Source organism: Dipodomys spectabilis, unplaced genomic scaffold (genome assembly GCF_019054845.1).
Source record: "Dipodomys spectabilis isolate Male_0828 unplaced genomic scaffold, ASM1905484v1 ptg000137l, whole genome shotgun sequence".
In the NCBI taxonomy this organism is placed as follows: domain Eukaryota; kingdom Metazoa; phylum Chordata; class Mammalia; order Rodentia; family Heteromyidae; genus Dipodomys; species Dipodomys spectabilis.
In genome coordinates this window covers 7,446,106-7,585,000 of record NW_024870814.1, presented here as the reverse complement: position 1 = coordinate 7,585,000, position 138,895 = coordinate 7,446,106, and the positions used below count along the sequence as shown (strand labels likewise).

At 41.5% G+C, this 138,895-nt stretch overlaps 3 protein-coding genes across 9 annotated transcripts in view; 2 read left to right on the top strand and 1 right to left on the bottom strand.

The window, feature by feature from the left end:
* Nucleotides 1-12,661, top strand: part of Cd8a (CD8a molecule) — a 16,870-nt gene extending 4,209 nt beyond the window's left edge. The window contains exons 2-7 of one of the 3 annotated variants that reach the window (XM_042690490.1): nt 5,810-5,911; nt 6,015-6,371; nt 6,767-6,877; nt 7,078-7,188; nt 8,478-8,508; nt 10,878-12,302. In XM_042690490.1, coding sequence (XP_042546424.1) covers nt 5,863-5,911; nt 6,015-6,371; nt 6,767-6,877; nt 7,078-7,188; nt 8,478-8,508; nt 10,878-10,929 — 711 coding nt within the window. In that variant the 5' untranslated portion in view covers nt 5,810-5,862 and the 3' untranslated portion in view covers nt 10,930-12,302. Of the gene's footprint in view, nt 1-5,799; nt 5,912-6,014; nt 6,372-6,766; nt 6,878-7,077; nt 7,189-8,477; nt 8,509-10,877; nt 12,303-12,429 lie in introns of those variants that run through there. The other 2 variants (XM_042690493.1, XM_042690489.1) reach the window with 2 other exon arrangements.
* Nucleotides 12,662-17,392: 4,731 nt separating this feature from the next.
* On the bottom strand, nt 17,393-75,929 carry Rmnd5a (required for meiotic nuclear division 5 homolog A). Of its 5 annotated transcripts, none has more exons than XM_042690374.1 (10): nt 75,364-75,929; nt 56,103-56,245; nt 42,116-42,250; nt 41,059-41,159; nt 29,749-29,915; nt 28,750-28,915; nt 25,837-25,939; nt 23,189-23,343; nt 22,014-22,101; nt 17,393-21,441 (listed from the first exon to the last, which is right to left on the bottom strand). In XM_042690374.1, exons 1-9 carry the CDS (start codon nt 75,503-75,505, stop codon nt 22,038-22,040), a joined length of 1,176 nt encoding a protein of 391 aa, XP_042546308.1. In that variant the 5' UTR covers nt 75,506-75,929; the 3' UTR covers nt 17,393-21,441; nt 22,014-22,037. The 5 variants fall into 5 exon arrangements, with proteins under 5 accessions (XP_042546308.1, XP_042546310.1, XP_042546311.1 ...); XM_042690376.1 differs by having other exon boundaries at nt 17,393-21,440; nt 22,025-22,101; XM_042690377.1 differs by having other exon boundaries at nt 17,393-20,775; nt 22,025-22,101.
* A 60,927-nt stretch (nt 75,930-136,856) lies between these two features.
* The window catches only part of Rnf103 (ring finger protein 103), a 20,411-nt gene continuing 18,372 nt past the window's right edge, over nt 136,857-138,895 (top strand). Inside the window, exon 1 of the mRNA XM_042690380.1 lies at nt 136,857-137,459. Within this exon, the coding sequence (XP_042546314.1) occupies nt 137,234-137,459 (226 nt within the window). The 5' untranslated portion in view covers nt 136,857-137,233. The remainder of the gene's footprint in view (nt 137,460-138,895) is intronic.

Here is a 138,895-nt window from a genome sequence, read left to right as displayed (position 1 = left end):
TTCTTCTTCTTCTTCTTCTTCTTCTTCTTCTTCTTCTTCTTCTTCTTCTTCTTCTTCTTCTTCTTCTTCTTCTTCTTCTTCTTCCTTCTTCTTCTTCTTCTTCTTCTTCTTCTTCTTCTTCTTCTTCTTCTTCTTCTTCTTCTTCCTTCTTCTTCTTCTTCTTCCTTCTTCTTCTTCTTCTTCTTCTTCTTCTTCTTCTTCTTCTTCTTCTTCTTCTTCTTCTTCTTCTTCTTCTTCTTCTTCTTCTTCTTCTTCTTCTTCCTCTTCTTCTTCCTCTTCCTCCTCCTCCTCCTCCTCCTCCTCCTCCTCCTCCTCCTCCTCCTCCTCCTCCTCCTCCTCCTCCTTCTGCCAGTCCTGGGGCTTGAACTTAGAGCCTTGGCACTGTCCCTGAGTTTTTTTTGTTTTTTTTTTGGTTTTTTTGCTCAAATCTAACACTCTAGCACTTGAGCCATAGCACTACTTCTGGCTTTTTCTGTTTATGTGGTACTGAGGAATGGAACCCAGGGTTTCATGTTTGTTAGGCAAGCACTCTACCACTAAGCTACATTCCCAGCCCTCAAGCTTTTCTTTTTTACACTGTTGATTTTTGTCTCTAAGCTAGCTTCTAGTTCACCAGTAATGTCCAACTTGGGTACGTCCTCTTTATACTGAGAGTTTTATTTTTAGTGTATTCTAGACACCCAGACTAGAGATGAAAACAACATAGGAGAATTTTTAAGTCCCAGGTAGAACAAAGTAAGGATGGCAGAAATGATCTTGAATTGTCAAGCATTGTTCTTCTATATTTATGTGTGTGTGTGTGTGTGTGTGTGTGTGTGTGTGTGTGTGTGTGTGTGTGTGTGTATGTGTGTATTACTTGGGAATAGAGCCCCAGACCTTATGTATGTTAGGCAAACTTTCAACCACTCACCTACACCTCAGCCCTGTATAGATGTTTGAGATTGACCTAAAGCAAGGCCATGGTAAGTAGAGTTTCAATGATTTTTCTAGTCCCAAACAAGGAAACCTGTAAAGTCTCCATAGACCTAAATTACAATGGGAGACAAACTAGCAAGTTAACAGTTATGATTCCAAGATGGGCCTGTCATCTGAATCTTAAGAGCTACAGCTTAAGGTCCTGATGAGTTTTCCACCACTGTTCAGCCCCAGTTCTACATTTTGAATATGTTTTTAACTTGTATAAATTAAAACTATTTCTCATGTTTTAAAAACAATACCTGTAGCTGAGCATAGTGACTCAAGCTTGTAGTGCTGGCTATTTGGGAGACTGAGATGGAGGACTGCAGTTTGAGTCATACAAGTTCATTAGACTCCATTTCAACCAATAGCTGGGCACAGTGGTATGAATCTGTCATTCCCCAGAGACACAAGAAAGCACAAGTAGGATGATCTTAGTTCAGGAGTGTCATAAAGTGAGATTCTACTTAAAAAATAGACAGACTCAACAGGGATTAGAACCAGGCACCAGTGGTTCATACTTCTAATCATAGCTACTCATGAGACTGAGATCTGAAGATCATGGTTTGAAGCCAGCCAGTTCAAGGCCAGCTTGGACAGGAAAATCTGTGAGACTCTTATCTCTAACAACCTACTCCAAAACACACACACACACACACACACACACACACACACACACACACACAGAACTGGCACTGTGGCGCAAGTGGTAAAGCACTAGCCTTGAGCAAAAGTTGCTCAGGGACAGTGCCCAGGCCATGAATTCAAGCCTCAGGACCAGCACAAAAAAAAAAACGAGAGGGAGGCTAGAAATGTGGTTCAAGTGAACCCCTGCCTACCAAGTGCAAGGCCCTGAGTTCAAGTACTGCCAAACAACAACAACAACAACAAATAAATGAACTTTTTTTTTTTTTTTGGTCTGGTCATGGGGCCTGAACTCTGGGCTTGGGCGCTGTCCCTCAGCTCTTCAGCTCAAGGCTAGTGCTCTACCACTTGAGCCACAGCGCCACTTCCAGCTTTTTTCTTTTTGCTTATGTGGTGCTGAGGAATCGAACCCAGGGCCTCAGGCATGCAAGGCAAGCGCTCAACCACTGAGCCACCTTCCCAGCCCATAAATGCACTTCTTGAGAATAGCAAGTAACCGAACTTCTTGAGAATAGCAAAGACTTGCTTCGGGGTTACTATATTTGCCTAATTTAAGAAATAAGGTACTTGTAGCAGGACGCAGAAATTCCCATTTCTTGGTACCACTCCTTCCTTTGAGCCATTCCAAGTGTGTACCACAGGATGGGACATGAAAACACACCTGGCCATGATGGGTGGACCCAGTATACCTGAGCTACAGAAAGCAAGCATCTCCAAACCTATGCAATTACATCTGCTCGTCTGTCTGCTGCAGAGCGGATGTCTTTGTGGTTATATCAAGAATCCACTAGGTTCTGTGAAAAATATCATTGGGGTCACAAAGCCTCCTTGGTGGGTTTCATATGATGTCTTGACTTTCCCACACATCCCCCCATGGTCCTCTGTGCAAAAGAACTATCACCCCCCTGGCTGACACTTTGCTTAGCTGCTAGGTAGCTCACTTCCGGGAGACTGAAATGGAGCAATTATATTTTCAAGCAGTGCCCCCAAATCTAGTCACCATCATACTCAGGGGCTTGATCCTAAAGATCCAGTGATCTGAAGATTTGGGTCTAGTCCCCTCCAGCCAAGCAAGGTATGCCTTCATGTCTGTCTATCCCTCTTTATATTCTTTGGCCAGTAGGGTCATATGACACTCATCCAGCTGTGGGAGCAGTGACCAAGCCAGAAGGGACACTGCCATCATGTCGATGGCCTATCTGAACTTAGCTGCTGAACAGGGATTCCTCTAGCCACGTGGATAAAGGGAAGCAGTGCCTACACAGACAGAGACATAAACACGCATACATGTATGTGCTAGCTTCTACAAACATTTTTCCTTCCCTACCTCCCTTGTCTTCCATTTGAAAAACATTACATATACTGGGGAAACTCCTCAATAACTTGTATCTACCACAGCCTTGCTACTATTGTAATAACATAAAATGAGAAACTGCTTAAATGTCCATTAAAGAGAGAACTAAGTTACACAACATTCATTTAAAAGAATGGCCTAGATCTACTTCTGTGAACATGAAAAGTTTTCCTTCTACTGCTAAAAAAGTTAAGTTGTAATATATATGCAAACACACACGCTGTAACCTTAAGTATCTAAAATAATGTACAAACATCTGTTGGGCACAGATAATATCTAAGTGACATGTTCAACTATAACAGCCGTTTTCTCTCTGGAGAGTTGAGACAGGGGGCTTTCTCTATATAATTTTTGTAGTATCTGATATTTTTCAGGTATATATTACTCTTCCAATTTAAAATATACTTTAAAAAGTATCTGTTGTCAGGCACTGGTGGCTCATGCCTGTAATCCTTGTTACTCAGCAGGCTGAGATCTGAAGATCACAGTTGGAAGCCAGACCAGGCAGGAAAGTCCATGAGACTCTAATCTCTAATTAACCATCAGAAAACCAGAAGTGGTGCTGTGGCTTAAAGTGGTAGAGCGCTAGCCTTGAACAAAAAAGCTCTGGGATAGTTCCAAGGCCTTGAGTTCAAGACCCAAGACTGGCATACAAAAAAAATCTGTAAATATAAAACTTTCTATATTAGGAAAAATGTTTTGGGATGTTTTGAAAAAAGCAGGCATTGAAATCCAAGTTTTTTTTTTAAAACACATCCAAGCCAGATATGGTTATATGTGTGTCTAATTCCAGCTAGCTAGTGAGGAGGACCGTAGTGGTAGGCCAGCTCAGACAAAAGCATGAGATACTATCTGAAAAATGAACTAAAAATCAAAAAGACTGGGGATGTGGCTCAAGTGGTAGATTGCTTGCTAAGCCAATAGAACTTAAGTTCAATCCCCAATTCCACTGGTGTGTGGAGGAAGCCCATCCAACCCTGATTGCTTAAATTTAGACCCTACTGGAGAAGTACAGTTCAGCAAACAAAATAGAGCTCATGTTGAGCTTTGACATGGGTGTAGAACAGAGACTGCCAGGTGGCTTGCCTTTTAGAGTGAAGCAGCAGCAGTATGATATGTACCCACAGTGGCATTCTAAGTGGGAACCCAAAGAAATGGAAGGAACGGCCGGGTGCTGGTGGCTCACGCCTATAATCCTAGCTACTCAGGAGGCTGAGATCTGAGGATCATGGTTCAAATCCAGCCTGGGCAGGAAAGTCCATGTGACTCTTATCTCCAATAAACCACTCAGAAAACTGGAAGTAGTGTTGTGGCTCAAGTGGTAGAGTGCTTGCTTAAGAGCTGAAGCCCTAAGTCCGATGGAAAAAGAAAAAGAAATGGGAGGGAAGACAGTCTCACACTAAGGCTAGAAGGTTCAGAACAACAATGGGCTGGAAGGAGGCACACAGGCCAGGGACAGGAGAGGGTAGTCTTCCTCCACCCAAGCATTTATCTAGGCCATAGACGCATCCTGTGAACATCCAGAGTAGAGCAGGGAGAGAAATGAGGTCCAAGTCAGACAGTCTGGGAGCTGGCCCCAGGGCTTATAGAGAATAACATGCCAGGTGGACAGCACCAAGGAGTAGAGTTGGGGAAACCAAGCTTCTGAGTCTGCCGCTGCAGGTGCTGTAGGGAAGACAGGAGCACAGGTCTGTGGTGAAGGCTCAGAGGAGCCAGCACCCTCCCAAGAGCTGGTGGATGAAGCCAAGAGGCTGAGTTCCAGGCAGCAATTTAGGTTATGGGGAAGCATATATGAGCTCCCCTTTATGAAAATGGCTGGAACATAGCTGATAGAGGGACTGGTATGGAGGCTGTTGCCATGGCACAGGAGCGGAAGGATGTGGTCAGTACAGGCAATGGTGCCTAACTCTCCACAGCTCTTGGCCCCCTGAAAGTCCCCTCAGTGGAAGAGAAAATGTCTAGAATGCCCTGCCTCAGTTCCCATAGGAGAGCCCATTTTGAAGGCCGAGTCGGCTTTCAATACCACTGCAGAGACAAAGACCCAGGGTGAAGACACACAACAGACATATTGAGTGAGGACAAAATAATGGACTCTCCCCTTCCTGTGAGGTCAGTCTGTCTGTCTGTCTTTGTCTCTGTCTCTGTCTCTGTCTCTCTGTCTCTGTCTCTCTCTGTCTCTCTGTCTCTCTCTGTCTCTCTGTCTCTCTCTGCTAGTACTTGCACTCAGGCTAGCATCCTACTACTTGGACCACAACTTCACTTTTGGCTTTTTTTTGATTAATGGGAGATAAGAATCTCAAAGACTTTCCTGCTCTGTCTGGCTTTGAAGCGAGATCCTCAGATCTCAGCTTCCTGAGTAGCCAGGATTACAGGCACGAGCCACCAATGCTCAACTTCTTCCCTCGTTTTTCTTTTAGTGCCAGTCCTAGGGCTTGAACTCAGGACCCGGGTACTATCCCAGAGCTGCTTTTGCTCAAAGCTAGCGCTCTATCACTGAAGCCATAGCTCCACTTCGAGATTTTTGGTAGTTTGTTGAAGATAAGAGTCTCACCGGCTTTCCTGCCCAGACTAGCTTGGAACCTGCGCCCCACACTCCTGCCTCTCTTGAAAGTTATCTGTCACTCTCACACAAGAGCCATTTCCAAAGGCCATTTTTCAGCGCCTTGTCTCAGCTGCTCTACCAGGCCCCATTCAAGTCTCTCAGACCCCTCACTGCGCTGGACGGGTGACAACCTCGAGAAAAGGAGGGCGACTCTCCTGGGGGGAGGGGGGAGCATCTGGTGACATCACATCCTTCAAATGCCTGCCCAAGAGCTCAGCCTCTCCCTCCCCACCCCCCTCCACACCCCACAGGACCCAGGGTGCCTCTCCTCATCCCCAAGCTTCAATCGAAGCATCACCGCGCCATGGCATCCCAGGGGACCACCTGGCTTCTGTCCCTGGCTCTGCTGCTCTGTGAGTTCGAGACTTCCCCCCTCCGGGGGGGGGGGAGGGAGGAGAGGGGACAGGCCGTGAGCTCGCGCGCGCGCGTCTTAACTTTGCAACCCGCACCTTCCAGATGCCGCAGTGGCTCAACGGAGCCAGTTCCGAATGAAGCCGCAGACGCTGGTGGCAGAGCCGGGCAAGAAGATGGAGCTGTGCTGCGAGGTGGTGGTGAGCAGCCCGCCTGTCGGCTGCTCCTGGCTCTACCAGCCGCCCGGCCGAGGCGCCAGCCCCACCTTCCTCCTGTACCTCTCCTCTACCCGGACCACCCTGGCCGACCGGCGGGACCGGCGGTTCTCCGGGACGAAAAACAAGAACTCGTACACGCTGACCGTGAGCGAGTTCCGCCCGGAGGACCAAGGCTACTACTTCTGCTCGTTCCTGGACAGCGGCATGGTGTTCTTCAGCCCCTGGGTGCCCGTCTTCCTGCCAGGTGGGGCGCGGGCGCGGCGGGACCGGGGGGGGGGGTGGTCACGTCGGAATCCCTGGGCGCCCACCCCGCTACGGCTCCCAGGTCCTGGATGAGCAGGGATTGGGCGGGGCTTTGCAGGCTCCGCGATCTGGGCTCCTTTTGGGGGTGCTTGTCCGGCCCCGGGGCAGGGTACCTAGCTTCCTCCCCACGAACGCGCGTGTGCCCTGAGCGGGGCGCGCGGGAGATGCGGCGGCGAAGCAGCGACCACGGCTGCGCCCCGCAGCCAAGCGGTCAGCGCGCATCCGGGGGTCACTTCTCCCCAAGAGGGGGCGCTGAGCGAGGAATTGAGGGGTACTGCTGTATCCACACACACCCCAGCTTGACCGGCCCCCAACCACCCTGTTGCCCCCCCGCAGTGATCACCACGACGCCAGCGCCCCGACCACCCACACCGGCGCCCCCCACCATGTCGCGCCCCGTGTCCGGGAGCCCCGAGATCTGCGGGCCCAGGGCCGGAGGAGGCACAGGTGAGGCGGGCGCGGGTCAGAGGCAGCCCTGACCATCGAGGGTCCCTGGCGCAGGGGTCACCTCGATCGTAGAGGACAGTGTGAAGGGTGGGGGGCGTCCCCCTCCCCGAGTTCAGGGAGGGAAGAAGGGCCTGGAACGGCCGGGAGGGACAGGACGGGCAGCCCCAGCCTCCCCTCAGTGCCGTCTTCCGTGTTGTCAGTGGACACGAGGTGGCTGGACTTCTCCTGTGATATCCGCATCTGGGTCTCCTTGGCCGGGTTGTGCGCGGTGCTTCTCCTGTCTCTGGTCGTCACCGTCATCTGTTACCACAGTGAGTCCATTTCCACATGCTGCTTTCGCTCTGGGGCGAGATGGGAGTGTGTGTGTGTGTGTGTGTGTGGTCTGAGCTGCATGTCCAGTCACAGTCCACGTCTTTCCTGGAGATCGGAGCAAGGAGGAAAAGCTTTCCCGCGCCCCCGTTCCTCCCTCCCTCCTCCACTCCCTCCCCTGCCTTCCCTCCCTCTCCCCCACCCCTCGCAGGAGGGGTTGGGAGCCTTGGCCCTAGCTCAGCTGGGCCCAGCACGGGACTCTAACAAGGAAAGCCCTGGCTAGCGCAGCGCCCAATGGATTGCGCAAAACCCAGCCAGGAAGCTGGCCGGGGAGGTTAGCAGGGCCCAACCCCAGACTGCTGTGAGGCGTGCAGTGACCCTGTCTCCACGATCGCAAATCTGCAAAAGCCTCAGTTCACCCAGGTCTGCCTTCCCCGTGGCGTTCTGTTTAGTTTTTGCTTTTCCAGTTTTTAAATAACTTTATAATTCCCTGACGGAGTTAGTTTTGTGAATAAGAGAAAGAAAACCCCGAACACGGCGTTTACACAATAATGATCAAGGCAAAGTTGAACAGAAGCGCAATGTTTCTGTGCTGTGAGCGTGTCAGCCACATGGACTCCACCGGTCATGCGCGGACAGAAGTCGGCAGTGGCTGCGTGGGCCTCCCAGGCCACCACCCTGCCTGCCCTCCCCCCGCCCCCACGCTCACCCAAAGGGACTCGAGCTACAAGGAGCCAACACCCTGTGACCCCATGTTTTTTGTTGCTGTTGTTGTTTTTAATTGATACCTGAAGAGGCAGATGGAAAAGATGGTAAGATGACCCTACCTCTGCTCTCAAGAGTGAACGTGATCATTTTTCTGGTGTTTCATTCCTGTACTCCTAGCACTAAGGCAGAAGGATCAGGAAATTGAGGCTAGCCTGGGGTACAGAGGGAAATCTTGCCTAAAAGAAATTAAGAAATAGCCAGGCCCTGGTGGCTCACACCTATAATCTCCGCTGTTCAGAAGGCTGAGATCCAAGGATCTTAGTTCAAAGCCAGCCTGGGCAGGAAGGTCTTGTGAGCCTGTCATCTCCAATTAACCACCAAAAAGACAGAAGTGGGGCTGTGGTTCAAGCGGTAGAGCACTATCCTTGAACAAAAAAAAGCTCAGGAACAGCATCCAGACCCTAAACTCAAGCTCTGGACTGGCACCCCACCTCCAAAAACTTACCCCAAAGATAGAAAAGAAATGATATTTGGAAACTATGAGAAGGACACTCATTTTTACCCTTCTCTTTTTCTTATCCAGGAAACAGAAGACGTGTGTGCAAATGTCCCAGGTGAGTCTTTATAAGCTTGAGCCTGCTCATACTGGGCAGTTCTAGTCCTGACTACTCAGCAGCAGATGATGGCAAACACTCTCAAAGAGATTATGGCAGTGGAAAGGGAGGCAGCTTGTCCTGGAACAAAGAGCGGTAGAAGACTAGCAATGTGCCTGCAATTCTGAAAAAAGGGAGGCTGGTAGGGAAAGCAGTGTAACATCAGTAATTCTAGTCTGGTCCACCTCCCAGAATATCCATCTGAGATCTTCTTCAACTCATCCTAGTTCAAGTGTTTGAGGGGTCTTTTCTTTAAATTTTATTTATTTATGTATTATAAGGATATACAGAAGGATTACAGTTACATAAGTCAGGTAACATACATTTCTTTTTGGACAATATCACCCCTTCCTTTGCTGTCTTCCACTTTTTCCTTCCCATCCCCACCCACAAGTTATATAATTCATTTTCAATATAGTGTCTAGTGGGTACTGCTGCTGCATTTGTTCACCCTTTGTCCCTCTCTTTCTGTGTCCCTCCCATGTTACCCTCTCAAAGACAGATAAATGAGCAAACAAGACAAAAAGAAAACAAAAAACAGCAATAAAGAAAAAAAAACATCTTATTTCAACATTTCCTGGAGTTCATTTCGATGAATATTATTTTATATGATCAGAAGCACATAGGCATTGCGCCTTTGCGTGTACAAGAGGCCTTAGTCTCCCCTCAGCTTCCATCTTAGTCTAGGGAACATCAACAGGCACTGCTCTACCCTGACACTGGGGTTACACTACAATCTCTCTTAATCCCGATAGCTATGGTCTCAACTCATAGATCACAGCTTTGAGATTCATAAATCCACCTGTGGTGGTAGAGGTATCTCAGGTACCCACACTCTCAAAAACCAAACCATTTGATGAAAGCCTAAAATGTACCAGTTACTTGATTTATACAATCAGCCCTGCAGATCCATCAATTCTGCATTCACAAACCCAATCAATCTTGGATGGAGGACATTTTTAAAGAATATGTCTGTACTGAACATGTATAGACTTTTTCTTGTCATTATTCTCTAGACAGTATACAATATCCATGATTTGTACCTCATTGAAACCATATTAGCTATTATGTCATCTAGAAAGGATCTAAAGGGTTGAGAGTATGTGCAGATTATATGCAAATACAATGTCATTTTATGTAAGGGACTCCAAAGATTTGGGTATCCAAGGGTAAGGGAGTTCTGGAACTAGTCCCTCTGGGGTGTGAAGGACATATATATATATATATAATTTCAAGTTTCATAATCCTTTTTACAGATGGGAAACCAAGGTTGAGGGCATTCAATGATTTGTCTAAGGCCATGATACAAGAAATAGCAGAGCTGCAATTTGTGTCTAAAGTTCAGTCACTTTTCTTGGTTGTGGAGCTAAGCCGGGCAGAAGGTGGTGAATGAATATTAAGGATAATCTGCTCTGTACCCCAATTCTTTTCAGTAGGTGAAAATATTTCAAATTTTGTACTTAAGGTTTTCATTTTATCCTTCTTGCTACTTGTAAGAATTTAAATTCAGCATTTGGCACATCATTATTTGAAACAATAAAAAATGTAATGAATGTTCAATGCACATGTTCTAAGTGAAACACCAAAAGCGTAAAGACTCTAACCTGCAAGGATTCTTAGCATTTTCTTTAACTGGAGTTGTGTACTTGGTTGCTCTTATAAGAAGATCCTTTAACTTTTCTGAAAACGTTTTTTCAGAAAAATTTCAAGTGAGTGACAAATCTTGCCCCCAAATACACAGCTACACAGGTTAAACAAGAGGAATTTACACTCCCAGGTTAGTACACTCAATGATGATGGAGGTTTGGGGGATGAGGTGTGTCCACAGGACACACATGACAAATTAGCCCATGAGAAATCACTAAATCAACATGAACTTCCAGTACGTATTTACTGGAAAAGGACTCTTAATTCAAGCAGCTTTCCTTGGCTGATGGTGATTGGCTCACACGTGTCTCTACTTCTCATCTTCCAGGGCTGAGAATCAGGGCAGCTGATGATTTAGATGATCAGCTTCATTATCTTACCACCCTGGGGACTTAGTCAAAAACTCTCTGAAGCCAGACTAACTGAGCTCAGATTCTGTCTCAGGCACCTGCTAGTTTTATGATCTTGGGCAGGTTCTCTAACATCTCCTGTCCAGTGTAGACTCCCTGAAATAGCTGTGTGGACTCTCAAAAAGATCATTCAGTGAAACACTTGTCAAGGCTGGTGCCCTAGGGATGTGTTCTCAAAGGTTTCAGAGACTGAGGGGTTGGGAAATGAGTCAGGGATGAACGTTGCTTTGAAGGGGCTCTTGCTACAATAATGATCCCCTGCCTTCCTTTCAGGCCTCTCGTGAGACAAGGAGGCAAGCCCAGCCCTTCTGAGCGCTACGTCTAACGTGGCACCAGGACTGTGCCATAGTCACTACATGACATCCAACTGACGCCTTTCCTTGCAAGAGAGCAACTTCTCTTTTAAGTTTTTCCAGTCTTCCTTCCTGTGCATTCATTCTGATTATTTTAGTGTGGGGCAGGTTGGGAAGAGTAACTTTATCTATTTACTTTGACACAAAACCAAACCACATGATGTCTACGGTGCACCGCAAGAGTCACAGCGCATGGCACACACACAATGTTCAGAAAGCAGCACACCAGAGCTACCCTGAGAGCCACTTCACAGAATCATGCTGGTAGAGCCAAAGGTGATGTCAGGACCCATATGTTCAAAACCTCTTCCTCATAATCTTACAGAAGATGCTGGAACCCAGCATGGAAGTGGCTTGAACTCAGTAAGGGTGGGAGCCAGAGCTGGTAGACCCCTTCTCTGCCAACTTGTGGCTCTTTCTCCACATCATTCAGGTCTCTCTTCCAGAGGCCAGTGCTGGGGGAGGAGGATGTGCCTGTGTCTCAAGGGAACAAGTATTTCTTCTGCACCTGTGATCTACTCAGTACTGGGCTCTAATGTAATAAAGAGAAGAGAACAACGTCTACCTTTGAGAGTACTCTATGTTACTGAACAACAGCTGATCTTTTTATAGTGAAATATGAAATTGCATAAACCACACAAATTCCTACAGAAAAGTGAGAGGTGACTAAATCGTAGAAAAGAAACCCTTCCATCACTAAGGGAAAAATCCACTAAAATACCTAGGGAGTTAACATCACTCTCCCAGCTCTTAACTGGCAGGTGAAACTTAACGAGTATGATGTGAGCATTGGTAAAGGTGAACAAAAGGTCTTCCTCAATCTCTAAATGTGAGATTCCAGATTGGAACACGGTCCTGGGGTCACTGTTGATGTGTTACACTTTGTAATCACAGGCAGAATTACTGGAGAGCTGTCAGCACATTTCTTGATATCCCCTTGCTGTAAGCAAGAATGAGGCAGAACAGATTCCTGGGAGGCTAAGGGCCAAATCTGCTACCCCCAAACCAATTTCCTCTTGTACACTATCGTACAGTATGGGTACTTGATGAAGAAAATAAGGAAGTAAGAATCACTGGTAATTTTTTATTGTTATTATAAAGGTGATGTACAGAGGGGTTACAGTTACATGTCAGGTAACTGACATGTCACCTCTTCTCTTGTTTTCTACCAATTTTTCCCTCCCAACCCTCTTCCCCCACTGGTAGCTCTTAATTCATGGTTAATATTATACTGTGCCTTCTTTCTGATTATTTTCCATGCATATATGTAAAATATTTTAAACTAGAATTGTACTGTGCTTATATAAGTAGCTTTGGTAAATAAACATTTATATCATCCTTTTAATGGCTAAATAGTATTTTTTGGTTTTTTTGGTGGGGCCTCATTTCCTTTATTACGTAGCATTTGCTACTTTTTTTTTCTACTCTGATAACACTATTGCTAACATTTTGTACATTTCTTTTTCTTTAAGGTCCTTTTAATCAGATCAGTTCCCACCTTTACCCTGGACTCACCATTATCTCATTAATCAAAATGGATTGGATTCTTTTATCCATCAGCTTCCTTCTCATTGTTTGCTTAGAAACATGGAATGTCCTCTCATAATTCAAAATCTTCATTTTACCATTGAGGTAAAAATATACAAGATGAATAGCACACAAGGGGCTGGGACGGTGGCTCAGTGGTAGAGTGCTTTCCTCGCTTGCATGAGGCCCTGGGTTCGATTCCTCCGCACCACTTAAGCAGAAAAAGCCAGAAGTGGTGCTGTGGCTCAAGTGGTAGTGTGCTAGCTTTGAGCTAAAGAGCTGAGGAACAGCATCCAGGTCCACAATTCAGGCGCTGTGAGGGCACGGGGGAGTGAGGTACTGAAGTTCAGAACAGGATCCAGGATGTGAAGTTCCTGCAGAAGCAGAGCCTGGATGGATTCTGGAGCTTCTGGATTCCTTGGGAAGGAAGAGGAGCACCATCACCTTGTGGGAAAAGCATGAAAACTATCTAGTCATAAGGCAACAAAGGCCAAAGAATGTAGGCCAAGAAAAGAACTAGAAAAAGGCGATCCTCTCATGAGCAGCATTTCTCTCCAACCTTTAGTTCCGATGCTAAGCAGCAGAGAGGCTCCACATGGAAGGCTCTGAAGAGGGTCAAATACTGTTTTGGTTGTTGTTTTTATACATCCTCAACAAAAAAGATTTCAGTTTATGGAAATGAACTCCAGGAAATAAATACAAGAGATTTTTCTCTTTGTTGCTGTTTGTTTCCTTCTTTTTTCATCTTGTTTATCTGTCTTTGGGAGGGTAAGGGGGAGGCACAGAAATGGAGGGACCAAGGGTGAACAAATGCAGCAGTGGCACTCACTGGACACTAGGTTGAAAATGAACTAGACAACTTGTGGGTGGGAATGGGAGGGAAAAACTGGGAGAGAGCAAGGGAAGGGGTGACATTGTCCAAAAAGAAATGTACTCACTATCTGACTTGTGAAACAGTAAGCCTTCTATGCATCAATTTTATAACACCAGGTATGTTTCATTTTAATCAATTAACTGAATCAAGAAACACCTGAGAGATGTTTCTTAACACCATTTACAGGGCGTTTTTCAAATTGTTCTTCTCCTTTCCCACACATTAGGTACTCTCCTAAAAGCATCTTGGCTTTAAAAACATGATAGTTAATTTTTTTTTAACTGTATTTTTTTTTTTTTTGTCTTGTCTTTTTTGGTACTGGGGATTGAACCCAGGACATTGCACTTGCTAGGCAAGCACTTTGCCACTGAGCTACATCCCAGCCTGTGGTGGTTAATTTTTAACAGCAGCATAGGCTTGTAGCCTCCTACTTGGGGGCAGAGGGTAGAAGATTATTGGAGCCCAGGAGTTCAAGGCCAGCCCAGGCAACATAGTAAGACCCCATTTGTCTTTTTTACTTAAAGCTGACACTACCACTTTGAGGCATGCCTCTAGCTTTTTGCTAGATAAATGGAATAAGAGTCTCATGGATTTATTTGCCTGGGCTGGATTCTAACCTCAATCCTCAGATCTTAGTCTCTTGAGCAGCTAAGATTGTAGGAATGAGTCTCCTTACTTAAGTAGAGCATAGCTCTGAATATGTCTGTGAGGGCACTTAAAGTGACAATTAGATCCTGAGGACTCAGGCCTACTGATGGTTTCATCCATTGATGGATTCAGTAGTCTATTGAGAGGTGACAAAACTTCTGCCTGTAAGAAAGGAGGTCACTGGAGGCAAGTCCTCCTGGCTCTGTCTTGCCCTGCCCCCTTCCTGTTATAGCTCCACTCTGCTTCCTGTCCACCATGAGGTAAACAGCCTCCTCCTGCACATTCTTCTGCCACCATAATGTCCTGCTTTATCAAAGACCCAGAAACACGAAGACAAGTGACTGTGGATGGAACATTCTGAAACCACGAGCTAAAAATAAAACATTCTTTCAAGTCCTTTGTCACTGTGTATGAAAAGCAACTAATACAACTTACAAACAAAATCGTTTAGAAATTTAAGGTATCAATATAAGAAAACACATTTTTTAGAGATGGCCCATTGGGCCAGAGAAAAAGGTGAGCTGTCTGTAGGCCATGCAGTTGAAGCATGCTAAAGACAGGCTGTGAACTTAGGCTCAGGGCTCCTAAATGGTCAGATGCATCCATCCTGTTGGCTTCACACAAGTGGGAGGAGCACCCAAGTTTCACTCTGCTAGCCTTGGGCCCAAACTTTTATCTGCCAATTGCTATCCTGAAACACTGATTACTTTTTAGGACTTGAAACACCACAAGGTGGAAATTTTGGTATTAACAGACAAGAATCCAGCCAGCCAGCCTCAATGTGGCTCATATAAAACTTATTTTCCCCCCTCCAGCTGTTGTACTTGCTGAAATCCTATGAATTTTGCCAAGTAGATCAGGGAGTTATTTCCCTTTTCACTAGCTTCTCCTTCCACCTACCTATGGGCAAATTCTTTTCTGCAGTTCCATCACCACTGGGGACAGGGAATAAACTGCCTCCAAAGCAGGCTTCAAGTGGTTTTGTTTGTTTGTTTGTTTTTAATACCAGAGGAAACTACAGGTAACAGCAGCAGAGTGGTTGAATACCAACACAGTGAAATTTGCTTCTGGGCTCTACTATTAACTGCATGGTCTCTGGGAAAGTGATTTCATTTGATAACTCAGTCTCCCCACTTGTAAAATTTTTTCAAAGGAACATGTGTTTATGCAGATTTAATTTCTTACAGCAGCTCCTAGAACATGGGAAGCAAATCAATACATGCAATAGTTGTTAGTGATTATTTTTATGTACTTTGAGTACAGCAACTTGTTTCCTCATCCCTGACCTCTCTCCTCTAAGACCTTGCTACAGATAAAGCTGCTACAATATACGTTAGCATATCCATCCCTATTTTGGCTGACAGCCTCCATCCTAGGTCCTCTACCCTTTCCCCCAAATCAGGTGACCAGGCCAGGCCAGAATTGCCCACCCTCAGCTAAACTACACTACCTCTAGCCCCAAAATGCTGCTGCTGCAGTCAGGAGGTTCTGCCCCAGCCACATGCCATTTCTAACATCTGGCTACAAGACTTGCCACTTTCCATTTCCCTGGCACTATATAAATACATCCACTGAGTAAGGAGAGGCTGCTATACTCTATCCCAGGAGAGTTAGCCTATCAGCTTCCTGACAATAAACTTTGCTGTATGTGACTTGGTGTGTGTGGTTTTGGGCACTAGTGCTTTCAATATATAACCATGGATGTCAGCACCCCCGGACACCCCTTCATATCTTTTTCACTATGTAGGCAAAGAGATGTTAGCCAGCCTCTTCGGTACTACCTGGGCCACTAGCTCCAAATGTGACTAGGAAGAGATCCACATAGCTTCCACTAGGCAGGAAATAATCTACAGTCTCAGATATTACAGCCTTAGGCCCAGCTCATTCCACCAAAAAACCCATGGCTGAGAGATGAGTGCTGTGGAGAAAGGCTTTTATTCAGTAGTCAAGTAATAGATGAGCTTTGTTCACCCATCAGCTTCTCTAGGCTGCAGATCAAAGGTAAGCCAAGAAGGGGAGAAATATTCACATCATTCTCGAAATGGGCAGTGATATCCCAGGAATTGATACGTTTTTTCACGGTCTTTTCTGGTACAGTGGCAGATAGGTTGTTAGCCTCTATAGGAGAAGAAGGGGGAAGACTATCCAAGTCTAGCTCAAGTTAACCCTGTAGTACAATATTTTTAGACATTTCTCTGATGATCAACATGCCTATGGGCAGAAGTGAGTGAAAACCAACCCGAAGATTAAAGAAGCAAAGGAGGCAGACAAGATGTGAAGACAGAGATTTCAAGGTTTCTCATCTCATTCTAGTTATCTAGTGTCTGCAAGTCCAAGTGAAAAGCCAGCCAGTGTTTCCAGAAGAAATGGCCTGCAGGTGCCTATTATGAAATACCCCTCCAGGGCAGATGTGTTGTCTACAGCAAAGCTAGTGGGAAGGTAATAATGTATTGCATAGCAAAGTGACCACCCAAAATGTTTAAGCCAACTTGAACTAGCTAAGCTGGAAGGTTTAGATTTTTTTGGGGGGGGGTGTAGTTGTGGGGCCTGAACTCTGGGCTTAGACACTGTCCCTCAGCTCTTCAGCTCAAGGCTAGCGCTCTACCACTTGAGCCACAGCGCCATTTCCGGCTTTTTTCTTTTTGCTTATGTGGTGCTGAGGAATCGAACCCAGGGCCTCAGGCATGCAAGGCAAGCGCTCTACCACTGGGCCACCTTCCCAGCCCAGGTTTAGATTTCTGTTCAATAACAGGAGAGAGATTTATTAAGGAACTGTGATTGTGTTTTGCTATAACTGCTTGGCATCCAAGTTGACTGGGGGGCATGGTTTTCTTCAGTAGCTGTTTTACCTGCTCTCATAAAAGGAACACAAATAAACTCTGTTTCTACCACCTTATCTCCTCACTGAAGATAAGATTATTCAGTCTCTGTTCCTCCTGGCAAAGTTGAGGTGAATGCCTCTTTCCCCAGCAATTGAAGTGTAAGCTGTTTTGAGCTGTTGTGCCAGGCACAGAATCATTACCATTCTGGACAGAGCATGGGATGGGCAGGAGGATGGGATCCAGAAACAGACGTTATCTCTTCATTTAAAACTCCAAGAGTACCCGATCACCTACTTCTCACATCACGAGTAGCACAGAACAGGAGGAGATGGTGACACCAATTTTCTTTTTGTAGTACTGGAGTTTGAACTCAGGGTCTCACACTAGGTAAGTACTCTACCATACCTCCATCTCAAGATTTTCTTAAATTCTTGCCATGCACAAAGACCCCAGCAAATGCAAACAGTGACTTTTTCTTTTCACAATTGGTGCCTTCACATTCCCTCCTTCATACCTCTGTAACCTAGCACATTTATACAAATTGGTTCCACAAGACACTTTTTAGATGTGCATTTCTTTAATTTTTAAAAAATATACACAGGAGCCATGTGTTTTACATAGGAATACACACATTAACAAAGCATTTCTTAGTTTTCCAAAATTCTATTATATCAGTCCGAAATTTATAAATTAAATATATCAGAATTTTTAAAGTTAAATGAAATCCCTGAAACTACTGGAATATAATAGACTTTCTTTTCCAAAATCAAATGAGCAGAGAAGATGAGCATGGTTTGTGTTAAATAAGGTTTATTGTTAACTTTATTGCCTATAGTCTAGAAGATGCAACTTTATTGTGCCTTTGCGAACAGGATACATCTCTTAAAAAAACTGATCAAAATTTTCCATACATATAGCTCTATACGATAGAATACAGTGCAACACTATTCTTATTACATAATTATAGAAATATTATAGGACCCAAGAGCACAGGGTAAGCAAAAGACATACAATCCTGAGCCATCTGAACAAGATGATTTGATGAATCCTTTTAGTGTAGGTCTAGAAAACACGGAGGAAAAAAAAAATACATGCATACTGCAGTCATGAGCGAACACATTAGTCACCTGTCTCTGCTAGACACACGTGGGGTGAGGGTGAATTCCTAAACACATGCACACTCATTCACGCTTCCATTTCCTTTTCCTGCTTCCCTCCCTCCCTCATACATTCACTCTCACCCTTTCCCCAAAGAAAAGATCAGGCACTAAATCCTAGTGAACCCCAGATTTGCCTGGCTAGAGGAGGTTAAGTGACCGCTAAAACATGTGCACAGCCTCATTCACACCAAGAAACAAAGCATGTGCTGCAAGCCAATTCCAGCTGCTTTCACCTCTTTGGAAGTAAATGAAGCATGTGCTCACTACAGTTTAAAACTGTAGTCTTAAAAAACAAAAATTTTTGTTTCTCTTGCTATTTTTTAAAGTAAAATTAACAGTGGAAAATTCACCCTCAAACTAACTGCTTCGTCTGCTATTAAAATACATGTCATTCTATTTTTGGTATATGGTCAATTATAATTTAATATAAAAAGTTCATGAAGCCTGTACCTGTTTATGGTAAACACTGCTGAACCACATAAAACCTACCACAGGCTTATGAAATAACAAGCCTTTTAAGTGTTCCTTACTATGTACTTGAGTGCACTCTAGTGTTACCACAGATCATGTACGTAAAGTGATGAAAGCTATTTGGTTTGTCTTCACTTTCTACATCTGAGTGATAAAATGAACCAAACCATGCCTCCGTACCTTCCCTGAAGATAACCCGAGTCTGATGACTAAACAGACTGATCAGCCTGGCTGTCAGTCAACTTTATCAAAGGTTGTGCTGGAAAGCCAGAGGGTAAATATTAGTCTACCAGTAGCTCCTCTTGTATGGCTAAACCAAGAGTTCTTAGCTTTTCTCAAAGACTGACACCATTGAGGTGGAAGTTACTTAGAACATGGAGAATACTGAATATGAACTGCATAACCTGTGGGACCACCTGGACAGAAGAAAAGAAAAAAAGGATCCTCATCCCCACGTGATTTGGTGTGGGTTTTAGTGTCTCCGTGCACTTTAGCTGCTACAGAAAAATTGAAACAAAGATGTAATTCGTAACTTTATTTTCAATTAAATGCTCACACACTCACAAAACACACACCCTATAAATGAGGTGGCTCTTCAAATTCTTTAAAATAAAGAGGCACCAATACCCGTTCATTTATGTATTAGAAGTATCATATAATCATCAGTAAAACAGAAACATCATTTGCAATGACAATGCAAAGGAGGAAAAAAATAGATAAAAAAAAGCAACCTTAGCCACTATGAAGAGTGCTAGAAAATACAGATGTGTTGGCCAAGTTGAGATCTAGAGATTTGCTAATAAAAGATTTATTGGTTTAATATAATCCCATGGCCTTTGTTCACAAATGGTAATGGAAATGGCTCTTAAAGGAGCTTAAGACACCATTCTGAAAGTTTCCAATGTACGTTAAGTTAGTCTAACTTGGCTTTGTCATTGCCTCTTGCTGGGAGAGACAGGAAGAAACCAATAGCATTACCCTACATGCCACTGTGCATGCAGCATCAATGATGATATGGTCCTAACACCACTGTGAAGGTGTTTTCTAGAATAGAAAGGACGTAATGTTGTACTCTGGCATCTTTGGTTAAGGTCTAGCCTCTTCAAATCCACTCCTCCTGTACATTTAGTCTCCTATAGATTTTAAGTCCATGCACTTAAAGAAGATCACAGACATAATGATAAATTGTCTGACCAAGAGTGTCAATATCTTTTGGCCCTTTTCCTGCCCAGTGAGACTACAGGACCAAAAAAAGCTGTAAAGTCAAATGCTTGTTAAATAAAGCATGTCATCCTTAAAGTTTCATGAGCTGCCTAGGAAACTGTTGATAAGATTCCTAACATCAGGAGAGGGATAAAACAGAGGCTTTGTCCTTAAAAGTGGCTTTAGCCAACTGTGCAAAAGGGTTTGCTACAAAAAAAAAAAATTGACTACCAGCTCTATAGCTTATCTGTTTTGCTCAAACCTTGTATGAAACTTCAATGACGTCATGTAGATGTTTGAGGTGGAAAGGAGATAATAAACTATGTATAAAGCTAAATTTGGCCTGGGGAGAAAAAGTTTTAAAAAACTGACACTCAATAATTTAATTCAAAGGAAAGACTATATATATATATAAAATCGTGCCTACACCCTAGACTGAGTACTGCCTGGAACGCTCAACTTTTTTCCTATACTCCAACAACTTGGTCTGAGACCTTCCTTCACTTCTTTAGTAGAGGGGGACTTTTTTATATGAAGTCCCAACAGTGACACAAACATCACTGTGGGTCAGAATGAGTTTGGACAAAGCAAGTACTCGAAGGGGCACCGACTGTGATTCCTAGCTAGCTTCACAGCACACTGGAATCAGCAGGAACCATAAGATAACACAGGGGTGACATGCAGGGTTTCTGCAGTCTCTTTTTTTCCACAAGCAAATCCCAGCTCTCCCAGGCGAATAATTCAGAATAAACCAGCCAGGCTGATGTGCTACTGTGAATGCTGCCAATTTCCCATGAGCTTAGCACCAAATCTGTCATTTTCCCCCTTCCCTTGATCTAAGTCCACTTGTAGTTTAAAATGTCAAAGTCTCCTTGCTTTTTGATTTTTTTCATTCATCAGAGTATTCCTATGTTCATGGTTCAGTTCCATGTCAGATGGAAAAAAAAAGCTGGAAAGTATTTGGTGATTTCCATATAACAATCTTCTCATGATGAAATAACTTCATGAGTTTAAGTCAGAATTATGTCCGCAGAAGTCTTTTCCATGTAGTTTCTCATACAGAAAAAGATTCTTACACATGGCTCTTTCTGGACAGTGCATTAAATGAAGATACCTCACAAGAGAAAAGATCGTTATCTGTAGCCATTTGAATAATATACAGCTTCACAGTCAATGAGATGATACACTTTGCAGAAGAGTCATTGACCAGTACACAAATCAAACACAAAAACAGCAGTGAACATATTCTGCACTACAGAAAAATTGTTAGCATCTAACTTGAAGGACTTAAAAGTGATGGGTCTGGTAACCGCATTGTAGGACTGGAACATGCTACTTCCCTTCCAGATGCACAATGTTTGATGCTGGTGCACAGTATCTACACACATACATGCACAACACTGTGTCTGTAGTGATATACAGATGCAACACATAGCCAAGTCCTGAAGACAGATTTCAAAGGAGAGGCTACCAAGACCAAGAGAGCATATATATTAACTTAAGAACACTTCTAACTTCAGAATTTCATTTATTGAACACACTTTAAAAACAAGCACCTCTTGGCAATAAAAGGGAAAAAAAAAACCCACAATACTTCTTCCACTCTGTTCTAGTGGAAGACTTGTCACACCAGCCTGCTAAATTCATGATGGGATTTTAAACAGGCAGCCCACTGGGGCTACAAGCAGAGCTCAAATGCAGGTGTGCTGATTTTGAGGCAAGTGCTGGAGCAGAGGAAAACATCAAAAAGCAAATTTGGAATCTATCACAGCTTTCTTCCTTAAGCAAAAACAAAAACAAAAAAAAATGAAAATTAGTTTTCGAACCACAATTCAACTTGTCAAACTTTCTCTGAAGAATTTTCATTTAATTATATCACATGTGTGTATAAACAAATGTGTATATATATATATGTGTGTGTATATATGCACACACACACACATATATATACACACACACACATATCAAGAAAGAAAGCTTTGTCACAAACACTCTCAGGCTTACAATTATTAAAAAAGGAGAAAAGTAAAAGCAGAAGGAATATTCAACACATGGCGGGGAGGTCAATTCCTGTTTCTGCTCCTAAGAAGTAAAAAAATCACCTTATAATTAAGTACAAAAACCTGCATTGAATGACAACTGCTGGTGTATTTACTTGATCAAAAATGAAGACCAAGCAGATAATAAAGCCCTATGGTAGCACTCGTTTGGAGCACTCCCATCAGTGTGTACACTAGCATGCTGGCAAAGTTTCTGGAGCATTAGCTTATATAAACATGGGAGTCCTTGGTTAGCTGCAATCAATGGAACGTTCTCTTCTCAAATGCACCCAACAATTCAGTTTCACTTACAAATTGCAAACCAAATTCATTTCTTCAGAAAAATATCTGTTTGGCATCTCCTGGACTTTGTTCCATTGGACAATATGGACATTTTAACCTAGAGACAAGACAAAAAAGACAGAGTCAAGGAAATGGGTCAGTACCCAGCATTCCATTTTCATTGGGTTGCAGAGTATTATTAACAATTAAACATATACCAGTGTATGCACACACCAACAGTATATGTGTCTGAATTTTGTCTGAAGGATTTACTACAGTCTCCCCTATAGTGCCATAGGAAACCAGCAAGTCTAAGCTACGACCAACAACCTACCTAGATGGCTTCTAATCGCAATTGCTCTGCACTGCCAGGGCAGCTGCAGGGTCTAGGAGGGGAAAATAGCAACTTATCATTATGGAGTGGAAATTAAGTGAAAAATTTTCTAGCTGTCTGAGCTAGAAATGGTTTCTGGGACTTTTTTTTAAGTTGAGCTTAAAAGAATCACAAACATATATCCCTTGGATTTGCAATTGTACTGGTAGGAATTTATACATCATATATAGATAAGGTAACTCACTTTAGCACTACTGATAGTTATCAACTTAAATAGGAAACTGACTAAATAATCCTGTTTCTACCTGGAAGAATACTCTGTAGCTTGAAGAGAAACAGAACAGGGCTCTTTCAGCAGTAAGATCTCGGGCTGGGAATGTGGCTCAGTGGTAGAGCGATTGCCTTGCATGCATGAGGCCTTGGGTTCGATTCCTCAGCACCACATAAGCAAAAAGAAAAAAAGCCGGAAGTGGCGCTGTGGCTCAAGTGGTAGAGCGCTAGCCTTGAGCTGAAGAGCTGAGGGACAGCGCCCAGGCCCAGAGTTCAGGCCCCACAACCGGACCCCCCCCACCAAAAAAAAAAAAGATCTCTAAGAGAAATCAGTAAATAAAGAAAGCAAAGTAGGCCCAGATAACAGAGTACCAGAAAACAGCAGTTCCCAAAGCCATTGATTGTTCTTTCAAATCTAATCAAACAAATAACAGATTAAATGGGCTAACAATTTAACAATTAGATACCCCCAACTTTCGTCAATATATACTTAAGAAACCTATTTCTAAATCTAGCTACATTTGATTTTCTTCATTACCTGATGTTCCCACCAAATTCCAAAAGATATATTTACCAATATCTTAAGAAGTCAGACACTTACTTGCTACCATTGAACATTTTATTCAGGGCATCTCTTGATATAATATGACCACAAACCAATTTCATGGGTGGATTGTTATCTGTTGTTTGCTGACGAAGAATGGGACAGGCAAATATAGAGTGATACCAGCACTTTTTGCCAAGATCCACTTCAATCTGTTCAAAAAAAATAAAAAGGCTAGTTATATTCCAAAAATCAACCAGAGATTAACATGCACTGTGACAGGAAAGTTGATCAGATCTAGGTATCTGAATGGAATTATCCAAAGCACTCTTCTCAAAGATGGTGAGTCTTAGAACACCAAGTTGAGTTAAACCAGTCATCAACAAGATTCCAAATTCTAGCAGAGCACCGGTGGCTCACACCTGTAATCCTAGCTACTCAGGAGACTGAGATCTGAGGATTATGGTTCACAGCCAGCCCGGGCAGGAATCCTGCCTGTGAGACTCTTATCTCCAATAAACCACTAGAAAACCCGAAGTGGCGCTGTGGCTCAAGCGGTAGAGTGCTTGCCTTGAGCTGAAGAGCACAGGGACAGTGCCCAAGCCCAGAGTACAAGCTCCACAACCGACCAAAAAAATAAAAGAAAAAAATAAAAGAAATTCCGAATTCCAATGTGTGAGAGTCAGATCAAAGTCAAGGAAATGCTCTAAAACATAAGCGCTTCTGCCCTTTGTAAAGGGTCACTCCCACTGACTGATGCATGTTAGGTAAGCACTCTACCATCAAGTCACATTCCAGCCTAAACCGTCTCAAAAATTCATCCTACATCTAGAAGCAAAGCTACCAGGCATCCTCACTGATAATTAGGTGATAAAATGGCAGCACACATAGCCAGGTGATAAAATTCCGCTCAGTAAATCCTTCAAAGTCAGATTCAGATCTGAGTTTCTCATGTTTTGTGTAATGCTCCAGGGAAACCACCTGAAACAGGACATTATAAGCCAAGTTTCAACAGGCCTGGGGCGATCTGTGGCATCAAAGCCTATGGCACTTGTATCAATAGTTTCTTTTATTTTTTTATTGTGAAAATACTGTACAGAGGGTCAATTGTTTCTTTTTGCCACAAATGAAACAAGTCATATTAAAGATCATCTAGCAGACTATGTGGAAGATAACAGAGCCCTCACAAACATCAGTTTTCCTTTATTCTAAATCAACAACAGCTATCAGCATCAAAGTCTATTACTAATGCTCTTTCAAGAAAACTGACAAAGTATAACAGTGCAAACAAAGGCTGGCCTGATCCCAACTTCTAGTTGCTTTACAACCTTCCCTGCTCCCTACCCATAAGACTTCAGTTGATTCAGGTTTCAATCTGCTCTGTCCTAGTATATAAGTGTCAATAGATGCTTAAAGCTTAAGTGGGGGACTGCCAGATGCCAGGGACTTACTTGTCTCAGGAAGTGACTGAAGGCTCAAGTTCTTTTCACTTGCTCAAATTAGCAACAATGAAAACAGGGTGTTGCTTGTGTCCTGACCACAAGCAGAACTTGAGCTGACACCTGTGCCTTTAAGCACAAGATCTTTAAGAAGAAGCTGGGGCAACCAACTGATAGGCTTACCAGCTGGAAGAACAAGGTAACTCCAGATAAACCTGTGCACAGGGGGGGCAGAAATGTAACAAAGAGCCAAATGCAGTTTTGAGTGTTAGAGAATCTGTTGGCACTGCTGTGACAAGAATGACAATTCCAAGTTAAGGTTTTAGTGCCTACTGGCAGAGGGAAATACATACAAACACCTTTGCACTGTACATCATAACGGCACCACAGCAGCCACAAGGTCCTTGTCAGCTCAAGGTTTGTTTGCCCCACAGAGAAGGGTGGTCCTCTTTTTAGAGATAAACAAAAGTAAACTTCACTACAAAATTTTGAGACCACTCCTCAAATGTCTCCAAAATTGATTCCTCCTATTTTTCTTATTTTAGTGGTGCGAGGATTGAACCCAAAACCTCACACATGCTAGGCAAAGCACTTTATCACTGAGCTACACTCTCAGTCTTATTGTTAAAAATCATGTCTATGAGGACTGGGAAGGTGGCTCAGTGGTAGAGCACTTGCCTTGCATGCATGAGGCCCTGGGTTCCATTCCTCAGCACCACATAAGCAAAAAGAAAAAAGCCGGAAGTGGTGCTATGGCTCAAATGGTAGAGCTCTAGCCTTGAGCTGAAGAGCTGAGGGACAGCGCCCAAGCCCAGAGTTCAGGCCCCATGACCGGAGGCCCCCCCCCCCCCAAAAAAAACAAAAATCATGTCTATGTATATATAATGAAACTCCTGTTCAATGGCTATAACCCTGTTTCCTGGTTAAAAGGCAGGATGGACAAATTCTTCTTTGTTGGTGGTGGTGGTGGTGGTCCTGGGGCTTAAACTCTGGGCCTGGGCATTGTCCTGAGCGCTTTAGATCAAGGTAAGCGCTCTACCACTTGAGCCACAGTGCCATTTCCAATTTTCTGGTGGTTAATTGGAGAAAAAAAAGAGTCTCACGGACTTTCCTGCCCATGCTGGCTTTGAACCACGATCCTCAGATCTCAGCCTCCTGAGTAGCTAGGATTATAGGCGTGAGCCACCGGCACGCAGCTAGCTACATTTTAAATTCCTGAAACACCCAAGACACATATAACAGAAAAGACAAATCAGAGGAACTTACAGGTAATTCATCTTTCTGGTTCCAAACTCCAGTGCACTGCCTCTGTTCAATCACAGCTTTGATGTTAATTAAAGCTGGCAGTGCCACACAACCTGCTGAAAAACTGGGAGAGAAGAGAAAGCGTTAGACTGTGTTTGCAGGTCCTGACCGGGTCTCTCCTCCCCCCACACCCGTGAATAGGTGTATTTCCCATAATTACTGAAACATGGCCCCTATTTAAAAACGTGACCTAACATTAAATCTAACCAATATGGGAAAAATGATGTTTAAAAGACAAAGGGCAAATTGTTAAAAAATTAAAATCCTAAAATGGTCATTTTCTTTTTCTTGGTCAGCCTGGGTGCTGTCCCTGAAGCTCTTTGTGCTATACCAACTTCAGCCACAGCATCACTTCCAGTTTTTGAGTGGTTAATTGGAGGTAAGAGTCTCATGGGGACTTTTTGCCTGGGCTGGCTTCAAACCACAATCCTCAGATTGCAGCCTCCTGAATAGCTAAGATTACAGGTGTGAGCCACCAGCACCTAGCTAAAATGGTCATTTTCTGATAGAGAGAATTAATTCCCCAATAACTGTAAATATAACCAGTTCTATCCATTACAAACAGCAGCAGCTTTTGGCATCAGCATTGAGATGAGGATCTATCACTAAAAGGTAAAAGTATGAAACTTGTCAATTCAAATGATGTCTGAAGCAAAAATACAAATTAAAACACCAAAAATGGTGTTTCAACATTCAAATGTTCTCTGAGTTGATCACTCAACAACACATAAAACATATACCCTGTCCTGATCTCTCCCTTCACAGATGATGTATTGGCATACTATAATGCATACGTAAACATACATACATACACATATATACACACACATATACGTAAGTGTAAGCCATTCAGTAATATTTGAAATCCAAACTGTAAGAAGAAATATTTGCATCCTCAATGACAGTATAAAGGATATCTGAAAGCTATTATGCTGGTTGTCCTGAACCAATGTGCTTAGTTTCTTTCTCCTATACAGCATGCTTCAAGGCATTTATGGAGTAGACCAGTGGCATCCAAAGTGTAGCCTGCAGGCTGATGCTGGCTTATTTGACAGTCTTGGCCTGTAAAATTTGCTCTTGTACAGTTCCTCCAAGATCTGGATTGCTCCCTGCCTGGGCAGAAGGCCTACTGCTTGAATTTGGAATCAGCTGAGTCCTGTTTAGCCCTAAAGAGAGCCACATGACTAGGGTCACTTCCAGCAACTCTCCACACAAATGTAGTCTGTTGCCCAATTGGGGAAACCCATAGCTCCAGAGCTACTCTGGATAGACAGAGGCTTTTCTTGCAGCTACATCAGCCTCAGCCTCCACCTTTCCTATCTGCCCATCCTGCCACTTTCACTTGCTATGAGGGCTTATCTCAATTACAGCTGATTGTCTTTCATTAGTGTGGTGGCCCTGAAAAATGCAGACTACCTTATTCACGTCTATGTTCCACACACATAGTTAAACCCATGGTGCTTTAAAAAAACAAACAAAACTGAATTTTTGTACCCTGCTATGTCCTATGGTCTGTCTTATACTATGAATGATTCTTCTATCCATGCATGATTTTATAATACCATATTTAATTAAGACCCTCCAAATGTTTCATTCCATCATGTAATATTAAAAAATCAACTTCATTAATGCCATCACCATTCTTATTAAAAATAATACTTTATGTACTAGGAAGCTGACAAGCTGACAACCAAAGGTATAGCTTTTGAATGTTAGCCTAAAATATTTAACTTTATCACTGTGGTATAGTTTTTGAATGTTAGCCTAAAATATTTAACTTTATCACTGTGGCAAAAGAGACTGACAGTTGCTTTCCTAGATGTGACATTCCTAGATACTCAGAAGGTTGAGATAAAGATTATGAGGTCAGCCTGGGGGGGGGGGGGGGGGCGGGGGAGTATTCATGAGATTATATCTCAATTGAAGAAGCTAGACTTGGTATATGCTGTAATCCTAGCTGTGGGAAGTATAAAATAGGAGAATCATTACCCAGGTGCAGGCCTAGGAGGAAAATGAGACCCAATCTCAAAATAATCAGAATAAAAAAAGGCAGGAGTGTGGCTCAGAGGCACAGTGTGTGTCTAACAAGCAAGAGGCTGCGAATCCAAATCCAAGTATCATTAAGAAACTCTACCACCATCAACAAATAACTATAGTTTGTTACTAATTCTTTGGGGGGGGAGGGGAGAAACGTACTGGCTCATAACTCAAATAACATACACATGTTTTTTTTTTTCCCAAGACAATCATTATGCTAAGGTATGAAAGTGCTCTATACAAATTTCCTGCTCTAATCCATAGAATTAAAAAAAAAACAACAACATTTACTCAATGTCCAGACTTAGGGAACTGTCCCTGAGCTTCTTTTGCTCAAGGCTAGCACCCTGCCACTTGAGCTGCAGCACCACTTCTGGCTTTTTCCGTTTATGTGGTGCTGAGGCTTCATGCTTGTCTAGTGACAAGCACTCTACCACTAAGCCACATTCCCAGCCCTCAACTCTTAATCTTTAATCTGTCATGAAGAGCAGACTGAAGTACAACTAGTAAGCTTGTAGTGAGTGTCCAGGAATACAAGAGGCCCTGTTTTCACTACTTCAACTTAGTACAGGCTCAGACATTTAGCACATTCTTGTTTCTACGCCATGTGAGCAAAGGTCAGCAGTGAAAAGGGCTCCTGGACTTCTTAAAACGCACAGACCACACTGTGGAAACTGCTGCCTGAAAACTGCATCACTGCCAATTACAGCACCCCTTAAAGCATCAACTGGACTCTTCTTCACAAAGGCAATCTATTGGCTTTCATTATCAAGGCAGCAAGTTAAAAGGAGTCACCACGGCAGCAGCATCTCAGTAACACAGGGCCCACGTGCATACCTGACGCTGAGAGGGGATTCCACAGAAAGCCCCAGGAGAGCACAGGCATCCCGCGTGAAGATGTCACAGATGTCTGCCCACTGGTTCGAGTCAAGCAGGTGAACATACGGTGAGTTCTCAATTCCCTGCCTCAGGTATACTAGGCTTCCCATTAATACCTGAATGTCTAAAAGAAAAGGCATCAGCAACTTGGAGGTGTTGATAATCATACCCGAAAGAGTTTACTTGCAAAGAACAGCAAAGAAATACAAGAAAAAATAAAATAATTAACTTTAAAAAAAACATAAAAAGTCTGGTCCTTAAGCTGTTTTAGAATCTCTTTGCCCTAAAGACATAGCATGGGAATCATGATGAACCCTTTACTACATACAACATATACTATACAATACACACTAATAAAACATGAAAGAAAAAAAGACAACATGGAGTGAAAAAGAGAAAAAGGAATTGGAATTACACTTTCAATTTTCTGTTCTGACACACAGTACGGTACAAAGCAACAATGATGTAAGAGGGGCCACCACATAGACCTGGTTAACCGGCCAGCCTTCCCATGCTGACATTTTTAGGGACAGCAGCTCAATGAGAAGCAGGAACTGGCAAATAGAAAGTAAACACTATGCTCTGTCAATCCTTAATCATGCGGTGTCACTTTCTGGCTCTGACTTTTCATGTAAGTCTTTAATGCTCACTGTTGATTTAGAGCCTATCAGAGCTTTATTGGGAAGTTGAAATCTCAATTTTTTTAGTTTATCAGCATATACATACAATAGATGTAGTTAAACTGTCAATAGTCCAGTGGTGTCTACAGGGCCCAAAGTAAGAAACGGACTCAAGCTGGTCATGATGGCACGTGTCTGTAATTCCAGCATGGGAGAAGGTAGGGCAGGAGGGCCATGAATTCATGTTGAGCCTAGGCTATGTAGTGACACCTCGTCTTAAAAGTAAAAAACCAAACAAACCTGAAGGGCAAAAAAGTCCTTCTGACTCCAGACCCACCTTTTTGATGATTTAGGGCAAATGGCTGAAAATTCTTAGCATACTGCAATGCTTCTCGTTGATTTGTGGTTCCGCCCATTAACAAGCTAATGAAATACAGTCGGTGCAGCTTAAATTCCAAGGAGCTGTTCTGGGCAATGAGCATTTCTCGGTTTGAGACTGCCCACCTAAAGAAAAAGCAGAAGGATATTTTAACAATAATCAAGGGTACTCAAGGTGTGTTTAAAACTCTGAAACTGAGTAACTAGAAAGGGTTTCGGTCTGCCATCTTGTGGAAGGCTTTGGTAACAACAGCTCAGCTGAGACTCCTAAAGAAAGTAAGCCTAACTCCTCAAGAGACTTTAAGCCAGGACAGAGAATAAGAAGAAAAAATATTGTTAGAAGACAATCACTTATCCAAGTAAGGTTTGTTGGCAAGATAAGAATGTTATGTAATCATGTGGTACAACCTGGCTTTGAACAGTGCCACACTTGGAAGTAGGTATGTTGGAAAGGAGATTTGTGGCTAGATTGCCTATATTGGCCCCTCTTTTCCTATTAAACTGGTCTATACGTGACTGATCAAAGATTCTTCTTTAATGTTTTACTTTTAAACTTCATTGGCTGAAAGACCATGCTACTTGCTTTGAGATTAAAAATGGCAAATAATGGTATTTCCTCAAGGTGCTCACAGTTTATCAGGAAGATAAAATCATACACACACACACACACACACACACACACACACACACACACACACACACACACACACAGAGTATATTTTCCCATGAGAAAAGCTGTAGATAAAGGCAAAGGAGTATTCAGTGACTAACCACCTATATCACTAAACGTAGTGACTTAGGCCTCAATTGCACAAGCCGCTGGAATAATTCATCTTGAACTGGGGCCACAACAATGCTACTGAGTGAATGATAAAATAGACCAGGCTACTCAAATCAAGTTTTACAAAAGTGATAAGGAAGCTTTTAACTATTTAGATATGTTGCTATCATATTCTTCAATTTGCCCTTTAGTTAGATATTCCCACCCACCCAGTTCACCAAAGACCACTAGAATCTAGCAGGAATAGGTTTAAATGTAAAACCTGAGTAACTCCATAAACTACAGGAGCAAAATTCTTTAAGTTATTCACAGTGAACAAGTTCTCTGGAATTGGGAATTCACACAGCTGAACACCTACTGGATCAACCCCTTCTCCCAAAGGGCTGGACATGCATGAAATAAGTCTCATCAATTTGGTGATGTGCCTACATCTTAGTCAAATCATAACAAGTCTCTAACCTCAAAGTCAAAGGGATTCTTTTTTAATGTGAGTAATATGGACCTTAAGAGTATAAATGCAGACAAGTTGCAACATCAAGTTTGACTTAAAAAAAAACTGCTGACATCAACAAGGTACATAAAGTAAATATTTTTTTGGGGGTAGGGTGGGGTCCGGTTGTAGGGCCTGAACTCTGGGCCTGGGCGAGTCCCTCAGCTCTTCAGCTCAAGGCTAGCACTCTACCACTTGAGCCACAGTGCCACTTTCCAGCTTTTTTTTCTTTTTGCTTATGTGGTACTGAGGAATAGAACCCAGGGCCTCATACATGCAAAGCAAGTATTCTACCACTGAGCCACTTTCCCAGCCCAGTATTTTTCTTTTTAATGTCCAACACCAACCATCTGCTTTTGCTTCCTATTTTATTTTTTGGGTTGCATACCTGTGATCCCAGATATGTGGAAGGAATAGGATTGTGGCTTGAGTCTGATCCCAGACAAAAACATTAAACTACAGATAAAGTAACTAAGCAAAAGAGAAAATAGATGAAGGAGGGAAGAGTGTGATATATAAAGGAAAAAGAAAACCCTTCAGCTACATGGGAATGAACCACTGAGGCCCAGGCAAAATCCTATCTGAAAAATAACCTAAGCAAAAAAGACAGGTGGCATGGATCAAGTGGTGACACACTTGCTAGTAATAAGCATGAGGCCCTGAATTCAAATTCTAGCAACCATAAAAAAATCAGAAAGAAGACATTACCTTTTTATTCTTTCCTCATTTTTAAATTTTAATATTTCATTATTATAAAGGTGATGTATAGAGGGGTTATAATTACACAAGTCAGGTAATAAGTACATATATTTTTGGACAATGTCACCTTTCTATTCATTCTTATACTTCCTATTCTTTGCCTTTCCAATCCCTTTCCCCCGGCCTCCTTTTTTCTTTTTCTAAACCAAAATTTTAATTGTTAAATAAAGGCGATGTACAGAGTGGTTACAGTTATATAAGTCAGGTAAAGAGTACATTTCTTTTTGGACCATGTCACACCTTCCCTTTTTCTCTCCTAGCATCTTGCTTTTTTCTTTTTTTGAAAGAGAAGCAGGTGTTTGGAAAACCAAGGGCCAGAGAAGAACAGGTTAGGAAAGCAGTAGCTGGCTAGATGGATAAATCAGAGGTATTGTCAAAGAATTAAAATAGCAAAAAAATGTGTTAGTGAACATCTATAATGCCAGGATTTGAGAGATTTTCTGGATATGCCAGCCTAGACTACATACTGAGTCCCTTTCTCAAAAAATTAAAAAATAAAGAAAAATAGCTGAGCACTGGTGGCTCATGCCTATAGTTCTAGCTACTCAGAAGACTGAGATCTGAGAATCACGGTTTGAAGCCAGCCCTGGCAGGAAAGTCCCTGACACTCATATCTCCAATGAACTACGCAGAAAAAGCCAGAACTGGCACTGTGGCTCAAGTGATAGAGTGCCTTAAGGAAGGAAGGAGAGAAGGGGGAGAAGGGGAAGAAAGAGGGAGGGAGAGAGGAAGAGAGAAAGGGAAAGGGGAGAAAGAGGAAGGGAAGGAAGGAAGGAGGGAGAGGGGGGAGAGGGGAGAGGGGGGAGGAAAGGGAAGAGAAAAGAAGAGGGAGAGGGAGAGAGGGAGGGAGGAGAGAAGAGAGGAGGGAGAGAGGGAGGGGGAGAAAGAAGGAGAGAGGGAGGAAGGGAGGAAAGAAGAGAGGAGGGGGGACAGAGAAATAAAGGAAGGAAGGATGAAGGAAGGAAAGAGAAAAGAAGGAAGGAAGGAAGGAAGGAAGGATCAACCAATCTAGTGAGAATAAGATGGAGGAGAGATAAAAAAAATAAAGGTGAAAGAATAAATGCAAGTCAACTGGTACAGTGGCTCATGCCTATCATTCTGTCTACTTAGAAAACAGATCTAGGAGCCGGGCGCTGGTGGCTCACGCCTGTAATCCTAGCTACTCAGGAGGCTGAGATCTGAGGATTGCGGTTCAAAGCCAGCCCGGGCAGGAGAGACCGTGAGACTCCTATCTCCAATAAACCACCAGAAAACCGGAAGTGGCACTGTAGCTCAAGTGGTAGAGCGCTCGCCTTGAGCTGAAGAGCTGAGGGACAGCGCCCAGGCCCAGAGTTCAAACCCCACGACCGACAAAAAAAAAAAAAAAGAAGAAAGAAAACAGATCTAGGGGTTGGGAAGTGGCTCAGTGGTAGAGTGCTTGCCTTGCATGCATGAAGCCCTGGGTTCAATTCCTCAGCATTACATAAGCAGGAAAAAAAAGCTGGAAGTGGAGCTGTGGCTCAAGTGGTAGAGTGCTAGCCTTGAGCTGAAGAGCTGAGGGACAGCGCCTAGGCTGAGTTTAGGCCCCAAGACCAAAAAAGAAAAAGAAAAGAAAACAGATCTGGATGATCATTGTTTAAGGCCAGCCAAGGCAAAAAGTTTACATACTCTCTTCTCAATCAGTATTCAGGGATGGTGGCACACACATCTATCATCCCAGATACTGAGGGAAGTGTAAAAATGGATCCTGGTCAGTTCTGATGCTCATCCAGGTAGACTTGTTTTTACCACGAGATCAGGAGCTGTCATAACTATTTCCCAATGTAGGTACAAAGTTCTGGAAAAGTACAATTTAATATAAATTGAGCAGTACAGAACATGGTTGAAAAACTCAAGGCCCAGGCTCAATTATGCTTTGCACAACTTTTCTAACAACTCTCTATTGACAGAACTCTAAATGTTCTTCATCTAATAAAGCTCTTATATATATCTCTTCCCCAATTTGACAGTATAGTTTGGTATCTAAAGGAAGGGCTCTGGTCTGCTTATAAATCTTTGCACCCCTCCCCCCCATATATACACTATGAATGGGACACAGTGGTAAGTACAGGCTGCTAGAGTCAAGTATGTGAAGACTTAAATCCTAACCTTGTGGTATAAATTTAGACAATGCTATTGAACTCTCTAAAATCTGTTTCTTTACTGTGAAATGAGGACACCTCAAAAGGTGTTTCAAACACAGATGGGTACAAATAGAGATTTAATTACAAGATGCTCAGCATATACTTATTGATGAACTGAACTAACAGTTGGAACCTTCCATGTAATATTCAGAACGTTCATATTTATAGTAAAAACCACCTTGGAATATAATATATGCTTTTATTAGTTTAATCCCTTCAGAAACTTGAAATTTTCTTAGCTAGAAAATCATATGGGATATCTTATTAATTCACTGCTCAGTAAAATAAGGGATAGAACACAGATCTGATAAACAAACCTTAACATGAAGTACATAAAACTGTATTTGTCACTAACAACTCACTACCTTCAAAGTACGGGAAGATATGTGTGCAGAAGGAAACTTAAAAAAACAAACAAACATGATGAGCCAGGTGCCAGTGGCTCACATCTGTAATTCTAGCTACTCAGGAGTTGAGATCTGAGGATCATGGTTCAAAGTCAGCCTGGGCAGGAAAGTCTTATCTCCAGACATGTTTTCCAAAAAAACGAAGTGGAGCTATGGCTCCAGTGGTAGAGCGCTAGCCTGAGCAAAAAAGCTAAGGGACAGTGCCCAGGCCCTGAGTTCAAGCCCCCCACAAAGAACAACAACAAAAACACCAACAAAGAAATGATATGATACTACGAAATGGACGCTCTACCCTGCTTAATAATTTCCAGCAGAAAATGTGATTTTCAGTGAAAACAAAACCACCACCATTAAACCAACCAGTAAGCTAACTAAAAATTTAGCGAACTTATGAATTATTCTTTGTATTTTTCTTCTAAATTTCATCCTACAGTTACTCATGTGATTGACAGCCACTGTCTATTTGAGAAAACACTCAAAGAATGACACTAAGGTCACTAATGTCAGAATTATCTGCCACTGCGCTGAATCTTCCTATTGAAGAGATCCTCTGGGGTTTCTTCATACACAGATCTCAAAACAATACTAGTAGTTTAAGTGACTAAGTCAGAGGCAACCCACACTGGCAGTTATTCTGTTAGGCTCCTGAAAAGACTTGGCATACTGGTAGCTCCATATTTAGAATTTCCAAAAGTAACGAAAAGCAGATTTGCCTTTCATAGTTAGCTGTTCTTCCCCAGGAACTAACCCAGAGCAATGAAAGCATTAGCCTGTTTCTCTCTTTCCTTGCAATTTTGCCAATCTGGGTGTGTGTCTATTCCTGGTAATACAGGAAGAAAAAGGCCTCTTGCCAAGTTTGCAGCTCATTCTACTATAACCTTTCACGGCACTTTTAAATACTTACAAGTACCTTCCTTTTCTAGTCTTCCAATTTAGGGAGACTGTTTCGGGTCTCCTGAGTTTTATGTTGTTTGTTCTTCAGTCTCTTAGAGATAAAAAGTTGGGACTCAGGGAATGTGGGTGAACTTGATGGGCCATTATTAGTTACATGCAGTCAATGCTTTAAAAATTCAGAGAACGGCAAAATCAAACTTCAGCCAAAAAAGTTAAGAACACCTTAACTTTGTTCTAGTGACAGAAAAGGATAGCTAATATTTCATTTCCAAGGCAGTTTCAAACAACAAAGCCTGAGTTATAGGCTGAGTCCATTACTGGAATTGCTAACATTTTACCCTTCTTAGGGGTGGTGTGTCTTTGATCTCATATGCTTTTTAAAAAACCACAAAAAAGGTGGGCATGGTGGCCTATGTTTGTAAACCCCAGGTACTCAGGAGGCTGAGATCTGAGGATCACAGTTCAAACCCAAAATGGGCATGAAAGTCCATGAAACTCTTACCTCTAATTAGTCACCAAAAATGCCAGAAGTGAAGCTGTGGCTCAAGTGGTAGAGTGCTAGTCTGGAGGAAAAAAGCTCAGGTCCTAAATTCAAACCTAGCTCAGGTCCAAAGTTCAAGCCACACCCCACACATACCTCCCCCTCCCCCCCACTTCCAGCCCTCAAGAGGCTAAGGCAGGAAGGTTATGAGTTCAAAGCCTGTTTGAGCTACAAAGCTACATAAGACCATAGTAAGACCCTCCCTCCCATCCTTCCCTCCTTCCCTCTCCCTCTGTCTGTCTGTCTGTCTCTGTCTGTCTCTCTCTCTCCCTCCTTCCTTCCCTCCCCCTCTCCTTTTCCCTCTCTGTCTCTGTCTCTCTCTCTCTCTCTCTCTGTCAGTCATGGGGCTTGAACTCTGGGCTTGGGTACTGTCCTTCAGCTCTTCAGCTCAAGGTGAGCACTTGACCACTTGAGCCACAGTGCCACTTCCAGTTTTCTGGTGGTTTATTGGAGATAAGAGTCTCATGGACTTCCCTGCCCAAGCTGGCTTTGAACCATGATCCTCAGATCTCAGCCTCCTGAGTAGCTAGGATTACAGGCATGAGCCACCAGTGCCTGGCTTCTCTTTTATAAAAAAGCAAACAAGTTACACATTTGCATTTATTTAACACAAACATGAAGTTCTCAGCAAAGCAGAGATCTAGCTACATATGGCAAATGGTCACCATACTGGAAAGCTCAGCTGTATAAATTAATGATTTTTGAAAAGATTTTAAAGATGTGTGTGTGTGTTTGGGAAGGTGGGGAAAGTGTGTGTGTGTGTGTGTGTGTGTGTGTGTGTGTGTGTGTGTGTGTGTGTGTGTGTGTGTGTTTGGGAAGGTGGGGAAAGAAGGGATGGCTGGGGAAAAACAAAGCAGGGGGCAACATTGCTCAATAGGAAATGTACTGATTACCTTACTCATGTAACTGTAACCCCTCTGTACAGCATTTTTACTATTAAAAACGTACAAAAAAGAAGAAGAAAAAAAAGACATTACTTTATTTACAACTAGTTTTCTACCACAAAAGCAAGGGATTTTAGCTCAGTGAATACAGAGCAGCATTTTTCTTCAGACTTCACTGTCTTTCCTCTTTCTCTCTATATGTGCTCTTAACCTCAGGGACAATTTATATCATTTTGTTTGTATTGTTTTGTTTTTTTTTGCCAGTCCTGGGGCTTGAACTCATGGCTTGGGCACTATCCATGAGCTTCTTCCACTCAAGGCTACCATTCTTCCACTTGAGCACAGTGACACTTCTGGCTTTTTCTATTTATGTGGTACTGAGGAATCCAACCCAGGGCTTCATGCATGCTAGCCCTATTTCCAATTTTCTAGTTATAAGTTATGCTTGCTCAGTTCTAACCCAACTCAAGAACTTAGTAAGCAGATATTCAGACAACAGAAAATGGTGCAATCACAATACCTCTTTTTCTAATATCTATTCCACTATGTTGTCTTTGAGAGTCCTTTCCACTGAGCATTTTTTTTAATTTTTATTTTTTAGTTGTTATTGTAAAGGTGATGTACAGAGGAGTTACAGTTGCATAAATCAGGTAATGAGTACATTTCTTTTTTTTTTTCCGCTGGTCATGGGGCCTGAACTCTGGGTCTGGGCGCTGTCCCTCAGCTCTTCAGCTCAAGGCTAGTGCTCTACCATTGGAGCCACAACACCACTTCCAACTTTTTCTGTTTATGTGGTGCTGAGGAATCGAACCCAGGGCCTCATGCTTACAAGGCATGCACTCTACCGCTTAGCTACCTTCCCAGCCCCAATTAGTACATTTCTTTTTGGACAGTGTCACCCTTCCCCAGTCCACTGAGCATCATTTTGAATTTTTAGTTAGCTTCTCTTTACTAAGGAGACACATTCTCCATCAAACAGACAGGATGAGTTAAAAATGGATCAGCTGGCTAGTTGCTGGTAATGTAAGCCCAAAACCCTCGCTACTAAGGAGGCTGAGTATCTCAGTTCAAAGCTAGCCTGGACAGGAAAGTCTGGAAGACTCTTTTATCTCCAATTAACCTCCAAAAAAGCAAAAGTGGAATTGTGCTTGAAGTGGAAAAGTGCTACCCCTGAGAAAAAAAGCTCAAGGACAGTGCCTTGGCCTGGAGTTCAAGCCCCAGGACTGGCACAAAAGCAGCATAAAACAACAACAACAAAATCAATCCTCTTCTGCCTTTTCTGAATTAAGACCAATTTATGAGGGAATGGGGGTGGGGAATTCAAGTCTTGAGTGACCCACTGGCCACTCCCTGCATGACAGTCATGTTTCCTATATGGGTCTGAGGCTACAGAGAAATGCCTGAGCCAGAAGCAGTGGCTCCTATCTCTAACTGTAGTTATTCAGGAGACTGAGATGGGGGGAATAGTCATGAGTCCAGCCCCAGCTCAAAAAAAGCTAATGAGAAGCCATTTCAACCAATCAAAGTGCTGGGTATTGTGGCCAGCTATGCAATAGATACAAATAGAAGGTTTGTGGTCCTGGAGAACCTAGGAAAAGAGCAACATTTTATCTACAAAAGCAAAAGGGTTGGCAGTGTGGCTCAAGTGGTAGAGTGCCTGTCTAGCAACCTCAAGGCCCTAAATTCAATCCCCAGAACCTGCATTCCACTCCTGCCCACAAACAAAATAGGCTCTGAAGCAGGAATGCTGCCCACCTATGAGAATCTACAAATAAGAAAAAGAAAACAGAAAAGGAGAAATACTGCCCACCTATAAGAACCTACAACTAAAAAACTAACCAAAACTTCAACATTGTCACCTTCAGTTTCCAGTGACAATCGAGCTCTAAGATCAGACATATCTATCTGCTTACTTTCCATATTCATGTTCCAAACTGTTTCCCACTAATAAAGTATATTTTATTCATTAATGTTACAATTTGCTACAACTGCTCTCGAGTTGGAGAAGTATTTTCTTCGCTTTAGGACCACTGATAACCATGGTATTTGGTAGCCAAAAATGGTTACCTATCTCACTCGCGATCCATAGGCATTAAAGATAGCCCTCAAAGTCAAAGACTATTGCCCTAGGCAGGAGGTCTAGACCGTTGCCAGAGTGAAGGTATGAGCACAGTTAGTGCAGATAAATGTACACTGAATATGAGAGGATATTCTCCCCACAATACCCACCTATCTAACTTGCAAAGATTTAAGAAAATCAATCATGGTACCAAGAATGTAAAATCACTCTTGATATTTACGGTAGAACTATACTTTAGAGCAAACTTGATAGAGAAAACTTTGACAAAAATCAATCCATTTCAAATGAACCTTGATCCAGTGCTCAGATATATTTGGCTACAATCAAGATGATGTTCAATCATTAGTCACTGCTGCAGTGTTTATAAAGCAAAAGACTCAAAATGACCAAATGTCTACCAGCAAGGAATGGTTAAGTAAAACTAGGATACAAACCCCCAAATGAAATAGCCACTACAAAACTTTGTTATTTAAGCCATTCTCACTGAGGAAGTTTATATGTTCTGACACAGGAATAAGTATTCAACATTTCAAGTTAAAAGAGTAAGATGCAGGACAGTATGCATAGCATGTAACCACTTGTGATGGAATAGACATGTACATAATATACATAAACCAGTAAACCACATAAACCAGTACTGCTTTCTCATCTTTCTCTCTCTCCCCTCCCCTCTCTCTTTGCCAGTCCTGGGGTCTGACTCTTTGTACTCAATGCTAGCACTATACCACTTGAGCCACAGCATCACTTCCAGCTTTATCTGAGTAGTTTATTGGGATAAGAGTCTCACAGACATTCCTGCCTAGGCTGACTTCAAACCATGATCCTCAGATCTCAGCCTCCTGAGTAACTATGATTATAGGCATGAGCCACCCGCAACCCAGTTTCTTCTCTTTTTATAAGTTGTGGGGTTTTGTGTTTTTTGTTGTTGCTGTTTTTGTGCCAGTACTGGGGTTTAAAACTCAGGACCTCAAGCTTCAAGCTCTCCCTTGGCTTTTTTTTTTTTTTTTTTTTTTGGTCAGTTGTGGGGATTGCACTCAGGGACTAGATGCTATCTCTGAGCCTCTTTGTGCTGAAGGCTAGTGCTCTACCTCCTGAGCCACAGCACTACTTCCAGTTTTTGAGTGGTTTATTATACTAAGAGTCTCATGGGGACTTTTCTGCCCAGGCTGACTTCAAACCATGATCCTTAGATCTTAACTTCCTGAATAGCTAGGATTATAGGCATGAACCACTGGTACTCAGCTTCCCTTAACATTTTTACTCAAGGCTGGCATTCTGTCACTGGAGCCACACTTCCACTTCTGATGTTTTGCCAGTGGTTAGTTGGAAATAAAGAGTCTTACAGACTTTTCTCTAGGCTGGCTTGAAACCCAGAGCCTTAGCTCTCTGAGTAGCTAAGATTAATTACAGGCATGAGCCACCAACATCCAGCTTTTATTTATTTATTTTTTACAAGTTATTTATTAACAATATTCTTATAATCCTCAGCAAACTATGTCACAGGCCAAATATAGCTGCCAGTTTTATATGACAGATAGCAAAAAATAAGTTTTCATTTTTTTACATTTTTAAAGGGTTGTAAAATAAAACATAGAATGATTCCTTATGTAGACTGAAAATTCCTAAAATATTACTTTGGTTTTCTATTAAAATGTGTGCCCATCCTGCTCTAGAATATTCAGTAATTTCAGGTAATTCATTACGATGCTAAGTTCACAGGGAATCATCAAAACCTATAGTAATTAAGACCAGAGTTCCTTTACTTGCCTAGAATGTACAAGGCCCTGGGTTCAAACTCTAGCACTGCAAGTGCCTGCACTCATACAGAAGAGAGCTCATTTATACAATATGTGCTCTCTTCATACACACTACTTGTTCCAACCATTCATTAAATCACTCCTTAGAATGACAGCACTGAACCCAGCACAATATGGAAGCTCAAATATCAAACTAGGAGCACTTGAACAACAGTGGTTCAGTCCTGTCTCTTGTCCACACAAAGTGGTGGTATAGCATGGAGACAGGAAACCTTTTTCTCATGGCAATTTAGACCAACTGATAAGCTAAATAGGCTCTAACCATTTTCTCATATTGCACATTCCACATTTCACTTGGCCAAAAGAAATAAAAACAATTCTCCCTTGATTTCTCTGAAGTCTATCCCAGGTAAGATAGAGCTAAGCATCTCTAATGGATTTTTAATTTTGTTCACATACAGATTTGTTTACAGAGTTCTTTCAAAGTATCCAAAAGAAAAGCTCAGTAACTCACTCTAGAGCAGGTCTCAGAACTCTGACTTTTAATGCTTCTAATATTCGATTTAACTCCACAAATGGTTCTTTTTGACTTGGGTCTACAGAAAGACCAGATTCCTGAAGGAAAAAGAAAAAAAATTGTTAGCAGCAATCAGAGTGGAGGCACAATGTTGTAAATGTGTATTCTAGATTATAAAATATGAGTCAAAACACCAAAGATCATTTCCTTTTAACATGCATTTCTATGGTGGAAATTGATTCTTCTCTCCAAACTTTCACAGCATGCATGCCTATGGAGTAAAGCTGATATGGCTTTTCAAGATGTATGGCTTTGTAAGCATGTACTCTTGCCCCTTCCTAGACACAAAGTTGTAGCTGGAGGTCAGACTGTTATCCTAGGCCACCTTAGTAATAGCAGAGCCACAAGTAGTACAGGTCCCTCAAAGCTCATGCTGTAGAACTATTACATACACTAGACCTTTCTTACTACTCTATTTCTATGCAAGAAAAACTTTGTGTGTCTTTACTTGAAAACAAACTTGATCCGTAAGAGTATAATTCAGTGCAAGATTTATATGAGCACCCACAGAATCCCAAAAGGTTCAAAGAAAGATCCAAATTATCGTTGATTGAAATTGTTTAAAATACTAAATGCTTAGATTAGGGCTTTAAGTGATTTTCTTAAACAGAAAATCCAATAAAAACAATGCTTTTTGTCCTTTTCCTCTTCTCTGCCATATTATGAACTTTCCTATCAAAAGAGGAAATAGAGATAGTATCACTTTTGATACCCTGGATTCATGACCTTGGACCAACGTTTTGGGCAAAAAAATAAGAAAGAAAAGAACAAATTCAGTAGAGTCTTATGACTGCAATTTTCACTGCTTAAGTTTTAGGACTATAATTTTTTAACAACTGAAAAAATGTTTCTGTGTATAATGAGGTCATCCTTGTTAATTAAAATATTAAGCATCTATCTATAGCTAACAGAAGATTCAAAGCCCCATGAAAATAATGCAAGCTCCAAAGGATTCCACTGTTTCTTTCTCACATCTCCCAGTTGGTAGGGTTACCTGGCAGAGCTCCTCGGCCACATCCAGCATGCCTTGTCGAAAGAAGTGTTCCACCATCACCTCATTGAGAAGCCTTTGGCTGTCTGCCTGCCAGCAGCCATCTATTCCTACACTGCTAATGTCAGAATCAAAATTCTGGAAAAAAGGAAGGCAGGGTGGAGATCATGACTAGATTATTTTTAACCTCATCTAATAGAATTCAGAATGGTTAACATTTTACTGATTCATCCCCAGAAAGTACCCAATTCTCATTACTTACAGAATATAACAGAAAGGAATTTTTACATTGCTTCATTTGTGGATTACTGTGAGAACGCAGATAAATAAACTAAGCATTATACTGTAGCATTATTTTTATTAAGTATGCAGTAATGCCCTGTAAAATCATGGGGGGAAAGGCTATAAAACATATCCATTATCATAGACCTGCTAAATAATCCATAGCCCATCCCAACAACCATGGTACTGAGACTGGCGACAGCACTGGGTGATGAGGTCATAGAGCTGGACCACAATGACAGTCTGATAATGAAGAAAGCAGTTCATGGTCTCCTGGGGTAAAAGCTAATTCTTAAGCCATATAGGCATGGGTCTGACAGTAAACAACATACTATAAACTATTAATAGGAAACTAAGGCATTCTGGTAACTGGATTTGTCTTGGGCATACGAGATAAATTTGAAATTGACACTAAAATTATAACCCAGAAAAGATGGCTCATACTTATAGCCTGCGTTCAACCAGGTCAACTGCCTACTAAAATAAAAAAAGGAGGAAGAAGAAGGTAGAGGAAGAGGAAGAAGAAGAGGAGGAACAGGAGGAGGGCGGGAAGGGGGGAGGAGGAGGAGGAAGAAAAAAAGTGAAAAAAAAAAAAAACATTCTATACAGAATTTAAACAAGACCTAGACCCAGAGTAGTACAGCATAATAGTCAACATGTTCCGGGTATAACGAAAATGACACAGGTGCTGGAATCATCAACTACAGAACTCACTGGATAGACTCAAAATCAGAATGAAAGCAGGAACGCAAGAAGCTAATGAAGATCAATGGAAATTATCCAATCTGAACAGAAAAAAATATTAAGAAGAAATTAACAGAGCCCCAAAAACTGGAGAACAAACATCCTCTCCAAAGAGAACCAAAGGAGAGGAAAACGTGCAGTACAGAAAACACCTCAAATCAAATTTCTGGAAACTAATGGCAAACAAAAACAGGGGTACTATGATTCCAGGGAATGCAGATTTCTCATCAGAAATGACGGGGTCCATAAACATATAGAACATTTTTCCAAGTACCAAAGGAAAAGAACAGTATTCCCAAAATTCTACACCTTCCTACTTATAATTTCAGCTAATCAGAAGGAAGAGATTTGGAGGAACATGGTTTGGGGCAAATCTGGGCAAAAAGTTGGTGAGATCCTAGTTCAACCAATAAACTGGGCATAGTGGTGAATGCCTATGGCCCTAGTTACACAGAAGGCGGTATATAAGATTCTGGTGAGAGGCCATGCCCAGGCATGAACAGGAGACCCTACCTAAAAAATATAGGAAGACGCCTATAATCCTAGCTACTCAGGAGGCTGAGATCTGAGGATCACGATTCAAAACCAGGCAGGAAAGTCTGAGAGACTCTTATCTCCAATTAACCACTAGAAAACCGGGAGTGATTCTGTGGCTCACGTGGCAGAGTGCTTGCCTTGAACTAAAGAGCTGAGGGACAGCGCCCAGGCCCAGAGGTCAAGACCTACAACCAACAACAACAACAAAAAAAAAAACCTAAAAAGGCAAACAGATAAGGGGTGTGGCAGAGTGCTTGCCCAGCAAGAGAGTCCCTAGGTTCAAACTCTAGAATGGCCAAAACAAAGATGAAACAAAGACATTCGTAGATGGAGGATTTATTACTGGCAGATTTGGTTAAAGAGAATTCCTAAATTAGTTCTTCCGTCAAAAGAAAATGATACAAGGAAAGTTGAAATATCAAGATTGGAGGAGGAGGGCTGGGGACATGGCTCTAGTAGTAGAGCACCTGCTAGCAAGTGTGAAGCCTTAAGTTCAAATCCCAGTACCACTGGCAAAAAAAAAAAATGCCGGAGGAGAAATCATACACCTATATCATAGTCTGAAAGTCTTCTCTGGCCAATTTGCTCTGTCTTTTATTTTTTTATAGGCATTATCCCTTAATAAAATGCTAGCATAGCACTTAATTTTCTGAAAGCATATAAACTCAATTTGACAAGATCATTTAAATATAACCAAAATTACAATCCTAGTAACCCTTGCTTAAATACACTTTAAGAAATATGAGATTATTTATAGAGCATTCAGAACAGGTAATAATTAACCTGCAATAGCAATCACAAGTAACCTACTATTTACAAACTCCAGGAGTAGTCCTCCAAAATTAAGCACATTTTTCTTCCTAATAAAGAGCTATTTAAGCTGGGTGCTGCTAACTCACACCTGTAATCCTAGCTACACAGGAGGCTGAGAGATGAGGGTCATAGTTTGAAGCCAGCTATAGGCAGGAAAGTCCATGAGACTCTTTCTCAAATTAACCACGAAACAGCTGGAAGTAGAGCTGTGACCCAAGTGGTAGCTTTGAACAAAAAAGCTAAGGGAGAGTATCCAGGCACTGAGTTCAAACCCTAGGACCAGTGCCTCCCAAAAGAGCTATCTACCAGGAGGTAGAAACATATTTGTTTGTTTGTTTGGGGGGGGGGGTGAGGAGAAACACAAATGGAGGAAGGAAGGGTTAGCAAATGCAATCATTATACTCAACATACATTATGTAAAAGTTGAGCTACATAATTTAAGATTAGGGATGAGAGGAGGAAAATGAACAATGGAAGAAATGACATTGATTAAGAACGATGGAAGAGAGATGATATAACCTAATTTGTGGAATTTATAAGACTACTTAAAAAGAAGGGGGGAGGAGGAGGAAGAGGAAGAAGAAGAGGAGGAAGAGGAGAAAGGAAGAAGAGGAGGAGGAGGAGGAAAAAGAGGAAGGGGAGGAGGAGCAGCAGCTCTCCACTGTTTTTAGCTAACGGCCTACATTAAACATATCAAGATTTAGAATCAGTTAGATAAAAGAATTTGCCAGAGGATCTATTTTGGCCATACTGTATATTCAGGACTTTGAGCTGTTAGGCAAGTATTCTACCACTTGAATCCCATCTCTAGCCCAGAATCATGATTTTTATTTATCTTCTTGTTACAGATAATCTTTCTTGCCCTAGGGTTTACCTTAAAACAATGGAAACATTACACACAAAGTATCTAAAAGCTAAAATAGTGTTCATGCACATACTGAATACATGATTATTCCCTGTATACCAAAGAATCAGAAATGCTTGTATAAAGTCTCAGTTTCATTTCTGCTATCAGCTTCTGTCTGACATCTAATTTTGTAGTAGTTCATCAGTACATTCTAAGCAAGTTATTACATCTCTATGCTTCCTATGGTAACGACAACACTGTAGTGGTGGTACTTTGTTTCTCTTCTGGCCCTGAAGGTGATGGACTCTCTCATATTTGCACCCACAAAAGGCCACTTTTAAATAATAAGAGAATGGCTATCTGAAGATAACACAACTTATTATAAACTCAGGAATCTGTCTCTAAATGAGTATGTGCATGCTACAAAATCACTAAGACCAATTAAGATATGTCTCTCACCAATTTAACTTGTATTTTCCCCCAAAATCCTTTGGGTTTCTATTTATTCATTTGATACTTATCCCTTTAATCTCATCAAACTCCAACAAACTTTTCAGGTACCTATTCTGTAGGAAAGAACAACTTTGAAAGATATGCTTCCTAAAACAATTTTATCTAGAAACACGTATCAGAATTTTTATACCTGCCATAGTTAGTATCGAAGAAAAAAATTCAATTTCCTTAGTATACAAAAGCCCAGAGTAAACTCTGAACGCCTAAAAAACATTAATAAAAATGTCTAATTACTTAAACAATATCCTCTGGGTTTGATTAAAAACTTTTACAAGGATGCCCACTTACTATGGTCTCTACTATATGGATAAGATAAAGCAGCAGCACTGGTGTCTCATGCCTGTAATGCTAGCTACTCAGGTGGCTGGGATCTGAGGATTGCAGTTTGAAGCCAGACAAGGCAGAAAAGTCCATGAGATTCTCTTATCTCTAATTAATCGCAGAAAAATCCAGAAGTAGAGGTGTGGCTCAAATGGTAGTGTTAGCCTTGAGCAAAAAGAAACTCAAGGACAATGCCCAGTTTGAGTTCAAACCCTAGGAACCAGCCGAAAAAAAAAAAAAAAAAAAGAACCCAGGGTGGAGTTGGAGGGGTGGCTCAGTTGATAGAACACTAGCCAATGAGCAAAAGCAGCCACAGGTACAGAGCTCGTATCACTGTCTTGAACTAAGAAAAAGACCAAAAAAAAAAAAAAAATCAGACACTCCTTACAGTAGGAATATTTCTAACCACACTGGAGCCCTGCAACTTGAGTCTTGGAAAATAAACGTGTAGAAGCACTATATTTGCCTGAGCTAATCCCTTATATCATTCTGATTTTCCAGGCGATACCACTGAGATTGTTTAGATTTTGGTCATATGTAGTAAAAAAAATGAAAGCTAAGATTATAATGCAACACAACATCAAACTCCCTTTGTTTTAACCACAGGTTCTTACTATTACATCACAGCTGGCATCAGTTCCAGCCTCTGTTGCTAGGTGACCAAACTCATTTACATGGCTGTGCAAGAAATCAGCAGCATTACAAAGCAGCCAAGCGGTAACTAATGAAGAGAAATACCTGTCTATTATTAGCATCTTCTCCTTTACTACATTTTTTCCTTTCATATTTTTTATACAGAGAAGCTTGGCACAATATTCTTTAAGTAGGGAGGAAGAATTCAAACAAGAGCCAAAGAGAATAAGCATACATGTAAAGTATGCTCCCTCGAGAGGTTTGTCTAGAAAAAACCCAGGACACACTAGATCTGGAGACTGAGACAGAAGAGGAGTGAGTAACTTCAGAAAAACATGATCATGAAGCTGTAACAGAGCACCCAATCTCCATGACCATATCACAAACGATGCCTACAAATCAGTCAGACTTTAAGGACCGGCTTTCATCATTCAATACCAAACACTGATCCATCTGTAAAATATACTTCACAAAATTATAAATATTTGGTAGTCAGTAGTTACACTACAGGTAAAACTCGGCATTTTAAATTCCAAGTGATAACTCTCTAAATAGTCATTAATAAGTTTCTTTAAACTCCCACTATCTTTGGAGAAAAACTGGTATATGTGTGCAACATGTTACTGCTGCACCTACCATTAATTCGTTTTCCTTCTATGCATCCGGTTAATCTGGTTTAGCTAAGAGAGGCAGACTATAAAAGGATACTTAGCAGAGCAGACAGACCTGAATTTTTGTTTCCTTGAGACTGGGAAAAGACAGCTTTTCACATACAACCCACAAAAGATTATTTATTATTCAGCACAGTTTGAAAGCAACCTATTAACAAAATCTAAACAATGGACAGAAGAATATGAAATTCACAGGCAGGAGCAATCCTAATGGACAACTGCAAGATGTACAGTCTCAAAGATTATTAAAGAAAGGCAAAATCAGTACAACTACATGATTTCACACCAATCTGCTTAACTTTAATGGATTATAAAGTCGTAATTCCAATGTGTGGCTGAGAAATGAGGAGACAGACTGTCATAGGTGTTTGGGAGACCTGTGAACTGGAATAAACTCCTTGGGGAAAACTTTGGCATTACTCAGTAAAGCACCTGCCCTATGATGAAATAATCCAGTTAGGCATATACCAGACAGCAACGCTTTACAAACCATAAGCCAGGAAATACACAGAGCAGTGTAGCATCATCAGTATTGTGTAAAGTGTTTTTAAATATGACCTTTTTAAGATGGTACATATTCCCTCCTACACTTTGGTTTTCAAAGTTGAGAAAGGTAGACACACACTGATTATGAACAAAGGGAAGCAATGTGTCACTCTGCTGAGCTTCTAAAGTCCTGAAAATGTTCTATAACCTCCCCTTCTGTCACACTGCATCTTATTCCCCAGCTATTAGCTGACCCATCTTTCTTCTCAGGTCAGTCTACTGCACCCACTGCCTCCTTATCTGAACAGATCACAGCTGTTCAGTTAAGTGCCTACTTTACCCTCAAAGATGATAAGTATCCATATCTCAGCATTCTAGAAGTACAAAACTCATCCATAGAACAGATCTACTTAGGTCTCTATGAATTATTTCTCTCAAGATACATAATTGGGAAAAGTTTCTTGAAGTCTTCAAATCTGAATTTTCATCCCAATTCTTCCACTTGTTTTCTAGCTCCGTGACCTCGGGCAAGTTATGCCAAGTCTCAGTTTTCCCACCTACATCGAGACAATAATCTCCACTTTTCAATGGTCAATGAAGGTTCATTTAAATAGTATGCATGAAACTCTCTGACATCTACCCAACAGTAAATATCTAATAGACAGTCACTAAAGCTAAGGCAGACCCTGCTTCCAAATCCTCTGATGCTACAATGAAAAGAATGATTAGAAAATAAAAGACAAGTATAAAAAGTATTAACAAAAATATTAAAAACATCTTCCTTAATTTAACAAAATCGCTTAAATATAACAGGTTGGATGGGTGTGCACAGCTTACTGGGTAGGGTCTTCTCTTCCTATCAGCCTAACCCGATTTGAAGTGCACACAATGGTTCACCTTCTTGCTCCGATGAAGACGGGCTCCTTCTGCCCCATTGGGACTCTCTGACCCTGAACCAAATGTGAAAACTCAGACTTTCCTCTGGGACCTACACTGTAATCCAATGAATCTTTACCAGTTAAATACGATAGCTTCATTCAGTTTGTTACAGTAGCAGTAAGAAAACAAACAAACAAAAAAACAGCTGAGCCTAAAGCCAATGCTGAAATAAGACAGGGTGGATAGAGTAGAATTTCACTCATCTTCCCCTTAGACTGATCTTCAGACTGAAAAGGGCAGAACCAGTATTATTGCATGCATGAGCTGATGCAGTTTGAGTAAGTGTCACAGAGAGCACCTAGCTGCTGGAATGAATCCAGATACTTGGTTTGAACAAACAGAAGGCTCTTTTTGTAAAAGCAAACAGATGTAAAGAAGTGGGCATGAGGATAACTGAGTCTCTGTGATGCTCCCTCCTCTTCTCTGGGCTGTGGGCTTTGTTTCCCACCTCACACCAGATTCTTTCCAAGGCTACTAACTGCTCTCAGCTCACATATTTATTCCTAGCCCTCTTCCTTAGAGTTCTAAAAATCAACCTGGGGAAGGACCTTGGGATGCCTACTACCATGCAAGCACACCTATGACCACACCTCTTTAAGTCAGGTTCATTTTCAAAACATGTATTGTATGTAGCCCAAAAGGAGGGGGTGGAGGATTAGGACAATAGCAGCTCTTACTATGACACTATTTATCTATTTTTATTTATATATTATATATATATACATATACATATATAATTTATATTTATATATTTATACTTTATATATGTATACCTTATATTATCTGTTTTATTAATTTTTATTTTGCTATTTATTATTAATCTATATATTATTTTTAAATTTATCTATTTCTCTATTTAACCATCCATCCATATATCCATCTATCTGTTTACAAGTACTAGGGTTTGAACTCGGGGCCTCAAGCTTGCTTGGCTACCACTCTACCACTTGAGCCATCCTCTCAATCCCTAAACAATATAATTTAAAAAGCACAGTCTTCCTTCTTGACATTTCATTAAATGCCTTGTAAAAGTTTAGACACAATCTAATACATATTCTTAGATCACTGTGTCTTTGAAATAAGAGGTAGCTTAATATATTATTCTTAGGGAATCCATTCCTGGTTTATCACTATTAATTATTATTATCAAATAGCTGTACAAAGGGGTGTTCGGGTTATGAGTACAATGCTTCTTGGTCAATGTCACCCCTTCCTTCATTTTCCCCATTTTTTCCTCCCATCTCTACACTCAAGTTACGTAGCTCATTTCACTATTTTTACTTTACTCTCCTGAGGCTTGAACTCAGGGCCCCACTCTACCACTTGAGCCACAGCTCCACTTCCTGCTTTTTGGTGGGTAAGGATAAAAGTCTTACAGACTTTCCTGCCCTGGCTGGCTTCAAACTGCAATCCTTAGATCTCAGCCTTATGAGTAGCTTAGGATTTCAGACAGGGGCCATTTGTGCTGGCTTCATAACTAAAGTTATGAAAAGAATGTACCAACTTGTGTCTATATTTCAGAACTCATTTCAGTTCGCTTTCTTCTTCATTAGAGTGAATTATCTAGTCTTTCTTGTATTTATTTTTGTTGAGTCAAGTTCTTGCTATGTAGTCCTAGCTGGCCTCAAATTTACAATCCTCCTGCCTCAGCATGCTGAATGTTTTTTATCCTCTCCTAATACTAATATTCTTCTACTATACAAGGATTTACCTGTGACATAATAACCAAGTTTTAGAGTTCATATATATCTAAATTTACCTACTCTAAGACTACTATTTAAAAGAACTATGGGACATTATTCTTTTTTTTCTCTTCTTACACAGTCATATTTACATAAACGGTAGTTCAGAGCTGCTCACCATAAGCTTTGCTAAAATAGTTGATATTTCATATTTTATATCATTACTCCATTCATTCTTTCATATGGTCAGCATTCGTTTCATCATTGTATCTATTCCACCTAGTGGCAGATGATCAGTTTAGTTAAGCTTTTTCAACCATTATTTCTCTTTCAACATTACCAGCCCTGCCTCGGCCTCCTTTGATCTTCTAATAAGTGAATGGTTAACTCCTTAACTCCTTTGTACAACTACTTTAAGATTTAAAAAAAAAAACTGTCAGAGGAAATGATTTTCAAACTTATCCACTGCTCACCAACTATCCACCTGGGATATATTATTTAATATCTCTGTGCCTTGGTTTCTTTGTATGTAAAATGGAAATAATGTGCCAGCATCATAAACATCCGTAATCACATAGTTCAGAATCTGAAACACTGGTCAATATTGAGTGATAGCTACCATCTCCCTAGGCCTAACAACTCCTCATTTTCTCCTTCAGAAGGGGGCCCAGATAATCTCCAACATCTCCTTCTGGGTCAAACACATACTCACTAGGCTTTCCTCCATTTGTCTTTCCCCAATTTGTCTGATCAGCCCTATTTCTGGGAAAGGAAGCCACCAGAATCAAGTCAGTCCTTAAGTCTGTAACAGAATCCACAAGTAGTTACTAGATGTTTTGTACTATTTACCACAGAAAACTCACACCATAATGTTTTCTTCCCTCTAAATCTTACCTTTTCTCCCAAGTCATATTGAATTTCCTAACTTCCTTTAACAGCACAGAAATACTTTAAAATTTCCATGAAATTTATTTCATGTTACCGCAAAACCTTTCCTGTTATTTTATGTGCACAAAAGGCACATCTACATTATTAGTCTGCAATCCTGTAAAGTACATACACTATATTTTCAGCTTTTAACTATACAGTAGATTTTAAGCATTTTATTTATTTTTCCACATATATACATACCTGGAAGTCTAAGCCAGTAATCACACAAATGCAGTTATAATCAATGTACATTATGTAAAAAATTATACTATGTATTCTGAGGATAGGGATGGGAAGTAGAATAATGAGGAAGAATGAAGAAAGGGGTGATACAGGTCAAGACACACTGTACTTATAATCTTACTTGTAGAATTATAACCTCTTTGCATAACTACTTAATAATAAAACTTAAAATAAGAAAAAGAAAGAAATCAATTAAAAACCAAGTGAGAGTGGCTCCTACCTAATCCTAGCTTTTTGGGAAGCTGATGTCTTAAGATCTCAGTTCAAAACCAGCAAGGGCAAGCAAATCCAATTAATCAGCAAAAAAGCCACAACTGGAGGCATAAAGTGGTAGAATAATGTAGTAGAGTGCCAACCATGACCAAAAAAGCTGAGCCAGAGCTCGAAGCCCTGAGTTCAAGACCTAGTACTAACACATACACACACAAGAGACGAAAGAAGAAAAAGAAAGATCAACATTAAAAAAGTGAAGTAAGGGTTGGGAAGGTAGCTCAGTGACAGAGTGTTTGCCTCACATGCATGAGGCCCTGGGTTCAATTCCTCAGCACCACATAAGCACAAAAAGCCAGAAGTGGCGCTGTGGCTCAAGTGGTAGAGTGCTAGCCTTGAGCTGAAGAGTTGAGGGACAGGGCCCAGGCCTAGAGTTCAGATACTCATGACTGGCAAAAAAAAAAAGTGAAGTAACTAAACAAAACACTGAATAAAATGCCCTAACATGCCAGAATTCTAGATTTTCTAAAAGTGTGAGGGTAAATTAAAAATAGCCCAACACAATTGTTTTTATAAAAATAAAAAACCAAATCAAGAAAAACCCAACCCTAAAACAAAACAAACTCAACTCAACACACATATTAAAGAATCTAGAGGTAAGCAATCTTTTTTTGAGCCAGTATTGGGGTTTGAATCAGGGCCTTGTGCTCATGTCTGGTGTTCTACCACTTGGGCCACAACTCCATTTCCAACTTGATAAAAGTAAAGGATTTGTCTGCCTAAGCTGGCTTCAAACGTCAGTTCTTGGATTTCAGCCTCTCAAGTAACTAAACTGACAGGAGTGAGCCACTGGCATCTGGCATGAACAAATGTTCATTTATTTATATTTAAAATAAGATCAATCTGACCATCAGTGGCTCACACCTGTAAAACTAGCTAGTCAAGACTCTGATACTTGGAGGATGGTAACTGAGGAAACAAAGGCAAGAGGATTTCTAGCCTGAAGCCAGCCTGGCTACGTAGCAAACTCCAGACCAATCTGGGCTATGAGGTTCTAGGTCAAAAACATTAAAGCAGAAATCATCAGCATCTCTTTATGTTCACAATAATTAAAAACTAGAAAACGTCTTAGTTAAGAGCACAAACTTCTACTTAAATTTTTATAAAGTAACTAGAGATTTAATAAACAAGAAGTTATGAAACATAAAGGAATAACGTAGGTCAAATTTTTACTAGTTTCTCATTCAACATCATCTGCTCACGATGAGTATGTCCTAAGCACACTGAAATGCACCCTACAAATAACATTGGCTTTAGGAATAAGTGGACCATTTACTCTAACTGTGATCTAAGTTCCCCAATGTAGGCAATGTTCTTGCCTACAGAAAGAGTAAAATAACCAACCCCCAGGGGTCTTCTGAGAAAGGAAGGCATGAAATGTAAACATGAATATGACTTACAAACTCAACTTCCTGGGTTTAATGTACACACACCTCTTGTGATAACTGATCAACTGGCCTTTTAGGAGGAAGGACCACATCTTCCATTATTCTTATGCTGTTTCAAGTCCTTTCCCTTTGAACCTATAGAAATTATATACTCGGCACTTCCTGTCCTGGTCAAACACAGGGCCTAACCAAAGTCATTTTTATTTTAGTCTGGTTATGATTAGTATATTTTTAAAAATAAGCACCAAAAGACAGCCTGCTCACAAGAGACACTGGCTTTTCTGACCTTTATCTTGTAAATGGTACTCCCAGGCTGGATAGCATTCCAGTTTATTTGTTATGGTACCTACCAAGCCTGGAGTCATGATGGCTTCAGCCTTATCCTGTTTGCTCACCACTAATTCATGAAAACACTAGCTTTTACAACAAGCTGCCCCAGAGCTTACACAAATTGTTCAGGCTCAAATTAAGAGGGACAACTTAAAAGTCAATGAATGGAATCTTACATAACAACAGTCTACACAGAATCCTTCATGTAGGGGCTGGGAAGGTAGCTCGGCAGTAGAGTGCATGCCTTGCAAGCATGAGGCCCTGGGTTTGATTCCTCAGCACCATATAAACAGAAAAAGCCGGAAGTGGCGCTGTGGCTCCAGTGGTAGAGCACTAGCTTTGAGCTGAAGAGCTGAGGGACAGCACCCAAACCCAGAGTTCAGGCCCCATGACCGGCAAAAAAAAAAAAAAAATCCTTCATGTAAGCAAGAAGCCTATATTCACAAGTTTTAAGTTCTGATGGGGAAACAGCTTCTCCTACTATCAGCAAGTAGATCCAAAAATCTAGGATCTCTTTGAAGATTGACTCTGATTAGCTACCTTAGAAGCATTAGTTCTGTCAGGGCACCTTCTGGCTCTGCTGTCCAGAAGATGAATCTCTATCATATAACCAACTAGCCTGGAGGGCAAGAGAATGTCCTGAAGACCCTCCCCTGCAATTCTTTCAGTACTTTAAGCCATGAGAATTACCAAGGTGCCTTAAAAGTCACAGTGAACCACTAAAATCTGAAGCTTCTTCAACATCACCAATAATTACTTGTCCTAGAGAAACTTAAGGACAAGTGATTTAAGATGACCTCAGGGGCCCCAACTGTTTTCTCCATAGTCCTTAAGTTAATACACACCAACCACCACTTCAGGTACCAACCAAAGACTTCCAATGCCACAGCCCTAAACAGGTTTGATGCCAACCCTACTTCCAAAGCTGTATTTGCTTCCTTGGAATTATCAAACAGGTTCTACAACCTCAAACTTATGTCAGAGAATATTTATTGCCTTCTTAGTCTTTGCTGGTGACTACCATTACTGATCCAATAACATGGCTGGAACCCTGCTGCTGCCAACACTATTCCATCACCTTTCCCTCAGGGTCAAAGCCCTCAGACCACTATGGGAGTGATAACAGTTCTGTGAAAGGCCACTAAAACTTCTGTAGGGGCACCAAACATGTCTCAAGTCTTTGACACTAGGACTTCTGTTGTACCACATCAGAGAACAACATCTCAGAAGCAGTTCTGTCTTACACAGCCTTTCAGTATTATTGCCCAAAGACTAATTCCTAACAATGGGGCACACTCATGAGTTAGATGAATCCATCTCTAGACTCAAGGAGCCTGTGTTATTGTTACAGCCATCATTATTGTACATATAGACTAAGCAACTTACAGGCGTATTTACAAGATGTCTTTGCTACAAAGAGCTCTACCCTCCAGAAGTTTTAAATGTGTGAACAGAAATACACAGACCAGTTAAAAATCTTCCCATCTGGCTGAAGTGCTCAGCTATATCAGATAGTATGGCTACTCCTCTTACTCCTTTTTTTTTTTTTTTTGGGGGGGGGGGGGGTAGTCATGGGGCTTGAACTCTAGGCCTGAGTGCTAGCCTTGAGCTCTTCAGCTCAAGGCTAGTACTGTAACACTTACCACTGGAGCCACAGTGCCACTTCCAGTCTGTTCTATTTATGTGGTGCTGAGCAATTGAACCCAGGGCCTCATACATGAGGGGCAAGCACTCTACCGCTAAGCCACCTTCCTAGCCCCCATCTTAAGACTCTTAATAGGACTATGAACTTCAAGGGTGAAACCAGCCCAGTGCTAAAAATAGTAACTGCTGTGAGTCATCCACTAAGCCAAAGATTGTTTATTCATGAAATGTCACAAAAAAAAAAATTACTCAAAAGAAGTAATTGACCAGGCTGGTTAGCAACCAATTTACTCACTCAACCCAGAAGGCAAAAAGCTGAAGAAAAGCACCAGTATGCCCCCGAAGCAAGAGAGGGTGAGGCAGGAGAGACAGATAAAAGGGTGTTATTCCAGTCAGCCCATAACAGAGACAGAGCCTGAGCCAGGGAATTACTCAGGAAACAGAGCAATGTACTCCTATCAACAAACTCCCACATACTGAGTTCAAATTTCTCAGGAACTTTATTCACCAGGGCCTTCGTCATACAAACAAATGGATAAACAACAAAGCTATAAAAGGAGGTTCTGTTTTTGTTTCTTAAATAATAGCAACTGGAACTTTAGTTAGATCTGTAAATGTTACCAAATGCAAAGATGAAAGGATAAGATACCTGGGGAGCATTAAGGTTATCAAAGTTCTGTCTGAAGGAGGGTGCTAAAGCCTCCTTCAATTCCTTACCTTATCAATGGCTTTTCCAACCCGAGACACACTGCTGTGGATGTCTTTGTGGTCTGAGGCTAATTTCTGAACAGTATCCTTTATTCTTCTACAGCACTGAGTCAAAACAAGCGAAAGAGTCCCTGATAATTCAGCATCTTGGCCTATTAAAAAAAAAAACTGGTTACTCACTAAAGCATACCCAAAAATGACAAATGTCAAACAGACCTTTGAAACAAGGACAGAAGAAAAAAAAATCAATATTGCTTTGAAGCAGAGGGCCACTATCATACATTACTTTTCTCGTGAATAAGAAAAATATCTTTACTTTTAGAAGTCAAAGAATTCCTATAAGACAAACCACTTTAGTATTATAACAGAAAGAAGCACAGACTTTGAATAATACCATGGCAGTGTTATCTTTTGAGAAAATAAGTTAATAAACACACCTATTCAACTCAAAGAGTTTAGGTATACCTTATGTCCCAAATAAAAAAAGCCTAGGAAAAAACACATCTCTTTAGATGCGAAGATGTTAATGCAGGAGGCCAGAGGCTGCTATCTTACCCGGAGTCCTACCTGCAAAAGGAGGAATGTCTCCCTGCATGGTAAGAATGGCTCACTGTGTTGTACAATGTAGCTTTCCTCCTATGAATCTGTAATTTTAATGACCAGCATCAATTTAAAAAACAAAAACAGGGCGCTACATTTCTAGTAAGAATCTCAACATTCTTTTATACTTGCCCAACTTGTTGCTGTAGTCCTGTTTGACTCCACTAGGAAAGGACACCTGGAAGCTTTCTCTTGGCTTCCTGGACTTTGCCCTACTGGTGTTAACCGTTTTTTTTTTCTTTTGCTGTAGTAAATTTCAGCCCCAAAGTATGAGTATAGGCTGAGTGGTAAAAAGCCCTCTAGTGAGTCACCAAAACCCTAAGAGTGGTCTTGGGGACTCGGACTCTTGATAAATCCATTGAATTATAGTTACATCCCCTGGGTTACCTCTAAACTTCAGTTCTCTCTAGCAAGAAAAACAAAGTAAGAGAAGGAAGAGAAAGAGAAGACAAATCAAGTTAGGTTATTTTCATATACTTAAAACCATATATCCTCACCGAAAGCAACAGGCTTGTTTTCTGAAATCCTACCAAGTATTATGCAGCATAGATTCTCACACGTTAACTTACATCAGGAACACCAGAAGAAAGTTTCTGATTTAACAGATGTAGGCCAAAGGAATTCAAGAATGAATAAGCCCAAGAATCCCTGCCCTAGAATTTCACTCCTACTACAAGACATAAAGCACACAACAGATAAGCAAATTATGAAGTATGACCAAAGATACATGCAACTGGGGGCAGGAGAGAAAAAAAAAGACACAGGGGACCCAATTACCATAAAGCACAGTATGGACAGACAGAAGTTCTCACTGAGTCAATGACATGAGTGTACTTAGAAGTTGTGAAGCAGAGTCATGTGGCTCTCTGAAGAGCAGGGAAAGGAAGAGTGAAGATGAAGGAACAAAAACTCTATTTACAGCTGGGCATGTTGGGGCAAAATGTCTGAAACCTCAGGGCTCACAAGGATTACAAGTTCAAGGTTAGCAGCCTGGGCTACCAACTAAGGCTGTTTTCAGAAACAGGAAGAGGGAGATTATGGGTTGGAAGAGGGGAGGAATATCTCTATTTCTGAAGTATACCTAGACTATGCAAATAGACCAATGTGTCTAGAGATTTCTGGCAAAGGAAAACAGCAGGAGAAAAGGTCCAGGAGGCAATGGCATCCTAGTTTTGCAGGGTCTTTTTGGCTCTATAAAGGTTTTTGCTTTTGAGTAAAAGGTTGCAAAGAACTGAGCAGACAAAGCATATAGGCTGACATAAGGTTTTAATATGGTAATTCATACTGAGGACAGAATTGCAAGAACAAAAGAAGGTAAGTTAGGATGCCATGACAGCAACCCAGATTACAGCTAATCACAGTTCAGCCTAAAATTACCTGCCTGGCTATAAGGAAAAGAAGGACTCACAGCTGTCTCTAAGGTTTATAATCTGAGTCAACTACAAGGATGAAATTTTCTCCAATTAAGATGAAAAAGAAGCCCAGTACAGTGGTACACACCTGTAATACCAGATCCTCAGGTGGTAGAGGCAGAAAGATTACAAATTTGAGGCCAGCATGGGCAAAAGTGGCCCGACTTGATTTCAAAAATAAATAACAAAAGAGCCAAAATTATAGTTTAGTGGCAGAGTTCATGCCTTACATGTGCGAGATCCTGAGTTCAATCTCCAGTATTGCAATGAAATAAAAAAGATGAAATAGACTAAAAGCTGAGCAGATCTGAAGGGCTAGAAAGAGACAAAATTCTCACCTCAGAATCTGTGAGTCTGTTGGATATACAAATGTGGAGAGCAAGAGCAACGTCAGGGTTGGTGATGAAAATTTATGAGTCACAACATCTATATTACTCATAAAGCTGAGACTACATGAACTCACCAGAGGACACAGAGAAGTGGTAGAAGGGCAAGATGAAGTGGAGCTAGAAAAGGAGCTACTAAAGTAGTGACTGAAGATAATCAAGGCCTTGAGAACAGGATTTGGGAAACAAGAAAATGGCATTGTGGAGGGGAAAAAAACTAAACACGTTACTCAGTCAAGAAGATGTGAACTGAGATTTGGCCACCAGATTTAAAACATGGAAATCCATCAGTGCCATGAGAATGATCGTTTCTCTAAAGTCTCAAGGGGAAAAAAATGAGGGCTAAAAGGACTCTGACCCACCAAGTCTGGGTCTAAGACAACCACTGCAAAAAGTAAGGGGGAAAAACAATCAGCAAGCAGAAGTGGTCTTCATAAGGTACCCAATCCAATACAGGGTGGTCACACTGGAAAATACTCAAGTCACTAAGTATAATCACACCAAGTTTAAATCAAATGCTCCCAACTTCTAGCAAAATTATTTAGACTGAACGATGAGATAGTATTTCAAAAACATTGTACATTTTTTTTTCTTCAAAGATATTCCATATATTCCATACATCCTTTAGAACCAACAACACAGCAGTGAATAATAACCTAAGGGGCCTTACCTCATCTATGAAGCTCTTTGTCCACACTGACCACCGCTGCTCAATCCCTGGAAATTTCCTTCTCCCCACCGTTCCTCTAGCACTTAATTATACACCACTTAATTTCATGTATATATGCAATCATCAGTCTCAACCAAACATCAAGTTCCAAAGGGAAGGCAAGGGTTTACAAACTGCACACTTCACAAATGTGCACCACACAGGAGAATTTATGTATGAAAGCAAGGGCAAAGAGCAATTCACAAAACCATATTCAAGCTGGGCACTGGTGGCTGTAATGCTAGCTACTTAGGAGTGCAGTTCAAAGCCAGCCCAAGCAAGAAAGTTTGTGTTACTCTTATCTCTAATAAACCACTGAAAAGTGGCATTGTGTCGCAAGTGGTAGAACACCAGCTTTGAGCAAAAAAGCTAAAGGAAAGTACTCAGGCCCTAAGTTCAAACACCAGTACCAGCATATGTGCACGTACGTACGTGTGTACACACACAAACACACACACACACACAAACACACACTCCATACTCAACCAATGGTGATAAGACAGTCACAGGAAAAGAATCACATCATGTACAAAAAATTAGGTTGGAATGGAATAAAGACCTAAATATAAAAACTACCAATTTTAGTAAGAAAACAGATGCATTATTGACCTTAAATTTCTTATATGTAACACCAAAAGCACAAGCAGACAAATAATTAAAATGTGTCCAGACTGGCCCAAGTACAAGGTCCTGAGTTCAAACCCCAAATACCCCCCCCCCCCACACACACACACAGAAATACAAACTACAGTGAGGTATTCTTCATACCCACAAACATGGCTATAATAAAAACACGACGCTACCAAGATTTTGAAGAATAGAAAATAATGTGGCATTCCTCAGTTTATAGCTTCCATATGACCCAGGAATTCTACTTCCATCTATATAGACAAGAGAAATAAAAACACACAATACCTGTATACTAATGGTTAGCATTAGTCATAACAGCCAAATAAAACCAACACAAATTAACTGATCAGTGGGAAAACAAAGTGTGGTATAAACATGATAGATTACTTAGTTAAAAAATGAAGTGCTAAAACATAAGACAACATAAAAAAGTCTTGAAAACTTTACATTAACGGCAAGTAACCCAGAAACAAAAAGCTACCTATTGTGTGATTCTATTTATATAAAATCTCTAGGATAGGCAAATCCACAGAGCCGTAAGTTATTAATGGCTGGCAGAAACTGGGAATGGAGGGAGATGAAATAGACAATGAGTTACAGTTATAAATGTATATGGAGTTCTTTTTGGAAGTGAAAAGATGTTCTGGAATTAGGTCATGAATACGGGCGCACAACTCTGTGAATATAGTAAGAAATCACTGGATTATACAATCTAAAAAGATGAATTACTTGTATGCAAATTATGTCCCAGTAAAAAAGAAGGAAAAAAAAAACTTTTAGAGAAAGCAAGCTGTAACTTCTAGGTACCCAGATGCATTTGTTTCTACTATAAAGGTTTAAAGAACAAAAAAGCAGGATCCAAGCAGGAAAAAAGGGGTCATTTGGAATTTCCAAACCAAATTTCCATTCATCAACCTGGAAACCAACTGACATTTTCAACTACGAGTAGCTTAGATATCTGGAATATAGTGTTGCTATCACCTCCATCTATAATTTTCTCTGGTTTCAACTTCTACTCTATTAACACTGAGAATTCTCCAAGGAAGAAGTTTCTATAAGGGACAGTCATGTTTTACATGAAGTAGCAAGCTCCCTATACATAACAGTATATACCACAGCACACAGCTCAGGTGTGTAAGAAGCTATACCATTAGATTTGTATGTACAATGTTTACACAGCAATGAATTTGCCAAAGGTGCATTTCTCAAAATGTGTCCTTGTTGTTCAGCAACACATGACTGTATCTGGAAAGCACAAGAGAAAGAAGTATAATGGAGTAACCTGAAAGAGAACCCTGAGAAAGCCTCTTCAGAGAAAAGGATTTCACTAATGCATTTTAATGGATTCAATGGAAAGCAGCCAAAGGTAAACACAGGTTTGAAAACTCACTAAAAATGACCAGAATGACATGAAACCCAACTTCTAGGTTCTAATGGGAAAGTTTTAATTTTCTTTTGACCTTTCTATAAAAGCACAAACTGCTTCTAAGAGAGGTTTTCTGTGAAATAAATTTAGATTCACTTCCCCTTCAAGCAGGGGAATGACCTAACAGTCACCTTTACCATAAAGATGCAGGCTGGCCCCAAGAGTGGCCACTTTGTCATTTGATGTGATGTTAGACCGTGGTCTCATAGGCATGTATCATATGTACAGCATCACTGGCAGACACAGCACATTACACAGTCACTTTCATTATGACTTAATTAATCAAGTATAAAAATAACAAATTAACATGCTAAACCCAAAGAATCAACATATATGATCTGTACAATTTACAATTATCTGTTTTTCTTCCAATGTGATAGAAGAGTACTTTATTCTACCAACACCTTTTAATTGTATGATAGTCTTAGAAACTGTGATAATAATGTTCACCTTCCAAACCAAACATTTACCACATTAAACTAAACAGAATGGGGCTGGGAAGGTGGCTCAGTGGTAGAGCTCTTGCCTTGCATGCATGAGGCCCTGGGTTCGATTCCTCAGCACCACATAAGCAAAAAGAAAAAAGCCGGGAGTGGCGCTGTGGCTCAAGTGGTAGAGCGCTGGCCTTGAGCTTAAGAGCTGAGGGACAGCGCCCAGGCCCAGAGTTCAGGCCCCACGACCAGACACAAAATAAACAAACAAACAAACAGACAAACTAGACAGAATGGAGTTAACCTAAACTGTTTTTGTAAGTCTAACTAAGCCTTCAAGATGCCCCCGGACTTGCCTGCCTAGGCATTTCAGGATTTATGTTCACTAGTTTCACAAACAGTATATTGGAAAAGTGTTTAGTTCTACTGCACCCTGCTTACTGATCAGGATTTTAAAGTCATTTTAATTTTTATTTATTTATTTTTGTGCCAGTACTGGGGTTTGAACTTGGGGTCAGGAAAGGGGGTGGGGAGGTGCTGTCCTTGAGCTTTTTTGCTCAAGGCTAGCATTGTACCACTTGAGCCACAGCTCCTTTCTGGCTTTTTTGGTGATTAATTGGAGAAAAGAGTCTCACAGACTTTGCTGCCCAGGCTGGCTCTGAACCATGATTTTCAGATTTCCGTTTCCTGTGTAGCTAGGATTCCAGGTGCGAGCCACTGACGCCTCACTTAAATAGCTAGCTTTACTCCCACAAAATTAGTCAAAGATAAGGAAATTACTCTACAATGCATGGTAACTGGTACATGCTAGGCATTCAGTAAGTTTTGTTCTGGGGTTCAGACTGATCTCAAAATCACAATCTTCCTGCATCCACCTCCCTGGAATTACAGGCATTACATGCTGGGGCTATAGATATGTTCCACCATTCATTCACTAACGAATATAATTCACTAACTTTACAGATATAAACAAATATAAAAATAATGAATTATAAACATAAAAATAACATAAATATAAACACAATAAATTACATAATCTTAATTTCAAAGTCAGAACTGGAAACTGGTATTACCAATACCCTTGAAAACTTCCAGCCATAAGGAGCTGGGGATGTGGCTCAAGTATAGAATGCCTACCTAACAAGTGTGATTCCCTGAGTTCAAAAATAATAATAATAACAATAATAATAAACAGAAACCCTGCCAGCCTTTTCATATACAGCAGTTTGCAGATCCCACATTGTCTTAAAGAATGTTTCCTGTCCATCATCCAATAGCATCATTGTTCCCATTTGCAATGAAACTAGCAATGTCTAAGTAAAAATCCCAAGGAATCTTTTTTTTTGATTGGTCTTGTGGCTTGAACTCTGGGCCTGGGCACTGTCCCTCAGCTCTTCAGCTCAAGGCGAGTGCTCTACCACTTGAGCTACAGTGCCACTTCCGGTTTTCTGGTGGCTTTATTGGAGATAGGAGTCTTACAGTCTCTCCTGCCCGGGCTGGCTTTGAACCGCGATCCTCAGATCTCAGCCTCCTGAGTAGCTAGGATTACAGGCGTGAGCCACCAGCGCCTGGCCCAAGGAATCTTTTTTTTTTGTTGTTCCGGTCGTGGGGCCTGAACTCTGGGCCTGGGTGCTGTCCCTCAGCTCTTCAGCTCAAGGCTAGCACTCTACCACTTCAGCCACATCGCCACTTCCGGCTTTTTTCTTATGTGGTGCTGAGGAATCAAACCCAGGGCCTCGAGCATGCAAGGCAAGTGCTCTACCACTGAGCCACCTTCCCAGCCCCCCAAGGAATCTTTATGTACACACACACACACACACACACACACACAGGTGTACATACATGCTCTCTAGAATAATCGAGCAATGTTACAGGACACAAGATACACATATGCAAAACACTCAAATTTTCAAATAGAAACCTTTGAAACATGAAAAGAACTATTTCACATGGTCAGAAGTAGCAACTGTGGCCCACTAAGACTAGGCTTCTTAAGAGCTAACTTTGCACATAGCAGCTGCTCAACAGACTTACTCAGAGGAAGGAAAAGAAACAAAAAGAATTCATTCATCTTTTTTTCTAGATGAGGTACCTACTGAAAACAAACTAAACTTTTGGGATAATCTGCAAAGTAAAAGCAAGCGTGGTATTTGGCATTCAAGCTCTGACCTTTCAGAACAAAGCAGTAGATTCACACATGGGTGTTCTGATTTAGAGTTATTAAAGATCATTGCATCAGATCACAATCTTCTTGTGTCTCAAAACCAAGCATGAGGAAAAAAGAAAAAGAAAACAAGAAATTGTATACTTAAGAGCTAAATTGCATGGTAGAGACTAATAGTGCTTTTGACCCAATCACTGCCATAAGGAAGGAAAGGCTTCAAAGTCCACGAGGAAAGAACTGCAGAGAGAGAAATCGTTATGAAGGCACACTTGCAGATGTAGGCACATGTTTTAAAAATAGTCTCATTTTCAGAGAGTCTACTCAACTGCTTCAAAAGTCAAACCCAAAGACAATCCTCTACTCCATCAGATGTAGGCATATACTTAACTTGTTTTCTGGCCTCTAGGAAAACCTCACTCTCAACTCCAATGCAACCACTGTTGGACAAGGGGTCTCCAAGACAACAGGCCTAAGCCCTCTCTATCTGTCCCTATCCTACACCAATCAGATTTCTGTCTCCCTTACCCTGGTATCCTGTTTCCAATTTAGTAGTAATGCTTTTACCCCATTTCCCCTCAACATGGTGCCCCCTCCACCATGTCATTCCTCTACACCTTTCCTTTTGCCATCCTCCTCTCCTGACACTCCATTTCCTCTTCCTACTATCTACCTTCAAACTCTGCTATTAAACTTCTCCCATGGGGCTGAGGGGGGGGGGAGGGTAGCTTAATGGAAGACAGCATGTCTGGCATGCTCAAAATCATGAATTCAATTCATAGTAACCTCCCCCTCTCCCACAAAAAAAAAAAAAAAAAAGAAAAGAAAAACCACTTCCTAGAAGTAGGAAGTCTCTTCTATCCCAAAACTATCCCTTCTGGTTTGCTGTGCTACTCACTCAGCATTTGACCTATATATTTGTGTTTGCTAAAAGGTCATACCTCATTTGATTCAAATCTGGACCTAATTAGATACAAAGTTCTTACAAGCGTGTCATTTATAATTTCAAGATTTAACCTATTCCCACCACAATGAGCTATTAGTAACTACTGACTAGCTGACCTGAATTTTGACTGAAATAATACTCCCCACTGCAGTTGTTTCTAAGGTTGTTTTTTAAATTTCTGGTTATATGGCCTTGGTTAGTCCTCTTTCAGAGGTTCACCTGGTTTTTCCAACTACCTTAAGTTCTTTGAGGACTCTGTTTCTTAATCTTTCCAATATTCTTTACAATGTTAAACCAACCACTGACCATAGGATAATATTTTGAGCATAGGATAATATTTATCACAAATCAGTAATAAGGACACCTAACTACAACCAAATTATCTTAAGTAAAACAGTGCCTAACCTCAAGTGGTAGAGCATGAGCCGTGAGCTGAATTGTTCAGGGACAGCTCCCAGGCCTAGAGCTCAAGCCCCACGACTGATCAAAAAAAAAAGAGATATCTTTCATGAGATTGTTTCTAACATATTTATAAGATTATGTCTTTGTTGCCTTGTATGTCCCTCCCCCATGGTACAACCCCTGCTCTCACTATATATGATATTGGTATATGTGGAGGGGGAGGGAAAAAACAAATTGTTAAAACAGGGATACAGGAGGACCCATTGCAACAATGAGATGTACAAGTCGTTATGTGGAAAACGAACTTTACAACTTTGGTGGGGGGGGGGGGTATGGGGGGAGGATGGGAAGGGATGGGAAGGGGAAACAAAGCAGGAGGCTACAAAATGCTTGATAAGAAATGTGCTCATTATCTTACCCATGTAATTGTAACCCCTCTGTACAGTATTTTCACAATAAAAATATATTTTAAAAAAGACATGAGCAGAATAGAAAGACAAAAAAAAAAAAAAAACAGTGCTTACCGCTTAAAGGCACAAACCTTATAAATAATAAATACACCTTCTTCTAAAGATTTCAAAGACAGTTCATACCTATTATGCACTTCATTCCCGTAACTCATTTACATGTGTTACCTATCAATTTCCTGAAAGAAAAACAAGCTAAACAAGTCTGCAGAACCAGTCAACTGGCAGACTAAGGGCTCAAACTTGTATCAACTCAAGACCCCTTATCGGATACCTAAATCTGTGGTCTCTCAAGTCCATATAAATTGGCAAAATATACGCATATAACCTACACTCATCCTCTCCCATACATTAACTCATCTTAGATTATTTCTAATACTCAAAACATTATAAATGTAATTAGCATGTTCAATACAGATGTAATTTTTCCCCCACAGATATTTTCAATCGAACATTGGAGGGAACCACAATGACACAGACCCACAAATACATAAGAATTCATTTATACAGAGGGCCAACTACTCACTATTCCACAACTGGAGGCACATCTTCTTAAACAGCTTCCAAGTTCCTGGAAGTCCAGGGCCATGTATAATGTTTCTTTTAAAAGAAATCTCTGCCCAAATGTCTTCATACATCAATAATTCAATGATACTAAGCCTATGTGGATAATACAATATAGAAAACTCAGAAGCATGGGCTGGGAAGGTGGCTCAGTGGTAGAGCGCTTGCCTTGCATGCCTGAGGCCCTGAGTTCAATTCCCCAGCACCACATAAGCAAAAAGAAAAAAGCCGGAGGTGGTGCTATGGCTCAAGTGGTAGAGCGATAGCCTTGAGCTGAAGAGCTGAGGGACAGCGCCCAGGCCCAGAGTTCAGGCTCCATGACCGGACCCCCCCAAAAAAAAAGAAAAGAAAAGAAAACTCAGAAACTGGGTGCCAGTGGATCACGCCTGTAATCTTGGCTACTTAGAAGGCTGACAGCTAAGGATTGCGGTTCAAAGCCAGCCCACACAGGAAAAGCCATGAGACTTTAATCTCCAATAAACCACCAGAAAAACAGAAGTGGCACTGTGGTTCAAGTGGTAGAGCGCTCACCTTGAGCTGAAGAGCTGAGGGACAGTGCCTAAGCCCAGAGTTCAAGCCTAACAACAATAACAAAATGAACGAAAGAAAGAAGGAAAGAAGGAAGGAAGGAAGGAAGGAAGGAAGGAAGGAAGGAAGGAAGGAAGGAAGGAAGGAAGGAAGGTAGGAAGCAAAAGAAAAGAAAACTCAGAGAAAATGCAGAGCCTAACAACGCTCCAGGAAAAAAATCACCATCCAGACCTCAATCTTAAATAGAGAAAGTCTTGGTAATAAGCCACACAGCCTCTCAAGGCTTAACAACCAGTCTACACTCAAGCATACAATCACCAAATGCAAACAGGGTGGAAGTATATTTCTAAAAGCCTCAACACCTGTCAAGTAGTCCAGTATCTGTTTGTTCAAGCACTACACTAATGTCTAATCTAAAGGGAAGGACCTGAGTTTCTGCTACTCTTCTACAAAACCTGAGGGTCTGCAAATGTCTGGACAGAGAGTAGTATCTCCCCAGTATTTATCAGCTTTATAAGTGCCAGGGATTCCAAGTACAAACTGTGGAGTCAGGGTCCTCCACAATTCTCCCTAAATTTAGTTGTTATTTACAAAGACCCCCAAAGGCCTTACAGTAAAAGAGGAGACCCTCAACTAAAAACAAGCCCATTCTCACATCCTAAGTGAATCATCTCCTGATACCATTTTTACTATCTTAACAAGACAGAAACATGGAAAAAACAGTCATTTTTCTACTAACTCTAGAATGACAGGATCACAGAAGTGTTTATGAGTTTCTCCTTCACCAATATTATTGTCCAGAATTAAAAGCTGGATCTAGTGCCTCACACCTATAACTCTAGCTATTCAAGAGGCTGAGATCCGAGGGGGTTACAGTTCAAAGCCAGCCCAAGCAGGAAAGTCCATGAGACTCTTAAGTCCAATTAAACACACACACACACACACACACACACACATACACAGAAAGGTACTTATAAACAAAATAGCCTTAGGAAAACAACTTTATTATGTCAAGCATTAAAGCCATTTCAAATTAATTCCCAAAGTAACACAAACCAAGATATATTCGCTGATTAACTCATATTAACTATGAATTACAGGAACATTTTAGGATGTAAGGCAAAAGATGAGATTGGGCTACTCACAAACATTCCTCAGGGCACACTGTTACTGATGTAAGTTGTAGCTGTTCCATTAAAATAGACACGATATTTCTGTCAGGGGCCAAATTCTAGAACTTCTCCTCTTACCCCAAGAAATAACCCTAAATCCGACAGATTGGCCAGGTGGCCAGAAGATTCCATAACTTGGGGTCCAGTTACTGATTCAATGAGAGGCATAAACCCCAAACAAGGCAATTATAAAAACATGCCTAGGAAACTGTGTTGGAAATGCAGGTAAAACACCATGTTAGTCTTCACTGGAGAAAACTCCTCTGAGAACAAAATCAACCAAAAAGTACTGATGACAGAGAAAGATAAGCAAGTCTTGGTGACATCCTTTGTGCCTCTGGTGCCAGCCTGGCTTAATGTCAGCCTATTTAGTTCTATGTCAACAGATTCCATTTTAATTATAACTACTATGTCACTTGCATTCCTAAATAATATAATAATCTAAACAAATAATGTCTAATTTTTTAAAGACTTCCCCCCAAATGAGTCTAGAATGGCTAGCTAGCACAAGTTAAATCTATTTTGAAACCCAACTGGCAACACAATGACTTATTATAATCACCACCTAAAATAGACCAAGTTGCTTGACAGCCCATTTATTCTCCTTTCAGAGTATGTGAACTATGGCTATGGTTATCCACATAAACTTTAATTTCTGATCTACTTACTACTTCCCAGACTGGTCAATGAACATATAAACTGTATTTAGTTGCCTAAAACGTAGTCATCCTTACAACTCCTATCTTGTTAGTACTAAACATGAGTTTGGTTGACAAACGAGAAAGGGCCAGGCTAGCTTGTCTACTCCAAGCATACCAAGAATAAAGCTGAACTTAAGTCTAGCAAACCCTGATTCTTTTATTTGCACTCAACAAAATATATATTCAACACTGGCATGCCCTGGAGAACAGAGAGAACACAGATACACAAATACATATCCTTTGCAACATGTGTGATGCATACAACTCAAATTAGATGCCTATGTCTATGTCTAAACACTCTAGACCCTCAACCTCTGGCTTCTGTCTACTGCATTACAGTATATACATGAGCTTCAAATGTGACCTCCATAATTTGATTTGTCTTTCATGCTCACTTGCTTATCTTCTTTTATACTACTCTCAAACTTTTAAAGAACCCTGACACTGAGAGAGAGGAAAGAAAGGAAGAGAGAAAGAAAGAAAGGAAGAGGAAGGGAGGAAGGAAGGAAGGAAGGAAGAAAGGAAGGAAGGAAGGAAGGAAGGAAGGAAGGAAGGAAGGAAGGAAGGAAGGAAGGAAGGAAGGAAAGAAGGAAGGAAAAATGTCATGGTTTAAATGAGTTTTTAAAGTCTGGCACTGGTGGCTCACACCTGTAATCCTAGCTACTCAGGAGGCTGAGATCTGAGGATTATGGTTCAAAGCCAGCCTGTGCAGGAAAGGCCATGAGACTCTTCTCTCCAATTAACCAACAGAAAACCGGAAGTGGCGCTTTGGCTCAAGTGGCAGAGCAATAATAGCCTTGAGCTGAAGAGTTAAGGGACAGAACCCAGGCCCAGAGTTCAAGCCCCCAACCAAAAAAAAAAGGGGGGGAGGGGCATTTTTACTACTAAAGCTAACACCACATACTCACACCAAAAAGTTCTTACAAGCCAGTATATGTGTTCATCACTCCCCCAGATGGCAGTGTCTTTAACCAACTTATAAAGTGAGATAATACTAAGACTAAATCATGATATATGGAACAAAACTGCCACTGCTTTTTAAAAAAAAAAACGAACAAGTGATCATTTTCCCCATTCGTTCATTCATTTATAGGTGTTATAGATGGAACCCAGGGTCTCTGACATGCTAAGGAAGCATTCTACAACCGAGTTACATTCTCCAGCTCTATTTTTCCTCCTAAAATAGTCCAAATCCCTTGGTAACCCAACCCATCTATTCTTTATTTGAACAATGGTTACACCCATCCACCCAAACTTTTATTTATGGCCTACTTACATGCTACTTTCCACACTAGATGTTAAATGTAGATAGAAAACTGTTATTCACTTAAAAACTTAATTCTTTGTGAAGTAAGCAACTAAGTGGTCCAGGACCAAGAGGGAGGGTGACTTGTGCCAGGAATCCTCTTTCTTTTTCTTTCTTTCTTTTTTTTTTTGGGTGGGGGGGTGGGTGATCAGTCCTGGGGCTTGAATTCAGGTCGTGGGCACTAACTTTTTCTGCTCAAGGCTAGTCCTCTACCACTTTGATCCACAGTGCGACTTCTGGTTTTCTGGTGCTTAATAGGAGATAAAGAGTCTCACAGACTCTCCTGCCTAGGCTGGCTTCAAACAACAATCCTCAGATCTCAGCCTCCTTGAGTAGCCAGAATTACAGGCATGAGCCACTGGTGCCCAGCTCCAAGTATCCTTTTTTATTGTTTGAACTGAAAGCAGTCAAATGTATTATTTACTCAAAATAAACAATTTAAATTTAGAAAATTCCTTGGGTGTCATTTCTGGAGAGCACAAGCACTTCAGAACTTTTAAGGGATGGGTTGGGCTATGCAGCTCAGGGTACGTGGCTTGCCTACCAAGTTCAAGGGTTCCAAGCTACAACAACACATAAATTACTCCCCACCACACACACACACCTTTCCCAATTACACTTTTTTTTAAAGTTTCATTGTAAAAGTGATATACAAAGGGGTTACAGTTACATAAGTTAATGAGTACATTTCTTTTTTTGGGGGGGTGGGGTCCGGTCATGGGGTCTGAACTCTGGGCCTGGGCGCGGTCCCTCAGCTCTTCAGCTTAAGGCTAGCACTCTACCATTTGAGCCACAGTGCCACTTCTGGCTTTTTTTTTCTGCTTATGTGGTGCTAAGGAATGGAACCCAGGGCCTCATGCATGCAAGGCAAGCGCTCTACCACTGAGCCACCTTCCCAGCCCAGTACATTTCCTTTTTAAGTGTTATTCCCCCCTAACTATACTTTAAATATGCTGTCAAACTATAATCTAGTTGTCTCAGCCTAATCTTTTACCAAATGTGAGCTAAAATATCAGTAATCAAGATTTGTATTTCTATTCTGTTCTCCCATCACATGTGTTAATCAGAAATAACTTTTATTTTCCAATAGGGAAATGAATGCTAAATGGCATAAAATCACAAGTGAAACCATCAAAACCAAAATAGTTCCCATACCACTGATATGAATAATTTTAGTTAGTACATAAACTAGTATTTCAATAGCTACTAGAAATTATTTTTTGTTTTTGTTTTTGTTTACAGGAGATAGAACCAGGAACTTGTACCTGCCAGGCAAATGACTCTATCACTGAGTTACTTCCCTAGCCCCTAAATTATTATTGTTTTAACTTTTTTTTTTGCCAGACCTGGAGGTTAAACTCAGGGTCTAGGGACTGTCCCTGAGCTTCTTTTGCTCAAGGCTAGACCTCTACCACTTGAGCCACAACCCCACTTCCAATTTTTTCTGCTTATGTGGTACTAAGAAATCAAACCCAGGGCTTCATGCATGTTAGGCAAGCACTCTACCACTAAGCCACATTCCCAGCCCCTAAATTATTTTTAGTAGACAGTTTATTATATCCAACACCATCAATGACTTCATAAATAAAAGTATCTACAATGAAGACAAACCTACTTAAGTAAAATCATGAATCCATCTGAAAAATTTAAAGTACACATGTGTGAGTGAATTTTGAGAAGCACTACTACATTATCCACATTAAATCAAGGGCATGCGGGTTACCATCACCAACCAGCACCATCACATTGAATCTTACACCAGACCAAATTTCACACATACAGGGAAGCAACCATTGAAAGCTGGCACTCTAAATGACAGAAGTGCTTCCTCTCCCCTCAGCTGGGAAAATAGGAGTATCCCAAATTCAAGCAAAACAATCTATCTCCTTTCTCTGAGCCTCACAGCAGCCTCTGAACCACTCCCCAATCCTCCTATGTCCATCTCCTATCTAAGGCATTTCCAAGGGCACAAAGGGAAAGCCTTAGGTCCATATGTAGGAAGAGGAATCAATCTGGCCTCAGCAGAACTCTTCTAATCTCTCCTTAGTTCTCCATAACCTCTCCCTATTTCTGCACGTTGCGTTACCTTCTCAGTCTTACACTCCAATGTTTTTCATTTACCGGAGGCCAGACACTCCCTTAAAAAAAAAAAAAAGTAGACTGAGTCAGGCAAGGTAATCTGTAATCCACAGCAACTGCACATCTGTAATCCAAGCAATGAGGAGGTTTTCAAGTTGAGCACCAGGTTACTGGGGTTTTGTTTTCGTTCCTTTTTCTTTCTCCCAGGAATGGGTAAAGTAACAGAGCATAAACTAATTCATTAAGCAGGAGTGACTATCCTACCTCAACCACGATTCTCCAAAGTTTAAGTCTTAAGAAATTTTCATTTCAAAAAAGGGTCAGAGAAGCTAGTGAAACAATCCTAGGTTACGGGTCCTCAGGGCAATGTTCACAACTTACAAGGGACTTACTAACTAAAGTTCATTTAAGTAAGGCCAGAGACCATTACAAACTTTCAAACTGTACTCAAAAATACAAGGATCCCTAAGGATCTACCGGTGACTCATCCCTGTAATCCTAGCCACGGAAGAGGTTGCAACCTGGAGGACTAAAATTCAAAGAGAGCCTGGGCAGAAGATTAATCTCCAACATAACCAGTAAAAACTCAAGCTAGAGCTGTGGCTCAAGTAGAACAATGTCAGCCTAGCATGCTAGCTGAGTAAGCAAGCTAAGCAAGCTGAGGGTCTGAGTTCAAACTCCAATACTGACAATAACAATAACAAAATCAATTTTCAGTCGATATACTGTGATAATGGTATTTTGGGGATTCAATGTAATATTTACCATATTACCTACAGAATAATTTAGAAATCAGCTGTTTGAAGCCAGGTGCAAGTGGCTCACACCTGTAATCCTAGCTACTCCTGAGATCTGAGGATTTCGGTTCAAAGCCAAACTAGGCAGGAAAGTCCATGAGACTCTGATCTCTAATAAACTATGCAGAAAAAGCAGGAAGTGGCACTTTAGCTCAAGTGGAAAGCACTAGCCTTGACCACAAAGAGGCTTAAGGACAGCACCCAGGCCCTGAGTTCAAGCCCCAGGACTGGCAAAAAATAGAGAAATTAGCTGTTTGAAAATACCATAATTCAAATACATCATCACACAAAAGGATACAAAAAGATTGTTATTGTAGAAGCCAAACCCAGTACTTGTGATATTTGTTTGCTTTCATGTTTAATAACTACCTTTAATCACTTAATCCTAATTAAAGAATTAAAGGAAATCAAAGAGATGTCATGGCAAACTAGAAATTTATTAAGCAAGAAGGTTTAAAAAAAAAAAAACAGGTTGAAAGTCAGAGAACAAACAATTCACCAACTCAGGCTGTTCTGTTCAGACTATGTGGCTAATACTGTTCTCACCATAAATTCCTAAAAAAAATTCCCAATATCAAACCAAGAAGTCTAAATAAAATTCCTGCTTTGGCAATTTCTCACTACCATTTTATCCTCCCTGGGCTGGACCTACATTACCCAAAACAAAGCTCACAATCACACAAATCCCTCTTCCAATGTCCTCTCTCTTATGGGGATACTTCATTCTCCTTCTTAAACCCTGCTTGTCCAACCCCTTAATCTCCAATCTGGTCCTCAAATGGGAAAGCTAAGAGACATCATTCATTCATTCATTCATTCTAGTAAGCCACAGCTTTCTTCTAAGAGGAGGGAATGTTTTCACCACTGCATTGGGTTTCCTTTTATGTAAGTATGCATCACATACTTCTTAACCATCAATAATCTGGTTTAACAACTCTACAAAGGATTACTGACTCCCACCCAAATAGCCAAACAACACCCCAGCAAGCCCTTTTTTCTACCTGGCTCTTTCTACTTTACTTTCCATTAAGGAGAGTTCAAAGTTGTGGTTAGACCCCAAAGTCTTTTCTCCTGGTGTCTTAAGTGATTCTCACGGTCCTCTCAGAAATGAGGTCACAGAACAAACCCATTGTCTCTGAAGATCTTTATTCCATCTTCATGAAACTCTTCCACTTCAACCTATGAGTCTAAAACCAAATGCACCAATCTTCCCAGGATTCCCTCCCAGACCAACTTACTTCCCCATTTGTGCCAACTAACTATACCATCACCAACTTAAATTTCTTTTCACATGATACAAGCTCTGTTTCATCAACACCTGTCTTTTTCCCGTATATTTATAAGGTAACTCTTACTATAATACAAGTGGTTTTCCATGTTCATATTTTTAAGCACCATGGTGGAGGGTTTGCTTCATCCAGAGTTCCAAAGTGATTGCTGTGTCCAGAATAAGACTCCTTTACCATAGACAAGCACTCAGCCTCAACTCAAAGTCAGTATGGGCAAAGCAAAGCAAAGCAGCAGTAGAAAAGTAAAGCAAAGCAGCAGAAGAAAGAAGCTCAACTGATGACACTGCCTCAAACTCACCTGCAAAAAAAAAAAAAATCTGCGTTTCTCCAGAGCAATCAAACCTCCCCTTCCTTACCTAAATCTAGCCCACAGGTAAGAAGGCAAAAGCTCAGGGACAGCTCCCAGGCCCTGTGTTCAAGCCCTGGAACACAGACGCACACAGATGGACACAGACAGATAGGCGCACACACGCACGCGCGCACACACACACACACAACACAAAAACACAAACCTCAACCAGCTTCCACAATTAACTCTGACAAAATATCTGTCCCCAGGGTCTAGGGCAACAATCTAGGCACATTTTCTATGGAAAAAGAGTTTTCTAAAGGAAAAACAAGAACAAACCGGATCAGGTAAGGCAAGTAACTATGATTTGTGGGCCAACTGCTTCCTCTGCCTCATTGGTGGCGACACAGGGAGAACTGAATGGTTTGACTCAACTGGTTTCCTGGTAATCCGGTCAGCATCACTGAGGAGTTCAAAAGAGCTGCTCCTACACATCAACCAAATTATGAAGTTGCCCATAGCTGAGAACAACCCTCAACTTTCTAACAAACACATTTAGGAAGTTCTGGAGCCAAGGACCTAACGGCTTCTCCGGGCTTCCTGCACTGACTCCCTGCATCACTCGGACCCTTGGCTCCCACGCTATTTCCTAGCCCCCGCGGCTCACAGGACCGACCACCTTAGACGCCCCCAGGCCGAGTGGGGGGGGGGGGGGGAAGGCGGCAGTTTGCAGGCGGGGGGGGGGGGGGGGACGGCCCGCCAGGCACCCTGAAGCCGGCTTGGGACACTCTGAATTAATGGCCAGGTGGCCCGGGGCGCGAGGTGAACCAAGCGCGAGGAGGGCCAGCCAACCCGGGCCTGGGGTTCTCCGGGCCTCGGGGAGCAGGGGCCCGGCTCTGAGGCACGAGGACGTCCGGACGAGGGGCTCCCGCCTGCGGGGCCGCGAAGGGCCGCGCGCCCACCCGGCCTCCTCACCGTGGCTCTGCAGGATCTCGTGCTTGAGGCCGCCGGTGTAGTCGATGAGCTCCTCCAGGCCGCGTTCGCACAGCTGCCCGTAGCCCGAGAACTTGTGCAGCACCTTCTCCAGCTCGCGCTCCACCGTCACGCACTGATCCATGCCGGAGGCGGCGGCGTTCGGCTCTCCGGCGCCCGGGTATCCGCAGCCGTTCGGCCCGGGCCCCGCCGGGGCCGCTTCCTGCTCCTCGTCCCCCAGGCGGGCGGCGAGGACGGCTGAGGCGGCGGGCGCGCTAGCCCCGGCGCCGGGGGAGCCCCGCGCAGCCCGTGCCCACCTGCCCCATGGCACCCCGGCCTCCCGCCGCTGCTCCCGCTCACCAGCTCGCCCACCCAAACCCACCAGGCGCCGCGTCCCTGGCCTCGGCCCGCCGCGTTCGGGTGCCGGCGGCGGCGCCGCCGATTGTTTTTGTTTTCACGGGAACTGGCCGATGACCTGGTTCTCCCGGGCGGCACCAAGAGCCGCCAACTGGGAGGGGGTCAGCCTCCCCAGCGAAGGAAGGTGGCGGCGCGGGCCGTACCAAAAGCGCCCTCAAAAGGAGGGGAGCAGCCCGGCGAGCGCCGGCGGAAAGACGCAGCCGGCGTCCGCACGCGCCGCGGCGCTTTAGGTGTGGGCCGTACCACGGGGCAGGCGTGAGAGGGAGAGGCCGAAGGTGGAGCGGGGACTCGATTGGTCCAAGTTACTAAACAGGGAACTTTGGAGACACCCTCAGCTCTCCGAGAGCGCCACCACTACGCGGCCCGTAAACAAGGGGGTGGAAACCGTCCCCGGCCACTCGCCCAGAAACGGGGAAGACGAACCAATAGGCGCGGTGAATAGGTAAGAAAGTAGCGTCGTCCAATCACTGGCCGAGGCGTAAACCTCCAGCCAATCTGTGTGTCGGGGCCAAACCAATGGGTTCGCTGTTGGAGGGGGAGGTGACTTGGAAAGCCTACCCAGAAGAGTGATGTTTCGAGAGAGCCGTGAGGCGGGGCCGGGGGGTGAAAGAAGGCGGAAATTAAAAGGGATATTCTCCGTAGGACTTCATCCTGGCCTCGGCTTCTGACGTCTCCCGCGTCGCTCTCCAAGAAAAAAGTACGACATTCAGAAGTTTGGGTAGAAGAACCCGCCTCCCCGGATGCAAGAGCCAGCCAGGCTCCTCCGGGGGCGGGAGATATGGGGCGCGGGGGGGGGGGGGGGGCGGGGGGGGGTTACGCGCTGTTTGGAGGCCAGGGTGATTCTCAGGATGAGTTTGGAAGCTGCTGGCCTGTCCTGGCGGGCTCCGCAGGCGGTCTATGCCACCTTGGCGCTTGGGACACCCAGGAGGCCATACTCCCCTCTGCTTAGAACTCCTCCCCGTCAGCCTGGCTGGAAGTCTTTGACTGGTCGTCTTGTCCTGGGACCGCGTGCCTGGCAACTTCGAGGACGGGTCCCAAAGGAGCATCAGTCCACTGCATCGAATTGAGTTGCTTTTTGCACAGATCCTTGCCCTGGTTTAGTACCGTGCCTCTAACCTTAGCTTTACTCCCAAAGTTCATGCCTTGGTTAACTTGGAGTCTAGCTAATTCTTATCTTATATCCTCTGCACCTGCCCTTTCCCAGATCTGGGAAACTAACATCTTTCTCTTCCTGATGGTCTCAGTTCACACGGATCCTTAGAGGGTGGGGTCCCTGCCACCATCACATTATTGTAACCTCTATCTTACCTCCACTGCTAATTCATCTACCTATTTTGACCTACATGAATTGGGATTTTTTTCGTTTGTTTTTACACCACTGAAATGGTATTTTTTTGTCTGCACTGCTTACATAAAATCTTGAAGGCAGGCCATGCCATCAGCTTCTTGCCTAGAATGCTATCACCGCCTTGATAGGCAATGTTTTTCTTCCTCTTCCCATTTAATTAAGGTGATAGCCTTTTTGATCCTTAATGCCCCTTAAAATAATTTGGAAACAACTGGAATGAACTATATTAGGTGGACTAAATGAGATAATATATCTGACTGCCTATAATAAATGTATTGAGGGAAATAGCAAATGTGGCTATTAGGGAGAAGCTGTTGTAGACAGCTGGAACATCTTTTATTGTGCTTAGAAACACGAGATAATGCTTAACATTGTTTTGGTTTTGGTTAGTTTTTGGGGCGATACTGGACTTTGAGCTCTGGGCTATATGCTTGATAGGCAGGTACTCTAGCCCTTTTTTGGGGGGGGGGGGGGTCCGGTCGTGGGGCCTTGAACTCTGGGCCTGGGAGCTGTCCCTCAGCTCTTCAGCTCAAGGCTAGCACTCTACCACTTGAGCCACAGTGCCACTTCCGGCTTTTTTTTTTTTCTTATGTGGTGCTGAGGAATTGAACCCAAGGACCTTGAGCATGCAAGGCAAGTGCTCTACCACTGAGCCACCTTCCCAGCCCCTACTCTAGCCCTTTTTACTTTGCCTTTACTCTAGCCCTGTTTGTTTGCCTCTTTGGGAATTATACTGTACCACTCAAGACCCCCTCCAGTCCAGTATTGTGGTAGTTAATTGGGGATAGAGTCTTGAGGACTTTTCTGTGGGCCCACTTGCTTCACAGGTCAGTTCTCCAGATCTCAGCCTCCTGAGACTACTGAGTAGCTAGGATTACAGATGTGAGCTACCAGCACCTAGCCTGTACCACCTTGTTTATGTTAAGCTATTCGCTAGGAGATACAGGAGGCTATATCTAAACCTGCCTTCTCATTTGAAAAAGTAAATTCTGGGAACTAAATATATGTTTGGAGAAGGAAAGTTCTGAAGTTTTCCTGAGGTTTTGGGTAGGCTTCACCCATTTTACCCAACCAGAACCACTGTCTAAGTGTTAGGAGTTGCTAGAAAAAATATCATTATATAATTTACCCAGCTCAGAAAGTATAAAAGCTACCTATAGGAACCCATTTCCCTACTGTAAATGTTACACTGAAATAAATCTTGGCTAAAACTTAAGAAACATATTTTGGAAACAATTGGATTGAATAATACCACACCATACTGTAAGATAGAGTAAATGAGATAATTTCGCTAACTGTCCATAATAACCATGTGATAAATTATGGTGCTGATAAGGACAACCTCAGCCAACCTATTATAGATCTTTTGCCTCCCTGTTCACCCCATTTTGCATTCTTGACATGATTTAATCCCTGTTTCACTTAGATTTTTTTAAAATCCAGCTCCATCCACCTTATCATTCCCTTCAAAGATGTTCTTTCCACAATTCATTTTGTGAACTTTCCCAGGTACCCAAAAAGAACCAAGAGTCTTTTCTCCCTTCCCAAGACAGCCCTGGAGTCTGCTGACTGAATTCCTCCCAGTCCAGGTCTTCCTTCCCTCTCTGTCAACTCTCTCACTCTCTTATTAGAGCCAGAAAGGATCTGACCTACCTCAAAGTATGGAAGACTTTCAGTTAATTTCTTTAAGCTGTTTTATTCTTCCTCAGTCCTTTCATTTCCAAACAGACAAATCTATTCTTGTTCCAACTTCTTTCTCCAAGGATCTTAATAAATTTAGTTACCTTTCCCTTTTACCTTTTTTTCCTTAAAAAAAGTTGTTAAAAACCAAATGACATATGTAAGGCATTCAACATAATGCCTAACATAAAATAAGAATTAATATTATCCATTCATCAGAAGTGATCAATGATTTTCCATTACTTACAGCTCAAATCAGAACTCTCAGCTGCCCCACATGCAGCTGAAGTGATTGTGTGGACAAGTTTGGAAGCTGCTTGTCAATGTAGTACCAATAACTGTCCTCTCCACCATCCTGTCACTCAGCACTGTCCCACCCTCATGTGAGTTGAGCACAACTTAATCATGCTTTTTTGTCTCCTGATCACCTTTATTTATTATCAGCTTTCAAGTCTTCCTTTTCTGCAGGTAACAAAAGTTTTATTTAACTATTGACACCTTCTTGAACCAAGCCTATACTACTGTTCAGTATAGTAGGCATCAGCCATGTGTAGCTATTTAATTTAAAATTGAAGTTAAAATTTTAGTTCTGGGGGCTGGGAAGGTGGCTCAGTGGTAGAGCTCTTGCCTTGCATGCATGAGGCCCTGGGTTCGATTCCTCAGTACCACATAAGCAGAAAAAAAAAAGCTGGAAGTGGTGCTGTGGCTCAAGTGGTAGAGTGCTAGCCTTGAGCAGAAGAGCTGAGGGACAGCACCCAGGCCCAGAGTTCAGGCCCCACGACCGGACCCAAAAAAAAGAAAAAAAATGTACTCATTATCTTGCCCATGTAATTGTAAGCCCTCTGTACAGTATTTTCACAATAAAAAAAAATAAAGATTAATATTGAAAAAAAAAAGTTCCAGTATAAAGTTCCAGTAAAGATACCAGTCCTACCTTTGACTGACATAGGAGTTTATTTAATGCCAACATGCATACTCCCTTTTATTTCTACTTCACCTTCCCTGGGAACTCTGCTTACTCAACTGCATTGTTAATTCTCAGATCAGAAGCTGACTTCTTCCCCCCCAACTCCCCGGTCCCCTCAACAATTTAATCAGCAACTTAAAAAGCACTCTAACATCTGGGCACCAGTGGCTCACACATGTAACCCTACGTACTCAGAAGACTGAGATATAAAGATCATGGTTTGAAGCCAGCCAGGGCAGAAAAGTCCATGAAACTCTTAAGTCGAATAAACTACTCAGAAAAAGCCAGAAGTGGCACTGTGGCTCTAGTGGTAGAACACTAGCCTTGAGCATAAAGAGGCTCAGGGACAGCGCCCAGGCCCTGTGTTTGAGCCCCAGGACTGGGGGTGGGGGGGTGGGGGGAGCACTCTAACAATAAGGGATTGAGAAGGGAACAATAATAGACAGATTACAGAAAAGGAGGCTTTAAATTGAGCTGAGAAAAGAGATCCAAATAATCCTTATAAAGGTAGGAAATTTTATGTTTCCTCTTTGCATGGCCCTTCTTACCTAGTACATAATTGCTTTAAATCTAAACATTGACGGTGAATTTTTAAGGAAAGATCTTTACAAGCAAGAGATGTTATGGTTAGGAGATGAAGTATCCTACACAGGCTCACTTACTGAATGTTTTGTCTCCAGTTGGTGATGCTATTTTGGGAAGTTTGGAAAAATTAAGAGGTGGAGCCTCATGGCAATAAGTAGATCACTAAGAGCTTGTGTTTGAATGTTACACCTGGCCCCCAGTTGTGACATTAGGCTGTCTGTTTCCTGTCTGCCATGAGGTAAACAACCTCTACCTCCACACATTCTGCTCACCATGATGTTCTGCCAAGTACATGAAGTAACCAGACATAGACTGAACCTTAAGAGAACTGATATACATATACATGCTAACAAAATCACCCCAGTACTGAATGGACTCCTGTTTCTACATTCTGTTCAATCTGGATAAATTTTACAATTATTTTGGACTTTGCTTTCTACTCTGAATTTGATGAACAATGTGTTAATCAAAAAGAGAAAAGAAACCTATAGTCATGGCTCTGATAGAGCACCTACCAAACAAGTATAAGACTCTCAATCTTGAGTTTAAATCCTCTTACCCAAAATTAAAAGATTAAAAAAAAAATGGGCTGGGGTATAGTTCAGTCATAAAGACTAGGTTTAATCCCAGAACCTAAAAATTTTAAAAGTTAACTTTTTGTCTTGATACGTTTGTGTGTGTGTGTGTGTAGAACAATAAAGAAATTAGAAAAAAATAAAGATTTCATTAAATCACAAGGACCTCATCCCCACAAAATGAGTTTCAACATTTGGAACAAATCTCTAAATTAAAAAAAAATTAGGGGCTGGGAAGGTAGCTCAGTGATAGAGTGCTTGCCTTGCATGCATGAGACCCTGGGTTCAATTCCTCAGCACCACATAAACAGAAAAAGCCAGAAGTGGCCCTGTAGCTCAAGTGGTAGAGCACTAATCTCAAGTTGAAGAGCTGAGGGACAGCGCCCAGGCCCAGAGTTCAAGCCCCACGACCAAAAAAAAAAAAAAAAAATTAGGGCTGGGAAGTTGGCTCAGTGGTAGAGTGCTTGCCTTGCATGCATGAGGCCCTGGGTTCGATTCCTCAGCACCACATAAGAAAAAAAAAAAAGAAAAGAAAAAAAATTAGCATACATTAAGGTTGGGAGGCATGACTTGAGTAGTAGAGTTCCAGCAGAGCAAGCAAGCTGAGCAAGCTCAAAGCCCTGAATTCAACCTGGTGCAAAAATCAATAAAATAAAAAATCAATTAGTACATAGGAGTTGTGTAAGAGGAGGCTTTTACTGGGACATTTCTACACATGTAAACAATATATTCTGGTCATCCTCACTCCTTTCATCACAGTCTCCCTCTTCCTAAAACAATTTCAAGAGGTTTCATTGTACTATTTTCACACATGAAAATAAACTATATCAACTTGTGCATCCTCGTTCACCCTCACTGTTAGCCTTCCCCACTCCTGCTGATGCTACTCACATCTGAAACTCTTACTTTCCTATCATTCGTATTTCCCTCCTTCCCTTCCTTCCTTCCTTTCCTGCCCCTTCCTTCCTTTCTTCTTTTCTTTCGTGTGTGTGTGTGTGTGTGTGTGTGTGTGTGTGTGTGTGTGTGTGTAATTGTGCTAGTGGGTTTCACTATGGTATTTTAGGTATATGTATATTATATTTTGCTCAGAATAATGTAGGGTTTTATCAATGTATATACATATACTCATGCATCTTACAAGAGTTTTCATTATATTAGTTTTGTACATTGCTTTTGTTTGATTGTTTCCCTAAAGGCAACAAAATTTCAAAACTTATTAACCAGGTGCCAGTGGCTCATGCCTGTAATCCTACCTACTCAGTAGGCTAGATCTGAGGATCATGGTTCAAAACCATCCTGGGCAGGAAGGTCTATGAGACTTATTTCTAATTAGCCCTAAAAAGCCACAAGTAGAGCTGTGGTTCAAGCGGTAAAGTGCTAGCCTTGAGTAAGAAGCTAAGGGACAGTACTCAGGTCCTGAGTTCATACCCTAGTACCAGCACAATAAAAAACTGGGCTAAAGGCATGGGTCAAGTGGTCAAGTATCAGTTGAGCAAGCATGAGGCTCTTGAGTTCAGATCTCAGTATTGGTCAAAAAAACAAACACTGGTTTTGATTGGTTTTTAGAAGCCCAAAACCAGAGATGAGGTAGAAAAGGCCAAATTTCATTTCTCAGATTTGAAAAACTACTTAAAAATTATTAACTGCTTTTAAAATGTACTTTTATGTAAAACACTTTCAGTTAAGGGTAAGAAAGACTAGATTTATGATTATCAGAGTGGAAATGAATCAGCAAAAGTTTACAAAGACCTTGTAAAGAAGACCTTACTGATTTCCTGTCTATTCTGACTCACTACTAATATAGAAGGGTAAAGTGAAAAAAAAATATTATTAAGAAAGACCAAATTATGAAATATATAATTTCTCTTCAGTATTAAAAACATCAATATTCATCATATTAAAAAATCACCACTGAGACATTTGTGAAAATTACTGCTAAGTCCAGTTTAAAAAATAGATGAAACCAGGTGCCAGTGGCTCATGCCTGTAATCCTAGCTACTCAGGAGGCTGAGGATCACAGTTTGAAGCCAGCCTGGACAGACAGAAACGTCTCCATGAGCCTCTTACCTCCAATAAATTACTCAAAAAAAAAAAAAAAAAAAAAACCAGAAGTTTGGCTGGGAATGTGGCTAAGTGGTAGAGTGCTTGCCTAGCACATATGAAACCCTGGATTTGATTCCTCAGTACCACAAAAACAGAAGAAGCACTGTGGCTCAAGTGGTAGGGAGCTAAAGAAACTCAGGGACAGTGCCCAGGCCCTGAGTTCAAGCCTCAAGACTGGCAAAAAAAAAAAAAAAATACACACACACACACACATGAAGGTGCAGCTGTGAGCAAAAGCATTGCTCTGAATGGTTTCAATTTCTCTATCTTCTGTATAGTTTGGGGCACATTGGCATTAAAATGCTGGAGTAGACCATGATAGTCTAAGGGATAGTCTAAGGGAGTAGTCTAAGGGATTCAGTGAGGGGTGCAGGAAATCAAATGTTTCTTTATCTACCAGCCCCTTCTTTAGTTGAAGTGAGCCTCTGCCCGCAGTAAATCCTTGGCGGAAGCCCTCACCATTTCTGGATGCCAGGCCAGTTCTAATCCAGCTGCTTGCCTTCACCTAGACTTTCATGGGGATGGTTGGATAGTTTGTAGACACTGCCCTAGTATCTGATGTTCAGCTCCACTAAAGGAGGTATTCACGCTTTGTAGCTGTGCTTCTTCAGCTTTGATTGGTCTGGCTCTTCTCTCTGGAATCTGGCTGTCTTTGTTTTCTAGTCCCTGTTTGGTGTGCTTTACTAGATAGAGCAGGAAAGGTGCTAAGCACAGTAACCTTGAACTAATTCATTCACATTCCCCACCCCACTTCAGTGTCCTTATTTATAAAGTAAGACAATTGAAATGCATGACTTTTAAGTTCTCTCCAGTTATGAAATACAGAAATGTAAATGCTTATTAAGTAACCGATGAAGAACTGCAAAAATAAGAATAAGTAGATGTATCCTTTCCATTTTTGAAGACTTTGAGTCTGAGTCATCACTTCCTCATTATGAAGACGCAGTGAAGTTGTGTGGGGCATTGGGGGGAATGGCAGCTTTATCTCAAATAGCAGCTAATGCTTAAAATGTACCTTGAAAAAACAAACATCATTTTAATGATTATTTGTTAAGTATATTATTTCTAGTAGAATAAGGATAATTTATCCTTAGCTGTGATAGAATCGTAGGGCTAAAATTCACAGAAATTGTCACACTTACCAGCTTTTTACCTTAAGTAAGAACCTTAACCAAACTGAGCATATAGATGTGTATATGTATATATATGCATTAGAAATGTATATAAATATATGTGTATACACATACACATTGCTGATGTGTGATACATGTTTAGCCACTTTGTAAATCATGATGCCTCATAGAAATGGTTCCATGCTTTCCTTTTTTTTTTTTTTTTTTTTTGGTTGGTCATGGGGTTGCATTCTGGGCCTGGGCACTGTCCCTCAGCTCTTCAGCTCAAAGCAAGCACTCTACCACTTGAGCCACAGCACCACTTCCAGTTTTCTCATGGTTTATTGGAGATAAGAGTCTCATGGACATTCCTGCCCGGGCTGACTTTGAACCATGATCCTCAGATCTCAGCCTCCTGAGTAGCTAGGATTACAGGCATGAGCCACCAGCACATGGCTCCATGCTTTCCTTTTTTAAAATTTATTTTTTATTTTTTTATTTTTTGCTAGTCCAGAGGCTTGAACTCTGGGCCTGGGTGCTGTCCCTGAGCTTTTGTGTTCGAGGTAGCCTTCTACCCCACAAGCCCATATCCATTTTTTTGGTGGTTAATTGGAGATGAGTTGCATGGACTTTTCTTACCAGGGATGGCTTTAACCCATCCATTATTTTGGGAGGTTTTTTTTTTTTAAATCCTTTTGGGGGGGGGGAGGTCTGTCATAGGGCTTGAACTCTGGACCTGGGTGCTGTTCCTGAGCTCTTCAGCTCAAGGTGAGCGCTCCACTACTTGAACCATATCATCACTTCCAGTTTTTTTTTTTATGAGTAGTTTATTGGAGATAAGAGTCTCATGAACTTGTTTGGGCTGGCTTTGAACCGTGATCCTCAGATCTCAGCCTCCAGAGTAGCTAGGATCACAGGTGTGAGTCACTGGTGCCCAGCTTTCATCCTTTATTCTTTTTTTAAGTGCTGATGATCAAACTTAGGGACTTTACTATGCTAGACATAGACCCTATCACAGCTAAATCCACAGTTTTAGAGGTTTTTATTAGACAGGGGCCTGCCATGTCACCCAAGCTGGTCTTGAACTCTATCCTCCTTACTCTATTTCCCAAATGCTAAGATTACTGACATGCAACTCACCACCTGCTTCTATTTCTAAACACATCAATTATACTTCTTTTTCACCTTTTAAATAATTGCCCTAGAGTTTACTGTATACATTCACAATCAGATAACACTATGCTACCTTACTTGTAGTACAAATATCTATTTGGTTTTTGTTTGTTTTTAGCACTGGGGTTTGAACTCAGAGTCTTGAACTTATTATGCAAACACTTGATCCATACCTTTAGCCCCATGAGTACCTTCTAAAAATAACAAAATATTCCTGATTCTTCTTTCCCATTGTTGTCATTCATTTCATTTAAATATAAACCACAATCACTGTTGCTACTATTTTGAACTAAATTATCTGTTAAATCATTAAAAGTAAGAAAAATAAAAGTTTATTTTACCTTATTCTTTGCTCTTTCTCTCTGTATATCTGAATTTCTTTTTTTTTTTTAAAGTGTTTTTCTCCTTTGCTTTTTTTTTCTTGGTAATATTAGAGATTGAACTTGAGGCCTTATACTTGCTAGGCAAGTGGTTTATCACTTGAGCCATACCCCAGTGCTTTGTTTTTAGGTTATTTTTTAGAAAGCCTCTCCTACTTTTTCCCAGGGCTAGCCTCAGACCGTAATCTCTACTTCTACCTTCAGAGTAGCTGAAACCAAAGATACGCACCACTACATGCAGCCCTTTCTACTTCGCGAGTGTGTGTGTGTGTGTGTGTGTGTGTGTGTGTGTGTGTGTGTGTGTGTGTGCGTGTGTGCATGTACACGTGCGCACGCTGGTTCTAAGGCTTGAATTCAGGTCTTGGGAGCTGTCGCTGAACTTCTTTGCTCAAGGCTAGTGCTCTATCATTTGAACCACAGCTCTTCTTCTGGCTTTTTGCTTGCTAATTAGAGAAAAGAGTCTCACAAACTTGCCTGCCCAGGCTGGGTTCGAACCATAACCATGATCCTCAGGTGTGAACTACCAGCACCTGGCCTCTTTACTTTTGAAGGACAATCACTAAATATTTTATTCTACTTGCTTCGTTTCTGAGAAGTTGGATGCCATTCTTGCCTTCGTTCCTCTATAAGTAATGTACTTTCTCAGCCAGTTTTTCACTTTTAAATGCTCTGGTATATCTCAAAATTATTACTTTCCCCCTCTTTTCTAGAAGTATGAACAGATTTTTTAGTGAAATTAATTGTAAGAAACTAATGAAGGTGCTAGCAGTAAAACTCAGATGTGTTTGATATCCCTGAATGACTGGAAACCTATTAGAGTTATTTTTGTTTTGTCTCTGTAGGTATGACTGTCACTGATTTATTTCCCAGCAAGTAATTTTTCCATAGCGTCAATATTTTCCCATCAATATTAAGATAAAAATATTATAAAATTTACAATTGGATCCATTGGTCCTTTCACTTCTTCTCTCCTCCCAGTTAATCTCTGCAGTAGAACTGCTCTCAAGTTTATAACCACTCTTCCTTTTTGTCCCAAAGATAGTAGACTGCACTGTGGTTGTTGGTCACTCTGAATGGACAGCATTTGGGCAGTGTAAACAGTGTGCTTCAAAAGACAAAACACCGGGCTGGGAAGGTGGCTCAGTGGTAGGGTGCTTGCCTCACATGCATGAGGCCCTGGGTTCGATTGCTCAGCACCACATAAGCAGAAAAAGCCGGAAGTGGTACTGTGGTTCAAGTGGTAGAGTGCTAGCCTTGAGCTAAAAAGCTGAGGGACAGCACCCAGGCCCACTGAGTTCAGGCAGCGTGACCGACACACACACACACACACACAGACAAAACACCAACCTTACTAATTCTCTAATTCACCTTTATGTGTAAAACAAATGAGATGATTTTTCTGCTTATTCTGAGTATCATTGTCCTAGGTTCCAAATCAGGTATGACAGGTCTGATAAAAGTAATGAAAAGTAATGGCTAAATGCTAGCATTGAACAAAACAGGCTTGGAGGTAGCACTTTGACCAGCACATACATACATACACACACACACACACACACACACACACACAAAACTCAGAAAGGATATTGTTTAGCAGTAGAAATTAATGTCAGAACATGAAGAAAAATCACAGAACTGTAGTTGGTTACAAATAATGAACAGAAATATTAATGTATGTCTTTGGCAAGAACTATGTCGATCTATACCCCTATACCTTAGGATATGCTGTTGCATTTGCTCAGAATGCCTTCCCTCCATCTTCCAAGTCCTGCTTTGCTTGAGCATCCTTCCAACCAACCTCTTAATCCTGCAGATGTTATCAATCCCTTTGCTGTACTATTTCATAAAGGACGCAAACTTTTATTGCTGTAGATAAAATGGAAAGAGGCAATACACTATAGCAACTAGGAACTTGAAGCTGGATGTAGTAGGTCACACCTATAACCCCAGCACTCAGAAGTCTGAGGCAGGATGGAGAATTTGAGACTACCCTGGGCACCAAACTCAGGCACCAAACTGAGTTTGAATCTCAGCTCCACTAGCTATATAATTGTTAACATGTTATTTAACTTGTCCCAATATCCTTATCTATTAAATGGCAATAAATCATGATAATTAGATCATAAAGTTTAATAAATATATGTAAAATACTTAGACAAGTGCTTATCACAGAGCAAACACTCACGTTTTAGCTATTATTTTTATTTATGTGCTTAGTTCATGCAGTTAGAAACTATCCACTATTTGTAAATTATTTATTACTTTAAATCATTCCAAAATTACTCTGAGACTTATTGCCTTAAAGAATGTTCTCTCTCGTTTTCTGTGGGTCTGGAATCTGAGAGCACTTATTGAGGCACAGGCTACACAGCCTGTCACTATTGTCTGGGCTCACAGTCATCTGAAGGCTCTGCTGAGGAAAGAATCTGTTTCCAGGTCCACTCACATCATTCTTGGCAGAATCACTACCTCATGGGTAGTAGGCCTTGGCATTAGTTCCTTACTAGCATTGGTTAAAGTTTGCCCTTTTTTTTTTTTTTTTTGCCGCAGAGCACATAAAACAGTACTTCTGGCTCCCCTCAGAATAAGGAAGTAAGAGGATGAGTGAGACAAAAGTCACACATTTTTACAACATCATGTCAGAAGTGACCTGCTTTTCTGGAATGCTGTTAATTAGAAGCCTGACTCTAGATCCAGGCCACAGTTCAGGTGCTACTGATCACACCCCCAACAAAGCCTATTTCTCTTTCTTCTCTCCCCAGCCCCCTATTGATCCACAACCATCATTGAGATTTTTTTATACTGTTACATTTCAAAATTATCCATGCTCTAGCTTTCTTTTATCCTTTCCCCTTCTATTTCTCCTCCTAAGCAGCCCTGGGTTTGTATTCCTCTTCTTCTTTTGTCAGTCATGGGGCTTGAACTCAGGGCCTGGGTGCTGACCCTGAGCTCTTTTGCTCAAGAATAGTGCTTTACCACTTTAAGCTACAGCACCACTTCTGGTTTTTTGGTGGTTAATTGGAGATAAGAGTCTCATAGACTTTCCTGCCCAGACTAGCTTTGAACCTCAATTCCCAAATCTCAGCCTCCTGAATAATTAGGATTACAGAGGTGAGCCACCAGCACCAGCTATCATCTTCTATATTTAGATCGGTAGGTGGGGATGGGGTGGGGAGAGAGAGATGTATACAGGTATATATACATATATTCATGTCCACAAATGATATATCTTTCAGGTGTAACTCCCACAAGTGAGTGAAAATATACAATGTCTTGTTTTTTGACTTTTGCTTGTCTAACTCAATATGACACGCTCCGATTTTATCCTCCATTTTCTGCAAATGACATGTATACAGTTGTCCCTTAGTACCTGTGGAGGATTGGTTCCAGAGCCCCTGAGGATACCAAAATCAGTGGTGCTCAAGCCCCTTATTTTAAAAATGATATAGAGTTTACGTATCATCTATATATACCACTCCTTATTCTTTATATTATCTCTCAACTTATTATTCTTAATGTAATGTACATATTATTTATGTAATTATTTGACTATATTATTAAGGAAGTAATGACAAGAAACAAGTATGTATCTCTTCAATGAAGATGGCACTTTTCTTCCATTCTCTATGTTGAATGCATAGACCCAAGACCTACATTTACAATAGGCTGAATATTTTGATGGAACAATGATTTAAATCTATTTTGTCCTTTTCCCAGAACAGAGAACTTGAAAGGTTTTTTTATATGTGTTGTTTTTTTTTTTTTTGTGGGGGGGGGGGTTGTCAGTCATGCCTGAACTCTGGGCCTGGGCACTGTCCCTTAGCTCTTCAGCTCAAGGCTAACGCTCTACTACTTGAGCCACAGTGCCACTTCCAGCTTTTTCTGCTTATGTGGTGCTGAGGACTCAAACCCAGGGCCTCATGCATGCAAGGCAATCACTCTACCACTGAGCCACCTTCCCAGCCCTTGAAAGTTTTTTTTCCTTTTAAATTTTGGGGTTTTAGGACAACTTTAAATTCTTAGATTTAAATTACCAAAATAATGGGAGGTTCTCAAGCTATTTCATCTATCATGCATAAAGATCTTGGTATCCTATTATTATGCTTGCCAAAAAAAGTAATAAAGTCCTTCAGCAGGGATCTTTGGGATTAGACTGTTCCTTTTTATGAGAATCTATAAAGGAAGCTGTTCACAAAAGATCAAATGGTATATATAGTACTGTCCCTAGATGACCAGCCTACCTGAAACAGAGTTTCCAACAGTCCACATTACTGCCCATTTATTAAATCCAGTAACCTCCCTTTATCCCTCTCACTATTGATCTATTTGTTCTGGAAACTGCTGCCAGCATAATCCTTCAGTTCTGACCTCAATCATTCTCCTTGATTTTCTCCACTCACAACTTCTAGTTTCTATCCCATCCCTTCTACCTCCCATTCCACTACTAATCCAAACGGCTTCATCTCAGCCCCTGATCCTAGCCCTCTGAGGTAGCTGAAATCATACGCTTTCCTTTGATGCTTCTTCACTTCATGGGAGCCTTTTTGTGATTTTTCTCTTGTAAATTCAATTGTTACTGCTTATTTTTCTTTGTTACCAAATAATCTGTTTTATTATAATCCTTTCATTAATGTGTGTCTGCCACATAGCTGTTTGTTGAATGGATTTGGTGATAGAGGTACATTGTTGGCTATAGTAGAAATTGATAACAGTCTTTTAGAAAGTACTTTTGCGATATGTAATGAGAGTTAACACTTCACATCTTCTCTACTGATTCCACTTCCATCAGGAACATTTCCTAAGAAAACAACAGGGAGAGGGCTGGGAAGGTGGCTCAGTGGTAGAGTGCTTGCCTTGCATGCATGAGGCCCTGGGTTCGATTCCTCAGCACCACATAAGCAAAAAGAAAAAAGCTGGAAGTGGCGCTGTGGCTCAAGTGGTAGAGTGCTAGCCTTGAGCTGAAGAGCTGAGGGACGGTGCCCAGGCTCAGAGTTCAGGCCCCACGACTGGACCACCCCCCCAAAAAAAAAGAAAGAAAGAAAGAATACAACAGGGAAAGCATTTTAAAACCACTTGTAGAAAAAATATTTAGAACAACCTAAAAATGGAAAGTTATATGCAAACTAAATGTCTGATTATTGGGATTTTTAAAGTAAGCTACAATAAAGTAATAAACTAAAACTGCTTATAGTCTTTTAATAATTATCTTTGAAAAAGATGGAAGGGATGACACTGATCAAGATGGATTGAACTCATAAATTAATATGTTGAATTTAAATTCCTTTGTACAACTACCTAACGATAATAAAAAAATTTAAATCATTTTGCAATTTGACCAAATGCACATAAAATACATAAAAATTGGGGCAAGGAAGGTGGCTCAGTGGTAGAGTGCTCACCTTGCATGCTTGAGGCCCTCAGCATCACATAAGCAGGAAAAAAAAAAAAGCTGGAAGTGGTGCTGTGGCTCAAGTGGTAGAGCGCTAGCCTTGAGCTGAAGAGCTGAAGGACAGCACCCAGGCCCAGAGTTCAGGCCCCACTACTGGACCCCCCAAAAATACATAAAATTATGTTAATTCCCAAGTCAGAACACAAATAAGTACCAGGTATCAAATCTTGTCAGTTACCTACATTATATATAAGCTGCCGGAAACTTAGTGGCTCAAAACCACCTTTTTATTTATTCATAATTCTGTGGGTAAGCAATTTGGGACAGGCTCAGTTGGATGGTTTTAGGTTGACTGGCCTGGGGTGACTCAGGTGCCTGTATTCATTTATCTGCTGGCTGACAATTTTCCGTTGATATAAGAAGGCTTTTCTGGTATGTCTAGTGTTTGGTGCTGTCTGAATGTGGCCCTCCCCTTACACATCATTTATCATGATACAGGGGTTCACCCAAGCTGCTGCTGCTGCTGCTGCTGTTTCTTCCTCCTCCCCCTGCTCCCTTTCATCCTCCTTCTCCTACTCTTCCTCCTCCTCCTCCACTTGTTCTGGGGCTTGAACTCAGGACCTGAGCACTATCCCTGAACATTTTTGCTTAAGGCTAGCACTCTTTCACTTGAGCCATAGCTCCACTTCCAGCTTTTTGCTTGTTAATTACAGATAAGAGTCTCGTGGACTTTCCTGCCTATGCTTGCTTTGAACCATGGTCCTCAGATTTCAGCCTCCTGAGTAAATAGAATTACAAGTATGAGCAACATGCACTTGGCTTGCCCAAGCTTCTTTACATGGTGTGACAGCATTACAAGAGGGCAGGACATAAACTGCAATCTGTTGGTTAAAGCCAGTCACCCATGCACAAGGAGAAGCATTAGACTTCCTCTCTGGATAGAAGGCACACCTGGGTCACATTGCAAACTGGGGATTGATGGGGGTGGGAGAAATATGGGGCCATGATTATACCAATGACCCAGAATGACTTACAGCCAGTCCCCAAATTAACATGTACACTGATAAGGATTGAAGAAGAACTATCTATAAAGCTGTAGCAAGGTGTTTTACGTGTATAAATTTTCTCCATAAAATTGTCAACAAATTTCAAGTAAGAAAAAACCCTCTAACATACCAAGATATATTATTTGATCACATTAAGGGCAAACATGGAAAGCTATTTTCTGTACAAGCAGTGCTCATAAAATATACCATATGAGTAACTCCAGAATGTCAGATTCTATATTTAATTACAGCAGATTTAATGAGAACCAAAATGGCTTTCCTAAAAGCATCACACAAAGATTTTCCACAGTTTATAATAGAAGCAAATGTTACATACCTACATATGTGAGCAAAGGGTTTTTTGTGGGTTTTTTTTTTGTTTTTTTTGTCAGTCGTGGGGCCTGAACTCTGGACCTGGGCACTGTCCCTCAGCTCTTCAGCTCAAGGCTAGTGCTCTACCACTTGAGCCACAGTGCCACCTCCAGCTTTTTCTACTTATGTGGTGCTGAAGAATCGAACCCAGGGCCTCATGCATGCAAGGTAAGCACTCTACCACTGAGCCACCTTCCCAGCCCAAGCAAAGGTTTTTATTACACCCTGAATATCTGGTTAGCAATACTGAACACCACCAAAGCAAGTCTTCCCACATCCCAGTGTTTTAAAATTTCTTCTACTCAATGAATGTTGACCCTCACATTCTTATTTCTAATAACTTTGCACTTAATAGGTATTAAGTGTGGGTCTTTGATTTCTTTGTGGGGGGGAGGGTACTGGGGTTTAACTCAATGTCTAGAGCTTACTAAGCAGGTGCTCCACCAATTAAGGACACATCCAGTCCTGATTTCTTCTTTTTTGTTGTTGTTATTTTTTGGGGGGGGGGGTCTGTCGTGGAGCCTGAACTCTGGGCCTTGGTGCTGTCCCTAAGCTCTTCAGCTCAAGGCTAGTATTCTACCACTTGAGCCACAGGGCCACTTCCAGCTTTTTCTGCTTATGTGGTGCTGAGGAATCGAACCCAGGGCCTTATGCCTTGCAAGGCAAGCACTCTACCACTGAGCCACCTTCCCAGCCCCCCTGATTTCTTCTTGCCTCAACATAACTAGAACCTCTTCTAGGTTTAAGAAGGTGCTATTGCTAAACCTTAACTAAAGCTGAATTTATCCCCTCCTACCCCTCCATCTGCTGCTCTCTGCTCCTCCCTCTGCTTCTTCTCTGTCCTCTCATTCCAGTTACAACTGGGATAGAAAACTCCAGAGTCAGCCAGATGTAGTGGTTGCCTGCCTGCTATCCCAGAACCTGGGAGGCTGAAGTACTGTAAATTCAAGACCAGCCTGATCTACACAGCAAAACCTCTGAAATCAGTTTTATTCTTTCTTCTTGCTCTCCTTGTAACATACTGTGTGTGTCTTCAGCCAGCTGAACCAACCTTTGAAAAATCTCTTCTGGTTACTTCTCTTCTAATCCTCTTTAACTCTTGTCTGAATACAGCTGCTGTCATACCTCTCTAGTTCGTTATGCCTTATGATGCCTGGATATGCCTCCATAACCTTTATGCCTGTATAACCTTTATAAAGCAGACCAGGTCATTATTACCTGATGAGAAAAATTGAACACCATTTATGCTCGGGGTTGTAGACAGGAAAGAAGCTTGTTGTCTTCCTGTCCTTGGCATCCAAGACAACAGTCACTGAAAGATTATAGAGTCCCTGGAAAAACGAGAGAGGCTGAGATTGAGGTCTGAGTGCATCTGAAGTTATGGTGAATACCTTGCTGCTCTAAGTGTGGTATTCAGCCCAGTAGCGTGGGTGTCACTCAGATCTACAATATCAGGCTCTGCATTTTAATTTTGCCTAGTCCTCTTTGCCTCATTTACTCCTGCCTCACAGTGCTACTCCTGTGTCAACTTCCCAAAGAAACTATTTTGCACAAGTCCTACTTCTGAGGAAAACTATACTTAGGGAATCAGAAAACTGCAGGGCCAGAGGAAGCAGGGTAGTAGTGTTCTGGGCAATGCAAGATCACAGCTGGTGAGGAGAAAGCATGACATTGAACACTATGTTTTTGATAGATAGTTGAGACCCTTTGGTCTTAGTTTATCACAGAGGTATGTCCTACCTTGAGCAGAGCCAGCTACACAGGGTTGCAATCCAGAAGCCATGCATGAGTCCATTCTAAGAAGGACCTTATATTTGGTTTAATTCCTGCAGCTGTAAACATCTTAAAATTCTTAATAATTGTTAAGCAAAGGACCCCACGGTTCATTTTGCACTATTCTTTGCAAATTATGTATCCAGTCATGCTTGTAGGATAGGAAGAAACCACAAAGTTCAGGCCATAGGCTTAAAGACTCCTCTGTAGGACAGTCATTAACTCCTAGAACTCATCAGCTCCCACCTGAGTTGAGAGTGGGGGTGGGGAGAAATCCTGCCCACCTACACCCACCCCCAGCACCATGTCCAGGGAAAGCAAGTATTTTTATCAACTCTGACAAATATAGGCTAAACAAATTTGATTTGATTTTTGGAACATAAGGAATATAACCATTTTCTCCTTTTCTTAGCATATATTAATCATACAAAAAGGTTTCATGTTATTTGGGATGTAACTTTCAATTTTATTTTGTGTTTGTTTGTTTGTTTGTTGTTGTTGTTGTTGTTTTTGCCAGTTGTAGGGCCTGAACTCTGGGCCTGGGCGCTGTCCCTCAGCTCTTCAGCTCAAGGCTAGTGCTCTACCACTTGAGCCACAGTGCCACTTCCAGCTTTTTCTGCCTATGTGGTGCTAAGGAATCGAACCCAGGGCCTCATGCATGCAAGGCAAGCACTCTACCACTGAGCCACGTTCCCAGCCCCATTTTTATTAAGTACTTGTACAAATGAGTTTCAATTCTGGAAGTCAGATGATGAGCACAAAGTATATTGATCAATATTACCCCTTCCTTCATTCTCCCCTATGTTTTCCCATCCCATCCCTACCCTCAAGTAGTTCAATTTTTATATAATGAATATTGAATTTAATTGCAGCATGTGCTCAAACTTCCTACCTCCATTGTGTGTCCCCTTCTGCCTCTCCCCTGCAAAATATGTCTCTACTTCCTGATATTCATTTTGTTAAATGGTTTTTTTAGCTTCTGATATTTATTTTATTAAATGGTTCGTTAGTTATTCAGGGGAGTTATACCATTGGACTCTTCCCTAAGTATACCATCATTTAGTCAGTTTGTGTGTGTATGCATATAAGCTAGTATATATGTTTGTATTTTAGATCTATGGAATGTAGCTATTTTTATATTTCATTGTTGCAGAGAAAACTGACTTCTTCCAAGAAGACATTATTATGTCAACCCTATGTGTATAGTTTCATAATGATCTCCACTAACAAGAAGCTGAAGTTTAAACCCTACAGTAAAGCATTCAAAATTCTGTGTGATCTAACACCACGCTAGTCCTGTTAGCTATGTAATAGTCTGTGAGACTTAAACTCTAGTCCGGATAGAAAAATCTTCCTTTCATCCCTGTTTCCCATCCATCTGCATTCTACACCACTACAAAAGTCAACTATGAAATTGATTTATTCTGAGTACTCAGAAGTTTCTAGAATTTATATAAGTAAATAATACACATTTTGTTCCCCTTTCTTACTCAGGTAGTGTGCTATGTATATTCTATGCTATTTCATGCTTTCACTTAAGCTATTGCCCTTGCTCTGGGGTATTTTTCATCTCTTCTCCATCATTAATTTCCAAGCTTCAACACTCATTGTAAATACCTCTCCCTGGAGCAGTCCCAAAACATACTAGTTGCAATAAAGATTCCTTTTCATAATTAAACTGCAATTAGCCGTTTAGTATCTCAGAACATGTCTTGCTTCTCCTTTGACATAACAACTTATATAATAGGGAAACTCATAAGAAATTGCGGTTAATTAACAATTCTGGCCTTAAAAAGTTGCTTATCAGGCTGGGAAGGTGGCTTAGTGGTAGTGCTTGCCTAGCATGCATAAAACCCTGTGTTTGATTCTTCAGTACCACATAAACAGAAAAGGCTGGAAGTGGCCCTATGGCTCAAGTGGTAGAGTGCTAGCCTTGAGCAAAAGAAACTCAGGGACAGTGCCCCAAGACTGGCAAAAAAAAAAAAGTAGTATTTCATATGGGTAATGAAATAGGCTGATTTTTTTTTAAGACAACAAGCATTTATTTGGCTTGCTGCATCACAGGTTTCAGTTCCTGTTAGACTGGCATCATGTTTCCAGGCCTATGGTATAGCATGGTCCTCATGGTGAGAGGCTATGATGGGAGTAGAGCAGCTTATATATGCCAGACAAGAAGCAGAGAGTGGGGGAATACCTACATAAGTAAGCTTTCTATTTCCTCTTGGAGCTCCCAGCCTATGTGATGATGCCATTCAAATTCAGGTGCCTCACAGACATACCATAGTGTGCTTTACTAATCTCTTAGACACCTGTCAATCCAATTATATTGACATTAATCATCACAAATTGCCTCTTGTCAACTTGGCACCAAACACATCTCCTTTAACCATAATATTCCACACCCACCCTCCAAAAGGCTCATGTCCATCTCATAAGGCAAAATACATTTATGCCCTCTCCAAGAGCCTCTATAATCATAATGGTTCCAAAACTGTTAAAATATTCAAGTTCAATGTGTCCTCTTAGACTCAAGAGAAACTCTTAACTATGAACCTCTGTGAAATAAAAAAGAAAATGACGTACTTCCAGTATAAAATTGCACAGAGCAAACATTCCTGTGCCAACAGGGAAGAATAGGGCCATACAAAGGAGAGATGAGACCAAAGAAAATTCACAACCCGGCAGAGCAAACATTTAATCTTATAAATCCATCTCTAGCAGGCAGAGCTTATGGAGATGTGATGTGAACTACAATAGCCTTTGGAAGGCCTACCCTGCATACTTCCTAGTTGTAGCCCACATTGCCTTGCTCTTAGATTGGCTCTGCTTACTGACAGAGGCTTTTCTGGGCAGATGTTCTACATTTCTGCATCTCCATCCTAGCGTTTCCATTGAATCTTCAGCTTTACTCTCACAATTTCATGCATCGCCCTCTTAGGGGTACCCTGCAGGGTTTCTGACTCTGCTACACATGGCCTAGCCTCCCAGATCCCCCTTTTTTTCCCCCTCATACATACATACATACATATATAGATAGATAGATATAGATATAGATAGGTATATATCTATATATATTAGTATACTTGGTTGTAAAAAGGGGAGGTGGGTTTCATTGTGACATTTTCCACATGCATATATCTCAACTGATCTTACCCTTCTATCAGTCTCATGGCCCTCATGACTCTTGCATTTTGCAAGCCTACAAAACCAGTATCACATAGATGATACCAAGGTCTGCTGCCAGCAGTAACAATAAGCATAACTGCATGAGCCTCTGCCTGCTTGCATCACTTAACAGGAAAACACTTCTCTAGGTGATCCTCTGATGTGAAGAATCTTGAGCTCTCTTCTCCAAGCAGTTTTTCTAATCATTTTTGCCCTTACTCCATTGAACCTGGAATGAGTGGGGTCCAGCCAATTCTGGAGATGTCCTCACGACATCTTTCCTATTGACTTGATATAAAAGTCTTGGTTTCTTTGGGGGTGGTAATGAGACAGCCCAGGCTGTTCTAGAACTTTTGATCTTCTGCTACCCAAATGCACTTGACTCGGTTTAATAGCCTTAATCTCTTTGGCAGTCACAACTGTACATACACTTCTTTTCTGGGAAAATTGCAATTTTTTTAACCTTTCTATCCTGCTTGACTCTCACTACTCATTATAAACGTGGCTAAAAGCAGCCAGCACTAGCCTGAACACAGGGCTACCTTGAAATTTCCTCTGCCAAATCAATTTAATCTATTACCTTTAATGGTAGCCTCCCACAAAAACCTCAAGATATGAACCAAGATATGAACATGAATGTCTTGTAGCCTAATTCCCCATAGACTTTGTTTCCATTTGAAACCTCATTAGCACAGTATTTACCATTCACATTTCTATTGGTATTCTGGTCTTCTGAACTTCCACACCCCCCCCCCCCCACTCCCAACCATCCATTAAGCTAAGCTTACAGCATTGGAGGATTTCTCTACCTGCATCTCCAACCTTTTCCATACTCCTCCAGCAAATCAATTCCAAAGGTTTCTGAATCACATGATCAGGTAATCAAGCAATGACTTCATTTCCTAGATGTCATTTTTCTGTATTAGTCAGTTTTCTATCACTGGGATAAAATACCCAAGAAAACACCTTAAGATGAAAGAAAGTTTATTTGGGCCCAGTTTCAGAACTTTTGCAGGCTGATTCCATATTGGGCATGTGCTGGGTGAGGCAGTACATCATGGCAGGAAAGCGTGGTGGAGAAAAACAGCTCATATAATTACAGCCAGAAAGCAAAGGGAGAATACAGTACACTGATAGATTAAAATTTAAAAAAGACTTTTTCCTGACCTCTTTAATCTCCTATAGGATTTAAGTAACCTGTATTTTGTTATTTCCTAACTTCCCATAATTTAACATCAACCTAATCTGAATCTAAGCTTTCCAGGGTTATAATTGCCTTCTATTTTTATATTACATGAGGCTCTTCCTCATAACTCTTCCTTAAGAGTTATGGCTCCACCTTGTCATTAGCACAACCTGTACACATTGTTATCAACTTTATCACCACTGCTTTGATAAGCAAAGCAAGATGTCACCCAGACTTTGTACTGACATTGCTTTTCCAACCTTGTTTTTACTGTTTGACTCCTTAGTTCTAGATGAAGTTATATATATAACTTCGTATAACAAATGCAGTTAGCAAATCATACAGATCATGTTCTCTAATTAATAAATCACTTCCAAATTCATGTTATGAAAACTTTTGCTGAAGGTTTTCTCCTGCAAATGAACTCTCCCCATCAACAGAGAGCATACCTTCAAACAATTCTGAACACATTGGCAAAATACTCAGTAACCAAAGGGGAGGAAAGGGAAACAGCTCAAGTATAGAAAATGTTTGAGTGAGGATTCTGATGGTCCTGTTGGAGCCATACAACCATTCTTTGTCCAGGCATATGGCCAAAGAGATGGAATAATATTATTGGCTCAGCCTAAAACCTTGACCACACTATAACCAAGAACCAGGTTACTGACAGAGCGAGGCATCCTGATAAACAATAAAACTTAACTAGTCATATATATCGAAGCTTCATAGTATGCCCCAGACATCTAGTCTTTATGTCAATTAAAACTAGATTAAAAAATAAAGATAAAATAACTAAATAAGACCACTGATAACTATTCTATGTTAAATTGAAACAGAGTCCCTTACATGTATCTTCACCCCCTGAGTTTTATCTTTGTTATATAAACATCAGTTGCATGCTTGTTATATTAAACAAGCTTCATCCCTTTTCCATAAGAAAAGTTCAAATATGTGGACAAAGCATGTGTGGCCTCCTTATCTCTTCCCTTCAACAGCCAATGCTGCTTTCTTCCTGGGCATCATGCCTTTCCTATGCTTTCTGCTTCTCTCTAGCCCTTCTGCCTTAATCCTATCCCTAAACTTAGGCCCAGCCTTCCCTGTGTTTTTGCCTTGGCTCTCCATGGCTCACTGACATCACTACCTATGGTGTCAGCTTTTTTGTGTGTGCTGACTTTATGCTTTTGCTAGGAGGGGTTTCTCTGTCCTAGTTATATAAAATCCTATAAATTCTCCTTTTGGAAGTTATAATTACTTAATCATTGGTATAAGTCGGGATCATATTTACCTTCATGTAACTGGCTACAGTGGTTGAAAAAGTGAGTGATTATGTTTCTCAAAGTCACAAGCTCGAGGAGCCAGTGGCTCACACCTGTAATCCTACCTACTCAGGAGGCTGAGATCTGAGGACCCAGGTTTAAAGATAGCAGGAACAGACAAATCTGGAAGATCCTTCTCTCCAATTAATCAGCAAAAGCCAGAAGTGGAGGCATGGTTAAGTGGTAGGGCACTAACCTTGAGTGAAAAAGCCAAGCAAGAGCATGAAGGGGGCCCTGAGTTCCGGCCCCAGTACTAGCACACTGGCTCACAAGAAAAGAGATACTTGGTGGTATTAACAGAATAGCACTCAGAACTACCAGCCATGCAGCTCCTACTGCCTCCCTTCACACCATTAAAAAGTAAAGTGCTATGTAAGCATACATTATTAACAATTAAACTTTTAATGCACAATCCAGACTTCCTGGGGTTCTCTTTTCCACTGACCCTGCAGAACCCCTCCTGGTGCCTCAGCCTTTTAAACTTGGAATGACCTCCCTAAATTCGCTTTGCTTCTTTTGAAAAATGTGTTGAGGAGAGCAATTTTATAATATCAACAGAGAAAAACACACTAGCAATTGCTTCATGTTTCCTTGAGTCGGATTTTATTTTCTTCTGTCTCGTCTATTTTTTTCCAGAGGTTAATGATTCATGCTTTCCAACTCTGGGGAAATCCATCTGCCTTACCCATAAGCTGCATACCCTAATTCCAATTTAGGTATACAAAGCAACCACATTTACATTCTGTTTGATTGCTTGTTCATAAATAAACAGGGACTCATAACACTTGAATTTATCAGTCTTCCCTATGTGTTTATCTTAAGGCAACAGCAAATGCACTGACAGTGAGAGTATAATTTCTTTGAGGAGAAACAAGAAAATAAATATTTTTTAATTTAAAATGTTCCCACCCTTTAACTTAAAAAAATCTCTTTTAGAGAATTTCTCCTAAAGAAATTATAATAATTTATAGAACCATGTAGTAGAATTGAAGATGGTTAGCCAAGCTCCATTAGAATCTCAAAGAATGAGGGCACTGGTTAGATGATGGTATATCTATAAAAAAGACTAACAATGTTACAGAAATAGGAGAAATGAGACTACATCACCAAGTGAAGAAAGCAATTTATAAAATAGTATGTATGTGTGTTATTACCCCATGTTTGTTTTCTTTTAAAATATATGAAGTTTTAGAAGAATATCCATTAAAGCATTAACAGGTAGGTTTATAAGATTCCTATCTTCTCCTTGCTTGTCTGCATTTTCCAGTTTTCTTTGAAAATCATGAATTACTTGTACAACCAGATGACAACAATATTTTTATTGCCACAGAAGGAAATAACTTTATGTGAAAAGCTTATGGCCCTGACTAATTTAGAAACTTCTTCTGAAGAGTGTTCACCATGGGTCTGCCTTTCTTTCATCAGGAGATTTGTCTGCAAAACAGCAAGCCTTTTCATTTTATACCTTAACCACTTCTGCTCTGACTGTAGAAGAATCACACACTACAGTAGATGTAGATCTCAGTCAGTCAGTTTAGCCCTAATTCAACAGATTTGTTTATTTGCTAAAGGAATAAAATGAACACAAACTACTTCCTGCTCCAGAATTCAGTAATATTTGATTAAAATGTGTAACTATTTTCTTACACAGTGTTCTCTATATTTAACTTGTCTAAAACATATGGTCAACTATAGCAAAAATATTCTCAGTTCTTTTCATTTTAGCCTCTGGTTTTTGTTTGCCCTATTATAAAATTATTATTTTTGTTTGTTTGGGTTTTTTCTGACGGTCATGGGGCCTGAACTCTGGGCCTGGGTGCTGTCCCTCAGCTCTTCAGCTCAAGGCTAGCACTTTACCACTGAGCCACAGCATCACTTCTGGATTTTTTCTGCTTATGTGGTGCTGAGGAATCGAACCCAGGGCCACATGCATGCAAAGCAAGCACTCTACCACTGAGCCAACTTTCCAGCCCCTTATAAAATTATTATTGTTATTGTTATTTTCAGTCATATTACTGAAATCATTCTAGACATGATGCTGTTATGGTTTGGCTCTTAAATGTCTTCCAAATGCTCAAGTGCTAAAGGTTTAGTCTCCAGACAATAATGCTAATGGAAGGTGTTGGAAATTCCAGGGGTAAGGCCTATGTGGAGGTGGAGGATGTAGGTCATCAGGGACATGCCTTCAAGGGCATATTTTAGCCCTGGAGGTGAGAGATTTCCTCCAGCACATCATCACACGCTTCCATTAAGAAGTGTTACTTTACCATAAGCCTAAAGGGAACAGGGCCAAGCACCCATGGACTGAAATCTCTAAAACCTTGAGCCAAACAAGTCTTTTCTCCTTTTACAGTAATTTTTTTTTTTGGGGGGGGGGGGTCTGGTCGTGGGGCCTGAACTCTGGGCCTGGGCGCTGTCCCTCAGCTCTTCAGCTCAAGGCTAGCACTCTACCACTTGAGCCACAGCGCCACTTCCGGCTTTTTTTTTTCTGCTTATGTAGTGCTGAGGAATCGAACCCAGGGCCTCATGCATGCAAGGCAAGCGCTCTACCACTGAGCCACCTTCCCAGCCCACAGTGAATTGTTTGTCTGGTGTATTTCCTCATAGTAATGCAAAGCTGATTCATTTACATATACACATGTACATATACACATATATTGTTTGTTATATGTAGTATTCAGTTTGAACTCTACATTTCACTTCAAATCAGGTGTTATTATATATTTACCATGCAATTAATTCTTCATTCCTTTCTATAGGTCTATTTATTTGTATGGTATCATTTTCTTTCTGCATAAAGGATTTATTATTTTTGCAGTGTAGACTGGCTCATGATAAATTCTTTCAATTTTGTACACCTGAAAAAGTCCTTACTTTTTCTTGTATTGTTTTTTAAAAATTGAAATACAATTCATATACCATAAAACTTACCTTTTAAGGTATATAATGCAGTGGTTTTCAGTAAATTTCTCAGGTTGTACAACTATCCTACCACTTCACCCCAGGACATTTTAATAGCCCTAAATTTCCATACCCTTCTCCTGCCATTCTCCTTTATCCCTCTCCCTTATCTGGTAACCACTAATCAGTTTCCATCCTAAGTCTTTTGTTTTTGAAAGACATTTTGCTAGATAAGGAATTCTAGGTTAACCTGGTACAATAATGCATATATGTAACTCCATCCACTTTAGAGAGTCAGGAAGATTTCAAGTTAGCAAGTCCCTTCTCAAAAACAAAATACAAATGAAAGGGTTGGAGTATGTAGCTCAAGTGTGAGAGAATTTGCCTAGCATATGGAAATCTTTAGATTCAATTCCCAGCAGCTAAAAGAAAATTTCTGGATTCACTGTTTTTACCTGTTTCACTGTTTTACTGTTTTCTTTGAAGGGATACAGTATTTGCCTTATCATCTCAAATTATTATTATTATTTTGTATGCTGGTCCTGGGCTTTGAACTCAGGGCCTGATCACTGTCTCTAAACTGTTATGCTCAAGGTTAACACTCTACCACTTGATCCACAGTTCTATTTCCAGCCTTTTAGTGATTAATTAGAGATAAGAGCTTCACAGATTTTGCCGTCCAGGCTGGCTTAGAATCAGTATCCTAGGATTTCAGCTTTCTGAGTAGCTAAGGTTACAGGCATCATTTCAAATTATTTTTTGTGTTTTGTTTTTATTGTGTGGGGGGTCTGGTCGTGGGGCCTGAACTCTGGGCCTGGGCACTGTCCCTCAGCTCTTCAGCTCAAGGCTAGTGCTCTACCACGTGAGCCACAGCACCACTTCTGGCTTTTTTTCTTTTTGCTTATGTGGTACTGAGGAATGTAATCCAGGGCCTCATGCATGCAAGGCAAGCGCTCTACCACTGAGCCACCTTCCCAGCCCCTCAAATTTTTAACAAGAAATCTTCTGGGAATTTTTTCCTGAGTCCTGAAAATAAAAGGTTGTTTCTGTGGATCTGGTATCATTAAGGCTCCTTTTCTTTCTCTTGGCAGTCCTGGGATTTGAACTCAGGGCCTTGTGCTTGCTAGGTAGGTCCTGTACCATTTGAGTCATACTGCCAGCCCTTTTTGCTTGTTATTTTTCAAATAAGGGCTCATTTTTTGCTCAGTCAGATGGACTTCAATTTTCCTATTTATGCATCCCATTGAGCTAGGTTATCAGGAGCATGCCATTGCACACAGCTTCTTTTTTCTTGGTTGAGATGGGGTCTCACATGTTTTACCCAAGTAAGCCTCTAATAGCCATCTCCCTGATCTCACTCTACAATTGTACCTATCTGAAAGATTATTTTAAAGACATCACTAATATATACTACAAACATATTACAAACTGGAGATCATCATGTTGAGTGAAATAAGCCAAGCTAAAAAAAAAAAAAAAGAAAGAAACAACTAAATACTGCATTATCTTGTTCATTTGTGAAACCTAGATGATGATGATGATGATGGTGATGATGGTGATGATGGTGATGATGATGATGATGACAATGACAATGACGATGATGATGACAATGATGATGACAATAATAATGGGACATGAATGCAAAAGGGAGACTGGGTGCGATAGTGGAAGGGTGGGGGGAAAGGAAAGGACAGTGAAAGATGAAGAGGATCAAAGTACACTACATATTTATATATGAAACCTACCAAAAATTTTATATATTGAAACCCAAACACTATTTGAAAAGCAGAGAGGAGGATGGGGGAGGAATGGGAATAGTTGGGGTAAACACATTCAAAGTACACTACATGTGTATATGGAATAATCCCAACAGAACACCTTTATATAATTAACGTATGCTAATTCAAAAATAAAGCAATATTTTAAAAAAACATAAAAATATTATGAATGCTAGGACTGATTTCTATCTCAGGGACTGTGGAACAAGCCAACCAAATCTTTGTCTCACCCTATGCTTGTATTCATCCAAAACAGGCCACAGGATTGACTTCTTTAATTTACTACATATGTCATTTGAAATGTTTGCAATTGTGTCTTTATATTTCCATGCTTAAGTAGTGTCCTCTTCTATCCATTAAGATTGAAGAGGTCCAAGAAATAGATAACATTAACTATTGCCCAGACTGCCGGGCACCAGTGGCTCACACCTGTAACCCTAGCTACCCAGGAGGCTGAGATCTGAGGATCGCAATTCAAAGCCACCCCCGGCAGGAAAGTCCCTGAGACTCTTATCCCCAATTAACCACTAGAAAACTGGAAGTGGCACTGTGGCTCAAGTGGTAGAATGCTGTTCTTGAGCTGAAGAGCTAAGGAATAGCGCCCAGGTCCAGAGTTCAAGCCCCACAACCAACAACAACAACAAAAATATTGCCCAGACTATTCCTCATATTCTCTTCAATGGAAAATGGAAGAGGGTTATATGATCAGGTGATGAGGTATATGAAGCAACTGCAGCAGCCTAAGAACTGAGAAGCAATATGCCTAAAATCTATACCAATCTTCTGAAGATGGCAATACTTAGATGTTTATTAATCTGAAATTTTGATAAAATAGACATTTCTCAAAAATAAAAAGAAATCCAGTGTTATCCTTGTAAATGTTCCTCTGTAATGTGTCTTTTCCTTCTGGGTTCTTTTAAACTTTTCTCTTTATAATGGACTTTTAGCTGCTGTGATTTGCTGTTACTTTGGACCTTTAGAGGCAAAGGTCCATGTGTTAAAGAGTCAGTCCCCAGAATGGAGCTACTGGAAGGTGATAGGACCTGGTGGGAGGTCTTTAGGTCATTGAGCCCCAGGCATGGGAGGTCTTTAGGTCACTGAGCCCCAGGCACTATGTGAGTGATTTTTCTCTGCCATGATATACCTCTTACCACAGGGTCAAAACAACAGGCCAATTAGTCATTGATGGGAACATCCAAGGCTGTGAGTTAAAATAAACCTATCCTCTTAAGTTCATCATCCCAAGTATTTGTGAGCAGAATTGCACATCAGCGATTCAGTTATGATGATTATGTCTTGGTATAGGTTTTTTCACATGTCTTGTGTTGCGGATAATCAATGAGCATCTTGGATAGTTTTAAATCAAATGTGAGAAGAATGTTGTCATTATGTCTTCAAATACATTTGGGCTCAACTCGTCCCCTTCAACCTCCCCTGAGGACTCCATTAACAAGTGTTTAGGCTTAAAATGGTCCCATATCTTCTCTTTGAATTTGTATTTTTCCCTCTGTATTTCATTTAGATAATGTAGTGCTAGGTTTTCAGCTCAGTACTGTAGTTTGTTTTTCAAGAACAACTAATATGCCATTTGTTGCATCCAGTGTTTGTGGCCATATTGGAGTTGAACTCAAGGTCTCATGCTTGTTAGGCTGGCATAATACCTCCGAGCCACTGCTCTAGCCCTGTTTTTCACTGTTTTTTTTTTTTTTGTCAGAGGTGGGGCTTGAACTCAAGATTTGGGCACTGTCCCTGAGCCTCTTTGTAGTCAAGGCTAGTGCTCTCCACTTGAGCCACAGGGCCACTTCCAAATGGTTCATTGGAGATAAGAGTCTCACAGGGACTTTTCTGCCTGGGTTGGCTTCGAAACATGATTCCCAGATCTCAGTTTCCTGAGTAGCTAGGATTACAGGCATGAGCCACTGGTGCCCAGCTTCACTGGTTACTTTTAGAATATGGTCTCATTAACTGCCTGAGTATGCACCTGAGTCATGTCCCACCTACTTAAGGTTTCCTGTTCTTACTGAAAGCACACACTTGTGTCACTACATCCAACTTCCTTCTGTGGAGGAAGGAGTCCCATGGATTTTTTTTTTCCGTCTATGTTAACCTGGTACCTCTCAATCTTGGCTTCTCACATAGCTTGAAATGACAGACATGTACTGCTATACCAAGCTGTAGTTTGAAAAGGGGGCTTGTGAACTTTTCTCCTGGGCTAGCTTCAAACTGTAGTCCTCCCATTCTTACCTCCCAAGTAGCTAGAATTACAGACCTGAGCCATCAGTACCCAGTAAATCCAATGTCATTGAACCTCAGACACTGTAGTTTTTATCTTTGTAAGTACAATTTGGTTAAGTTTATATCTTCATGTCCCTAACTTTGAATATATGAAACACAGTCATAATAAATGTTATAATTGACTGTAGATGCTAATGGTTGTGTTAGTTCAAGCTGAGTTTTCATTGCCTGTTTTTCTTTCATAATTTGACATGTCTTCTTTGCATGTATAGTAAAATTTTATTGGGTGCCAGTTAATTCAAATTCTATTTCACTGGGAGGTGAGATACAGATATAGAGATAGAGATAGAAATAGAGATAGAGAGAGATATAGATATAGATTTGGTCAGTTGTGGGGCTTGAACTCAGGGCCTTGGCACTGTCTCTGAGCTTTATTTTTCTCTCAAGACTAGCACTCTACCACTTAGAGCCACAGCTCCACTTCTGGTTTTCTGGTGGTTAATTGGATATAAGAGTCTCGCAGACTTTCCAGACCTGGCTGGTTATAACCACAATCCTCAGATCTCAACCTTCTGGGTAGCTATGATTACAGGAGTGAGCATCAGCACTTAGCAGAAGGGGATATTTTTGATACTTATAAATATGCATGAGATTTGTTCTTGCATGAGGTTAAGTTACTTGGAAACAGTTTAAAACTTTGGACCTTGCTTTCATGATTTGTCAGGTGACATCTGACCAGTACTCACTTCAGAGCTAATTATTACCTATTCTTATAACACCCTTCTTTGTATACTAACCAAGGCCCTGTAAATCATGAACTTCAGTCTAGGGTGTGCATAGAAGTCCTATTCTTAGTCTGGCATGAATTCTACTCACTGCTGTCTCCATTTTCACTGGTTTTTTACTTGGCCTCTGTAGTTTTCTCACATACATGTGCTGACCAATACTTGGCTGAATTTTTTAAGAGGACTTTGAAAATCGAGTGCTTTAGGAAACACTCCTCTCTGGCACTCTGTCCTGGATCTTTTGGTCTTCATAAGTTCTGGGCTTCACCTCTCAATGCAGTGAAATTATCAGCTCTGCCTGGGTTCCAATGCCTTATCTGGGCTTCAGACTATCTCCACACAGAGAGTTTGGACAAAGAATAACCCATATGCACAGAATTGTATAAGTAAATGTTCAAGGATATTTAAGAGGTTCTGAGGTGGGAGCTTATCTAGGATACAATTTCAGAAAAGTAGATTGTTATGGGCTAAGGCAATTTCAGTGACTCATACATAGATAATTCTGGCCTGGAGCTAGGCTCTAGAACTTTTCCTCTTCTAGAATATATTCCAGGCTAGCAAGGAGCTTTGGAAGAGATTATTTCCTAGTGAAGCCCTTAGCTGAGACACAAAAGGCAAAAGGAGAAGCAGTGAGCCTGGATCTAAGATGGCTGTGAGGAAAGAAGGAAAAAGCCAAAATTTAATGATGGCTCTGAACTAGACAGGTGGAAAGCAGAGGAAAGGTGTTTCAAGGAAATGGGTTGGACAAATCCTAAGATGTGGCAAACTAAGTGCAAATGGAAGGTCAGGTCAAAAAAATGTAGAAGACTTCCAAGGAAAACTCTGGGATTGGATGCTATATTTGATGTAGCTTTGGAAGAAAATAGAAAGTCACTGTTGATTCTAGTACTAATGATTTTGTTCTCCCTAAGGAAGTCTTTGGAGTAGATCACACAGTATAGTTCTGGATACTATACTACTCACCACTTGTGGTAGCTGGATAAAGCAGGCACAGTTAGGAGGGGCTGGCAAGCCTATGCCTTCAAATAATTCCAAACATCACCTACATTAATTAAAGAATAGGCTAAAGAATTTTCAGCCAGTCACCCATGGCTCACACCTGTAACTCAGGAGGCTGAGATCTGAGGATCACGGTTCAAAGCCAGCCCAGGCAGGAAAGTCTGTGAGACTCTTAACTCCATTAACCACCAGAAAACCAGAAGTGGTTCTGTGGCTAAAGTGGTAGAGTGCTAGCCTTGAGCTGAAGAGCTGAGGGACAACACCCAGGCCCAGAGTTCAAGACACATAACTAACAACAACAACAACAAAAAGAATTGTCAGCTGGATGCCAATGACTGGGGCCTATAATCCTAGCTACTCAGGAGGCTAAGATCTGAGGACCATGGTTCAAAGCCAGCCTTGATAGGAATGTCTGTAAGACTGTTACAATTTCCAATTGATCACCAAAAGTCAGGAGCGGAGCTGTGGTTCACATGGTAGAGCACTAGCCTTGAGCAAACTAGCCGTGGTAGGGACATTTGTAAGACTGTTACAATTTCCAGTTGATCACCAAAAGTCAGAAGCGGAGCTGTGGTTCACTTGGTAGAGCACTAGCCTTGAGCAAAAAAGTTCAAGGACAATACCCAGGCCCTGAGTCCAAGCCCCAGAACAGATACAAAAAAAAAAAAATTATCCTCCATACAAAGTATCGTACAATAGCATGCACATGTGATCTTTATGTGAAGTCTGTTCAATAATTGATTTTTGTTTAATTTTTGGGGAGAAGTCCCTAATTTATTTTTATTTTATTTTTTTTTTTTTTTTTGTCAGTTGTGGGGCTTGAACTCTGGGCTTGGGCACTATCCCTGTGCTCTTCTGCTCAAGGCGACCACTCTGCCACTTGAGCCACAGTGCCACTTCCAGTTTTCGAGTGGTTAATTGGAAATAGGAGTCTCATGGATTTTTCTGCCCGGGCTGGCAGAAAAGTATCTCACAATCCAATGAAGTTGAGAATTAAAAATAACCATCACAGGCAAGGAATGTGGCTTAGTGGTAGGTTGCTTGCCTAGCATGCATGAGCCCCTGGGTTTTATTTCTTGCTACCACATAAACACAAAAAATAAATAAAGTTAAAGGAAACTTCACAAAAATTATTCTTACACTTCACAAACTATTTGGCACTCACACCAGCCTTATGACATAGACATAAATACTCTTTCACAGATGATGACCTGGGGCTTGGAAGGTGGCTCAGTGGTAGAGTGCTTGCCTTCCATGCATGAGGTCCTGGGTTCAATTCCTCAGCACCACATAAGCAAAAAGAAAAAAGCCGGAAGTGGCGCTGTGGCTCAAGTGGTAGAGTGCTAGCCTTGAGCTGAAGAGCTGAGGAACAGCGCCCAGGCCCAGAGTTCAGGCCCCAAGACTGGACCCCCCCCAAAAAAAAAAAAAAAACAAAAAAAACAACAGATGATGACCTGTAATAGATTAAGTTATTTCTGCTTCCCTCAAAGCAAAGCTCAAAACAAAGGCTTTCAGATGAGTTTTGCTAATTAGGAAAATGATCCCAAGGGAAAACAGTGGGAGAGGATTTGGGGTCAGTGAAAGTAAATGGGAAAGAAAGAATATCTATCAGCTATGCCCAGCTCTCCACTATTCAATATTGCTGCAATGTATTAAGTGGTATCCTTCCATCATGGATGTGCAAACTGAATGGAGGTACGTAAACATATACAAGGCATGAGGAAGAAAAGCATGCGGCAGGCCAGGCGCTGGTGGCTCACACCTATAATCCTAGCTACTCAGGAGGCTGAGATCTGAGGATCTCTCAGTTCAAAGCCAGCCTGGGCAGGAAAGTCCGTGAGACTCTTATCTCCAATAAACCACCAGAAAACCGAAAGTGGCGCTGTGGCTCAAGCGGTATAGCACTTACTGTGAGCTGAAGAGCTGAGGGACAGCGTCCAGGCCCAGAGTTCAAGCTCCATGACCGACAAAAAAAAAAAAAGAAAGAAAGAAAGAAAAAAGAAAAGAATGCGGCAGAAATCAAAAGGCAGTGGCTTAGATGCCCTCAGACTAGACCATCTACATTTGGCAGAACTGGTTGCCAAATCAGTTACCTAAATAAAAGACAAGCCTGACAGATTTTGAAGTTCACAAGAAGTATCTACCTAAGGCCATACTAGTACACAATGAACATGAAAAACCTGGGCTGGGCTATGAACACAGTCTTGTGTGAAGTCTGGGCAGAAACATGACATTCTCATCAGTGTTTACTCTTAAAAAAAAAAAAAGCCAGGCTTGGATGGCTCATGCAAGACTCTATCTACAACTAGCCAGAAGCAGATGTGTAACTCAAGTGGTAGAGCTCCAGACTTAATTGGAAAAGCCAAGTAAGAGATTATGGCCTTGAATTCAAGCCTCAGTGATAAAGCCAAGTAAGAGATTAAGGCCTTGAATTGTAAGAGATTAAGGCCTTGAATTCAAGCCTCAGTACTGACACAAAAGGAAAGATGAAAAGAAGAGAGGAAGGAAGGGGAAAAGAAAAAGAAAAATGTTGTGGGCATTGCAAGTATGAAGTGGGAAGCAGTGCAAACATGCATGGGTAAGCCACAGTAGAAGCTCCCATCCTACCTCGGTGTTTGCTATCAACACCCTTTGCCTCAGGTGGCTTTGTAGAGATGTTCACCTGACCCTCTCCCAGGGGACTGTGGGCTCGGCAGCAGATTTATGTGAGCCTTGCAGATCCCCAGCTCTGACAGCTCAAGATGCCATGCCTAGCAAGGATGACAAAATGATTAAAGTCACAACATTATCTCAGTCCTTAGTCACTCAGGTCTGCCTCCTGAGTAACTAGAATTATAGGCATGAGCCACTGGCATCTGGCTTCACACAAGGTTTCTAAGGAAGCCCAGAGGCCATATGTTGTTTTCAGATATAGTATGCTGATTTTCAGATATAGTGTTCTGCTTCATCCCCAGCTCCTTGGTTATTATCTTCTTCTTTTTTCCCCTCCATTTCTGGGATTTGACTCTTTTTTTCCCTTTTTCTTTTTGCCTGTCCTGGGACTTGAACTCAGGGCCTAGATGCTATCTCTGAGTCTCTTTGTGCTCAAGGCTAGTGCTCTACCACTTGTTGACTCAAATCTTTTTGCTTGTTAGGCTGGTGGTCTCCTGCTTGAGTTAGATCACCAGCCTTTTTTACTCTGAGATAGTGTCCTGCTGTTTGCTCAGGCCAATGTGGAACACAATTGTCTATTTATGCTTATCACTGTAGCTGAGATGAACACAGTCATCTATTTATACTTCCCACGGTAGCCCAGCCATTTATTGTTTGAGATGGGACCTCATAAACTTTTCACCTAAGCTGACCTAAAATCATGAACCTCCTGATCTCAGCCTCTTGAGTAGCTATGATTACAGGCTACCAGTGTCACTAGTAGCTGGCCACTAGTGCCTAGCTTGTTTGATTTTTTTTGTGTATGTTGGCATGAGCTCTGAACACAAACAGATCTTGGTTTAAAACCCTGATCTGCTCTACAAGTCTTGGAGCTCTGACAAGTCACTTTCTCAATGTGTCAAATGAGAACAGACTTTATTCTAAATCTTGAAGACAGCCTCAGGGCTTTATGGCTGTCAAGATTCTTATCAAAGCACCGATTATGTTCAGTTCATAGGATTTGGCTCTGGAAATTTCTGGGATGAATAATTCAGAACCATTACTCCATTTCATTTATTCAACAAGTTCCTGAGCCAATACCAGATAATGCCTAGTAGGTGAATTAATTAAAGATTGTAATCATTTCTGAAAAAGAAAGAAAGTAGGACACTGTATTAGAAAGTAACCACTGCACAGTGGTTCAAACGGTAACCCTAGCTATTCCAAAGGCAGAGATTGAGAAGATTGTTGTTTGAGACCAGCACAGGCAAAAAGTACAGAAGACCCTATATCAGTTGATAAAAGTTGGGTGTGATGATGCATGCCTGTCATCCCAGGTACCTGGAAAACAAATAGGAAGATTCAGGTCTAGGCTAGCCCAGTCATAAATATGAGATCCTATTCAAAAAGCTATCTAAAAGTATAAAGTGGTAGATTCAAGTGGTAGAGCGCCTGCCTACCAAGCAAAAGACCCCAGTACTACAAGAAAAGAAAAAGAAGGGCTGGGAATGTGGCCTAGTGGTAGTGTGCTTGCCTAGCATGTATGAAGCCCTGGGTTCAATTCCTCAGTACCACATAAATAGAAAAAGCCGGAAGTGGCTCTCTGGCTAAGTGATAGAGTGCTAGCCTTGAGCAAAAGAAACTCAGGGACAGTGGCCAGGCCTTGAGTTCAAGCCCCAGGACTGACAAAAAAATGGCAGGGGAGAAAAAGAAAGAAAAAGAAGGAAGGAAGGAAGGAAGGAAGGGAGGGAGGGAGAGAGGAAGAGAGGGAAGGAGAGAGGTAGAAAGAAAAAAGAGGAGAAATAAAGAGAAAAAAGAAGGGAGATAGAGAAGGATGGAGAAAAGGTGGGAAGGAAAAAGGAAGGAAGGAGAAAAAAGGATAAGAGAAGGGTAAGGGAACTAGGTGACTGGCTAAGAAGGAGGACAGGAAGACTAGCAAGAAGAGTGGAATCTATTAAAGCATGAGATATGCTCACATGGAAATGTCAACTATTAGTTTATATAGTTAAATTTTATAAGTAAAAAGGAGTATTTCACCATTTTTCTCATTTTCACAAAAAGAAATAAATTAAGAATAAACTCAAAAGAAAAGCTAAGTGCAGAGAACTAGTAGTAACAGGGCAGAGAGAATAGGAGGAAAAAAATGGGGTAAGAGATTGGGGAAAACTTACACTTCTCTGAGTATACCTTTATTTAGAGCTCCATACACTCAATCAATGTGTGGCATATTCATATAATAAAATATTATGCAGTCATAAATGAAAGGTTAAAGTTTGAGGCAGTGACCACTTGTTGCTTGTTTCTGTCTAGCAAAGCAACACGTGGTGGTAATCAAAACACCTGGTTGATTGTGTGCCTATATAAGACCTGCAAATCCTTAGCTCAGGGCTCACCTCCTAGGCTCCACTGTGTCCGAGTGTAGGACCAGGCCCGAGCTGCAGCCCGCTTAAATAAAACAGCTGTAGAGTCTGACTCTCGGTGGTCTTCTTGCGGGGAGGGGGGGGACGGCTGGGGATGGCCGCTCGTAAAGGGTTGTTGAAGCAGACGTGCTTGCACGACAACCCTGGAGGAACTGGGAGATGTCCCAGATCCTCTTGTGGGGTGGGGGTAACCCTGCCATGTGGGGCGGGGGGGGGGGGGGGCGGGAAGGAGGTCCTGGGAACCTCGCCCATGTGAATTGTGGGACTGGGGTCAGTTTGGTGTTGGGCCGGAACTGACCAAGAGGGCCTTGGTTAGGAGGCCCACTGTGGGTTTGCTCCTTCTGCTGTGGGGCGTGGGTGTCCCATTACAGGAGTCAGCGGACCAATAAGGGAGATCTCCACTTTGTAAGCTTTTTTTCGTAACTGTCAGGCCTGCATGTGTTTTGTTTGTACTGTTTATTGGTTTTTGGACTGTATGACTGACGGGACTGGAAACCATGGTCAACATGCCATCTAGCCCCCTAGACTTACAAAAAGAAACTAAGAAAGAGGAAAAGAAATTGTACCCCCCGGTTTTTCAGGGAGATAACTTGGAAGAAGAAATGTTTCCTCCCCCATACTCCCCTTCCCTGGTTCCTTTTGTAGAACCTGAGAATGATCAAGAGGAGGAGGGAGCTATAGAACCCTCGGCACCTGCCCTTAAAGTTTCTGAGGGGCCAGTCACTTGACGACTCCGTGGGATCAACCCCCCTTCTAATGCAGCTGATTTTCCCTTATGCACTGTAGGTCCTGTGGATGCGGATGGTCAACAGCAACTCCAATATTCATTTTCTACCAGTGATCTATACAATTGGCATACCCAAAATGCCCCCTTTTCTGAGAAACCCCAGGATTTAATTTGTTTGCTTGAAACTATTTTCTTTACTCATCAGCCCACTTGGGATGATTGCAGTCAGCTTTTACAGGTCCTTTTTACCACCGAAGAGAGAGACCATATCTGAGAGGCAGCTGGGAAACATATCCCTGGCCCCACAGGAGCGCCCATCACAGATCCTGCCCTGATCACTGCCTATTTTCCTGAGATCTGACCAACATGGGACTACAATACGGTTGAAGGTAGGGAGCTACTCCTCATCTACCACCAGGCTGTGTTGGCAGGTCTCAGGGCGGCGGCTCGCCAACCTACTAACATGGCCAATGATGTAAGACAGGGAGGAAGTGAAAGTCCAGCAGCATATCTTGAGCGGCTCATGGAAGCTTTTAGTCAATATGCTCCGTATGATCTTGAGACCCAGGAGTCGGCTCAGATGATTATGTTTGCCTATATAAATCAAGCTGCACCAGACATAAAGCAAAAGTTGCAGGCTCTAGACAGATTTGGTGAAAAGTCTATTAAGGATCTAGTAGCCGCGGTGGAAAAGGTTTACAATAAGAGAGAGAGAGAGGAGCAAAGACAGGAAAGGAAGGACAGAGAACATGAAATTGAGCGTGAAGAGAGAGACCGGGCCAAGGAAAAGAGGCCAGACTTGTTGGACTTGCCACTATCGCACGCTGAGCATACCTGGTTCACAGACAGCAGCAGTTTCATTCAAGAGGGGAAAAGGTACATGGGCGCAGCAGCCACCACGGACACTGAGATAGTGTGGGCAGAAACACTCCCCCAGGAAATGTCTGCACAAAGAGCAGAACTAGTGGCACTAACAAAAGCCCTACAAATGGGAAAAGGGAAGAGCCTAAACATTTACACAGACAGTCGGTATGCTTTTGCCACCGTGCATGTCCATGGAGCCATTTACCAAGAGAGGGGGCCGCTGACAGCTGAGAGAAAGATTATTAAAAACAAACAAGAAATTTTAAGCCTCATCCGGGCCTTATGGGAACCAGCAAATATTGCCATTATGCACTGCCCTGGCCATCAAAAGGGGACTGATTCTATAACCAAAGGAAATAACTTGGCCAATCAGGCAGCTAAGGAGGCGGCCCTCCAGCCCAGAGCAGAAGTACTGACTCTAGTAGACCCAGGGCCACGTTGCCTCCTGAGCCTCAGTACTCCCAAGAAGACTTGGAGTGGATAAAGAAAATTCCCATGGCCTATAAACCCCCAGACAGAAAAGGAAAAGACTGGTGGAAAACTGGTGAGGGGAAACTTATCTTGCCACAAAGATTGGGCAAGGGGATTCTTAAGAGAATCCATCGGGTCTCTCACATGGGAACCCAAAGAATGCAGGACTTGCTCCGACACTCAGAAGTAAAAATTAGGCAAGGAAATGAACTCATTGAGGACATTGTTAAAAATTGTAAAGCCTTTCAGCTCACCAATGCCCCCAATCAACTGGTTACAAAAGGAGCTGGCCTCCGTGGAGATAGGCCAGGTGTGTATTGGGAAGTAGACGTCACAGAAATTAAAACTGGAAATTTGGATATAAATATTTGCTAGTTTTTGTAGACACCTTTTCAGGATGGGTTGAAGCCTACCCAACAAAGCATGAGACCGCGAACGTCATGGCTAAGAAGATCCTGGAAGAAATCCTACCCAGGTATGGCTTCCTATCCACCATCAGGTCAGACAATGGATCGGCCTTCATCTCAAAAGTAAGTCAGGGAATAGTCGTGGCACTGGGGACGGATTGGAAATTGCACTGTGCTTATAGACCCCAGTGTTCAGGACAGGTAGAAAGAATGAATCAGACTCTAAAAGAGACCTTAACTAAATTGGCCTTGGAGACTGGTGCAGACTGGGTATCACTCCTTCCTTCTGCCTTGTTTAGAATAAGAAATTCACCCTATTGGCTTGGCTTTACTCCTTTTGAAATAATGTATAGACACCCTCCACCCATTATCCCTAGCCTTCAGACTGAATTGCTTTCTGATTTGGATGATACTGAATTTCTGTGTAAGCTTGACTATTTACAACTGGTGCATAAGAGTATGTGGCCCCAGCTTAGAGCATTATATGATTCTGCTTCTATTCCTACCCCCCATTTGTTTAAACCAGGGGACTGGGTGTTTGTTTGAATGCACAACTTGAGATCTCTGGAACCACGGTGGAAGGGACCTTACATGGTGCTACTGGCTACACCTACTGCCCTTAAGGTGGATGGCATTGCTGCTTGGATCCACTGCTCCCACGCCAGACCGGCTAACCCCTTTGCCCTGGACGACCATGGGGAAACGGGAAGTCTCCAAGCATTCTACCCAACCACTCTGCATACACCTCAAGAAAAGAAAAATGGACTGATTGTTATTGGTATACCCGTTCAAGATCAAGAGCTGTTGGAGTTTAGTTTTGGGCCAGAGGCACAAGATTGTGGCTCAGGACCATAAGTCAAGGGGGGGAATGAAAGGTTAGGGTATTTGAGGCAGTGACCATTTGTTGCTTGTTTCAGAGCAGAGCAACATGTGGTGCTAAACCACCTGGTAGTGTGCCCTTATAAAACCTGCAAATCCTTAGCTTGGGGCTCTCCTCCTGGGCTCCGCTGTGTCGGAGTGTAGGACGAGGTCCCAGCTGCAGCCCGTTTAAATAAAACAGCTGTAGAGTCTGACTCTCGGTGGTCTTCTTGGTGGGGGTCCTGCGACCTTGGCATAACAATATAACCAATTGGTATTTAACCCTGAAATGCACAGTCAGTCTAATGTTTGAAATCAACCAATATTGTCAACATATTAACAAATTGAAAAAAATAGATATGATTATCTGAATGGATGTTAAGTGTGTCCACATCCATTTCGTATTTTTCACGATACCACAGATATAATATTTAATCACAAGGTGTACTAGAGATCACATTCATTTCTGATGAACACTCTCAGGATACTTAAAATAGAAGGAAACATTTCAAACTAAGATGGCAAATAAGAGATTTACACCAAGCATCATACTTAATGATGAAAACCTGAATGCTTCAGGATGTCTGCATTTCCAAGTCAGTGGAATCAGGGATAATAAATAGCCCAGTACCAGTGGTATACACCTGTAATCCTAGCTACTCAGGAGGCTCAAATCTGAGGATCACAGTTGAAAGCCAGCTTAGGCAGAAAAGTCTGTGAGATTTATCTACAATTAACCTCCAAAAAGCTGGAAATGGAGCTATGGTTCACATGATAGAGTGCTAGCATTGTGCAAAAAAGCTCAGGCCCTGAGTTCAAGCCCCAGGACTGGAATAAATAAATAAATAGCCAGCAAGATAGAAAAGGAAAAAAATTAATTGCAGAAGACTTGATCATTTATGTAAGAAATAAGATAGAATCTCAAAAAGATATTCTATTTTTTATTTTATTTTTTTATTGTGAAAATATTATACAGAGGCGTTACAATTACATGGACAAGATAATGAGTACATTTCTTATTTTTTTAATTTTTTATTGTAAAGATACTATACAGAGGGTTACAGTTACATGAGCAAGGTAATGAGTACACTTCCTATTGAGTATTGTTACCCCCTCCATTGTTTTCCCCCTACCATCTCTTCCCTCCCTACCTTCCCCGAGGTTCTTTTTTTTTTTTTTTAATTGTGATTAAGTGCTTACATAATTTCCCAAATTTCACAGTATTGTGGAATAATGATGCTCATTTAAAGTCACAAGTTCATTCTAACTTTCCTGGAGCAAATTGTCTATCACGGTCTATAACATATAACGGTGTACACATATACACCATATATGTGATCAGCAGCATGGGGATATTTAGTAGTGGTTCGACCAGATGAGTGGAAGTTCTTTGTTTTTTAAGTCCTGTTAATTTTGTCGTATCACCTAACATTTTGGATTTAGCATCCACTTATCAGGGAGACAATGTACCGTTTGTCTTTGCTCTTGGCTTACCTCGATGAGTACATTTCTTATCAACCATTGTTGCCTCCTTTGTTTCCCCTTCCCACCCCTTCCCACCCCCCTACCCAATCCTCTCCCCCCCCCAAAGTTGTAAAGTTCATTTTCGACATAACAACTTGTACATCTCATTGTTGCAATGGGTCCACCTGTATCCCTATTTAAATGATTTGTTTTTTCCCTTCCCCTCCACAAATTATACCAACATCAAATACAGTGAAAGCAGGGGGTTATACCGTGGGGGAGGGACATACAAAGCAACAAAGAAATAATCTTATAAAGATGTTAGAAACAATCGCATGAAAGAAAAAAAACATTTGAATACTTATCAAAAAGATATTCTATTAGAAGCTAATACGTTATTAAGATTCCAGATTAGAGAAAACAAATCTACAAAACATCTAGAAGAAATTTTTTATGACTTTAGGATTAGCTAAGTATCTCATAGATACCACCAATAGCACAATCCTTGAAAGAACAAATTGATTAATTTTAACCTCATTAATATTAAAATCTTCTCACTAAAAGATAAAAGATCACGAAAAGCTGACACAGAATGTGAGAAAAATCTTTGCAAAGCACAAAGCTGTTAAAAGATTTATATATCCACAAAACAATAAATACTGAGCAAAATGTTCGATTTTTTTTTTTTTTTGCTGGTCCCAGGGATTGAACTCTGAGCCTGGGTGAGGTCCCTGAGCTTCTTTTGCTCAAGGCAAGTGTTCTACCCCTTAAGATACAGGAACACTCTGGCTTTGTTGAGTAGTTTTTTGGAGATAAGCGTCTCAGGGGGTTTCCTGCTCATGGCTTTGTACCATGAGCCTCAGATCTCAGCCTCCTGAATAGCTAGGATTACTGATCTGAGCTGTACCTGGCATGAAAATTTTAAATATATGAATGACAAGGAACATACCAAAAAATGCTCAGTAGCTTTAGTCATTAGGAAATTCCAAATTATACTCACAATAACATTTCTACTGAAAGACCCTAGCCCCCTAGGATACTTTCGTCAACGGGAGGGCGCCCCAGAAAACTCAGACTCCAGGCCGGGAGATGCAATAAGCAAGAGGAGTTTATTTGATGTTTGCGCAAACGGACTCTCTGTCCCGAGCAGACAGGGAGCCCCGAGCAGCGGTTACAAGCCTTTTTAAAGGCAAAAACCACAAGATTAATGCATAACACAAAGCATCCCATGATTGGTCCATTTAAAGGTCATCATATACACCAACAATCACTCTGCCACGCGGGAAATTTTGTAACACTCTTTGTAAAATGACTGGCCCATGGTTGGTTTAAGGAGGGTTTACATGGTTACAGGCCCATGATTGGTTGACACTTGGCTCAGCTTGTGGTCTTGCCAGGTGGTCGTTGTCAAGGTTTGTCCCAGGGATTGCTTAATTAATCTGGAACTGAAGAATATGTACTATCTATAACCGCTGTCCTTGTCCTGGGTGGGCTGATATCCGGACATCTGGGCCAGCCAATACTTGAGTTACTGCCAATTTTATCTCCCAGGCCAAAGGGGGTCTGAATGCAAGCATATTTACAGAAGCAAAGTCAGCAGTTAGCAAGTTAATAATGGTAATGGTGAAGTGAGGTTCCTAATTTTTAACTCTTCACTACTAAATGCTTAAAATTAAAAAGAATGAGCATTTCAAGTGTTGATGAGAATATGAAGAAACTAGAATATTTGTAAATCTCAGTGACAAGATATGTATTGTAACCAGTTTGAAAAAACAATTTAGCAGATTCTTAAAAAGTTAAACAATCTTTTCCATTCTAGGTGCTAGGTCAAGAGAAAAATTAACTTATATCAATACAAAAAATTATGTGTTAATGTTCACAAAAACTTTATTTGTAATAGCTGAAAATTTAAGTCAGTCCAATTGTCTACATATGAATAGAGAAACTATGGCCTACCCATAACGTGCAATATTGCTCAGAAACAGAAAAGTAAATAACAATATAAATTAATCTTAAAATGAAAGAAGCCAATAAAAATAATACATACTTTACCTTGGCACCGGTGGCTCACACCTGCAATTCTAGCTACTCAGGAAGTAAGATCTGAGGATCTCGGTTTGAGCCAGCCTGGGCTGGAAAGTCTGTGAGACTTTTATCTCCAATTAACCACCAGAAAACTGGAAGTAGTACTGTGGCTCAAAGTAGTAGAGCAAAAAAACTCAGGGACAGTGCCCTGGCCCTGAGTTCAAGCCCTATTAGCCACCACCAACAACAAAAAAGTACATATTATATGATTACATTTATTTAAAACTATAGAAATTATACATAACAGTGACAGAAATATAGAAATTATAAATATAGAAATTATAAATTATAGGATTTTAAATATAAAAATGATCATAGATATTGACAGAAAGCAGATCAGTGGCTGCTTGGAGATAGTGACATAGATGCAATGGATGAAGGGATTACAGAAATATAAGAGAAAACAATTGGATGATAGATCTATTCTTTTAATTGCAGTGATGATGTCACAGTTGTATATGTAAAATTTTAGACTCTAAAAATGCAGTTTATTGTTTAGTTTGTACTGTAAAGTTTATATAGCATAAAGTTTATTTATATATAATTCATATATATTTATATTTACAATATATTTATTATACATAATATTTATGTTCTATAGCTATATTTATGTTTATTGTGATAAAAGCCAGCAGATAATTAACTACCCCATTTATTAAAAGAAAATTAACACTCTAGCCCAGAATTGAAAATGTCACCTCATGTTTCTTTTGGAGAGTTGGCTTATTTGAGACAGGTCTCACTCACTATGTAGCCCAGGCTGACCTGGAATTTTCAATCCTCCTCCTTCAGCCTCCTGAGTGAGTGCTGGGATTACATGCCTAAACCCCCATGCCTGACACCTTTAGATGCAAAAGTCCTGCAAATATTCAACTGTTTTGATTGTGATAGAGAGGAACTTTCAAGATAAATCATATTAGTCTTTCCCTACTAATTGTAGATATTTAGTATTTCTTAGACTCTAACAACATACAATAAGAGAAATTTTGAGTAAGTATTCTTTTTCCCTGTGTTTAACTAAATTGAGATTATGTTGTAAGTTATTCTACCGTAGCAGGTTTGGTTTTTGGTTTTAAAGGGGGCATTTCTACTTTCTATTTAAACTGTAGAGTTATATTTGGAGGTGACTGCTCGGGCGTGATTCCCTCTGGGCATGCCTTTGGCCCAACCTCAGCCCAGGTACTGAGTGGGTGTCAGCACCCACTTTGCCATCTGCTGCAGGTTGACCTGTACCAAGTAGCCTTGGCCATAGCCTGCATGCTAGAGGGAGGGGTGCCCCATGCCTGAGAGGACCTGCACTTGCCTGCCAGAATCCTCTGCCCAAGGAAAAACAAGGTTAAGTAGCAAAAAACATACCATGGCATATCAGGAAAAAGAAAAGAAAAGCTTTCAATGCTTTTAAAAAAAAGTGTTATTATTATAAAGTGATGTACAAATGGCTACAGTTATATAAGTCAAGTAATGAGTACATTTCTTTTTGGACAATGTCACTCCTTCCCTAGCCATCTCCCTGTTTTTCCCTCCCTTCACCATTCACAAGTTGTACAGTTCATTTTCGACGCATTGTCTAGTGAATACAACTTCTTCATTTGTTCACCCTTTGTCTCTCCATTTCTGTGTTCTCCACTTTACTTTTTAGTGCTTTTTTAAGAGTACTTTTTCCACAGCATCTAAAACATCCTTAGCCAAATGGATACTTAAAAACATCCATACTGTGTTCTCTGAACTAAAAAATACAAATATAGTACATGTACTATGGTAGTATCCTCATGTCGTATGTTATAGCAGGTGTGTATGAGACAGAGACAGAGACAGAGACAGAGAGAGGTATGCCAGTCCTTCAGTCATTGGGCTTCCTACCTCCTGCCTCCTGCCTCCTTCCTCCTTCCTCCTCCTTCTCCTTTTTTTTGAGGGGGGGTACTGGTGTTTGAATTCATGATCTGGTGTTTGCCAAGCAGGCACTCTAGTACCTAAGTCAAGATTCAGCCTTGTGTTTTGTGTTTTCTAACCTTCACTTTACTTAGTCTTTGCAGCCATTTCTGAAAAACATTATATATCTATTTCACAGATGAGTCCCTCTTTAAGAGGGGCTGCTCAGGCCACACAGCAATAGCAGGAATGGAAGAAGGTAACTGACATAAATCTCTATATAAGGCCATGTATGAGAAATGTAAAATATGATAAAATACAGGAAGAAGTTACTGGACCTTCACTGATTTCAATAGTTATATTTCAGAGGACTGGCTTTTGCCTAAGCAGAAAAATCCATGAGACTCTCATCTCCAATAAACTACCAAAAATCCAGGAGTAGAGCTGTGGCTCAAGTGTTAGAGCACTAGCCTTGTGCAAACGAAGCTCAGGGACAACACCCAGACTGAGTTCAAAGCCCAGAACTAGCACAAAAAATATAAACAAAAAAACAAGAGGACTGGTTTGTGGGCATGCTGAAGGCACAGGAGCATGGGAACTGTGCTCAGAAGGGCCCTGAGCACTTAGAGTTTAGTTCTCTGAAAATGCTGTCTTAAAATTCTTAATGAATTTACTTTGAATCTGTGGAATGGACATTGGTGCTCGTGCCATCAGCTCACATGCAGTTCTGCCTGCTGCCAGCCCCCTCCTCCCTGTGGTGAGGTCTTGATAACTTATTCTCTGTCATCTGGTGTTTGGGACTCAGCCCAGCCTCCCTCTCCCCATGTCCCCACTGTGATCTCTTCCACCCCACAACTGGGCTGACAAAAGAGTCACGTCTACAGTGGCTGGGGTGTATGAGGGAAAGTGGACACATATTTATTTAATCACCTTTTGCCATAAGTGGGGGACTGGGTTCAAGCAGAGGTGGGGGAAATGGAGCTGGATGCATGCACCCAGAATTGATGCCCCCATGAGACACAGCAATAGATCTGAGCAAAGTGTTTGGGGACAATGCCTACCCAGTTCACGTACTGAGTTGACCTTTACAGGTTACACTCCAGTGGCTTGTTGGCAAGCATCCATGCTGCGTTGGCCTGTTGGCTAGAGGGAATGTACACTCATCTGTCAGTATTCTTTGCCCAAGGAAATGCTTTACTCAATAGCAAGCCACATAGAGAGGGGACACACATAAAAGCTTTTCTCCCAGTTCTTTTAAAGGCACTTTTCTCTTACATTTTGAATAAAGGCCTCCATTTTCATTTTGCAGCCAGGACTGCTGTCAGATGATTGGACTATGTGTCATTGTAACCCCAGGCAATCAGGAGAGGGAAGAGGAAGTTCTTATTTGCTCATTCCACCCTATTTACCTTTACCTTCAAAGTGTTTATTCGGGAGGCTGTTGCTTTCCCTTCCTGGTGTTGGAAGAAGTCAACACTGATGGTTTATCTGAAAAGGAAACTGCCAACCCTAGATATAATTTCTTGACTATGTGTGGACTGGGAAAGGAAACAAGAAATATGAGATTATTAAGCACGATGACCAACCATTTCCTCCCAGCACTCTGCTTCTGTAACTTAGTATTTTGATGTTGTGTTCCTCCTTAAATTCAAGGAAAACATACACAAAGCCTTCTCTCTGGAGAAAGGCTGCTTATTATATAGATGTTAATGTACAAAGGTGGTTACAGGATTCATTCCTTTCAGCTTTCTGGAAAGCCACTTTTTGCAGGTACTTTTCTGGCTTAAAAAAAAACAACAACTTTTCTTTTGAAGATACCAGCTTAAGTGCCAAGTAGTGTCAGTACTGCATTGAAGCATTGCTCATTGCTGCAGTTAATGGCCTCAATGTACTAGAAAACAACTCAGTTACTAGAGCTATGGCCCCAGTCAATCAACAGGGTCATCACCATTGCAAGGACAGGACAGACAGTTCTCTCAGGCACAGCAGGGGATATGCCTGGAGGAGGCCTTCTGGAAGCAGTCAGATTTTTCTCATAGTAACATGCATAGTAATAGATTGCTAGTTCCCAAGAGCTTCATCTAACCTCTTCTTTTTTATGATTTTTTTTGTTAGCTAACATTAGTTGTACAAGAGTTACATTGTGACATTTCCATATATACATATAATGTAAGTCCCTCTACCCCTCTCCCTTACAAATCCACTCCCCAGCCCTTTTTCAAATATCTTCATCCTCATTCGCCTACTCCATTTGTCCACCACCCCCTTTCTGCTGATACCCTAAGCCTGTTTTACTTTCCTGATATTCATTTTTAAGTGTGTATTTATTTCATCAAGGAATTTCACCATGATACTGCAGATGTGCAGATACTATATTTTAATGATGATCACCTTTTCTATTGCTTTCCTTTTCCCCATTGCCCCAACCTCTTTTTAATCGACAGCTTTAATTGAGAATCTTTATGCCATCTTCATACATAGTTGCAATATATTTTGAAATTATCCATCCTCCATCTTTATAAATAAATAAATGTATACATATACATGATATATGGAAGGATGACTGGAAGTTACAGGGGTTACAGAGGCTGTATCACCTTATAATAAGGGTATAACTGGCAAGGAATTCCCATGGTGACCTGCTGGAGAAGGAGTGTCTCTAAGTCAAGGGCTACTCCAGGTCATTCTCTTTAGCATTACTTACTAGTGGAATGACATTCATGACCCAGAGGCTGGTGATGTAGCTTAGTAGTAGAGCATTTGCCTGGCATATAATAAAGCCCTTGGTTCCCAGCATATTATGTAAAGTAAACTAGGCTCAGAAGAACAAAGGATAGATTTTCTCTCATATGTGGATGTTATACCTATATGTATTATATATATATATATATATATTATATATATAATACATATAGGTATAACATAGATATGTATTATATATCTATGCATATATTTTTCCTGGATTTTATGCTAGAAACAGATTTAAAATTACTTCCTGCCTATCTGAAATCTATGTTTAGCCATTTCTTTTTTATAATTTTTATTGTGATTAACTGATTACATAAATTTCACAGTATTGTGAGATAGTGATAGTTAAAGTCACAAACACATTTTAACTTATGAGGCAAATTGTCATTATTGTGGTCTATAAAGTTTGTGAATTCTATGAGCTTTGACAATGTAACTATTTCTTCCACATCATGTGATTTGTACATTTCTTTCCTTTTGTTTAGTGTTAGCTGTTCCCTCTTTCCCTCTCATTCCCTCCTTCCCATCCCTGCCCTTGAGTTGCTTAGTTCGTTTTCATAAATGTCCAGTGCAGCTGATGGGCCCCTCTGTTGTATGTTTTCCCATTTCCCTCTGATTCTGTGTCCTCCTACTAGTTTCCCTCAGATGTGCACGTATATATTTACCATATATGTGGTCAAGAAGTTGGGGTCATTTAGTAATGATATGACAAAATGGGTGGAGGTCCTGTTTACTTTGTCATATCTCTTTGCATTTTGTATTTAACATCCACATATCAGGGAGACCATGTACTGTTTGTCTCTTTGCTCTTGGCTTACCTCACTCAAAATGATTTTTTTCTAGTTCCATCCATTTCCCTTCAAATGTCATTATTTTGTCCTTTCTAATGGCTGCATAATATTCCATTGTATGTAGGTACCACAATTTTTTGATCCATTCATCTGTAGTGGGGCATCTGGGTTGTTTCCATATCTTGGCTATTATGAACTGTGCTGCAGTGAACATGGAGTTGCATGTGTCCTTGTATCCTAGTTTCTGTTGCTCAGGGTGGATGCCTAGGAATATGGGTCATAGGGGAGGTCTATATTTAGCTTTCTGAGGTACTTCCAGACTGCTTTCCAAAGTGGTTGTATTAGTGAATATTCCCACCAGCAGTGTAATAGGGTTCCTCTTTCTCTGCATCCCCTCCAACATTTGTCATTGGCTGAATTTAGGATGTGGGCCATTCTGACTGGGGTAAAGTGGTATCTCAGGATTGTTTTTATTTGAATTCCCTTTACAGCCAGGGATGATGAAATTTCATGTGTTTCTTTGCCATTTTTATATCTTTGCCATTTTTATATCTTCTTCTGAGACGTCTCTCTTTAGTTCCTTTGCCCATTTAGTAATTAGTTTGGGAGGGATTAGTTTATTGAGTTCTCTGTATATACTAGATGATAACCCTTTGTCTGATATATTGCTGGTAAATATTTTTTCCCAATTAGTTAGCTGTCTTTCTAGTTTGATTGCTATGTCTTTAGCTGGCAGAAACTTTCTATTTTAATGTAGTCTCATTTATTGAGCCTCCAATTTGTTGTGATCCTGGAACTCCGTTCAGGAAGTTCCTGCCTGTGCCTATGAGTTCAAGTGTCTTTCCTACTCTGTCCTGCAGTAGTTTCAGAGATTCAGGTGTGATGTTAAGGTCTTTAATCCATTTTGAGTTGATCTTAGTGCATGGTGACAGACTGGGGTCCACTTTTAGTTTTCTGCATGTGGCTGCCCCGTTTTCCCATCACCAATAGTTGAAGAGTATTTAGCCATTTTTTTTGGGGGGGGGGGGGGTCCGGTTGTGGGGCCTGAACTCTGGGCCTGGGCACTGTCCCTCAGCTCTTCAGCTCAAGGCTAGCGCTCTACCACTTGAGCCACAGCGCCACTTCCAGCTTTTTTTCTTTTTGCTTATGTGGTGCTGAGGAATCGAACCCAGGGCCTCATGCATGCAAGGCAAGTGCTCTACCACTGAGCCACCTTCCCAGCCCCAAGTTAGCCATTTCTTATCAGCCAGATGTGAGACGATAAACACTTAGTTTATCTAAGCAGGACTTAGATGTCTAACCATCTGTTTATTTACCTTTTTTCTAGCATTTTTGCCATATTTTTGCTAATAGGTAAGTGAACAAAGGAAAGAAAATTGAGTTCTTTCCTTTGCTCTTATCTGCTGCTATATTGTCCCCTTCAGAGGCAAAGTAACAGCTGTTGGGATTCTTTTTCTTTTGTTCTGTGTCTACCATTCTTGAGTTCCTAGAAGTCCCATCTTTGCTCCTCTGGCTGTCTGGAATTGGTTGGGTCTTGTCTTGAATGTAGCATACTTCATAGTCAAAGATTGTAGAAGATGAGAAAAAAAAAACCCAGGGACCCTAAAATTTTTTTGTCTGCTACTTTATAGGGCCTGGTATAGGGCAAAGATGTCAAGGTTGTTCTGTTGTGCACTCTGCCCCCTGGCCTCTCAATCTTGGGAGCTGGAGTTTCCTGATGAGGGCCAGGTCTGAGGGGCATACACATCACTCTTACTACCTACTCACTATACTCAGTCACTTCACCAACCTAACTGCAAGAAAGCTCCCAAACTGTGCCCTGTCTAGAAACTTTGGTCTTCCCTATCTAAACTGAAACAGTGATGTGGTAGATCCACAGTACTCCTCAGCCTTACTGCCCAGTTGGTGTCACAAAACCCAGGAAAAGTTCACAAATTGGAAGTGTAACACTTTGCAAGGCCAGGATGGCGGATGGGGTTGAACACTGGAGAATTTGCTCCAAGTCTCATAAGTTGGGCTCTCTGCAGCTATGCGTTTGCCCTTCTCCACTCCACAGGAAGACAAACTCACCCTGGACTTGGAAGTACCCATCCTCACTGGTTGCTAAGACATGGAAATGAAACAGATTTCAGCTGAAATCTGAGCTATTAACCACAAACTGAATAGCTGAGGTTTGGTGTCCCCAGCTCTTCTCCCATTCAATTTCAGAATACTGGCAACCACATTTGAACTTCCTAGGAAGTTCTGAGAGAGTAAACAGGTTGGAAATAGGACATAGATCCCAGTGAAGTGGCTGAACTCTGTCCCTTCACCCTATAGTGGGCTCTACCCACATTCAGAGAACATCCAAGGAGCTGTCCACTGCCTCACATTTATGAATCTAGGGGGGAAAAGAGAGTCAGGAAGTACAAGTAGTTAAAGGGAGTGAAAAAAAATCCAAAATGAACAGATATAACATGAACTCAGATTGAAGAGACAATGTAAAGAGCAAAAGAAACTTATTGGGGCTGGGCACTAGTGGCTCACCCCTGTGATCCTAGCTACGCAGGAGACTGAAATCTGAAGACCATGGTTCAAAGCCAGCCAGGGCAGGAAAGTCCATTAAGCTCTTATCTCCAATAAAACTTAAGCTGTGGCTCAAGTGGTAGAATGCTAGCCTTGAGATGAAGAGCTGAGGGAAGCATCCAGGCCAGACTGACAAAAAAAAAAAAAAGAAACCTTATTTGAGAGAGGCTGGAGCATGGCTCAAATGGTAGAGCACCTACCTTGCAAACACAAGGCCCTGAGATTTAAACTCAATGAAAAACAAGGAGAAGCAAAAGAAAAAAAAAAAAGCCCTACGGAAAACCACTATAATTAAGACTTTCCTAGATGTGAAACTATATTGTATACATTAAAAAAATAAAACCAGCATACGAATAAAAAAGACACATCCCAATGTGACAAGAAACAGCTTTTTTGGGGAAAAATACGCGCGTGCGCACACACAGCGCGCACACACACACACACACACACACACACACACATACACATTTTGGTTTTTGAGATAGGGTCTCACTATGTTGTCAAAGCTGGTCTGAACTTGCTATATAATACAGCTGGCCTCAAACCTCCTTCCTCTTCCTCAAAAGTGCTGGGATTACTCATTAGACACTATGTTGAAAATGAACTATACAACTTGTAGGAGGGGGTGGGAGGGAAAAACTGGGATAGAGCAAGGGAAGGGGTGATGTTGTCTAAAAAGAAATGCATTCTTTACCTGACTTATGTAACTGTAACTCTTTGTATATCACCTTTATAACAATAAAAATCAATAAAATAAAAATGTGAAAAAAGTGCTAAGATTATTAGTGTTTGCCACTGTGCTTAGCCTAGAAATTGTCATTTTGAAAGGACTCAACAGAATGAAGGGAAGGTAATTTGCACTAAAGTGTACTATAAAAATTCAGAACATGAAGGATGAACACCCAAAAACTTATAAAAAGAACCAAAAAGTCACTTTTAAAAGGACAGGAATCACAATGGCACTGGAATAAAGATACTGGGTCTAATCGGTGCCGTCCTTGCCATGTGGTAGATAATAGGGAATTGGGTTTAACTGGTTCCATCTTGTCTTCATGGTAGAGACGGAGAAGTTTCATCCCAGGAGATAGATGTGCCTGAATTCCTAGAGGCAGGGGCAGGGACTTGGATGACAGGTTTCTGGACATGTCAGCCCTGTGCTTCCAACTCTCTAGACTCTCAAGTTTCCTGTGACCATGTCCCCTCCCCTGATGCTCTTTAGGCCCAGACCAGCTCAGGTGCCAGAACCATGCCTCCTGTCTCCTGTGTGCTGGCTCTCCTCTGATCACCATAGCATCCCACATCAGCTCTTCATTGGAGTTGATCTGGTTTGTTAAAATTGTTTTTCTGCTCTTTCTTTTCTTCCTGCCCTCATGGCTCAGCTTTCTAACAGTGTTAAGTGTATTTGAGGGGCTGCAGGTCTTTGTGACAAGAGTCCATCTTCAGTCGCTGGCTTTCCAATAAAGACAATTCAACCTCTCAAAATGCGATTTCTCTGTTTTCTCAAGACTGAGTTCCCTACAACAGCATCAACCTTTCAGCAACAACAAACACAAGCCAGAAGATAATGCTTTCAGATTTCTGAGTGGAGATAAGAAGATCAATGCTTTCAAGGAAATGATTGCTGATTTAGAGCTCTACACTTGGGGCTGGAAAGGTGGCTCAGTGGTAGAGCGCTTGCCTTGCATGCTCGAGGCCCTGGGTTCGATTCCTCAGCACCACATAAGCAAAAAGCAAAAAGCCAGAAGTGGAGCTGTGCCTTAAGTGGTAGAGCTGAGGGACAGCGCCCAGGCCCAGAGTTCAGGCCCCACGACCAGACCCCAAAATAAATAAATAAATAAATAGAGCTCTACACTTGACCAAATTATCATTCAAACCTGAGGAGAAAGGCAACTATTTCTCAAATGGTTTAAGAAAAAAAAAATATGTATATATCATCTAGAGAAAGTATGTACATATCATCATCTGACACAGCAAAACATTAACAGTTGGTGAATTGGTGAAGAATATAAAGGAGACTTATAATATTTCTATGTCATCTATAAATATGAAAAAAATGAGGGTAGGATAAAAGATATTTTAAAACTATGTAAGTTCAAATAGATACAACTCTCAAAAAGAAATGTAAGTTCTCCAAAGTTTATCTCCACGTTGATTTTCTTCCTCAGCTGCTGTTGAATGAGCTGTGATCCATGCAAGTGAAATAAAAAAAAAAAAAAAAATAGGAGGAATGGCTCAAGCTGTAAAGTACTGGCCAAGCAAACATGAGGACCTGAATTCACATCCCTAGTACTGCCAGGTGGGGAGTGAAAGAACAAAGTACAGTCATGGGATCAAGAAAACCTGACAAGGGGCTGGGAAGGTGGCTCAGTGGTAGAGCGCTTGCCTTGCATGCCTGAGGCCCTGGGTTCGATTCCCCAGCAGCACATAAGCAAAAAGAAAAAAAAAAAAGCCAGAAGTGGCACTGTGGTTCAAGTGGTAGAACGCTAGCCTTGAGCTGAAGAGCTGAGGGACAGTGCCCAGGCCCAGAGTTCAGGTCCCCATGACCGGACCCCCCCCCCCCAAAAAAAAAAGAAAACCTGACAAAAGAGACAAGAAGTGCTGGATGATACCTGGGGAGTGACATGAATAGCTAGAGCAGAACAATCATGGAAAAAAAGCTTCTTTCCCATAAAATATAAATTGCATAGATTAAACATTTGAATAGTCAATCACTCAGAGCATTTAGGGATGAATAAGTAGATGAGGCCATAGAAAATAGAATAAACCAAAAGTTGAGTTAATTATTAACTACAATGGACATGAACAATTGTACAAGAAAGGAAATATAAATGGTGTGGGTCAACTGTGAGCAGGATTTATATGAGCATATTAATATAAAATGAATATATAATATAATGGTAGGAATGAACAGGAGAAATGGTGTAAGGACTGGGTTATAAAGATCTAATTCCTCATTTTCTGTAGTAAGAAATCACTAGCTAATTTATAAAATGGAAAAAAATCAAGAAAAGTAGTAAAGAACTTTCTTGGAAATATAAAGGAAGAAACACAATAAAGAAAAACTAAAAGTTGGAGGCCTGGCTTAAGTGGTAGAGTGCTTACTTAACAAGTACAAGGCCCTAAACTTAAACCACAGTGCTGCAAAACAGAAAAACAATTTTTAAAAATTTAAAATAATTGAAAGCAATAGTCTGAGAAATGCAAATCAGAATCAGTATAAGATAAACAAGGAGTGTGTTAATTTTATAGTAAGATCTCTTTGGAACAGTCTCAGTTTATCTTTCTGTTTTTCTTAATTTTTATTACCATTACACCTCTCATTTTCAAAACGTCTTAGTTTGCATAGAGCCTTGACATATTCATGGATCATATATGTGTATATCTTGATAAAACTGAAATAAAAAGTGTATCTATATAATGTAAATAATGTAATCCTGTTTTATAAGGTTAGCCAAAGACTTTTTTTATTGTCTTTGTCCCTCTCCACTCCTTCTTTCAATCTTTCCTTCCTTCTCTCCAGCCTTTCGTCTTCCTTCCTCTTTTCTTTCTTTCCTTTCCTTCCTTCCTTCTTTTTTTCATCTCTCCTCCCTTCTTTTTTTTTTTTTTTCTTTTTTTCTGACAGGGTCTTACTGTGTAACCCAGTCTGGCTTCAAAATCAAGATCCTCCTACCTCAGCCTCCTGGATGCTGAAATTATCACCTGTTGTACCATGCTAGACTAACTTTGATTTTTTTCCTAAATTAATTCTTCCATTTAAATTAGGTATAAGCAATATGGATTTCAAAGCAGTTTCTTTTTAATTTTACTATCTCATATAATCCTTACAACGGTTGAATAGAGTCAACATCCTATCAGATTTTATCAATAGTAAAAATGAGGTTAAGTGGGGTCCTGTGGCTACCTAACAAGGTGACACAGCTAGTATACATCATCCTTACTGACAGGCCTCCGATCAGATTGCCACACTCTCTTGTCCCAGCAGTTAGTCATAGTGTATTTAAGTCATCACACAAATGAACAAAATCTGAAATGTAAAACCAGGAACCCAGATTAATAGCCTAGCAACTAGTAAAACAGATCATGGGAAGCTGATTCAAACATCTTTTTGTTAGGCTGCCCTTTAGAAGGAAATTCTAACTATTTTGCTACTATGGATATAATACAAACCTCAACATTCATATGCTGAAAACTTAATCCTCAATGCAATTGTATTAAAAGGTAAAACTTTGTATTACTTTTTGATAGGGCCTTGCTATGAAGCCCAGCTAACCTCACATTTGTGCTTCTCCTGCCTCAGCCTAAGAGAGCTTGAATTATGGGTGTGGACATCACAATCAGCTTCTTCTTTTTTTTTTTTTTTTTTTTTGCCGGTCATGGGGTCTGAACTCTTGGCCTGGGCACTGTCCCTCAGCTCTTCAGCTCAAGGCTAGCGCTCTACCACTGGAGCCACAGCGCCACTTCTGGCTTTTTCTGTTTATGTGGTGCTGAGGAATCGAACCCAGGGCCTCACGCTTGCAAAGCATGCACTCTACCACTGAGCTACCTTCCCAGCCCCGATCAGCTTCTTCTTACATTCATTCATTCTTCATTCTTCACTCATTATCATCACTCACATTCTCCCCTTCCTTCTCTCTCTCTCTTTCTCTCTGTGTCTTTTTCCATCCTTCAGAGGATGATACAGCAACAAGAGTTTCTCCAGAGAATGCTCTGCTCTTAGACTTCCCAGCCTTTAGTACCATGAGCCAAATAAACCTCTGATCATTATAAATTACCTACCCTGTGGTATTTTGCTACACCAGCATAATATGGACTAAGATATGTGCCCCGCTAGGCTGAAGAAAAATTGTAGCCCACCTCCAACCCTTATCACCCTTGGAGTCCTGAATACCCAGTACTGCTCCTGCTAAATTTCCAGACCAAAGAAACAATCCAAGTGATTGTTTAAGTCTTCAACATACATTTTAAGATGACAAAATAATGCATGATTATTTCAGAAAAATTATTAAAAATTAGTATCATTGAAATTCCATCACTTAAAAATGAATACAGGGGCTGGGAATGCGGCTTAGTGGTAGAGTTCCTGCCTAGCATGCATGAAGTCCTGGGTTCTATTCCTCAGTACCACATAAACCGAAAAAGCTGTAAGTGGTGATGTGGCTCAAGTGGTAGAGTACTAGCCTTGAGCAAAAAGAAGCTCAAGGACAGTGCCCAGGCCCTGAGTTCAAGCCCCAGGACTGGCAAAAAAAAAAAAAAAAAGAAATGAATACAGCTGACACTTCAATGTATGCATCTTTGCTTTTTTTCTTTTCCTTTTTAGTGGTACTGGGGTTTGAACTCAGGGTCTGTGCTTGCTAAGCAAGTGCTGTGCCACATGAGTCAGGCTTCAGCCTTTTACTTATTTTTTTCTTCAGGTTATTTTTGTTAAGATAAAGTCTCATGATTTTGCCTGGGGCCAGCCTCTACTGCAATCTACCTACCTTCCATATATGATCTCCCATGTAGCTAGGATCATAGATGCTCACCACCATACTTATTTGTTGAGACAGAAGTTTACTAACATTTTTTTCTGAGGCTGGTCTCAAACCATGATCCTACTGATCATCTCCTGAGTATGCGGAATTATAGGAATGAACTATCTCACCTGATCTCTTCTTTTCTCTAATACAAATAATAAATAATATCGTACCACATACACTGCTTTTTTTCCTGCACACAACCACATTTTGGACATGGCTTCAGGTCTATATGTCTAGATTTTTCTTTTTAGGGGTTGCTTAGTGGTTTGTCATTTGGAATACTCTAATTGATCAATTCTCTGTTGCTAGACATTTGATTGCTTTGTATTATCAACTCTGCAGTTAACAATAAAACTTTGCATACACATCTGTGCCCATATCCAACAATTAATATAAAGTTCCATAAAGATACACCACTGTACCAATAAGTATGCATTGTAAATTGTCATCCTGTAAAGGTGTACACCCTACTGATAGGACACTTGTGTCCAGACTCCCTTTATCCAGCCAATATGTGTCCATATTTATCAGTGCCTTTATTGCTCCTAAGGGTTGAAACATTAAAGGAACAAAGCAAGGGAGCAAAGATAGAAGGTAGCCGAAACAGACAAAAATTGTCATTATCCCCTTCCTTATTGTGTATCCCACAGTCTAAGATGATTTTCCAACTTGAAACTGGAGAGTTCCCTCCCCAGCTCGCAACCAACTTTGCTCATTACTCCTTATATTTGCTTTTGAGACATTGTCCTCATTAGAATTTCTTTAAAGTGAGGAAGATCTATTTGTCAAGGTTTGGACCATAGGATCACCCTGTAATGTCACCTTGACATGCCCAAGGATTCTGAAATTTCAGAACCAAGCTTGTTAGAACAAACTGTTTCATATAGTTTCTTACATTGATCTGCCAATCTTGGAAACAAAGCCACATTGAAACTAGTTAAGACAACAAACCAGAGTCCCAGAACTGTACATTCCTGCAACTCCTCCTCTGATTTTTTTCTCCTTGTCTCCTCCTGGGTCTGTCTCCTCCTAATTCCTCCTCCACTTGCTGACCACTGAAATGCTCTTATTAGTTTTATTTCAAAGGGTACCATTCAGAGACTACACTCCCACCCTCGTTCTTTACTTTTTCTTCATTTGTTCTAAAACTTGAGATTTATATTCCTTTCCTAAAACTTTCACGCCTACTTTAGGGTAGTTGATTTTACACATTGGCTAATTCCTGGGTTTGTTTCTTCATGATCAAGAGGTTCAGTGGGACCTAGCCTTGTTCAGTTCATGAATCCAACTAACTCCACCTTCCCTCAAGACTAGCACAGAGGTTGCGCCATTTGAGTTAAGTAAATAGGGGAACCAGGTACTGTACACCTGTCAATGTTAGCCATTTTATATAAGTTCCTCTTGGTGGCAGTGCCCATTAAACACAGAACTTTGCCCCTTGTCATAGCAATAGTCAACAACCTTTGTCCTGTGAGTTCAGGGCTTTCCTATCTGTTTGTTTAACTGGTTCTGGTGCTTGGACTCAAGGGCCTGGGCACTCCACTTCTGGCTTTTTGGTGGTTAATTGGAGATAAAGTCTACTGGACTTTGCTGCCAAGGCTGACTTCCAACCATGATCCTCAGATCTCAGCCTCCTGAGTAACTAGGATTATAGGCCTGAGTCACAAGTGCCCAGATCCATAGTTGTTTTTGGAGGCAGGAAGGCAGCAAAAACTAGATCTAGTCCTGACTGCTTTGTGGGCAAACCTCCACCAACACACATGTGTACAAATCGCATTCTCATGTAAAGGTGAAAAAAACACATGTTTTCTGGGTTTCCTCTTCTACCACACCAAGTCAAGTATGTCAAAACTTCCCCACTTCACCAGGGCTCATAAAGGAGCATTTGTTCCTTGCGTTTACTGATACTTAAAAAATATGATAGCATTATTTAGAAGAGAAAAATACACACAGTGCCATAGCCCAAAGTCTAATCCTCAGACAAAAATCAGTTATAAATATCTTCAGGGCAAAAACAGGATAGAGTGGAGAAGACCCAGGACATGCAACTCCTGGAGAAGTCTGGAAGCCACCCCGCGGCGAGGCTGCACACGGGAGACACCGCTCGCCCCTGCCACCCTCCCTGCCGCCCTCCCCCTCCCCCTCTCCTGCCCCCCCCCCCTCTGTCCTCCTCCCGCCTTCGCCCCCGAGGCTGCGCCGCGCCCCGCCCCGCCCCGCCCGAGGCCCCGCCCCGACGCCGACGTCACTTGTTATGTCTCGGACTCCGGCCCCGGCCGCAGCTGATCCACTGCTGGAGGGGGCGACGGCCGCGGCCTGAGGGGGCGGCCGGGGGCGTCCGGGACCGCGGCTTCCATTTGCACCGCTCAGCCACACCAGACCGGCCGTGCGTGGCCTGAAGGCAACCCGAAAGGCGTCATCTCCAGCTTGTTTTTCGGTTTTTATTTTCTCCCCTTCAGCGCTCCGGATTTCCCTCCGTGGAGACCGCGACGCCCCCCCTCCGGGCCCCGCCGCCCAGCCCGCCCGGCCGGCTCGCCGGAACCTGGAGCTGCCGCCGTGCCCGCCGCGCTTCCCGCGGAGCTTGGGCGGCCAGCGCGGCCTGGGGCCTGGGCGCCGGGCGCGGCGCTGCGGCGGCGGCGGCGGCGGCGGCTTCTTCCCGCGCCGGGCGCACTCGGCCCCGGGCCTGGACCGGCCGAGAGCTACACCTTCCTAACCCGCAGCGCAGCGCGGGAGCCGGGCCGCCGCCCGCCGGCCCCCAGCGCCGCCCGGAGCCGAGCCCGAGCCCGAGCCCGAGTCTGGCTCGGTCGCCCTCGGACGCCGGATTGCCGATCCCGTCACCTTGAGCCCAGCCCGGGGGTCCTCCCGGGGAAAGCGTCCCCCATCTTGTTCCCCGGCTGTCGAATGGATGGGGGATTTTGAGCGGTTCTCTTGTCTTCTCGCCTCCTGACTGGAAGGCCCGGCGCGAGGCTGCGCGCCTCGGCGTCCCCTTCAACCGCACGGACACCCTCCAGCCCGCCCGCGTCTCCCCCCGCGGGGATGGCCCGGTGACCGCCGCACGCGGAAGCGTGTTCTCCGGGGCCCAGCCTGCCTCGACCTCCTCGCCGCCACCCGCCTGTTTCCCCCCGCCCCCCAGATCCGGACTCTTGGGCCAGAGAGGAGACTAACCCGGGAAAGATGTGGCTGAAGCTGTTTTTCCTGCTCCTCTATTTTCTGGTCCTGTTCGTCCTGGCCAGGTTTTTTGAGGCCATTGTGTGGTATGAGACTGGCATCTTCGCCACCCAGCTGGTGGATCCAGTGGCCCTGAGCTTTAAGAAGCTGAAGACCATTCTGGAGTGCCGAGGGCTGGGCTACTCCGGGCTGCCCGAGAAGAAGGATGTGCGGGAGCTGGTGGAGAAGTCAGGTGAGTGTTGGGGTCCCCTCCACCTGGAGATTGGGGGGGGGGGGAAGCTCTGCCTCTGTCTACCTGGCTGTCATCCTTTCCCACTCCCATCGAAACGGGTTCTGGTCGGGTTCAGCGAGACTGCTTTGTCCCGGTTTTCTATAATAAAATATGGGAATCCCAGCTTGGGGTTATGTCTTTTTACGGTTATTTTTTTAGTGATGGTTTGAAAAGTGTAGTTTTTTTAAGCTTTATTTACTAAATTGATTTCCCCCCCCAAAAAAAATTTGGTATTGTCATCAAACTGGGAAGTATCATTTGTCAGTTGGAATTCATCAAAATTTAGGAATAGGAAGACTCCAAAAACGCAGCCTGGAATAGCGGTTTTTGTCACTGTGGTAATAACAAGCTACCTGGAAGGGAAAACATTGGGATAATATAAAAGAGACATTGGAACGTAACATTTAAATGTTATGAGTTTAAATATGGACAAAGTGTATCTGAAAAGATACACTTTTCAGATTTTTAATTTAGTAAGATAAGGTGATTTTTCTTGTTTGAATAGCCTGTCCAGTTTAGAGTTTATTGTGTTTCTGTCAGGGTTAATTTTTTTAGTATCTTAAATGTAAATTCCTTCTTTTCATGAATCACAGGCACTTTGCATCACTTGATGGGTTGAGGATTAGAACTAAAATAGTGCTGGGAGAATTTAAAATCTTAAAGAATGTATTTTCAGTAACTCTGGGTTTGGGTGGCATTGGGTTAAAGAATGGTGATTTTTCTTAACTGTTGGACGGTGTATATCTTTTTAAATAGACTTCCTGAGAGAGGAGTGCAGCTAAGAAGGATATTGCTGTAGGAAGCATTGAAACTGATGATTATCTATTTTGTTTCAAGTGTATCTTGTCTTTTACTATACAGTTTTTCATAGTGCCCTCTAGCCATATAGTGTGATTTATAAAAACGTAAACTTCATAACAGTTGTATATTTATAAAACTCTGATGTCACTACTGGTGTAGAAGAAAGAAAACTTTCCTCTCAAAGGGATAAGTTTTTCTTTAGAGGAAATAAAAGATCACATATTATGTTTGCGCCTTGTTTGCTGATAGGCGCGCACACACACACACACACACACACACACACACACACACAGTGAGGAAATGGAGATCTAAAGACACACACACACACACACACACACACACACACACACAGTGAGGAAATGGAGTATCTAAAGAAAAAGATCTCCAATAAACTGACTAGGCTTAGAAATGAGAAGTGTCTATCTGCCAAAGTCAAATTTTCACAGTAAAATAACTTAACATGCATTTTGTTATTTTGACATTTATGTTATGTGTTATTGCCTTCCTTTGGGCCTAAAAATGTTTGTCATGTTTGATGCATAAGGTGATAGCACATAACCTGAAGAACATACCTAGCCCACAAAATATACAGTCAC

Excerpts from the sequence above, each read along its gene's own strand:
- Rmnd5a (XM_042690374.1), bottom strand. The coding sequence starts at position 75,505 with ATGGATCAGTGCGTGACGGTGGAGCGCGAGCTGGAGAAGGTGCTGCAC. Across the intron at positions 29,916-41,058 it reads GTTCTGAGACCTGCTCTAGA|GTGGGCAGTCTCAAACCGAG; the intron begins GTGAGTTACTGA and ends CTTTTTCTTTAG. Across the intron at positions 28,916-29,748 it reads TGCCCTAAATCATCAAAAAG|ACATTCAGGTATTAATGGGA; the intron begins GTGGGTCTGGAG and ends CTTTTCTTTTAG.